Source organism: Gymnodraco acuticeps, unplaced genomic scaffold (assembly GCF_902827175.1).
Source record: "Gymnodraco acuticeps unplaced genomic scaffold, fGymAcu1.1, whole genome shotgun sequence".
Lineage (NCBI taxonomy): Eukaryota > Metazoa > Chordata > Actinopteri > Perciformes > Bathydraconidae > Gymnodraco > Gymnodraco acuticeps.
The window spans coordinates 132,045-276,223 of record NW_022990678.1 but is presented as its reverse complement, the minus strand read 5'-3'; the positions used below and the strand labels follow the sequence as shown (position 1 = coordinate 276,223).

Below are 144,179 nucleotides of genomic sequence, written 5' to 3'. Positions count from 1 at the left end.
TGCATTAAGAGAAAAAAAAGGTAATGGATAACGGCTGGTCATCCAACGCGATGAATTCAGCTATCTTGGCTGTTATTTTTTTGGCCTTTTCACTGTTCTGGGGCAGTTTCTCTTTCCTTTTAAAAGTCTCTGAAAGTGTCGGTTGTTTCAGTGCCGTTACCTGAGTGGCCGCTGTGTACTCGTCGTGTTCAGTGGCGTTTCTAGGTGTACAAAACTGGGGGGGCAGAAAGAGGTCGGGGGAGAGAGAGAGAGAGAGAGAGAGAGAGGGGGGACAGAGAGAGGGGGGGGAGGAGAGAGAGAGGGGGAGTGTCAAATTACATACTGAAGACCACAGGAGCAACACTGTGAGCGCATACATTTACGTACACAGCGTGGGGATATCATAGTAATGCACCTTCATACATGGAGTAAAGGTCACCATCACAAAGTAATTCTTAACAATAACAACAACCGTAATGCTTTAGCATTAAAACACCATAGACTGTAAATATAAGGAAAACACAGACACTCATCATCGAGGTCACAATATCAATCGATCCAGCAGAGGCAAAACACAGAAGATCAACAAAATATATGACATAAATGAACTTACCAAAGCTGAAGGCTCACTTGAAAAGAAAAGCGGCACGGCGGTCCTTCCTCTGACAGAATGTGTCTATCACTTTGGGGATGAAGTCCTGTAGTTGCTGGATCAACTGGCTTTCAATTGAAAGCATGGCCAATGCGTTAAGTCGCGGCTGTCCCATGGTGTTGCGAGTGAAAGTCTTTATCCTTTTGAGGGTGGAAAAGTTCCTCTCTGACTCGGATGTCGTCATCGGAGTTGTCACTATTATTTTGACCAAAATAACAGTCTCAGCAAACGTTTCCTCCAAGTTGTTCTCGTGAATGGATTTCAACAGAGACAGGGCAGTGTTTCCAGTGTGAAGCTCACTGTGGCGGTAGAGCGTGGTCAGCTCAGACTTCAACTTCTCCTTGTTTCCCAACGCAGGCCAGTTTCACGGCGCAGTCAAGCTCAGGTGTAGGAAATGACAGGACATGCTGTGGGAAGAATGAGCTGTCAACAAGCTTTGCAGCGATCAAATGGTCACTCTGTGAGAACCTCTGTTCCACCTGTGAGATGACTGTGTCACAAGCCTCCTTCATCACCGGCGCTGTGCTGCTGACTCGTCGGCCTGGCTCGTCTGTTCCATCATGAGCAGTGGCGGCCAATGCATCAGTTTTCTGCCTCATTTTCTGAACATTTTCCTTGAAACGGCAGAGCGCGCTGTTGATCCCAGGTGCATCGATGCTTCGTTTTTGCAGAGTGTTGTATAGAACATCCACTTCTGGCATAAGCAACGAAAAAAACTCCAGGAGCTGCATAAATGCTCGGTCCCGCAGTTTCTTTGACAGGCCGTATGCCTCACTTATGGTGACCGCATCCCATCCTGGTTGTGCGCGTATATGCTTCATACACTGAAGTAGTGCATCTCGGGTCTCTCAAACCGCGTTCACAGTTCTGCTTTTAAAGTTCCATCTCACAGCCGGTGGCCGTGGGATGCGTCTCTGTGTTGCCTCTGCAAGAGCTGCAACACGTTTTGGAGCACCGGAGAAAAAAGTGGAAAAAGCAGTTAGATCTGCAAAAAACCCCTTCAGGATGCTCATCCTTGCTGAACTGCTGCAGGGTCAGGTTCAGTTGGTGGGCGTAGCAGTGAACAAACTGAGCGTTTGGGTACGTCTCCTTCATCACCGTCTGTACCCCGCGCACGTTACCGCTCATGACGGCCGCCCCGTCATAGGTCTGAGCGATTAGCTTTTCTTTCAGCTTCAGGGGTTCCAGAACAGCCTTGATGCTGTTAGAGAGACCTACACCAGTTTTGTCCTTTACTTCCACAAACTCCAAAAAACGCTCTGTAACTGTGAGGTCAGGCATAATGTATCGCAGCACAATCACCATTTGCAATTTACAGGAGACATCGGTTGTCTCGTCGGCCTGAACGGCAACAAATGATGTGTTGTCCACTTGCTTGGCTATTTCCTCCCTGTACACATCATACATGCAGTCCAAGAGTTCATTCTGTATGGTGCTTGATGTCCCTTTGAAAACAAGCTGAGCTTCGTAGTGCCGTTGAAGCCTCACACATTGTCTCGAAAATTGACCTGAATATCCCTGGATTCAGAGAGTCCGCCGACTCGTTGTGGCCCCGCAGTGCTGTCTCACATTTCCCACACAGTTTAATACAGGTGATGATCCGACCAAGCACGTACCTGTTTTCTTCCACCTTCCTATTATGAGAATCAATGCCACGTCTGTAGGCGCTGTCAATCTGAGCTGCAACATTCACCCTTCCAAGTAATCCCAATTTTACGGCATTTTCCAAATGACTGTTGCTGCTCTCATGCTTCATTGTCCTCTCCGAAAGATGCTTTAAGTCCTTGTAACCTGTCCTCGACCAAGTACCTTGATCTTCACCAAAAAGCAGGCAAGGAAAGCAAAAGAGGGAATTCTTCTGGATGCTCGCCGTTAGCCATTTCTTTTTAGCAAACCACTCAGCGTTAAACCCACGTTTAACTTTGCCCGCAGTCTGGACCATTTGGAAATCCGGTGGATGGTGGGCACCGAGGCGCTTTACCTCCAGTTTCTCTCCGAGACTAAGTGTCTCAAATGTGTGCTCCAGTAAATGGTCAACTTCATTCATTTTCTTTCAGTTTTTTACTTCTTTTAATCGCTGGTGATGTTAGCTATATGCTGCTCTCTCGTCTCCTCTTCAAACTACACGTGACGTTTCGCAGCACTGCACACGTGAGTACTTACAGCCAATCAATTCTGAATTATGTGAGATGACGTATGGTGGGGATGGGAGCACTCTGCCCCTACGGTCATTATTTTTTTGCCACACACATTCAATAGAAAAATACTCTGAGCATGCGCAGTGTAGTTTTTACAATCACCGTTCACTTAGACTGTGAGAGGGAAGGGCAGGATCGGGTTTTGTCCCACATGGCTCTAAACAGCTCAAAACGGCACTCTAGACACTAATTAGAAGAACACAGACTAAAACAGAAATGTACAGACGAATCAGATTATTAAACATGACCTTAAAATATATGTTATATGTTTTTTTATTTATTTTTTAGTATTTTTTTGTAATCATTATTTGTAATACTTTCTTCTGACACTAGGTGGGGCTGTGCCCCACCTGCCCCTAATGACCCGCCGCCACTGGTCGTGTTGTTGGTGTTTGTTTCTCAGGTAGCGTATTAGATTGGTCGTGTTGAACGTAGCTCTGTTCTTTCCACCATGCAAACATTGCATCTGGCTGTTACACTGCCTTCACTTTCAATTTTATAATACTTCCAAACTCCTGACATTTTCTCTGTCCCGACTCCCGAGTCACCAGCTGAACGTAGCCTCTCGTTAGCTTACTGCTACTATTAGACACTGCGCCCACTCTGTTGCCAGATTTGAGAGAAATAAGCAACCAGGTCTGAAAACAAGCCCAAAAGAAGCAACACATACATGATGTTGTGTAATTTTAAACCAAAACTAAGTCCTCAGGATGACTTTAAGACGTGAACATGGTCATTTTTGTTTTGTAACATTAAATAAAATAATAAAAATATTTTATAAAAAAAACAACAACAAAAAATTCCCGATCCCCGATTTTTTTCTCCCGATTCCGATCTTTTGAAAATCACGTGATTGGCTCCAATCCCCGCTCACGTGATCGGATCAGGACATCTCTATACTCAACTATATTTATCAATCAAGCCTGATGAAATTCATCTAAATAAAATTCAAGACTGCCTCAAGGACTTAAAAACGTGGATGACCTTAAATGTTTTGATGTTAAACACGACCAAAACTGAAGTTATTGTACTTGGCCCGAAGAATCTACGAAACAAATTATCTAAAGATATACTAACTATGGATGGCATTAATTTGGCCTCCAGTGAGACTGTAAGGAATCTTGGTGTTATATTTGATCAGGATTTATCCTTTAACGCCCACATAAAATCAATTTCAAGGACCGCCTACTTCCATCTACGTAACTTTGCAAAAATCAGGCATATCTTGCCTCAAAACGATGCAGAGAAACTATTCCATGCATTTGTTACTTCAAGGCTGGATTATTGTAACTCCTTATTATCAGGGTGTACCAAGAAGTCAGTCAAGTCGCTTCAGCTGATTCAAAATGCTGCAGCTCGTGTACTAACCAGAGTTAGGAAAAGGGACCACATTACTCCTGTTCTGGCTGCCTTACACTGGCTCCCTATAGAACACAGGATAGAATTTAAAATTCTTCTTCTCGCCTACAAAGCCCTTAATGGGCAGGCGCCAGCTTACCTTAAAGAACTCATTATACCCTACTGTCCTACTAGGGCATTGCGTTCCAAGAATGCAGGGTTGTTGGTTGTTCCTAGAGTCTCTAAAAGTACAATGGGAGCCAGAGCCTTTTATTATCAAGCTCCACATTTGTGGAATCAGTTTCCAGTTTGTGTTCGGGCGGCAGACACCCTATCCGTTTTTAAGAGTGCGCTTAAGACCTTCCTTTTTGATAAAGCTTATAGTTAGGGCTGATTAGATTCAGCCCCTAGTTTTGCTGATATAGGCTTAGTTTGTCAGGGGACATCTTACTTCTTCCTTCTCTCTGTCTATACCTGTGTACTCTCATGTTCTGATTAACCCAGCTTCCCCAAATTTCTTTCTTTTTGGTGTCTATATACGCCGGGATCCGGAGTCATGGATGATCCTGCGGTCCTGGATCGCGAGCCCTGGATCTTGAGTCGTGGCAGTGGTCCTGGATCATAAGTCCTGGATGGATATCCTCGTGGATTCATCTTCCTATTATACACACATGCATTTCCAAACATTTGGACTACCTATGTTGCAAATGTATTATCTTTTCAATTTACACACGGCATCTATTGCACGTCTGTCCGTCCTGGGAGAGGGATCCCTCCTCTGTTGCTCTCCCTGAGGTTTCTCCCATTTTCTCCTTTAAACTGTGGGTTTTCTCTGGAAGTTTTTCCTTGTACGATGTGAGGGTCTAAGGACAGAGGGTGTCGTATTGTCATACTGATATTCTGTACAAACTGTGAAGACCACTGAGACAAATGTAACATTTGTGATATTGGGCTATATAAATAAACATTGATTGATATTGGTTAATAAATGAAGTATTGACTTTAATACACTGATATACATTCCATTAAACAATACTAAATACTAGATCACCTACACATCAGTTAAGTTGAGGGTTTTTTCCATGCAAAAAGTTACATTTTGATATTTAGCAATATGACTGTCAGCTTTCTAATTTAATGTATTGAAGGCAAAGCTATTTAACACATAGTGAGAACTGCTACTATTTATCTCTCAATATTGTCTTTAAAAAACGTGGTAAAAGTTATTCTTTCAGTGAGACAACAGAGCAAGCTTCTACAGTTGCACTACGTTTTGATAACAGTTTTAAATATTATTTTGATAATAAAATATATTTCAATGTTGATGAACTTCATACTGTTCATTCATAATCTGATTGTCTTTGTAGCTCACTGTTGAAATAAAAAAAACCATTACAATTACAAAATAATTATATCTACAGCCCCTAAACACACAAACACACCGCTTTCATAAATAACACACTTGTTCTGCAATAATGTTTTATGTTTCCTGTCATTTTTGTTAGGAAAGGACATGCCTGAAAGACACAACATTTTCTCCTTCTCTGAGGGTCAAGAAGAACATCCAAGAGGAACATTAAAAGCTGAAGTTATGAGATTTTAAGACCAGTACAGGATATTCACTAAGAAACTACTTTTATTGTGAAAACAGTCAGCTGATCGAATGCACTTATTTCCACATCTACACTCCATCAGCTGATTATTTCTATTTGCCTCACTTTATGAGCTTCACATCACTTGTGCCTTGTACCGCAGAGTTTGCAACGTCACAAATAAATGGGGCCAATCTTCAGTCAGATGTGAATGTGTAATCTAACATTTTCAGTAAGAATAATGGACAAAAGGAGTGCAAATACAATTTATTGAAATGTGAACCAAAAGTTAATCAAAAATGTTTTAAATAAAAAGCACATGGACAGAAGGCGTAAACCTATTAAATGTATAAGTAAACACATTTAGTCAAATAAAGTGACAGACTAGGCCTGTGCAGTTGGTAATAGCTATGCCCAGCATGAGCTCCTCCATCAGGCCTGGTCCTCCTCGCAGAGGAAAGACCCTCAGTCCTCTCCAAACCAACAGACAGGACGTCCATCACACGGAGGTTTCTCCCTGAAGTCTCTGCTGCTCTCTGGACACCATACTGTCTCAATCCGTCCACACTGAATATGAGGGGGAAAATTAAAATAATAAATGCTTTAGACAATAAGAAATATAAAGTTGACTGTTGAGTTGCTCAATTTTTTTAGATTGTCAATACTATTACTGTATAACTAATATATCAGGTTAAGAGGCACATTCAAATAAAGATTGGTCTTTAAATGCATTTTGTCTTTTGAATTGTTTGTCTAAAGTCAAGGATCTAGAACTGGTACTTAGTTTTAATGATAAAGTCTGGTTATTATGCTGTTTGGAGGAGGCATCACAGGTAAGAGCACTAACTAGCTACCATCACATGTACCTTAGCTTGACTTAAATGTATTAAACGTATAATTAAGTGATATCAAAATATAAATAACTAATGTCATGCAAACATTAATATTTGCTTGATTCGTGTTGAATTTAGCACAATTGCTAACACGTTAAGGGATTTTAAGATTCTGAAGTATTATGCTAAAAACTCAATAACTTAGATTATTATTTATAGTTTTGCTGAATAATTTCATGGCCTCGGCTCCGCCTCTTTTACCTTAGAAACGTAAAATGCGACGGCAGTGTGCAGATGGGGAGCATGTTAGCTTAGCTTGGTAGCTTCAGCTAGCTCTGGAACTTCCAGCTCGGTGGCAGGAGGTCCCGCCTCGGCTCCGCCTCTTTGCCCTTATTTGGAGCAGGCGGGAGTTGAATTCTGACGTCACTGTCGAGCCGTTAGTGGCCGACTCCGCCTACTAAGGGCTTCTCGTCAACTGCAGAATCCTATGGGTGACGTCACGGACCCTATGTCCATTTATATATACAGTCTATGGACAACACCCACGAGAGAGAGAGACACCCGGCTTTGGGCCCGGGGGGGCTACCACGCGGCCACCAGAGGCAAGACCCACGGAGACTGTTCACATGTTTACACCCTGAAATACACCGAAGACCGGGCACGCTGCTCGACCAACGGAGCTGCTACCGAGAAAACTGAAGTTACCTACTGTAACGGCCCCTACACACGGCGGCGTGCGTTGCCGCTTGGCGGTGGGCGTATCTTGAGCTTGGGGAGTCAACGCGAGCAACAACCAATCACATGAATGTCCCGCCCCGGACATACAAAGCAAAGCATTCATGCTACATCCATGCTGGCTAAATATACTGTCTATGCTTGCTAGCTGTCCATTCAAACGAATTACACTGGATATAAACTCCCCAAACAGGCGAAAACCTACCAGTGTCACCCACTGTCTCTGCCACCTCCCCCCATGCCTGGCTCCTCCGGTTTGTATCCCTGTATGTAAAGAGGGACTGGTCATATACCGGGTGATTCCCTACCGCCACGATAATTTTCTCCTAAATTTTTTGACATATGGGAAATAACTGCGGTCTGGCTCTCCCAACATACACACGGTTTGATTGGCTAGCGCTTGAACTGTCAGATTTGCATATGCAGGATTTGATTGGCTGACGCCTCCGTCGAGGCGGCAAAAGTAGAACATTGCTCTACTTTTGCAGCGAGCACCGCGAGAGAAGCTACGCTTTGCTCCCACAATGCAGTTCGGCGAATCGTGACGTCACCCCATTCAAAATGAATGGGCAGAAGCATTGAAGCGGCAACGCACGCCGCCGTGTGTAGGGGCCGTAACTCCAGCTTCTATGAGTATAGGCGTAGCTCTGCTCTAAGGCTATCGCTATTGGGTAATCCCCTGCGCACCACCCGCGCAGCACTGAAAACACTTGTAGTCCACGCCCACACCTTCGGACTCACTTCTGGTATAAATAGGAAGGAGGCCCGACAATCTGCTCCCACACAAACAGCTTTTCTTCAGCTATTCGTGGAGCCAGTGGGGCCCAGAACTTAGAGGGCTACGCCTATACTCATGCGGCTTTCACACCAGCGCTTTTCCCTTTTGTGCTCCGAGCGGGAGCTTTTCTGGTTCAGCTCCGGTTTCCCTTTTCTGCTCCCGCTCTGTTCACACCGCCCAGAGCTGCCGCTGCTGCGTCATCGTTTACGTGCCTGCTTCATAAAATCCAAACCGCGCGGATATCACTCACATCGACAACAACAACAATGGCCGATTGTATTGAAGCGCTGTTCGCTTTGGTTATCCTCATACGAAACGAAATGGAAGGCATCGGACGACTTTACAAGGGACGACTTTACTTGGAACTTTACAAACATCACATGCGAAATGCAAGACTTCTTTGTGGTCTTCAGCATAAAACGCGGTCTGATCTAGCTGTGTATATTTTGTTATTTTTTATTCTTATATTCAATCTCATTAGCTACAGGCATTTTCTAAGCTTGTAAAGGGAAGATGACAGCTCGTCTCTCACTCACCACTCTGCTCTTCCACAGCGCCGCTTCCCCTCCCCGTGCTGAAATTATGAATGTAAGGCGTATATACTAATCATATATAACACGGCAGGGTCCGTTACAGTTTGTTTTTATCTGATTTCAAATAAACAAAGTCTTGGCTTTCAGAATATTAAACTTGTTTCGGCAAATTCAGATGATAAATACAATTTTGAAAGCTTGTAACGGCATAATTACAAGCGGAGAACGGAGTAACTTAACGTCATAGCAGGCATAACAACAACAGCCAGTATTTCTCGTGAGTGTTTTCCCCGGGAAACAAACACAATACACACACAAACGCAAAAATACACAAACACACACACACTCGCGAGCTTCCCCCAGACCAGTAATCCAAACGAAAATATCTTCCCTCCGTAGTATTTTGATCATTTGCTCCGCTAATAATCAATCAGATCGATGGATTCCAGAAAAGAGGAAACTTTAAAGGCCTTTTTCTCAAAATGATGACTCTGTGACAGTCATTATATAATGTGACATATTTTGCTTAATATTTGGAGAACAAAAACAATCCTGATATCATTAGAAAGCTAGGAATCTCCTCTTTCCAAGAGTGTATACAACTCAAAATGTGTCTTCGGGTCAATGCGACTGATTTCGATAGAGCAGGTCACTTTGCATTAGGTAAAATAAAGCAGGCAGACATAACAGGAAGAATATGTACATTTTAACCCAATCAAATAGGCTACACTTGCAAACATGTCAGAAGAACCAGCGCAGAAGAAAACTAAATACAGTCAATCTAAACTTACATTTAACAACTGGAAGGTCACATCCCTGACATCCACATCTCCGGAGCCTGGACCTTCTTCAATCAGCGAAGCCAGATGAACCCAAAAGCAGCAGCTCTGCGGCCGCAGAAACGGTCAAAACCTGCCGCCGCCCCCACCGCCATCGTTGAACCGAAACAGGCTGGTTCCGACTGCATGGAGGTTTGTTGTCGGGACATTGAGGCGGGTAAAGCTGTACAGCTAACTGTCGAAAAAAAGGAGACCGCTAGATTATTTGGGCAAAGAGAAAGGTACTTCAACGCAGAATGGTACAAAAACAGAGAGTGGTTAATTCTTTGCAAAACCACTAAACGGGCCTTCTGCGAAATATGCAGATTTGCTGCTGTCAAACGGCTTGTAACTTTCTCAAAATGTGGAGATGATAGCTTTGTTAATACCGGAGTTAATAACTGGAAAAAGCGCCCAAGCCTCCTGGACAGCCACGAAAAGTCTCATTTCCACAGAGAGTGTATTCAAAAAAAGTGCGCTTACTTCATTCAAACACCAGTCAACATACAGCTTGTCAAACAACAGCGTATTGAGCAGGAAAAAAGAAGAGATGGAATGATGGAGCAACTGCACTGTCTGTAGTTTCTAACCCGACAGGGCCTAGCAATCAGGGGGCATGCGGATAAGGAGGAGAGCAGCAATTTCCAAAAGCTAGTTGAACTCGTAGCTGAGAAAAACCCCACTCTGAAAAGCTTCATGCTCACCGGGAAATATGCATCACACAAGACAATTAATGAACTCATACATCAAATGTATCGGGAGTCTCACCACTATATTAACTGAAATTAAAAGCAATGCAAAACACTATGCAGTTATTGTGGATGAAACTCGCGATTGCTCCAGGCATGAACAGTTGTCTCTGACTGTACCATGGGTATCAGCTGATTATGTTGTCCATGAAGACTTCATATGAATGTATGACTGTCCTAAGACTGACGCAGAATCAATAACCCACTGTTACATTGCGATGTTAACAACCTCATGATAACCTCATATGTTTTTAACTTAGGATCATACCTGTGTTTAGTCTAGAAAAAGGTAAATGTGTGCATTTTATTATAAAGTTGTGTATATGTGCAAAAACTAAGAAGCTTATAAACATCAGGTTTAAAACTAAAAGAGCTTTACAAAAAAGTAACACAATTAAAGATGTTTGGAGTTTTATTTGAGTTATTAATTTAAATGTTTTGTTAAAGAGATGCTGATTTGAAACCGTTGTTACATACAGTTACGGCATTTCCTGTTTCTGTCGGAGAGAGGGGAGTTTGTCCCAAAGCTTGCTGCTGTATTTACTCCCTCCATCTGACAGGAGGGAGCCTCGTGTGTCACTCCACGGAGTTCACTCCGTCACGGAGGGGGAGTGTGTAGGGGTAGGGTGTAGGGCGTGGTTTGGGATTGGGCCACACACACGGGCCGTTTCTCAACCGCGAGGATGCTTGCTTGGTAGCACATGTCTTCCGAGTCACTTCCTTCAGAAGCTAGGCAAGAATCCTTCCTGGCATTCGGAAAACGAAGAGTGGAACAGGCTAGCAAGTGTGCAGGTGTGCGTCATATGAGAGGCCCCGCCTTACATTTTCCGCCACAGATTTGGGGAAATTGGTCCGTGCGCAAAGCATTGTGGGGATTTGAAGGACGCAAAGTCTACCCATGTGCAGCCTCGAAATTACCCCCAAACCAAGGACGCGGCCTCGGTGGAATTGGAACAGTCCTTCGGTGGTACTCGATGACGTAGTATCCTTGAAATATTGGCTTGGAAGCCAGTTTCCTCACGATTGAGAAACAGCCACGCACTTTTTTGCCCCCCCCCACTTCTAAAATGAATCCAGCGCGCCTGCTACATACTTACATTTAAATGTGTGCTGCGTCGGTTCAGCCATTCTCCGCAAGAAAAAATACTGTAAACTATGTTTGCATCAGCACACCTCCACTCTAGATGATTCCATGTTTGTAGCCAGTGTACAGGTTTATTTCTTCTTATACATTTCATGTATACTTACTATTTATGAAGAGCACAAACTGCTTCCAAAAGTCTACACTTCACATAGAACTTACCGTCTCAGTGCCGTCATCTGGATAAGAAGTTGTCACTTGGTTCATCATGGATGCCTATGACGGAGTACAGTTTTAAGAACAAGATGCTTGAGCCTGAGACATTGCATGTCTTTATGATCACATACGGACAACTCACCATCTCAGTGCCATTGTCCTGGTTAGAATCCATTGCTTCAGTGGAGTGACATTGCCTTGGGTGTTGCATGGGGTCCTTTAGGGAAACAGACAAGCACAGGGAAAGCCATACACACTCTGAATGCCCAAGGTCTGCAGTTTGTGGTAGTAAAGTTTCATGAGGCTGTGATTATCCTAGAGGTCACAACAGGTCATTTTAAACAGTGACGTCAAGTTTTTAAAAAATGGTCTCACTATATTAAATGGTTACTATGGGGAATAACATCATCACACATGAATACAAATGAGCTCACTGAATCGACAAGAGTCTCAGCTTTCCAGTCAAACCCAATGTATGCAACAAGACTGTTTAGTATAAAACTGCATGCTTTGTAATATTTTCAATGTATAGTTGCTGTCAGTTGACTTGGGACTGTTTTCAAACAAACACATAAGCTACAGATCACAAAGTTTCTTTAAAAAATGCTTTATTTGATAAGAAACTGTTAATTGTGTTAAGTGATCTCGAGCTGATGGGTTGTCTCCAGGTCAACTGCAACACTACCAGCTAGCAACACTACAGCTAGCTAACAATTATCTTGCTACACAGTATGAGTAAAATAAATATACTCATAATAAAATATATTACTGTACATTGGCTTTTCTGTTGAACTTTGTCTGTCGTGGCAGACGACCCTCGAACTGAATCCATTTTTTATATGGTCCTCGTATCACTCGCGGTGCAGGCATGCTGTCAATATGGAAACTATTAGCGCACTCAGCGCACTGAGCGCAGTGCTCTTACAGCCTTACCTTACTAGCCAATCAGAGGGAGAGTAGGGCGGGTCAAGCGGGAAAATAACCGTTACTTATCTCTTAATCAAATCAAATGATCACACGAAAATAAAATATATGCCCTTGCTTATTTTGTGGAGGAAAACACCTGCGAGGTAATACCTGCGGATTGGATAGAACATTTTGATGGAGACAGTTTTGAAGAAGACATGGAAGAAGTGGAGTATGTGGTGAATTGGCGAAAGGGGAAAAGTGACAAGATCTCCAGATGTCCAGCAAGAATATTGGCTGCCAATTCTTTCACACACAGTGATGTCACAGCTACCCACAATGCAACGCGCGCCATATATTTTTTTATAAAGACGCCATTTTTCTGGAGGTGCAAAAATCCTGGCGATGCTAATATAAACAGCTAGCTTATGTTGCCAGGCAGAGCGCACTAGGTTTTTTTTCTGAATTAACGACCGAAGAAATTGCTGCATGTCTTCGGATTACATCTCTGGACTTGAGGGGTGTGCTCTAGGTCGTTACCAGCGTAAACTAGAGCTGTGTGGGTTGTTGGATGTACAATGTATGGAATTACGACCCTCAAAAGTGGCCTTCGGTCGATTTTGGCTGCATCTACGTCTATCTTCTGGAAACACCAGGTGAATACCCCACTTGTCACAATAATATTATCATGCCAATGCATATATGTGGTATTTTAGAGTTGACTATATTGATTAAGGCAATCGACTATGATATTCTGTATGCACCTCGTGTGAAATGGTTGATACCGGAAGTACGGTGTCGCCCTCGGCCCAAAACCCGTATGTGTGTGTGAAAGAATTGTAAGCTAACTAAGTTAAGCTTGGTGGTCACCACAAGCTAACATTTGCTATATATTATCTTTGTTTTTACGTTACACAGCTGCTAGCTGGCTAGCCCTTTCAGTTATTGCTATAATGTTAGCTAAATAATGTTAGCTAAATAATTAATTAGTAGTTCAACCAGGGATTTTTCACTTCCAAAAGCAGCAGTCAAATTAAGCCATTGACAGGTGAAGTTTAACAGTTGCTATCTTTTGGTTATTCAATATTCATAATTTAACTGTGCTCTCCAAATATATTAAAAGTAATGTAGACAAACAGACAGTTTATACAGTTTGAAATGTAACTGCTTTTCAAACTGTTACATTTGAATAAAAATTCTTGTGAATTCGTGTCACGTGTTCTGAATTGACAAATCAGAATCGAGTATTCAACTAAGCCATGTAATAAGTATATATATTCCAAATATAAGTTGCGCAGAACTATTATAAGTCATACAGCAATTTAAAACGTTTGTATTTTTTATTGTGTGTGTGTGAGGGAGAGAGAGAGAGAGGTGTTCACATTCACATCGCCCAGAGCCCAACTGCCAACTGGTACTGCCGCTGCTGTGTCATGACGTCACCGTTTACGTCGCTAATTTTCTCCCCAACGCCGCTCATAACAACAACAACGGGGGACTGCGTCGGGTCAATGATCGTGTTACTTTTAATCATATGAAGCCAGATTAAATTAAATAACTACTTCTCCAACCTTATACTTTTCTCCAGAGTGCCGTGGTTCATTGTTTATTAATGTGTTTTCAGCGGCATTTACCGAGTCTGAGTTTATTCTCCCGTTAACTACCCGCTGTGAAGAATATATTCACTGTCTGACTGTCAAGCAGCTGATACATAGCAAGTTCTGATAATGACAAATATAATTTCTCAAATTGTCTTTTTATTTATTTATATACCCCCCACCCAGGGCCGGCCCTGACCAATTTGCCGCCCTAGGCGAGATTTTAGATGGCGCCCCCAAAAAAAAAATTCCAATGTTAATAAAATCACACAGAAGCTGTATACGTTTTTTGGGAGATTTTTTAATTTTAAAACAAATACAACATTAAAACCTATAATTGCAGTCAGCAGCCTCGCCACACGCTTTCTAAAGGCCTATTCACACATGGCCCCTCCACTTGCTCCCTGCTGAGGTCAGACAGGGCAACAAGTTGCTCCTCTGCTGACAGGCACACAATCCACCTGTACTGATATACAGTCCGTGAGAGACTAATTGCCTCACCTTAAGAGCTGGATGTGTAAGAAGTACAACCCAGAAATATTTACTAATTTAAAACAAAAGCTGCTTTGCTGAACACTTAAACATACTACTTCTGGGTACCGAAATATTTGCTATCAATCACTTCAGTCTTGGTTAAAAGCAAGATTTAGCCAAAATCCAACCATTAAAATACTACAGGCCTCAATCTCACACCTCAACACCTTACCTTAGCCTGACTCTCCTTGCCTTTCTTGAAGCAAAATTATCTATGACATCATCATAAGACAGCTGTTTTGAGACCACATGGTTGATGCTTATGATGGATAGTCCACTGAGACGTTCTTGTCCCATAGAAGCTCTCAGGTAAGTTTTGATCAGTTTGAGCTTTGAGAAGCTTCTTTCAGCAGCGCCACTGTCACAGGAAGAGTGGCAGAGATTCTCAGAGCAACCCACAAATTGGGGTACATTTCTGTCAGCTTCTTCTCATGAAGGAAGGTCAATAGTTCCATGTTTGTCATCTTCTTTGATGGCAAATGTGGAACATTTTGCATTTCTGCAGCAAGTTCCCTGCCATCAATGTCTGGTTGTCCATCATGGGTCAGAGCAGAGCTCAGGGTTGGACAGTGCTTTGGCAGTTCTTCGTTTGATGTGGTGGGAAAGTTGATGAGCACTCCAAACTTGTCATTTACCTCTTCAAGGTGCTGAAATCTCTCATCAAGTGAAGAGAGGGCTGTATCCACAACCACATTAAAAAATGTGATTTCCATTTTTTTAAGTGCATCATCAATAGGCTCATCTGGACACTCATAACCAAACTGCCGTTTTGTGGATCTCAACCGCTTTTGTTTGAGAACAGACTCCACGTTCCTCTCCTCACACATCTCCTTTGCAGTTGTCTGTGCATCAGAAAATCCAGTCCTTCTGTAGCAGGTGAGGGAATCTCCTGTTTTCTTCAGCAGGTCGACAGCCACATCTAACTGCATGGAGGGTGACTGCATCAGTTTGCTCACATGCTGGATCTTGTAGAGGATGTCATACCATATGGTTGTGCAAATGATAAAACGGTAAGATCCAATCTCCTCAGCCAAAGACTGGGCTTCAACTCTCACCACAGGGTCTGCAGTTGTTTCCCTCACCTCCAGAAGAGCCTCTCTGATTTGCCCAGCCTGGTACATTACTGCCTCAACGCTTTTTATCCTGCTTTCCCATCTGGTCTCTGACCACGATTTCAGGGTTGTTTTGACATGTTTCAGCAGGATGTCCCATCTATGCGTGGAGGCAGAGAAGAGTTTGTACAACTTTGTTAAATAGCCAAAGTAGCCTATAGCATCTGGTGAGCTCTTTGCAGCATCAGCTACCACCAGATTTAAGGTGTGAGCACCACAAGGGACAAAAAAAGCTCTTGGGTTCTGCTGAAGCAACCTAGCCTGAACACCTTTATTCTTACCCTTCATGTTGGCACCGTTGTCATACGACTGTCCTCTGCAGTCCTCAAAGGGGATGTTAAGTTCCTCCAGCCTTTTGAGAATGAGCAATGTCAAACTTTCCCCTGTTGACTGCTCTGCCACAAGAAAGCCCAGGAAATGTTCTTTAACCTGTGGTTTGTCTTCTAGCGATACTATCCTGACAATAACAGAGAGTTGTTCTTTATGACTCAGATCAGGAGTGCAATCCAAAATGATGGAGAAATACTTACACGTTTTTATCTCTTCCACAATTGTGTCCAGTATTTTAGAGCTGATTGAGTCAATCAGTTCATTTTGAATTATTTTGCCCATATAATGTGTGTGACTGCCAGCTCCACTTACCACCCTACCAACATGCTGCTTTATGACTGGATCGAATTTGGCCATAAGCTCCACTTCTTTTAAAAAGTTGCCATTGTCTGGTTGGTTTAATGTGTGTGTGGACCCCCCTCAGAGCCAGGTTTCTCTCTGCTAAGGACTGAATTATTGCCACGAATCGAGTGAGAACGTCGCGCCACCTATTTCTCTCAGCCTGAGCAAGGGCCAACTCTTGCATATCTATTGTAAGCCCCCTGGCAAGACGGACGTCTAACTCCTTCCATGTTGCCATGTTTGTGTTGTGCTCCTTGCTTTCTTCATGTACCTTGAGCAAGTGACTTGCATTTTTCCAGTCCTTTAGTCCTTCCCTATTGAGTATGTAATTTCTCTGTGAAAACATTTTGCAGCAGAAGCAGTGCAAGCTATCATTCTTTTTTGAATACATCAACCAGCTTCTTTTGATTTTTTCTCCGTTGATTAAGACTCTGTTAAAATAGTCTTGCTGACACCTTCTCCCGTCTTTTTGTTTGGGAAAGATAAAACTAGGTTTCATTTGATATGGTCCACTCTGAACAAACACTATCAGTAAGAACAGATGGCCAGTCGGCAGGGTCTATTGGTGAAGCCTTTATCCCTGATGCTGTATAACTGGGCTCTGCTGAGGTGGAGGGGACAGGAGCGCTTGATGCTGTATCACTTGGCGCTGCTGAGGTGGAGGAGACAGGAGCGCTTGATGCTGTATCACTGGGCTCTGCTGAGGTGGAGGGGACAGGAGCGCTTGATGCTGTATCACTGGGCTCTGCTGAGGGGGAGGGGACAGGAGCGCTTGATGCTGTATCACTGGGCTCTGCTGAGGTGGAGGGGACAGGAGCGCTTGATGCTGTATCACTGGGCTCTGCTGAGGTGGAGGGGACAGGAGCGCTTGATGCTGTATCACTGGGCTCTGCTGAGGTGGAAGGGACAGGAGCGCTTGATGCTGCAGGGCTGGGCTCTGCTGAGGTGGTATGAGGCCCAAAAAATGTCAATAGTGCATCTGGAGAGAGAAGAGAAGTATATGTGACCATCAAGAGATGAATTATATTTGCTAGACCAAATTATATTATATAAATCAGAAAACAGGAGCAGCTCACAAAATAATTAGAATATCATGGAATATATTGCCTCCATGTAGAATTGATGCATTTATCTCTGCAAAAGGAGCCCCGACCAAGTACTGAGTACATATTTGAATACACTTTTCAGAAGATCGAAATATCTGTATTATAAATCCTTATCTAATATTATACTAGATACAGGATTATTGATTTGCATGATCTGTAAGCTGTAATAATCACAATTAAAACAAAAAAGGTTTGAAATATTTCACTTCATGCATAATGAATCTAGAATATATGATTAATTTGTTTTATTAAATTAAAGAAAAACAGTTCTATGATATAGTTATTCTTTTAGATACACCTGCATATTCTGCGACTTACCAGATGGCAAAGAAGCAGCTACATACATTGTAATATAGCATATTAAAGATAAAGGCTAAGGTATGCAGTATTTACAGTAGTGACAAGCATTTTAACACTGATGTAAACGTTACACTATTGATTATTGAACATACTTTAGACAGCATAAACTGTAAGGCAATACAATTAAAGGCCTACAACTATAAATTATTGAGGGGATGTAAAAGGAATAGCATTTTAATGACTATCATTATTAGCCTATTACTACAAGCAGGGCAAACATTGGCTCACCTCAACAGATATAGTAGATGATATATAGCAGGTGATGTAACTCTTTCCAAATGTCCCTGAATTTAAGGTGGGAGTAACGGTAATAATTGACGTTAACTCTAAATGTAACTATTGATTAGCAAACAAACGACCTTGCTATCGTCTAAAAGTAAGCTAGCAAGTTAAAACTGTTCCATCAATGGTAACTACAATCAATTTTTTGACTTTGTTTAATCATCATCACATTAACGTTACTGTACCTTTGTCTTTCTCCCGTTTGTCCTCCTCCTCTTTTCTTTTCTTTCTTCCCTGGGCCCCAGATAACTTTGTTCTTTTCGACATGCTAATTACCGTCTTTGTTTTCTTCTCCCGAGTCACAGCAGGTCAAAGGCGGCGGGTCAAGTGTCAGTCAGTGACACTTGACCCGCTCCCCTCGCTCCTTGAGGACATAAACAGCCTGCGGGGCTGGGGCAGTTCAACTTACCTGAATTAGGTGGGGGGCGCCATAGTGTATGGGCTCTGTACACAATATAGACGTAGTTCTGTTAAGATAAGATAATAAGATGTACTTTGTTGATCCAAAATCGGGAAATTGTTTTATTTAAAAAAAAAAAAATCACAATTACATTTTTTAAAAAAAAATTATATATATTTCCCCCAATTTTCGGCGCGCCCTTAGCATTCGCCTATACTGCCTATGCCAAGGGCCGGCCCTGCCCCACCCCATTGCAGTGGGTCGACTGAAGATCGTCGAGCTGGCCAATGGAGCAATGTTATCCTCCTTGGAGAAACATAAAGGAAGGGGAAAGAGGGAGAAAAGGAAAAATCCCAATTACGAAGCTGAGGAAGACGAAAGTGTCATGGTATAATTTTAGTTTTCTCTGTGAAGGCTATCCCCCTACACCTTAACTAAGACCCCACGGCCGTTTATTTCTTGGACTTTTGTGATTTGAAAGTAACTTGTGTGCTACTCAAAACAAGAGCAGCTTATTTTATATTAGCTGTCAGCATTGTAGGGCTCAAATATTGATAAGCGCATTCATTTTGAACTGTAATAAGGCTACTAGCTGTACATATATCTCACATTAATCAACACCTCTGTAGCCATTTAGAATTGTGTATTCCCCCAGGCCATGGGGTAATTTGTTATAATATCTAAATTGGAAATAGAAACCTATTTCAACCAGGCATTTCTTCAAATTGTTGTGATATCATTTTTGTTATTGAGAATCATGATTTTGAACTTAGTATCGCACCAAAGGAGAAATAATCTTGTATTGTTACAACATACATTTCTACAAGAGATTATAATTGACTATATTCAATGACTATTTTATTTTTTTCATCAAGGAGGACATACCAAAGAAGCAAAAGCAGAAGAAGCATAATTCGGAACAGAAGCAGCAACAAAATCTATTGAGGAACATATCGGAGAAAGTAAGCAAAACTAATACTTGTTTAATTGTACTTGACTACTTTAGTCTTTATCGTAGATCAGGGGTGTCAAACTCAAGGCCCAGGGGCCAAATCCGGCCCGCGACTTCATTTTCTGTGGCCCCACAAGAGCGTGCAAAGAATATAATATGTTTATTATACGGTTACATGCTACTTTACAGAAGCACGTTGCCCATAAACTACATGTCCCACAATGCATCTCAAATTAGACTTTTTTCTCAGAATTTGCCTTTTTCTTCTTCAAAATATTCCTTTTTCTCAGAATTAGATTTTTTTTTCAAAATGTTACTTTTTATTTCAAAATATTTTTTCTCCAGAACTTGGCTTCTCTTTTTAAATCATTTTGTAACATTCTCACTGAAGAGACTTGCAATTATTTGCCCTAGACTTCTGCTTTCAGATGAGGTTAATTATGAAGTTATTACCCTATCCGATAATAATCCAATGCAGAGGAAATAATGTAATATAACACATTATTTTATATATATGATATATTTATATATGTATTTTTATATTGTCTTAAAATTACAACCGGCCCTTTGAGTGCAACCATAATGCTGATGTGGCCCGTGATGAAATTGAGTTTGACACCCCTGTCTTAGATGGATAGCCCAAAAATATTGAGCGGCTTGAGAAGGTTTACGTAAAAAATGTAATCCGTTACAGATTCATTTATTTTTAATTGTAAGAAGAGTGAAACAAATAATCAAACTCTGTAATGTGATCTGATTACTTCTGTGCACTTTTGGGTTAACATACAGTACTTTGTATTCAAGATCCATAGAATATTCAATTTAATTACATTTCCCCCCGAAATGTGCAAACTGCATTTGAATATATTTAGCTAACCATAATTTCAGTTACTAAAAAAAAAAAATGGGGAGCAAAGTAGTTAAATAATTTCTCTGAATGCCTAGTAGGCCCTAGTTGATATCTTGAGGAAATGTTAGGTTGTCTTTGAGGTTTTGGTGTTAGGGTTAGATTTATTTTAATTTTTGTATGTACACTGTGTAGTTTTTAAATGTACCTTAGACTTAAAGGTGGGGTAGGTAATTTTGGAGAAACCAGCTCGAGTACGCTATAATTTGAAAATACACAGCCGGAACAAATCTGCCTCTCAAACTTACCTACCCCACCTTTAAGCTAGCCAGAACATTTTGTAGAATTAATAATAATAATGAGCCTGATAGCATTTCAAGCATAAACATTGTGTCTGGTTTTTCTTGTGAATGTTTGTCATTTCAGGCCATGCCTCTTATGGCGCGTTTCCACTGCAGGCCTCGCTCGGTTTGGTTAGGCCTTATTAGGCCCGGCTCACTTTAATGCTGCGCTTCCATTACCGTTTAGGAACTGGGGTAGTTACATAGGGGTAGTTACTATAGTAACGCAGTGTAGGCGGAGCCGTGACGTCATCTTCAATGAGCGCCCCAGAAAAACAACAGCCGTTAGCTCTTAGCACTCAGAGCTCACAGCTCCTCATATCTGTTCAGAAACTAGACAAAGGTTAAACAAGTACAAACCACAGACTGCCTGTGTCATGGCGAATACAGTCGCTGGTTTATTTATGTCTGTATAGGCCGTTGTTGTGAGTGTGGACGGTCGGAGCATATACTGCGTTTGCTTAGCCAAGCTCCATTTAGAAAACACGCATTTTAAAAAGGTTTTTCGCCTGCCGTCTGTCTGCAGACTTGTCAAAGCATTAATTCATGGTTTTTACTAACCGGTATCAGTATGTTGTTACTTCGGCATCATTTTGAAACGTGTATTACAATTAAATCACGGTCAAATATGTTCATCTTGTTGTAGTTGTAGCCCCCTTGCCAGCGATTCTCTCTCTAGTTTAGCATACTCAGCCCGACTCAGCCTGGTTGTTCCTGGCCCTTGAACCACGATTTTATGGGGCCAGAAAAACTGTGAATTAGGACCCGCTAGCCGGTACTAGGCCAAGTGGAAACGCAACCAAAAACGGGCCCCGCACGGCACGGCTCGGCACGCTTAAAGCGAGCTACCCGCTGCAGTGGAAACGCGCCATTACTGACTCTGAAAGCGAGCTGGACCAGACTCTCTCCAAATCTGAGTTGCAGAGTCAACTGGACATCTCTAAATACAAAATTAAGGAGTTAAATAGGGAGAACATTATGTTAAGAAAGTCCCTCTCCCTTTTTCAAGGTCAGTTCCCCCCTTTTTGTCGGAATACACCTGAATATGAACCTGAATGTCGAAGTTTCTTGGGCAAGACACTGAACCCCAAATTGCTCCCGAAAGCTGCACCGGTGTGTGACTGAGAATTTAGATCATGATGAGCAGGTGGCACCTTGCATGGTAGCCAATGCCTTCAGTGTATGATTGTGTGTGTGAATGGATGAATGTTGGCATGTAGTGTAAAGCGCTTTGAGTGGTCGGATGACTAAAGGCGCTATATAAATCCATTTACCATTAACCAATATGCCTATGTCACTGGTTGGTGTTTTGAAGGATGCAGCTGAATGATACTGAAACAATTTTGTTTTCTGCAATGTATTCTCAGAGCTGCCAAGTCTTTTGGATCAGGTGAGGGAGTTGAAGGACAAAGCACTCCAACCCTGTAACATTTAGGACGAGAGCCAGGACAATGCAACTATGGGTATGCTTTGCAGATCTTGTAAAACTGACAATATTAATGACATTGGAGCATTTATAATTGACTTAATTAAATGAAATAACTATGACATTTCTATGATATCTTCTTTACCAAGAGAAAGCTGGAACCTCTGGTGAAGTAACAAAAACTGAGCACCAGGGAGCTGGTGACATGGTATGATCATGTTCAATAACCCCACTTACATTAATTTCCTTGCCAGTCATGTTGGGTGAAATTTTGCATGCATAATTCAATCATTAATACATTTATATGCTTTTCATGCTAGCCTAAATAGTGCTCAAAAGTCAAACCCATTATTGACTGCAAGTATAAAATATAATGTATATAAAATGAAATAGATTCATAGATTTTCTCCATTCAAGTATGTGATACGGTTATATCAAATTGTAAGCTGAGAGTATTGTCACTCACACCCCTACCAGTGTGTCTGATTTCTACTAGGTGGAGTTGGCTGAAGGCAAGGACCCAAAAAAAAAGGTCACAGAACTGATGTCTGTCTTTTTAACAAGACAATTGATGGCGTCCTCTTCTCTCTCGGGAAGCAGACTAATGCGTAGATGCTAAAAAGCAGCTGGACCCCAACATCGTTGCGGCGATTGCCAGTGAGTAGACCTTTTCCTTGTCCCCTAGTAGCTGAATATGCCTGTATTATAGACGCGTTTTCAAAATTCTAAAACGTTTTCTGTTCCCCACAGAATATGTGCAGGAGAAGCATTCAGACTTCACCTTCAAGGACGTGACGAATGTGATGAGAACCAAACTCAATAATGAAAGCAAAAATCGGTAAATACTGAAATACCCACAACGCATGTCTACATTTCTACATGTCCTCACTACAATACATTTAAAATGCCTTGATTTCTGTTGCTTTGTCACATACCAGTTTATAAAGGCAGGGTTGTTACAGATTTTAGAAACATTTTGTGTTATATTAGTTTAAATTCTCATTACATCTCAACAGCAATCAATAAATCAAATGCTCTGACAAAAAAAAAAAAGATAATCCGGTATCTGTGGCTGTCACAGGACTGTAAAAAACTATGTCTGTCATAAACTGATACAGTCAGAAATAGCTCCACTTGAGCTGCTTGTTACGTGTTATCTGTGTGTACGAGCGAGTTGTCTTTGTGTGTACGAGGGGAGAGACAATGACAGCGGACCCGGTTGCGTAATTTGTGTTTTGTAATTGTATTCTTTTATATTCCTAATTAAATAAAATAATGTTTTACTTATTTCTTAAAGGGCCATAAAAACAGAGGGAACCTTTTCTGGAGCTGAGCTGCTTGGGGATTCCCATGGAGACTAAAGTGTTGCTGTTACTGTTACTTTAGAGTTCCCAGTTGGTTTTCCTTCACTCCAGTTGTTCTGCTACCTGGAAAACAGTTTTGTTTCTGGGCCTGAAATTGTTCCTGTACATTTAGATACATATATATTTTACATTTTTTACATTTAAGTTATTTTAAATAATTTTTGATAATAAAGCCCCGATCTTTCTAATTGAAACTGCTCTGCTTGCTAACTTGTATTTGTTGATACCATACTTACTATAGGGATGATTACATAATTATTAAAGCCAATTAGTTAATAATTAACTATAGATATACTATAATCACCATAGTCAACTCTATATAAGCTTTCTATATTATTTCTATGGTGTTTTGGAACACACTATAGAGAATTACTATAGTAATTCTCTATAGTGTGTTCCAAAACACCATAGAAATAATATAGAAAGCACTATAGTGATACTACATAAAACTCTATAGTATTACTAAAGTAATGCTCTATAGTGTGTCCAAAAACACCATAGAAATACTATAGCAGTTGTTTGGTATTTCTATAGTAATTCTTAATAGTAATACTATAGTGTTTTTTCGTAAGGGCGTGCGCAAAGCATTGTGGGGATTCTAAGGACGCGAAGTCTACCCATGTGCAGCCTCGAAATTTCCCCCAAACCAAGGACGCGGCCTCGGTGGAATTCCAAGTATGCTGGAGATTGGAAGTTGAACAGTACTTCGGCAGCACTCGATGACGTAGCATCCTTGAAATATTGGCTTGGAAGCCAGTATCCTCAAGATTGAGAAACGGCCACAGGCTCCCGTGAGCTGGGTGCGAGACAAGGTAGGTCTGGCGCGTGAGTCAATCAAACTTTCCCAACGTGCCACTCAACCATTTTTGTTTTGTTGTTTTCCTTCAACAATTTATTGAACAACAATTTCTAACATCAAAGAAAAGGCACAATTTTTAACTGAACATTACTTAGTAAAATAACATGCATATTTTAGCTTCAAACCTGTAAATGTCTGAATTTTAAAACATTTTTGATAAAAATAACTACTTTCTTAATTTGCATTTTTTCTTTGCGTTTTTTACTCTTACGGTGTATATTGATGTGACTGTCTGTAATGCACCAAAAATCCTTGATTTAAAATGGATGGTTAGAAGGATGAGTACAGTGGAGGTGAGCTGATGGTTTTAACAAGTGAGGCTTAGTGTTTGTACGATTTAGTACCACAACTTAAAGACAAGTCAAATCTGACCTATACATATGATTGATGGAAAAACTACAATATTCAGTACACTGACCCAATATATAGTCTATCAATCAATCAATCAATCAATGTTTATTTATATAGCCCAATATCACAAATGTTACATTTGTCTCAGTGGACTTCACAATTTGTACAAAAATATCAGTATGACAATACGACACCCTCTGTCCTTAGACCCTCACATCGTACAAGGAAAAACTTCCGAAGAAAACCCACAGTTTTAAAGGGTACAAGTACATGGGACCCCACCATAGCACCCCACACATAACAAGCTGTCCCGAGTTCCTCCGGCTGCAGTTCCGCAGACGGCCGGTGTGTGGCAGCAGAGCGCTGGGAGCAGAGGGAGGTGAGTATATGACGGATGACGGATGCGACGGAAATACACCCGAACATATCTGGTAGCCCGAACATATCTGGTACTGACTGTCACTACCCGATCTGCAGCTCTGCCCGATCTGCTGTGCGCATGTGCGAGATGGTCCGCCATATTGGACAACGCCGGACGGCAACCCAAGTAGGACAAAATTGACATCTAGACCGTCTGAACCATTCGCAAGTTTTTACATTTGACAAAATATGCATTGAGCATTCGCGAGATTTTACATGTGACAAACGGTGATTTGCAGAGTTTTTACATGTGACAAACGGTGATTTGCATTGCATCTGACAGAATGAAGACTTTTGCATCTGACAGAATGAAGACTTTTGTGTTTTATTACAGAATGAAGACTTTTGCATCTGACAGAATGAAGACTTTTGTGTTTTATTATTTGGGGTTAAGACAGAGCCTATCATACTGAATACATATTAGAGCAAATCTCTGTTATCAGTCCTTTTCTTCAGACTATTATTGCTAAATTTGAAAGAGTCCTTACCTTACTTGTATCCATGTATTTTTTCTTTTAATGTTTATTTTATTAGCTTTTCTTTTTAATGACTGATTTTAAATGCCATTTTCTTAATCTCTTTCATTTTTTGTAAAGCACTTTGAATTGCCTTGTGTTGAAAAGTGCTATATAAATAAACTTGCCTTGCCTTGCCTTGCCTTACCAGCTTTGGAATTGTATATATGTATATATATATATATATATATATATATATATATATATATATATATATACACACAATTCCATATATATATATATATAGCACCTTCTGCTATATCGTCACCCTTTGCAGTGATTGACTTGAACACTGAGAATGTTTTTATGAACTTCAGACATTTTCATATACAAATGTGATCATACACCAACACACATTTTAGAGATATACATTTTTCACACACAACCATTTACTAAATTAAACCATATCCCATCATAATACGAGCAAATAAGAAGGCACAGCAATACATATATTGTGTGTGTGTGGGTGGGGGGGGGGGGGGGGGGGGTGTTAAGATCCAGGTCCAATGGGGGCAGAGGTGGGAGAGTTCAGCATCCTACAGGAAATGTCATTTGCATGTAATATTATTTATTCATATGGAATTATATAACTGGAGTTTGTTATCCTTTAATTTTGCTTGATTAATTAAAAAAACACAAACACAAACATAAAAAAGGGGTCATTCAGGAATACAATTATTATATTATAAATAATAATAAAATATTAAATTATATTATAATATTGAATTAAATATTTTTTTGTATAGTATTATTTCATTTAGAAAGGCAATACAAATACAATAGAATACAAATACAATACAAAACTTGGGACAGAGCTAAGTAACTGATCAGTTAGTCACAACACAAAATAACAGGAGAATGAGAATTAATTACCTTTTACTGTAAAGTTCGATGACGCACGGCGCATTTGATCTCGCTCATTTTTAGAGAGGTCTGTGTGAAATTCACCTTCAGACATGTATTCTCTCAAATTGTTGTAAAACACTAAAGTCTTCATTCTGTCAGATGCAATGCAAATCACCGTTTGTCACATGTAAAAACTCTGCAAATCACCGTTTGTCACATGTAAAAACTCTGCAAATCACCGTTTGTCACATGTAAAAACTCTGCAAATCACCGTTTGTCACATGTAAAAACTCTGCAAATCACCGTTTGTCACATGTAAAAACTCGCGAATGCGCAATGCATATTTTGTCACATGTAAAAACTTGCGAATGGTTCAGACGGTCTATATGTCAATTTTGTCCTACTTGGGTTGCCGTCCGGCGTTGTCCAATATGGCGGACCATCTCGCACATGCGCACAGCAGATCGGGCAGAGCTGCAGATCGGGTAGTGACACTGACACTGACACCGCAGCTAGACCCTTCTCCTCTAATGACAACAACAACCGGAAGTTACAACATGCTTACCGCAATAGTGGTCCGTGTAGAAACCGTCAGTAACCGAGTCTACCTCGGACAGGAAACAATCCTGCACGTGTTTTATAAGTTCTAACACAAATCCATGTTTCCTGTTTTCAATGTTTTACAACTATGCACATTGAGTTGGTTTTAATACAATTAATTTAAGAAAATTGATCTGCAGTTCACATATTAAATAAATTCTAACTGGCAGCTCACCAGTTTTCACGTTTTATTAAATTGAACCCCAAAGAGAACAGCAACAGATAAGCTTATTGATACCGTGCTGTCAAGCTGATCCTGAATCAGTTACACAGAAAAACATCGGCTGAAATAGAGACAAAGCTTCAATGATCTCAAAAGTGTCTGCATTTAAAACCATGTGGAAATAAATGAACTCAGTCATATGGATCAATAATTTCTATCACTTTAAGTGTTGCATACTTGACTTCTAATTTATCCCATTATTCGTCTGTACAATTAGATTTTTATTTATTTATTTACAGTCAGAGATAGGATTGCAATTTTGTATGATAAAATGGTCAAAAACTGGAACAAAAATAATAACATATTTCTACATTGTTTTAATTTTCATAAATACAATACACTTGAGTCCTTGCAGGAGCCAAAGTCTTTGGTTGAGAACCACTAAATTCAACCATTTGATCTTGGAAGGAAAATAAACAATAGACAGTACTGTGTGTGAAATAAAAGCAGATGCCAAATTACATAATATTTTGGGTTATGGTAAGTAGAAATCCTGTAGGCAGTATTTAATGGGAAGCAGTTATTGCAGTTCCCACATCTCACCTGCAGGTGTCAGTAAAATGTCATTTAACAGCTGATTTGAATGTTTCTCCATAAAGCAGCTTGAAAATTAAATTGTAGAATTAGATGTCGCCTGACAGAAGTTTCATGTATGTTATCTCTGTAACTACATCTATGTCTGCGGCTAGGTTTAAATTATTGTGAGTCCAGCAGGATCTCCAACCGTTTTCATAATAAAAGCAGGCCATCTTGCTGCTGCCCGTCTCCCTGGAAGGTTTACTGTTCAGTCTCTGAGGCTCCATGTTCCACTCAGGTGCGGCCTTCGTGGTTGAGCGAGGCTCTCTCCATCCGTCTGTACCAGGGTTTGACCTTGGAGTTCTTCATCATGTCGTCAAACGCCTCCAGGCCCTCCATCACTCTGAGGATGCCGAACACCGCCTGCAGAGGGGGGTAAACGGGGGAAAAGATTAACGACAAGGTGCAGTGAGGTTGTGATGATTATGAAACACCAAAAATCAAACTGCTTGTAAGAATGTCAAGTTTAAGGTGCCAAAAGAAAGGTAATTGGGTAAATAAAACAAGTTTATGCTCTGTATGGTGGCCATCATAGGACATCCTGGCTTAATTTTGACCACATTGTTCAGTACTAAATATAGGTATATATTAAGACATTAACTATATTCCTGTTTGTTTCAGCATGTGTATGTAAACCTGTATACCACAAATTAGGGTGATTACTTATTTCAGGGATGCAAACTCATCAGGTATGAAAAAAGTGACAAGGATCCGAGCCCCCCGACCCCACGGAATATCGGCTTTAAAATTAGGAATAACAGATGATTTTAGCAGTCAGAACAACTAAAGCAGCAGGTAATAATAAAAGAAACGCCAAAGAGTCACATCTAATAGAAATATATATAAAAGCATTTATTTTAATTGTGTAGCAGTCAGTTTATAATTCTGGCAGCACTGTTGAGCATTTTGAAAATGTATTTTCATGCCTCTGTGCAAGGCTTAGTCTTTCCATCTTTATAGCCACTGGTGTAAAGTAACTAAGTTCATAAACTCAAGTACTACTTGGGTACAATTTTGAGATACTTGTACTTTATTTAAGTATTTCAATGTTTCTTTTGCTACTTTGTACTTCTACTCCACTACAGTTCAGAGGTACATGGTGTACTTCTACTCCACTACATGTATTTAATACCTTTAGTTACTTCACAGATCTGGATGAATGATGTGAAATCGAATCAAGTGTTAAATCAGACTTTAGTTCCACCTGGAGTAAATCCACAAGCTACCCTGCAGTATACAAAGTCATTCAAACTAGCTGCACCTTTACCAGCTTTGAGAACACTTTCATGATCAATCATTATAAAACATATCATATATATTATTCTGAAATGGACCAATCTGCACAATGACTACTTTTACTGTCGCTACATTAATACTTTTACTTGAGGAACATTTTGAATGCAGTACTTTTACTGTAACAGAGTATTCCTACACGCTGGTGCTTCTAGTACAAGACCTGAGTACTTCTACTTTTACTGTCGCTACTTTAACTATATTTTGATGATAATACTTTTGTACTTTTATTTGAGGAACATTTTGAATGCAGTACTTTTACTGTAACAGAGTATTCCTACACTCTGGTGCTTCTAGTAGCCTATACAAGACCTCGCTACTTTAACTATATTTTGATGATAATACTTTTGTACTTTTATTTGAGGAACATTTTGATTGCAGGATTGTTCCTACATTCTGGTACTTCTACTTTAACTCAAGTACAAGACCTGGGTACTTCTACTTTTACTCAAGTACAAGATATATACTTATACCACCTCCGTTTATAGCCTATGAAAAAAACTATTAGAAAACGAAGGCTAAAGCTAACGTTAGCAGATAGTGACAATGTATGCTAGTTAGCCAGGTCAACGATAATATTGCGACAGAAAAACTTTTCAGTGCACATCACGCTCTGCCGCTCCGACAGGGAGCTCTGCTCTGAACACCTGAACGGCCCGTTCTAACAGCTGTTCACCAGCGGTCCAACACAGTGACTCCGGACAACAGTTCATATGAACGAACGCACCTGTAGGTAATGTAGCTGCTGAAGCTAGACCATCTTCGCGGAGCAGCAGAGCCTTATTATACATCCATGAGCAGAGCCGACAGGCAGGAAGACTCGAGCACACAGCTTGCGCTTCATTATAATATATAAAAAAAGAACACCTAACATAGCAGCTCGCGGCCGCAGATTACTCCGGGTCCCAGAAAAACCCCCAAAAATATTTTTATTGCAGATCTACATGAATCACACAAACGACCTATTTTGGATTCAAAACGGCGAATTTCGCCGAAAGGTGACAAGTTTGCATCCCTGTTATTTGGTGGGTTCTGTTTTTAGAATGTTAATATTTGTACATGTATTATGGTAACCTTTCTTTTGTTAGTAGAAAAATGCCCTACGAGTTTTATAAACGAGACCCCAGGACACTAGACACTCACTAGGTCTGCGAGGTTGGGCTGATCTCCGCCCATGAACTTCCTCTTCTTGCCGATGGCTGCCACCCAGTCGTTGACGGCCTTGTACAGATCCTCCCTGACGTCATCCTGCAGGTTGTGTCTGTTTTGAAATAAAAAAGGAAATGAATCACTATTTTGATATCCAATAAAAGTCTAAACTACTAAAAGCCACAACCTGAAACCTTTCCACCTCACAAGGGAGATGCAGTTCCTCATGTTAAAGACTAACCTCAGTTTCAAAAAGAGGCCCCATTATGCTTTTTGGGGTTTTCCCTTCCCTGTAGTGTGTTATATAACTTTTTATTTGGTTTGCAAAGATAAAATCTAATTATAGTAACATAAGAGCATCTCTATGTAATTTCACGCTTCTATTGGCTAGCGCTCCAACACATTGTACGTGATATGCTAAGGGTTGGACATCTCTAAGTGGTTGACCAATCACCACAGAGCCGGCCAGCTAACCAATAAGAGCAGACGGGGCTGTGGTTTCAGACAGAGGGTGAAAAGTGCTGTAGCACAGGCAGTATGAGAACAATAAAGAGCTTTAGGAACATTAAAAGGTCACCTATCATGCTATTTCTAGGCAATAGCATACGTCTCAGATATATAAAAAAATATAAAAATATGTCTATGAAGTGTTTTGGTCAAAAAAACAAAACAGATCACCCATTCTAGCCATGCCTCATATCCCTCTATTTCTCTTCCTGTTACAAAAGGGCTGATTCTGTGAAGCTTCTTTTTTTTTTTTTTTAAACTGAAAACAAATAAAATAAGAGGAGGCAGAGCTTATGCCGGCTCCTGCGGGACCTGGCAGATACTGTCTAAAATGCTGCGGTGATGAAACGCAAGGATTATTAGATCAAGGATTATTTCTGAAACAGTATGGAGCTCAAAGGCTTTCTCTCTTGCCGGTTATACCACAAGGTGAGTTCCTTTTTATATCCTGCTTCTTCACACACATGCTCTCTCCAGTACAGTTTAGCTCTGAGTGTTAGCGATGCTAATGTAAACAAAGACTATTACGTCCAAAACACGTCGGGAATTGTTTCTGATACAGCAACGTTTCTGATAGTGCCGTGGGTCCGTCATATCTGATGGCAAATCTGGATCAGCTCCGTTGTACCCCCGTTTTTAGAGATTTGCGCACGGAGGACAAGAGAGAGGGTTTTATTTTCTGACACTTTGTGAGTTCCCTGACACACCGGGGACACATATTTATGTATAAAAGACATCAAAAAGTGCATTTTACATGATAGTTCCCCTTTAAAGCATGAAAACATGTCACAGTGAGTAGAGGAACAATATACAAACATGAACCTTAAAGGAACATTATAAGTTCACTTTAAGATGTATTTTCTTGTGTAACTCACCGACTTTTCAGCCTTTTTGCGATGATGTACATGGCCGCAGCACCAACATATTTGGCAAAGAAACCTTCCATGGTGCTAAACTTGCCCTCGCGCACAATGTAGTCGAAAGAGGCCATGGCCTCTCCGGTGGTCCGGTACACGTTGGGAGATATAAGATGCACAAGCCATTCATCAGCCCACTTACGCCACTTAATCTCCTCTCTGATAGGGGTAGAAAACAGACAGTACAGTTCTGACAACACAGCTGCAATAAGATTGGCATGACATCTAAAATGTGCAACTGTATTATTCTGATGTGGACTAAACGATTGAATATTTGCAGAATAATACAGGACAGATTTCCCTTTCTGTGTACATTCTCAGAAAGACTACCAGGCCACCGAGTACAACCTTTCAAAATAAGAGTATGCTGATGGTCATAATTAATGACATTGTCACCCTTAATTTTGGGCATCTTTTGGTATTGTTGCTACATTCATTTAATATATGATTGCTGCTTCACAACTTTGTAAATACCATTTGTTGTGTGTAGCAAGAGGGAAAGCAACATTTTCCAAGGCTAAACACAAACAAATATGGATCGAAAGAGAATATTTTTGTTAGATGTGAATTGAAATTTGTTTTTAACACCGTCGAAAAAATCCACCACTGAAAAGTATTTCAGCAAATAGAACACAGAGTTTAAACACAATAAAATAAGCTGCAAAGCATTCCGATGTGAATTTAGAATGCAGCGCTTTATAAATAAAGCTTGGAGTGACTCAATACAGCAGCAGGTCTCACTTCTGGATCCCCTTGTCGGGGTACAGCTCCAGGCTCTCGGCCTCATTCAGCATCACCCAGTACTTGTTGTTGTACTCCGTCACCTCCTTCCCACGGTCGTTCACAGACTTCATCGCTGGGTAGCACTGCAGGATCTCCGTCATGCTTCTTTCCCTGAGGGACAAAAAGACCCCATTGAATAAAAGACAGTACACCAAAATTACAGAAATATATTTGCTCGCTTTCCTTTATTACTGGGCAATTTATGAAAGGAAACTATTGTTATATTATTATAATTATTATTATTATTATAACCTGCTAATGAGTTTGTCGATTGATCATTTTACATGTTCTAGTCGAAGGTAAGATTTTTTCTACATTCAGTTTAATGTCATGTATGACAAAGAGAAGCCTTAACCTGTTGGTTAGCTGGCCAGCTCTGTTGTGATTGTTCAACCGCTTAAAGATGTCCTGCCCCTTAGCCTATCACGTACAATGTGTTGGAGCGCTAGCCAATAGAAGCCCTATTGTTACATAGTGATGTCATTAGGAAGTTAACACGAGTCTAACATAGGCGTATCTCAGAAATATATTTTTCTTAAATATTGCTGAAAATAAAAATGTTAAAACATTTTTAGTCGCTTAGCCTTTTACTTGTCACATTATAATAATTATTTCAAAAAGCATATAACATGAAGGAAGCTACAACTTACTTGTTCATTAAATGAGTCCTGAGGGAGCTGATAATGACTGTTGAGTCATTCAGTTGCTGCAACAAAAGAGATGACGATCAGGAGGTTTCTTTGAGAATAACTGCACATTCATGGATAAATTAATAAATCACCACCAGTTTGATATTTGTATTTCAGCTGACAGTATTTATTATAAAAAATTATATTTTCTGAAAATGTGTGATGTGATCTTAAAGGTCCCATGTCATGCTTTTCCGGTTATTACCCGTACCCTTGTGTGTTATGAAGGTTTTTATTAGGGATCGACCAATATGATTTTTTCAAGGCAGATACCGATTATTAGCAATCAAGGAGACCAATAACCGATATTTGGAACCGATATACATTTGCATTAAAAATCAGAAAATCTTGGTGTCAAAATGTAGAATAACAACTAATGCTTAATAAACTTTTCAACATCTATTCTAGTAGACCTCAATAATGGAAATATGATCAGTAGAAATGGCCATGACATGGGACCTTTAAGAAGTGTTTTTATAGTATCTGAGGTGAGGGGAGCAACAATCATTCCTAGTGTCTTACCACTTCGCCGTCCACCATCAGGATGGGCACTTTTCTGTAGTCTGACCACTTGATCTCCTTCCTCATCACCGGGTTCACCTCCACGATCTCGTACGGCAGCCCATGATAGTCCAGGAAGGCTCGCACTTTGCTGCAGAACGGGCAGGTCTTGTACTGGTACAGGATCAACTTCAGACCTCCTCCTGAGACCTGCAGCGAGGAGAGAGGATCCACCATCAAAGGCTCATTCCAACACACTAACATGGGTCTATATATGTATATATTAAAGATGTACCCAAGATTTGGGACACGATAACATAGATAGCATTGTGGGTATCTATTACATCTGGGATTAGATCATTTGATTTTAAAATTACCCCCTTTTTTATTCAAAATGAATTAGTAAAATAAATGCGCAATTTACAACAAACAATCGAGGAGGTAGAATAATAAAATATATATATTTATTTATGAATACTGGATTTGTATTTATTGATGCATTCTTCACAATACATTATACTGCACTAAGCTATACTAATTTATGTTAAGATGTTATACAATATTATTTACATTTTTTAAAATGGTATATTACTGTTACTATACTATACTCCACCTTTAGTTGTGTTGGAATACAACTAAATGTAGTATTAGGTGGAATTGAATTGAAGTACTCAGGTAAAGTACCTCAACATTCTAGCACTGCACTGGTTACTAGAAAAGCTGTCAAATGAATGTCAAAACAATAAAGCGTCACATTTCACTCCGAGAGGTAACGTTAGGTGGTTATTGTAGTATTAAATTGAAATAATCAAGTATACAATGTACATGAACTTAGTTCCAGCTGTGACCCTGTCTGATGACATGAAGTTAGGTAACAATGAAAAAACAGCCTCCATAGATCAGGGGGACTCTGACTGACAGTGTGACCGCGTTAGAGGCTCAGGTGACCGGACTCACTTTGGTCTCCTCCTCGGCCAGGTGCTGCTGCAACCTGAACTTCACAGTGTGGTATAAACCCAGCCCGGCACCGACCAGCACGGCACAGCCCAGCACCCTGCCACCGCCTCCAGCTCTCCCTGTCTGCAGAGAGGACAGCAGCTTGGAGCGGTACCCAGTCCCGCCGGTACCGAATGCTCTCCTGGACCCAAGTGTGCTCACATTCCCCAACAGGTAGGAGGAGACGATACCGGGCCGGCGTACTGGTGGAGACTCCAAAATACTCCAACCGACCTTACAGAGGGTCCTGCTACAGGCGGCTGCCATGTTGGTTAGTTTACATAAAATCCCAGAGTGCACCACGAGTAAGAAGAAATCTAGATTGTGTTGCCCTCAGCTGAGACTGTCAGGCTGTATTGAAAATCTGAGACAAGACGGATAATTAATGATTTATCACCAAAAGTCAAACAAATAAAATGCAGGCAAAAATGACACACACATAAATCACTGATTTTCTTTTTTAAAACATGGGATATTCAGATTATTAATAATATATGTTCTGATTATTAATACAAGTTACAACATACTATCAAATAAAACTAGTCGCAAAGTAAAATCAAAGCCATTTAAATAATTTCCGACATCAAGATGCAACTTTAAGATAATATGAGATGAATAAACCTATATTATTTCCTGTAGGGACATTCGTGTCAGAACTACTACTTTCGAAGGTCTATTGTTATTTATGGGCAAATTATGAATTTGTCATTATATGTTTGAAAAATAAAAATATAAACTGAATTGAAAGTGTATATATTTTATTTGTATTTTACTCATTTATTTTTGGGAAATTCACAGTATGTATGTTTCATTGTTAAACATTCGTAATGCTTCTTTAGCTAAAGTATGCATTTGTCTTTATTATATAGTTATATGTATTTTGGTTTTATTAGTTGGATATTCAAATGTTGTACTTACATATTTCAATTCTATATTTTTTAGGATCTAAAGTTTGTTGGTGAAATGGAATTGAGGTGTGTTCAGGAGTGTCTGTTTCGCCAGTCGCTCTTAATAGGTCGCTAGAGATGGTGCGTTCACGACCGTCGTTCTTCTGATATGCTCTTCTTCTCTCCCCGACCGCAGCAACAGCAGCAGCGTCCTGTCTTTCAGTGAAAGCGGAGATTCCTTCTCAGCTGCAGCATCCATTTAAGCATCCGTGTTACAGTGGTCAAATCAGTCACATCTTCCCCGGGACTGACCACTCCTCACTGGGATGTCGTCGTCGAGCAACGGGGCGCGGATTTAGTCGTGAGAGCCGGTGATAGACGAGACTCCTCGGTTGTGTTTTTGAGTGGAGGCAGGCAGAGGAGCGCCGATGGATGAAGGCAGCAGGAGGAGACAAATACAAAAATGATAATCGCTGAGGTTTAGCTGGCTAGCACGCTAACATTAGCTAGCCCACAGCTAACTAGCCCTTGGTTGTCCCCCCCCTCCCCGTTCACTTACCGATGTGGTGTTTTTCCTCCATGAATAAACACCCCTTAATTTCTTTTTATATGGATGTCGAGACATGCTGGAGCCAGTGAAGATATTTTCTCTCAAGGATAAAGCACACTAGCTGTCTACTAGTCTCCTCAGCGTCAAAGCTAGTTAGCATCAAAACCATTGTTTTGTATTATTATTATTTATACATTTTTCTCCCTTATCCGTGAAGAACAAGATGCCGACAGAAAAGGTCTGAACGGTGAACTCGCATGGACAAACACTCCATGAAGGTCATGATACTGAGAGAATGATCATGCTGGAAAAACAGGTAAGAAATGATTTTTGCAGTAGCTGGGTTCATATTTAAAATGCACACCTGAGCTCATTTGCATATTGGGTGATTAGGGTGTTAATTTGACCTTCTTTGTGCTTGTATCTGATACAACTATGGATTTGTGCTGTCTTTTTAAAATCATTTTCCGCCTTTTATTACGGTTTTGTCAACGATAACCATGCACTATTGTTGCATGGAGGCCTAGACATGTAGAGTGATGGAGAATGACTTCAAACCGGGTAATTTATAGTCTTTCCCATGAATAAAAGACTAAAACTGTCAAATTTAAATATATGAGCTACATGGAAGAATCAGCCACAAATAAATTCCATGCTTTTTTATTTATTTATAAAAATGTGCAACAATCGGCTATAACATATTAGATTAGAAAAGACAAAACATCAGAAGGTTATAAAAAAATTGCTTTAAAAACTGTAAAACAATTACATAATAAACAAATATGTTTACACTATGAGTACATTTTAGACGCGTTTTCTATTAATTATAAATTGAAAAGACAAAAAAATAACATTAAATTAAAAAAAACTTAAAATATTGGCTTGAATTTTTTTTAAAAATGCAAATTTTAATGAATAAGATTAAAACAAATAACAACAATACATTAACTGATTTTATAGCAATCAAGATAAACTATATTGTTTTTACCTTTGCTACTACTGGTGTTGAACCCTGTTATTTAATAGCTAGATCATTTATTGAATTTAATCATACTGCTCATACCCCTCTATTCCTGCCCTGTTAGAGAAACGCGGATTTTGGGTCCTTAGCTTGAAAAAAAAAAGAGGAGGCAGAGCTAATGCCTGATCAGAATTCTACCGGAGATAAAGTTACATTCTGCTGTGATTAAACGCCATCCTGTTCTAAACCACTTCAAGGATTATTTCTGAAACAGTATGGAGCTCAAATTCTTTTTCTCTTGCAGGTTTATCACAAGGTGAGTTCCCTTTTTATATCCTGCTTTTTAAACACATGTGCTCTACGATACAGATTAGCTCTGAGTGTTAGCGAGGCTTGCTAATGTAAACAAATACGAGATTACGTCCAAAACATGTCAGGCATTGTTTCTGATGGCAACTTTCTCTGGGTCCACCGCCAATTTGACGTCATATCTGCAGCACATCTGTATCCGCTCGTTGTACCCCCATTCTTAAAAGATGTGGGTACGGAGGAAAAGAGAAAGGGTTTTATTTTCTGACGCTGCGTGAGTTCCCCGGCACACCGGGGACACATATTTACGTATGAAAGACATCAAAAAGTGCATTTTGCATGATAGGTCCCCTTTAAGTATTAGCGTTGGAATGCTGGACACTACTTACAACCAAGGATCACTATCATTGACTACATAACGGAAATAGCATGATTGCAGTTGCTCCTGGGAACACAGCACTATACAAATGAACAATATATGTTGTTTTTTTTCATAATTTAATAAATGTACCACATATTTTTAGCAGTCTGACCAATAGGTTAGCATCGTAAGAGCTCTTTCGAAAAAAAAAAAACCTTGATTTTCCCATTGAATTTCGGTATATTGCAGAGAATAAGCTTTGTGGCCAACAAACGTTCATGATACTAAACAAGTTTTGTTCAGCAGGATAACATATTATCACCAATTTGTGATTTTTCAAGCGTAAATGCAATTGCCAGAAGTCAAATGCTAACGCTAGGCTATAAACAAACTCCATCACGGTCGCATGGCTGCGCATCACCCCTGCAAAGCTAAAGGTTGTCTTATGTCGGGGTGATGGCGTTTTGTAGTCTCTTTCAGTCACTTATTAGCAGTCGCCTTTTTTATGACACATAGAAGCTTTCAGAGATTCACGAGTGTGTACAAACACATTATATACATTTTGACTTCCACTTATACGAGGGTGTTATTTATTGGGTATGATTTGCTACCTCGAATCATTGCTAGCTAGCTAATAGCGGCGATGTCACTTCCCTTGAGGGCACAGCCACAGTGTGAGATTTAAAAAAAACACTAATGCCCCGGCCACACGAGGACGAAAACGGCCGTTTGCGTTACTGTTTAGTGTCATATAGACCATTCGGCCATACGAGGACGACCCGAATACGGCACTAAACGACTGAGGAAACGATAACGGGTCCCAAGGTGGATAGAACGGCATACGCAACGCTCTGGGGGGTCAAACGGCTCCGTGTGTACGCCCTATACGATCATTTTCTGATAATGATTGCGCAATAGCAATAGCCCCGCCTCTCCCCACCTCTTCTGCTCATCTCCGCTTACCCCGCGCCATTGCTGATGTGTTTCGCCACCAACAACAACAACAACAATGGCCGATCGCAGAGTTGCTATCGTGCTCCGGACGCTACTGACCATGCTACAGTTCTTTGTGCAACATCTACAGCAGACTTACACATCCGGGGGGGATTTTACTCGCTGCTTTTGTGGATATGTACTGCAGCTTCAGCGATCATTTTCTGATAATGATGAGGCAATAGCCCCGCCTCTCCCCACCTCTGCTGCTCACCCCCGCGTCAAAGTAAACTGCACTCTGAATTCAGATTATTTATCTTTCTCTCGATATGGACATAAACGCGAGAGAAGTCTAATCTGACAGGACGGAGACACCTCTCAAACTACCTAAACTAGTTATAAATATGTTTATTTTTACTGTCGGCCGGGTCACTCATTACTGGATCAGCTGCTGCATGAGACAGACACTGGCGCTGTCCAAAGAGAGGGAGGAAAAAGAGAGGCTCCGTGTATTTTTATTATTATATTATATAGAGTCGTTATTCATTTGTTTTAAAGCTCAATAAATAACAAAGAAGACCTTTGACCGGCACTTTTATAATTTTGTCAGAAGGTTTAAACTTTAATACACGTTGACTGGCGAAAAACTCTGCCCGATTCCCTCGGCCCCCACCGTGGAGAATAAACAGAAGGGCAACCATGACAACCATGCTTCTTCGCTGCTTTTGTGGAGGAAGTTACAGCGCCACGTACAGGCTCCTGCATGTACTGCAGCTTCTCCAGCGGTTGGAGCTAAACGGAGCGGTCTCGTGTGGGCAGACACTATCCGGATAACTATTGCGTGTGGACGGAAGCTTGTTTGCGATTGCGTTTGCGTTAATCCTATGCGTTTAGCCGTTTTCGTCCTCGTGTGGCCGGGGTCAAAGCTTCACACACATTCAGTGTGCTAAGGGAAGTGTAGGAATTGAGACACAGCGCAACTGAATATTCCGTGCATATCCAGGCCATGCAAAGCTGATAGTGTTTGAAGTGTACATAATGGTTCAGTGGAGTTTTCTTTCTTCTTATGACCCTTACAAATGTAGTAGTGTGTATTTGCAACCACTTTCTGTCTTATTTTCCTGCTTGAAAAATGACTGAAATGATGAATCGATTATCGAAATAGTGTTAATTTACCTCTATATAAAACTTAAACATTTATCAAAACAAGTGTCAAAGGTCACCGCTGAGCCTCCATTGAGAGATGTGAGGCTTTCCCTCGCCTATATTTAAAGGGCCTTTTGAACACACACACACACACACACGCACGCGCGCAGCACGAACTGTGGATTCCACTGTAAACAACCTTTTCTCATTCTTCTTCCCCCTCCCCCCCAACCTAAATCCTGTTTCCTCTCGCTGGTATTATTGATGGTTATCCTCTTTTGAAACATTTATCTGCCTTTTCTCTTCTCCTACTATCGCAGGAAAGGAAATGTAGATAAAGCTGTAAGCCTCTCTGTTGCTCCCATTTTTTGCACAGCACTCCAGAAACCTCTATGTTGTTGAAGCTTGACTTCACTCCCAAGCACATCTGACTTCTTTGTCTGATGGAATGTGACAAGAATCAGACATTTTTTCTCCACTGCAGTCCAGAGGGCTTTTTTTCTGTAGCATTGCCATTAATAGTTATGTGTGTATGGAGGAATGGCCTGTCCTTGAAATGCCTTGTCAAAAGCATTTTTGTACTGCGGAGAAATGTCTGAACAGTGTTGCAAAAAGCAGGAACAGCGTTGTATTTGGACTTGTTGCTGAGTATTTCAATGTCAAACTGTTTTGCTCTGCTTATTTATCTCTGTTGGACATTTGTTCGGCTCTCATTTGTTTTCTTGTTTTCCCCGACTATCCATGTTTATAATTTCTGTGTTACCGGATCAGATTTGTGTGTGTCTGTGTGTTTGTAGACTTTGTAATCATGTGCAGTCGTGTCAATGGACTGGTGTACGGATGACATATTGTAGGCAGACTTGGAAGTTAGCATCGCTAGGGGTCCTTCGACAAAAAGCAATACAATGTTAAATGGTTTTATGCCATTGGATGGGAAAAGTATGTTATGTAAAATAAGCTTTGTGGCCAACACACATTTATAATGCTTACACGTTTCGTTCAGCAGGATAATCTCCACATATTAACACAATTATATAATTTTTCTAGGGTCAATGCCATCGGTAGAAATAAAAGCTAGAAATGAAAGACATCCCAGTGGCATGGTGTCACATCACCAGCGCTAAGCTAAAGACTGACTCCTGTTGGCATGATGACGCTTGGTAGTGTCATTTAGTCACTGTTTAGCAAAAGTTTTTATGACGCATAGAAGCTTTGGAGATTCCGAGTAGGGCAATTGCAGACATATTTTATATCGTAGAGCAAAACCGTAGAACATTTATTCAACTTGTGTCAACCACAGATCTTATTTCATGCATTACGAAAAACATGTTTAAACAAAAAGTCTTGTCCGATGAGCCACAACTTTTATTTCAAAACAAAGCTGACGTTTTCTGCCAGACGCTGTCTCCTCTCTTTAGGTAACTTCACTAAAAATCGATCCATGTTGCCGCTCGCATAAAGTTAGCTGAAGTTAGCTAGCTAGATTTCACTGTTTCTCGTTATTTTTTTCTCACACTGCGCCTCCTCTGAAGCTCTCTGGCGCCCCCTGGGGAGGTGCGCCTCACACTTTGAAAACCGCTGGGCTAATGCTCCGACCCATTGTACATGATAGGTTAAGGGGCGGGATATCTCTATGCGGTTGACGAATCATAACGGAGCCGCCCAGAGCAGACTGGGCTCTGGTTTCAGACAGACCTTTTTGAACATTAAAGCATGCCAACATGTCACAGTAGAGGCACAAAATACAAATATGAACCTGACAATGAGCACACTAGGCCCCCTTTTAATATTATTATACTTGCCATAAGATTCTACCTTTTGAACTTTTGAGACTTGGAGGCTGTTTCTCCACGAAGACAGCTAGATAATGGAACAAAAGAAACCAGCTGTGGTGACATAAACACAGATGCAATCTGAGCTCAGCAGACACAGAGCTGCACAGTTGAACACACTCACTGTACTGAGTTTGATTTGATTTCCTGTTTGAACTGAATGCATACCTTTGTGTTAAGGCATAGTTCAGAAGTGGGTTATTTTTGAGGTACCTAAAGTCAGTATCCAAAGGCAGTGCATCGCCTACAGTAGATAAAGATTGGCACGTTAGCTAAGCAATGTACCACTGCGGGCACCAGCAAAACATTTATTAACCAACCTGAAAAAAGGAACATCAGTTTAAGTGTTTGCTTTATTTAGAATATGTGTACGCTGCTGTCAGACAACCTTCTGATAGGAAACCACATTTTTGCTCTCCCCAAAGCCACCAGACTTCGTTGACAAGAACAGAGATTTTACCTCTGAAAACATGAGACGCTGGTTAGTTTGCGTTTATTGTGTAAATGTAGTTAATCACAGCCAACCAAAGTAACTTATAATACCAATAAATCACTCTATATATCATAATATAAATGTTTATGTGTAGTACAATGTGCACATTTTTATTTTAACTTCTTATGTTTATAAAAACATTTTAATTCCATTTCAATTAAGGTTTGGTTTATTTGATGTTTTTATTACTTTAAATTCTTATTCCTATAAATATTCTATTTTATCTTGTATTGGACATTTTACTTGTGTTTATATAAATATAATTTTTGTCTATACATATTTTTATTTCACTTTATCTGATATTTTATTGGAAATGTTACTTCAAATTATTATGTTTATAAAATATACTTTTTTAAATTAAATGTTATCTTTGTATTGAAAAGTATTACTTTGACTTTTTATGTTTATATAAATATCCTTTTTTTTAATGTAATTTAATTGTATCTTCTTTATTGCACATTATTAATTTAACTTTCTAAATATGCTTATTTTAAATGGACTGTCATAAATGAAACCCAATTTACCCCTGGATAAAAATGAAATATTATCATTCTGCTTCTCTAACTTACCGGCATTCTAAAAACTACTTTATTAATACCCTAACCATGGATAAGTACATCACACTTTGAAAAATCCAAACTATCCCTTTAAATGTAACAACAAGTAGTGCCTCCATAATTATTATCACCTGATGTCCTCAGGTGTTTAGGACTGATCGTGTTGAAGCAGCGTTTACCCAGACAGCATCTCACTGAGCGTGGTGATGAGTGTTTACAGTTCGTGGTCAGGTGATGCAGATGATGGTCCTGTACCTGCACCACCCGTCCTGTCTTTGTCTCAGCCCACAGGAAGCAGAGCTGCAGGTTACAGTCTGACTTCCTGTCCTGGCTGGGTATCTGTAAAGGAGGAAGGGAGGAGGAGGAGGTGGGGGAGGGGGGGCGTCGGTCTTATATAGCCCTATGAAGAGCCGGCTTTGCCTCCCTGTTTCCATGACGACGGCTCTACAGTATTCAGCCGTGGGACGGCCTCTGCATCTGAAAGCAGTTCCCAGTGGTGTTTCAGGCCCTCGTGCTCTTTTCCCTTCAGCTGCGCTCTCTTCCTCCTTCCTTCTTCTCCTTCTTTGACTGTCTGCGTTGTTTTTATTTGAAAGCACTTCATCTCCACTCGCTGCTGTACTCTTAAATCACGCCGTCGAGCATCATTTGCATGTGAATCGGGGATGAATTCCGCCTTTGTAACCCTGTTCAAATTCCCCCAGACTACTGGCGAGGATTTAAAATATTTAGAGCGACGGTCCAGTGAAAATGCAAATATTAGCAGCCACGTGAAAGAGGGAGAAGCTATAAAATGAGGAATGTGTGAGCATGATGCACATTTTTTGCAGGATCGCTACCTTTTAATTATGCAATCTATTTACCCAGATTGAGATCAGTACATTTGCAAGAGGATGAAACACAGGAGCAAAGTGGTCAAAGCAGCAGGACATGTGCGATAGGTGAGATAAGATAAACCCACAAAAACGAAATGCAGACATGTTTTCACAGCTCTGAGGCCGATGTGTTGTTGCTTTGTTTCAGGTCAAAGCAAACTTACTTCCTTTCTAAAAACCGTGTGACCTACATGCAGCACGACAAGACGACTAAAGTCTTTTCTGGGTTTTGCAGGAGGCTGTTTGGCCTTCAGGTTCATGTCCAGTGGGAAGGAAAGGTGTTTGTGATGGACTCCTGCTGCGGTGAACCCCTCACCTACATTCAGCAGAGGGTTCAGTTTGTCGTGATGACAAAGGATTAGTGTCTTTTCAAATGCATCCAGAAGCCTCGGGTTGATGTGTTGTGATAGTTCCACACAGAAGGACTTAGTCATAGTCATGCCATTGAATCAATGCAGTGAAATGCACCTGATGAAACACCAATTCAACTGGCTTTAAGTAATAAAGCATGGGGCTCGCTCACAATATAACATTTAACCCTAACCCTTTTTTCAATTCTCAAATGGCTGTAAACATTTAGCATTGGTCACATACTCACCTCCATGATTTAAGTCTACCTGGAGGACTTTGGAGGAAATTGGATCGTCTACTGCAATAAACATTGAGGTTGCTTTAGATTAGACTAGTAATGACGTATTTATAAAGGCTGTTCAGAAGATAGCATCACAACCGCTCCTTGACAAATGTTGTTATATTGCAGGAAATAAGATCTGTGGCCAACACGATACTTACGCGCTTTGTTCAGCAAGATAATCTCCACATATAAGTGGCACTTTTGTGATTTTTTTTTTTTTTTAAGTGAAAAGGAAATCTCCAGAAGTAAATAACTGATGAGGCTATGAACAAACTACAACATGGTCACATGACTTCACGTCAACAGTGCTAAGCTAAAGGCAGCTAATGTTTTAGCGTGATGATGTCTAGTCTCTCATTTAGTCACTTGTTAGCAACTGCCTTTTTCAAGACATGCTTCTCATTTCCGGGTTTAGAACTCATTCCTTCACCACTTTATTAGGGCTGAACGATAATACAAAAAAGTAAATGGCGTAAGTGGAGTACTTCGTGACCCTCCGCAGCCGGTTGGCGTAATTTTGGCACAATTCCGTTGTACAGACCGACGTTAACAGCAGCCCTGTCTGTGCACACGGAGACCGACTCTGTCGTCCGGTGATCTAACCGCCTTCTGGAAAAGCTTCACATATACGTCGTCGGTATGCAAATGCGCTTTGTGACACAAGTGACGGTACGCATTTCAGATTGTTGCCGCGCATGCGTACCTGCGTACCAGTTATGTGCACCCCTGTGTATAGACATCTCTGCAGCAGTGACATTTTTTATTTAAAAGTTTCTCTGACACATTTAACTAATAAATGATCCTCCTGCGATTTGAAAATAGCTGAATGTCTATGCGATTTCGATACAATTTCTCTGAACTGTTGCTATATTGTGAATGTTGAAATGAAGGCATTAAAAGAGAGGCATAGTGTTAATTTGAGAATGCAATGCACACATCCAAAAGATGTGCGTTTTATGCAGACTTATGGATAAAATCTATTATATTTTAGCTACAGGAAATGGAAATTACCATACAATCAAAATAGATGTTTAATTTGTTCTGTCTGGTTATCACTTTATGACCAGTATCTGTCTCAAAAAAGTAGTTCAGGGCGTTTTATCGTTTTTTATTTCCTGGCGATAAAACATGCTGGTGACTCATCCTGTACTCAGGAGTAAAAACTAATTTGCGCCCAATAAAAATAGACAAAAGCCTGCCATTGGGACGCATTAGCTTCAGCTCAGTGATGAGCTATAAATAAAATCTGAAGATACAAATAGAAAGTGAGAATGTCCTTATTGCCATGGAAACATTTCCAAATGTCTGGAAATTTGGACTGTTCAAAACACAAAAATATTCAATTTAATAAAGAAATCTATTAACATAAGAGGTTGGAACCAGTGTTATTCTTCTTTAAAAAATCACTCACAAAATTGTAGGTAATAGTATTTTTTAGTCTATCAACTCATAGATAAATCGTCTAATTGTTGCAGCACTAGACGAAAACACTTAAAAGATAACCTATTAACACGCCAATCATTTCATTTAGTCTGAAAATCATTCAAAGAGATTCAAACGACCCACACTCAGAAGTGTGACTCCTGCACTTTTGATGTGACGATCTTTGACAGTTTTATATTCATCAGCTTGAGAGCTTCAACATTTTCAGCTTTTTTTAGTAATTTCTCCATTGATAAAAAATAACATGTCAGGTACCAATGGGTCTGATTTACAGCTTTTAGTGCATCATGACCCAAAGTAATACACAACAAGCTCAAGATTGACCTTGACACTGTCACAAATGTAATCTTATTTGTAACAAACATGTTGGATATGGCATTCATAACTGCAAAGGTATACACATTATTATAAATAGTGGCATGAAAGTTTAAATAGAGCTAGAACAGGCCAATTCACGTGCCATATGTTAGTCCAATATGAAATTAGCTAGTAGATTTGCATTGCTCGCCATCCAAAATAAACTATGGTTATTCAAGAGTGGCTGGTAAAACATCAACATTGACGAGCAACTTGCTCATGAAAAGTACATTTTACATCCCGTTTGTAAACGCACCATATCGGTAAGTCCAAAACAACTCTTCTCATATGGTTTTCTGGACATTGGTATTTGATAAAGCAATCTAAAACTCTTTGCATTTATAACATTTGTATATATGATAACTTTGGACTGCTGACTTTGCATGTTCTTCATAATTTTTGTTAATTATTTAACTGACAAAAATGTGCAAAGCCCATTTAGAAATATTTTAAAAACTATATTTTTTACATACATTTTGGAAAGCTAGCACACTGTCTTCGTTCCTGCTTATCCCATTGTTTCTGGCTGTCCACCGCTAACAACTGTTGATTGTTGGAATGTAGTGAAACCATGAGCAGGTGTTTTGCACCAACAGAATGAATGTTCGCTTGTGTCAAAATAATAGAGCTTTAGAAACAGTACCATAGTGCCAAAGTGTAGCTTTTTAGCAGGTTGTATTAAAGGGGCCATATGCTTTGTTGGGTTTCCCTTTCCTGTAGTGTTGTATAGGTTGTTGTGCATGTAAATGGTCTGCAAAGGTTACAATCCATGTGTGCCCTCCAGAGGGAGTTTCTCTTCCACACACTCCCCCCCCCCCCCCCCCTCCCCCCCCGTCTGAAACGCATCAATTGTAGTCAACATAGTGACATCACTTCGTAACACCCGCGCTTCTATTGGCTAGCGCTCCAACACATTGTAAGTGATAGGCTAAAAGGTAGGACCTCTCTAAGCCGCTGCTCCTTTGAACATAACGGAGCAGGCCAGCTAACCAATCAGAGCAGACTGGGCTCTGATTTCGCATCCCAGCAGATATCCACTTTTCAGATGAGGGCTGCTAACTCTCGAGAACGTTTGGTCCCACATTTTCCGGCAATATTAATGAGCTGATTCATACATCAGCCTCAGAAGCCCTGCTTCATCTTTAATGGGCTCACACACACAGTCTGGCACTGCAGGAGCAAAACACAGCCGTTCCTTCACCCCTTGATTAAATCGCTGCAGCATAATGAAGCAGAAGAGAGTGAAGACGGAAACTCAGAAGCCCCTCTGTGTACCTGCTGCATTTCATCTGGCGAGGTATTTTCTTTTTTACCAGGCAGACACGTACAGTTGTGAGGCAAGTCTGACCACTTGAGGCTGTAACATTTGAAAAGCAGAGAGAAGGGAAACACGCTGCGGTCGTGGCGCAACAGCTGAGTGAAGCCGCGCTGTTGGGCAATACCTTCCAGAAGACGGAAAGACGAGAGCAGCTGCTGACAGTTAAGACCTTCCCTGGTGAGGGAGGCAAGGAGGAGGAGGAAAGGCGACGAGAGGAAGAGGGAGGGAAACGAGGGGAGTGCGGGGGTTTGTTGGTGGCTGGAACAGAGGAGGAGGAGGTACAGGGATTCCTTTTTTATTTTGTACAGACAGATTCCACGCAGTTTGGTGAGAGCCACAGCGAGCGAGCAGCCAGCTGCGGGAGTTCCTTCTTGGGTTTTTTTTTCTTTCTTTTTTTGATTTTTAAATATTATTTTGTATGTTTGTTGCGAGCGGTGGAGAGGCTGCCTTGGTCAGTGTGCAGCATGGAAGCCAAGTCTCTCTTCAGCCTGCACAGAGCCCTCGCTCAGCCCGTCAAGATGTGCATGTTCGATTTCCCCGTCAGCATCCTGGACGACCTGGTGAGCGACGCAAACATGCCGCCTCACGAGAGCTGGCTCTGTATGCTTGCTGTGTCTGTGTGTGTCTATGTGTCCATTTCTATCTGAATGTGTTTCTCTGTGTGTGTGTGTGTGTGTGTGTGTGTGTGTGTGTGTGTGTGTGTGTGTGTGTGTGTGTGTGTGTGTGTGTGTGTGTGTGTGTGTGTGTTGTGTGTGTGTGTGTGTGTGTGTGTGTTGTGTGTGTGTGTGTGTGTGTGTGTGTGTGTGTGTGTGTGTGTGTGTGTGTGTGTGTGTGTGTGTGTGTGTGTGTGTGTGTGTGTGTGTGTGTGTGTGTGTGTGTGTGTGTGTGTGTGTGTGTTGCTGCTTTTGTGCTTGTTTTGTTTCACACTTTGGGCCAATTGGGGCTCGTAACAAAATTCACATGACTCACTAGTAGTTTTTTAACATCCCCTCACTCTATAGGTTTTATCACCAACTGTAATTTCTAGCTGCATTTTCTAGTTGTCATTTTCCTTCTGGTGACATTTCACCTCGTCTTGACTCTCTTGTTGCCCTCAGGTGATGTGATGTTTACCTGGAGTTGTTTACCGCTCAGATTTCAAAATCTTTAACCTCGGGTTGTTTGCTTAATACGGCATTTTGTATCTGCAACATTGTCAATAATGGTTCTTATCCACGTGGACACGATTAAAGTGAAAAAACTAATTTGTTGTGAATGCAGCTTTTAGTAAGGAGTGTTTATTTCTGTGCGTGTGTGTGTGCGCCACAAAACCCTGCACACCCAGGCAACCGGCTCCCTGTAGAGGAGGGTGTGCATGTTTGATATTATGACATGTTTGGTCGTGTCTGTATTAATCCCATGAGTCCAATAAGGATGTGTTCCTGTGCCAGCTTGTTAATAAATTAACGAATATGAAAATGAGGGACCAATCTGAAGCTATTGGAAAGCACTGTTTTAATTATACTATTGTTTTGGGGGTCCTTTTTTATTGGGCGCAACCTGATAAAAGAGTTGGAATTATTTTTTAAGGTTCATTTTTATTTGTATTGTGAGGCTATGCTTTTCGGTGTTCTCCATTGGATTCCTTTGTTTACTTCTGCAACAAAGGGACCTCATTATGTAACACTTGTGCTTCTATTGGCTAGCACTCCAGGCTAAGGGGCGGAACATCTCTAAGCGATGGCCAATCACAACAGAGCCGCCCAGAGCATGTGGGCTCTGGTTTCAGACAGAGGGTGAAAAGAGAAAAATAAAGAGCTTTTTGAACATTAAAACATGTTAACATGTAATTTTGTGCCCCTTAAATGCTTCAATAATTGTGCACCCAATAAGGAGTTTTCTTTTATCAGTAATTTATCTATTTAAATGACAGTGTTTATAGATTTTTGTTGACAAATTGTGCCATGCTTTTAGACGTGAAGTGGTGATACTTGCCTGTATGACACAAAACAAATCCTCATTTTACACATCTGGGGTGCAACTTTTCTCTTAAACTAATACATAAAAATTGCATTTGTTTTGCCACAACAAATATTTTGTTGCACACAATAATGAGCTATTCGTCCAGTGAAATGTTTGGGTGTCCACCTACTTCTTGCCATGTAGTTTATTATACTGTAGTATTTCTCCTTTCAAAAATCTATGTTGACATCAAATGTTGACTAGGCCAGAGCAGTGCTCATGTGCTGTTACATAAACTACAAAACTACAAAAATGACATCCTCAATCTGCATTAAGCCTGTGAACACAGCACCATTTGGCATTTGTCTCCATGAGAAAAGCTTTCCCCCTGTGGAAATAGTAGCCAAGAATCCTGATATAACAGTTGAGATCAAATCCCATTTTAGTTTTATTAGCTGATTTCTTTCTCGTTTTTCACCACATCTGTAGAGCACCCGAGGTCGTGTTGTCTGAAATGTGCTCTAACAATAATATTTAATTAGATTTGGTACTCTGATGTGCTCTCAGTGTGAGAGGCCCTTCTCGTTCTTTCTTCACGCTCAGTCGTTTGTCTCGTGGCTACAACACCTGATTGTGTTTCATGTGGCCTGAATTCCACTTTCGGGTCAAACCGAGTCACTGGCGGCAGTCTGGAGCAGAATTCTGGTGTGACTGGGTGATGTGGTATTAATACAGTCCAAGCATGTTGATTTATTCAATATAGAAGTGAAATCAACAGGCTGTGAACACACTTGTCTTAAGTCCTCTGTGGCTGCAAGGAGCTTTGTCAAGTCTGATGAAATCATACTGATGTCATCCGGGTTTTCTCAGCTCTGGCTCGGAGACTACACATTTACAACAGACAGCCTGTGGTACAAACTGTGGTTGTGTGTTTACCAGTGGAAAAGCTCTGTTCGTACGTTGTGTGGTGCTAGGGACCATCAAATCCAGATTTCTCTACTTCTGATACCTTTAACGTCTCCTTATCTTAAAGAAACTGCAATTTCCATTGGGGTTGAATTAGGGCTGCAAAATTAACTGAAATTGTAATTAAATCTCAATATGGACTAGTGGAATATATTTGTATGGGAAAGATCCTCTTAAGTAATCACTCCTTACCCCTCGATTCCACCGGGTCCGTCTGCGGCGTGTTACGGCTGCACCGCGGTTTTGGTCCGGCCTCCTCCGGCGTCATACCCTACCGGGCGCGTTTCAGAAGCGGAGCGTCTTGCCTGCCGGCTCGCAGTTTTTGTTGATTTGGGTATATTTCCTGGACAGGCTACTTTTGTACAGACAAAGTTAATAATAATCGTAATATCTCAGTTATAAACGACATGAATTAAAGATGTGTTGCTGTATTCTAGTGGTAAAAAAATGCATTCATCATCATAATTATTCTATATATATAATTTACACAGTGTCTGTAAACCGGAGGAGAATGCTGGCATTTCTCCTCCTACTTGAAAGACTACGGAGGGATAGGGTCTGCAAAATTAGTGTGTGTGTATATATATATATATATATGCTCTGAACATTCCACTTCCTGCCTGCCCGACATTACCTTACGAAAAATAGACTTCAATCCTATTTCGAGCGGAGCCCAGCGGCGAGACGCTTCTGGGACGCTTCTGAGCCGTAACGCGGCGCGTCTGGTGGAATAGCACCCATTGACTAGAGTGGCCGCGATCCTTGCGGACGCTGCTGCGCAGCCGTAACGCGGCCGTAACGCACCCCAGACGGACCCGGTGGAATCTAGGGGTTAGCCATTCAATATATTTTTTTATGAGAATAATGGTACAAAAATCATCAATCCCTTCAATATTAGTATACTATTAAAAGTGTTTCCATAAGCATCAGCTAATGTCAATGCACCATTTGGAAAAAATAACCAATTGTGATTATTTTGACTGATATTGCAATTGCGATATGATTTACGATAAAGGGAATGACCATTTTTGAGACATTATACACGTTATCAATGAAAAGATTACAGGATCTGTACCAAACAAGGATTTTTTATTTATCGTGTTGAATGGTTTGTAGTCCAGGACTTCTCTGCAGCTCCACAATATATAATTCAAATATTTTCCCATATTTTAACTTTACCAAATATTGCGCGTAATACACATTGGGAATAGTACTAGTACATATTGCGCTTACCAATCTATGAGGAAGACACATCTCATTCAGGTTTGGTTTTGAAACATTTTGAATTGTGTAATTCTCTCAAACCGGCTGTCCAAGGTTGACTCATGGTTTCACTGCCCTTTTTAAACATTTTGCCAATTATTTTATTTTTTTCTTTGCTAATTTGGCCCCATAATCAGCCGTAACCACATAAATAACATACATCAAATGTCCTCCTGCTTCCGTTTAAATACCTAACATACTGTACGAAACTTATCCTGGGAAAAGGCAAACATGGGCTCCTCTGGTCACTTATCCAAAACCATAACCATTCCCTAAACATATGTGTAGTTATTGTTGGTTTTGTTCTGACATTTCCTCTCATAATATTGCTTATGTGCTGATGCATTCACAATATTACTCAGCCTTAAGTAAGTGGGTGTTGAAATACAAAATAAAATTCACTCCATAATTCGCCCCTATAATTTGTGCGTCTGTTTTTAGAGACTTTAAGTTTAAAGCCTTGATCTTTTCCAGGAACGGCAGTTGTTTATGATGCCGGACAAAAAACAAGAAGGTGCAGAGATCTGAGCGTTGTTGACAGACATTAATGGTTAAAAAAACGCAGCCAACTGTTCTCGGCTGCCAAGCGGTCGAGCTGTCAAACTGTCAGTCGGCTTTAAAGGAAGTGAATCGATGTCTGCCGTCTTGTAGATTCTTCGAGGAAGCATTTTATCAAAGTGTCATTATGGAGACTGTTTTCAACAAGCAAGTGGCTTATTTTATTCTAGAAATGTATGATAAACAATTCAATCTGACTACATATTTGTATTTGTTGCATAATTACACTCAAGTGTTTATTATTGAAAAACAGTGCGCAGATTGTTTTCTTCCTCAGGCAGTTGTTGTACTGTGGTTCACTCTTTGCTTTGTCTCTAAACGCTTCACAAATGATCCGATGCTGATTTGAGTCGTTGGTTCAAACAAGGCGGGCAGTCAAAACAGTCAAACGAGTCCAAGGGGCTCCAACAGGGAGGCTGGAGTACAGAAAGGTTAAGTAGGGGTCAGAAAACAAGGCAGGCAGGATAACTAGACACAAGGCTGGAAAGCTACGGCTTGCATAGCACAATAGATCATTTGTAGTTGAACAATGGCTCAAGGGTGTGTGTAACATGTATACAGTCGAAGTGATGAGGGATTTGGGAATACTTGTACTGGTGGATGTGGAGGTGACGTGGAAAGGTGAGAACACACTGAGGACAAGCAAAGAAAAACATATTACGTCTTTCAACATAGCACTGTGAATTTATACAACAGACAACCGAAAGCCATTTATCCCTATTGGAACCTCCGAGATCTCCGATGTGTTTTGAAATGCCTCCTTCGTTTTCCGGTCCAGACGTTGCCTGGAGATCATTGAAAATATTATAACTTTTACGTCATATTTTGGACTAACCATGTTACAAGTTTTAAAAATATTTCTGTGAAGGTGGTACAAGTGAACGGATCTGTGTAGCGGCTCCATTAGCTCTAAAAACAAGTTTTGCATATTGTTCGCTTTTATGGCCAAGCCAGCAAGTTGAATTGCTTACCTGTTGAGCCCCACAGACCCGCGGGCGAGGGCAAAAACGCAACATCTGCAAGATACAGCGTCTGAGGGCTTCTTAACATTTGACAAACTATGAATGTGTCATACCCACCTAAAGGGAAGAAACTCAGCTAACTGACGAACCATTTTTACCGAAACAAAACACAAGTCTCACAAGAAGCGTCTAAATGAGCCCTGAGTGAAAAAAGGCTAACGCACTTAGCACAGAACTCACAGTAGAAATACTTAATTACTTATCGGATCTGCACAAACAAGATATATATAGAAAGCTGAGATTCCACAGATTCTAGCGGCATAAGTATCATCACTGTGCGACCAAAACTCGCGGCAGCTCAGGCAAACCCAGACAACACACAGCGTAGCTGCTTTACTGAGCCAAAACGGCAAATGTCTTACCTTTGCTGTTTTTCTGATCAAAAGTTGTGTTCAATGGCATTAAAACGAATGTTCAATCTGAATTTACTTTAAAATAAAAAAAATCTTTATTGATTCTGACTTTTCTACATCCAACTCACAGGTTTATCATTGCCTTGGAAAAAAGATTATTCATTTACCCCTTTTCGAAGTGAAGATATAGTCATTTGTTCTGGGAATGTCATTTTTGAGCCTGAGACCTGAAAAACAGGCATGGGGCTTAACAGGTTACAGTGCCCTTTTATGCAAATTTCACATTTGTATTTTGTGCCTCTACTATGACCAGAGTTCCCGTTAGAATATTTTTTCGCCGGTCAACATGTCTGTTAAAGTTTAAATCTTCCGGACACAATTTGAAAAGTGCCGGTCAAAGGTCTTCTTTGTTATTTATTGAGCTTTAAAACAAATTGATATGATTCAATATTAAACAAACTAATAATAGTGTAACGACATTATTCAAAATGAACAGTAATTTATAATAACACGGGAATAACGGAGCGCTCTCTCCCTCTCCTGACAGCCCGTCAGTCTCATGCAGCTCGCGGATCAGTAATGAGTGTAGTTTGGGTAGTTTGAGAGGTAATTAAAATAGCTACGTGTGATATTCTAACCTGAAGTGTGTGTTTTGTCCGCTCACCGCTGCATGTGATCATGCAGAGCTGCGTGTTGACTCGTCAGCAGCAGCTGATCTCTCTCTCCCGTCAGATTAGACTCGCGTTTATGTCGATATCGATCAGATCCAGCTAGTTCTAGTTAATGATATGACTACCTGCTTATCAAAAGACACCTAAACAATAAGTGTCGCTATGCAACCGGGTGAGGCCGCAAAGTATTGCGCAGCATTTGTTTACATGCCCACCGGAACCCCGAGGCTTTACCAACAGATCAACGCACAATCAACCCATACAGGACATCTCTTTCTCCACATTAAGTGTTAGACATTAGAGTTGACTATTCTTGTCTGTCACATAGGCCTACTCTTTTGTCTGTCACATAAGTGGCGCAAGTTGCGCAACTGATGTGGTATTGCGCTAAGGTGAAATTATTTTGACCGGACACTTTGACCGGAGAGATTTAGATTTGCCGGTCTTCAGCATATTTTACCGGTCATAGTCCAGTAATTACTGGCTAACTGACTGTGACATGTCTCCATAAAGCTCTTTGTCTCATACTGCCTGTGCTCCAGCACCTCTTTTCACCCTCTGTCTGAAACCAGAGCCCAGTCTGCTCTGATTGGTTAGCTGGCTGGCTCTGTTGTGATTGGTCAACCGCTAAGAGATGTCCCACCCCTTAGCCCAGGGATCACCAACTACATTTGTCCAAGGGCCAAAATGTGTCCAATAGACACTATCGCGGGCCAGCGATTTTTATATAGCCCAGAAAGGGGGGGGTAGGGGGGTAGGGGGTAGGGGGTGGGGGGGTGCTAGTGGAGCACGCTCAGGTAGTGTGGACCGCATAAAGCTTAGCAGACTCTTCACGCTAACGAAGGATCACTTCTAGGCAGGGTTGGGAGGGTTACTTTGTAAATGTAATCAGTTACTGAATACATACTCTGAAAGTATCAGAATACAGTTACGTATTCAGATTACTTTTAGAATACTTTTGGAATACTTTCTTTTTCCATAACAGATGGGTATGTTTTGGTGAACAGGAGACACGTATTTTACTGTTTTCATGGCTTATCAAGAACTCAAACACAACATCTTGGCGTCATTCTGGACAGCTCTCTCATCTCCACCCCACATCAAAAACATCACCCGGATTGCATTCTTTGTACTGTCTTAAAACCTTTCCTTGGAATATGTTATGAATTGTAAGGTGTCCTTGGGTGCTTTGAAAGGCGCCCCTAAATAGAATGAATTATCATTATTATTATCTGAAACGATGTAATAACTTGTTCCAGTCACTTGCCCCATGCATTCAGCAGCAGCAGGCCATTCACTTTGATTTGATCCCGTTATTAAATGTCATAATTTCGACAATAAAGAAATGCTACATAAACGTTATCTTGCACATTTTATCTAACCATCTCCGTTTCTAACTTTCAATATATTTTAAGTAGGGCCGGGACTCGATTAAAAAAATTAATCTAATTAATTAGAGGCTTTGTAATTAATTAATCGAAATTAATCGCATTTTTAATCAAATATAAATATTTGACCTGAGAACAGTGAGAAGCAATTTTTTTTCACATGGATTTTAGTATACCATTAGGCGCATTCACACCGCAGTACTTTTCCCACAAAGGTTCATGAGAACTCTTTGAACCTGGGGGAGGATTAGGCAAATGAAGCCGCTGACGTCACTTCTTCTTCTGCTTTGGGTTTACTGGCAGGCCGCAAACCACTTCACGGCGTATACTGCCGCCCAAAGTCCCCGGCCGGAAGTCCCCGGAGTTGGGGACTGGCTTCAGTAGAAGCTGCTGGGACTCCCAGCAGCTTCTACTGAAGCCTTCCGAGTAAATCGCCAGAACACCGACACCTCCTCATCTCCACCGCTCCCATGTTTTATTTTGTGTTGCCATAAGTTAGTCTCTCTGCGTTTCTGCGCTGGGCTAATGCTAATAATGCTAATGCGAGGATAATTAAATGGCGGCTTCACAAAACTTTTTGGGAGTTTTACGGGGCGTGGTTTGCAATCCGCCCAGCCAATCAGAAATATAGCTCTTTTCTCACAAGAGAGCCGCACGAAAGTCCCTGCTCTCTAGCAGCTCTCTGCTCTCTAGCAGGGACTTTCGTGGGGGTAAAAAGGTTCTCATGAACTCATTTTAGTACCGGCTCTTTTTGGTGTGAACGCGATAAAAGAGGCTAACGTCCACGCTAGCTTCCACGCTAGCTGCTATATGTTTTGCATTGAGGTGATACTTGAGGCTTGATGTGCTGCGGTGATATGCGAATTCCTTTTTGCATAATTTGCACACAACCGTGCTCTTATCGACGCTTCAATCCGTCCGTTTTTTAAAACAACATTTCCCACTGTTGTTCACTGTGGTTTGTTGTTGTCTGAAGTCATGAACGTTAGTTGGTGCTCCAGTATAATCGGTACGCCTGAAACTCATCCAGTGAGAAACGTTCCGCGGTGCAAAAATAAGTGCGATTAAAATGCGTTAATTTTTTTAACGCGTTAATTTTTGTGTAATTAATTAATCTTAATTAACGCGTTAAAGTCCCGGCCCTAATTTTAAGAGATCTCTCTCTCATCTGCGTGCGGGGGCGGGGCCTCACAGACTGCATCTCTCTCTCGCTCACAGACATGCTGCAGCGCTGTGCAGTGTGCACACAGTTCTGCCGGTAATGAATATTACATTTTGTGAGGAAACTTTTCCACCAATAATTCCAATAAGTATTCCAAAATGTATTCACTTCAGGTTTACTAAAGTAACTGTAATCAGATTACTCGTTTTTCAAATGTAACGCCAGCTGAATACAGTTAGCCTACTTGATTTTTGTATTCTGATTACGTAACGCCGTTACATGTATTCCGTTACAACCCAACCCTGCTTCTAGGCTACTGTCCCGCAGCTCCTGCCTCTCTGTTGGACTCTGTCGCAGCGGGCCTACTGCTGTGGTGCGGAGCGCACAAAGCAGACTCTTCACAACGAAGGATCACGTCTTCTTCAAGGCAGGGAAGGTTTCGCAGTACGCAGTCTACTGTCCTGCAGCTGCTTTCTCTCTGTTGGACTCCGGTACTGCACCTTACTCACGAGACGTTGTACAAAAAAAAAAATGGGTGGGGGGCGGACGCAGTAACCACTCCGCCAACGCCACAGTCACCCCCGTCGTGCGGGCCGGATGAGAATGTCTGGTGGGCCGGATGTGGCCCGCGGGCCGCCAGTTGGTGGTCACTGCCTTAGCCTATCAAGTACAATGTGTTGGAGTGCTAGCCAATAGAAGATCGAATGTAACATAGTGATGTCATTATGTTACTGAGGTAAACAAAGGAGTCCAATGGAGGCATTCCAGGCAGGGGGAGGAGGAGGGTGTGGGAGAGAAACTCCCACTAGAGGGAACTTTGGGATCCATGCACATACATGCACAAAAACCTATATAACACACTACAGGAAAGGGCGAACTACCACATTCATAAAAGGGCCCCTTTAATTACCATATAGCTGTATGTTATTAATGCAGATTTGTAGTCACTTTTACATTGTGACAGATATTAGAAACAGAAATCCAAACCAATGAAAGCATAGATGCGACCTTTCATTTATGCAGATCAGATAATAAATAAACTCCTGGTGCTGACAGAAATATCGCACAAGACAGAAATAAAAAGAAGCCATTCTGACGGTAACATTTTCTAAACAAACAGAGAGAGGCCGGTTTATTTCTTACGCTGCCCAGGCGACGGTTGTCAGGTTGCCTCTTAGTGATCTCCCAGTTGGCTGCAGTTGACGTGAGAAAGCATTTTTTAAATGCCAGGACCTGGGAGAAGTACCTGAATGGCTGAAATAATGTCAGGGGATAAATCCAGCTCTGTTAGAGACAGCTCAGACCTCCTTCACTGAGGCTGAATGAAAAGCTTCCTCTTGTCTGCTACTGGGAAACTCTCGCAAGGGGTTTATCTCCCAGTATATGTGGGTCTGTAAACGAAAAACAAAAATGCAGTTGTTAATGTTAGGTTGCGTTTATTCAGGTAAAACTTAACATATTGGAGTATTTAGCGCTTTGATATAGCTCCTTATAAGAAAAAACATAGGAGCCTATATTCCTGTGTGAATCAATAATTCTTTATATTTCTTTTAATTATATGTCTTAATATATATATATTTCCATTATTTGTCTTCTTTGAGCCTTACAGAAAGATAATTTTACATGATTGTTATTATCAGAGGGACCAAACAATTCTTGAATCTTTAATCTTGAAATAAAAAATGTTGTTTTATTAAAATCATTGCAGCAAAAGGAACAATTTTAAATGAAGTGCTAAGTCACAAGGCTTGTGAATGGAAGGTTGCCAGTTGGAGTTTTTTATCTCATTGACCAGGCTAGTGAAATGTGATGTAAAAACAAAACGCCATCTTCAAATGATTACCTCCAAATATTTCACATCAGACTTTCTGTGACATTTCAGTTAATAAATGCTTGCTATCATCGATTTATACTCTGTAATTTTGTTTCATGAATGCGTATCATATTGAGCTATTGCCCAAACCTACCTTCAAATACACACACTTTGATTGGCAAGGTTATTTCAGGCCAGTCTGAAAGTTATCAATCAAACTCTTATGTGTACTACAAAGATTACATTTCATAAGGCTGACGCATGTATCCAAAGCAACTTACAATAAGTGCATTCAAGATATAATATCACTAGAAAGGGAGGGTTTTATCTGTTGCAGTGTTTTGTGAATGATTGATTGCATCTCTCTGGTGTTTTTTTAACCCGCAGAACAAGTCTCTTCACATTTCTAAACAAATATTGTCTGGTTACGTAGAACATTTGTAGAATCTACCTCGGAAGATATCTCTGAGAACTCAGAATTTCCCCTTTCAGTTAAACAGGGAAGTCCCTGTCAATTCCTTCTCTGGCTTTCATTTTCTGTATAACGGTTATATGCCTGGGGTTGCATGGAATGTGTTGTTTGGCACCATTACTAAGAGGTTTCACTTCACCTTTGACAGACATGGACTGAGCTTCTGGAAACCCATTTTTCTTTCCCAGCAAAAGTTAATTTTTTCTAGTGTTGCTCCTCGCATTGTTGACACAGCTGGTTGAGTAAATATGCATGAGGAGAGCGTCAGAGGAGGGTTCGGCCAATCTGTGATGAGGGGAGTGGGAGCTCTGGAGACTCGTTTTTCATTCAGGATCATTTGGATCCTGAGATTTCTGGTGGGGTTCTGAGGGAAGTCGCGATGTTGTGCTGGAGCCGGTGGACCTGTGGACTGTTGGTCAGGACAGGTGTCTTCTGGGACACCAAGGATTGTAACGGGACATTCAGAAGAGCAGGCAGACAGGTTTGATTAATGTTTGCTTCATATGAAAATAAAAAATAAAACCTACGGAATCCATTGGCACCAATTATGTCATTCTAGCTTGTCAGGAAAAAAAGCTAAATAATGCTAAATGTAGGCTTATCTCTCGATAAGAAAACAGAGGCATATTCGTAAGAACCATAATCTCCATCCAAAGCAGGCAGACAGGTTTTATTCATGTTTGCTTCCTATGAATAAAAAACCCTAAGGAATCCATTGGCCCCATTTATGTTGTGCTAGATAAATAATAATAATACATTTTGCCTATTTTCCGAAAGGGAACGAAAAAGGCATATTCTTAAAAGCCATGCCCCCTCCATCCAATCGTAGAGGAATTCAATTATTGCAGAAATCTCCAAATGTCAAACTATTTTAATATCCATTCTCAGCATGGATTGTTCTATGCTGTTATTATGACTGAGGTCAGTGTTTTCTCTTTGGACACATTGATAAGGATTGAACCTGTGACTTCGCTGTCAGTAAAACGTTGTGTAACCGAAAGGTCATCCTGCTCTCACTGATGAGATCCAGACTACTGTGAGTCTCTTGTATTGATTGGTACACCACGTTAGGACACTTTTTATACTCAAAATATATGTACCGAAATTATAAAATTTGCCATTTTAATTTAACTCTGGGTTATTGGATGATCAGAACATATTTCAATTATTAAAATCTAGGTTAAAACAGTAGCGGATAAGCAGTTTCTTCAATTGTCACTTTGTCTTTGGTTTTCATAATGTGTGCTACTTTATAACCACCGTTTGGTATAAATACTTTGATGTGTTGTAAGGGTCTTATTAGTTTGGATGCAAATCATGGAACACCACTTTTGATTATAGCTGGGGGCCTTTGTTGTGAAGTCATACACTTCACTTGCTAAAACAATAGATGGAGTTTACGATATGGGTTTAAAGAAAACACAATGGCGAATGCACCATGTATGGTGGCCAACCCGTGCAAACGCGCCACAAAGTCCCAAAATGCATCCATTAGGAGAAGCGCACTGCACTTTCAGAAACCATGTAAATATCAAAACACAAATGTGCCAAAACACACGCAAATCTAGAAACATCTTCACCAACTTGACAACACATGCTCAGCCTTTTGAAAACATGTGCTTTATGAAACATGCGCTGCATAAACAAAACGCTGCAAGCAGCTGGCCCACTTTATAATGCCCCCTTTTATTTTTATTTGAAGTGTTTAGTTTATGCAGTGCTTTTATTAAACGCTGTGCCTGTTTCGTCAAGTTGGTGGAGATGTTTCTTCATTCATTATATGGTTTAGCACATTTCTTTTATTTGTATTGACAATGAAAGTGTCTTTGGCTGTCACCGTACTCTTTCTCTCATCAACATCCGCCAAAAAACAAACAGAAAATGCAAAAGAATATCTTTAAAATACAATAGATGGAGTTTATGTTTATTATTTTAAAGGGGACCTATCATGCAAAATGCACTTTTGTACGTCTTTTATGAATATGTGTCCCCGGTGTGTCAGGGAACTCACCAAGAAAACACAACCCTCTCTCTTTTCCTCCATACCCAAATCTCTAAAAACAGGGCTGCAACGGAGCTGATACAGACGTTAATTGTTCTGACATCAGAAAAGGGGAGCTCCGCCTACATGGGCAACTCTCCGCCTATCAGGGGAATGGGGGGTTGGGACACGGCCATTTCCGCTCGAAAGCGCTGGAGACGCTGTAGTACATATTAGGGATGGGAATTTTAAAGCAAATTTATATTCGAATATTCGACCCCCCAAAAAACGGTTAACCGGTTAACCGAAATGTACATATCCTATAAAAAAAAATTAAAAAAAATGGGGTAAAAAAATGTATTCTAAAAAAAATTTCAATTTTTTTTTTTCAATAACTTTTGGAAATAAATAAATACATGTTCAAATAAGTATAATCAATGTTGTCACATTTATTGAACTGGTGATCACAGTTTGACAGCTATAGGCCTACAGCTTTCATGTGCGGAGGCGATTCACAATCAGGCCAGCTGTCGAGAAGACCCTCTCAGCTGGAACGAGTGTTGACAGGGGGCGGGGGAGCACGCTCATGAACTGTTAGCGCCGGAACCTCGCAACGGCTGCGGAGCGCATTTGGGCATAAGATGAGGTTTGAGTCTGCGTGATCTGCGTGTAGGGAGGGGCAGCAGCCATATCATTAGCTAGAACTAGCTAGATCTGATGGATTTGGACATAAACGCGAGTGAAGTATAACCGGACGCGAGAGAGAGAGAGATCAGCACCTGCAGCTCTGCCCGCTGTGAGGGACCGGTGAGCGGAGCAAAACACACCTTTAGACGTCACCTAACACATGTAGCTATGGCACTGCCGTATACATTGAATTATTCAATTTGATAATATGTAATCAACTTAGGAACCCGTCCCCAAAAAAAAAAAAATTATAAAAAAATCAATAACTCATATTCGAACACCTGAATAATTATTCGAATACTTGAATAATTTCGAATATTCGATTAATCGTTCCCATCCCTAGTACATATGCCAGGCCTGTAAGTGGCGCTGTAGTCTGCCACAAAAGCAGCGAAGAAGACTTCCTGCGCATTGTTGCCATGGTTGCTATGGTTGCCCTTCTGTTTATTCTCCGCTGTGGACGCTCTGGCTCTTTTTCTCCCTCCCCGAGGCAAGCGTTTGCTCCTGCTGCTCTCCGGTAGTCCACCAGCAGATGACAAACACCCACCTCTCCGCCTCTTCCAAGGGACGAGGGGACCGTGCGCCAGAGTTTCAGTTAGATTTGTTTTCGCCGGTCAACATGTCCGTTAAAGTTTAAATCTTCCGGACAAAATTAGAAAAGTGCCGGTCAAAGGTCTTCTTTGTTATTTATTGAGCTTTAAAACAAATGAATAACGACTATATAATCATATAAGAATAATACACGGAGGACGGAGCCTCTCTTTTCCTCCCCCTCTTCTGAGAGCCCAGCAGCTGATCAGAGCACGCTCCCCTCTCCTGCAGGGGGGCGTGGTCAGCTGCAGCTCATTTGCATTAAAGCTACGTCACAGAATCAGCCCTTGCAAAAACAGGGCTGGAATAGAGCGAAATGAGGCATGGCTAAAATGCATGATCTGTTTGGTATTTTGAAAAAAAAACTTCACAGACATGTTTTATATAGGTATAGGTCCACTTTAAGGAAAACACAATGGTGAATGCTCGTTTGGACCCATGAATGCAAAACACTGCTTTAGGATACGTGTATTTATATACTTTAAAGTTACTTCATGTGCCAATGAGTAACTTTCAGGTTTAAACTGAAGCTTGTCAGGAAAGAGGCTAATTAACACGGGCTCAATTTTGGTGAGGCATATTTTAAAAGCAGGCCATACAGAAGTGTCAGACTATTTTAAATTCAAATCTCAGCAAAGATTGTTCTAAGGGGTTATTTAGGTCTTGTTGTCTTAAAGTGGTGTTTAGGATCAATTCTGGGGCAGTCTTTCTTTTTTAATATAATCATTTGGCACCCAATCTGTATTGATCCAAATATTGCAGCAACAATTTATGAGCCATAGTAAAAGATGGAAATGGTACTTGTACTGTCTATCTCCCGACAATATGGGTGGAATCAAGATGGACGGAAACAACTCCTACTTTTGATGATTTAATCAAATCTAAATAGGTTATTAACCTTAGAAGAAAAAGGACAACAACAATACACCAATTAGGATCACACATATCCCATACACATTAAATCACATTAAATATAATAATCACACTTACTAGTGGCCTCTCCTGATTCCTCAATCTCAATGACGTTAATGTATGTATCCCCTCTATTTATACACATCAATAAACCCCGCAAATCTCCATCCAGATTTAAAGTCACACTCACATAAACTGAACCCCATTAATTGAACCCTCATACACCCAGTACAAACCATGAATTTACAGCACAGTACTTGTACCTCAGTTAACATTTTCTACACCCTTATGACTTGCATAATGGCATATACTGTTGACTTTAATCTTTAACATCCCTTGTCACCTACTCCTTGGAAATGGAAAATTCGAAATGGATAATTGACATCTGGTCTGGGTTTAGAAAGCCGACGATTTTCTTGAGGATTCATGAAATGTGTTGTTGGCACCTCCCACCCACCATCCTCCCTCTAAGTCAGTCCCACCTGTCAATCATCTCGATGAGCAGCTTCTTGCTCATCAATATTTTCAGGTTCATATTTGTAATTTGTGCTCTTGCTGGGACATGTCTCCATGCTTTAATGTTCAAAAAGCTTTTTATTTTTCTCATACTGCCTGTGCTGCAGCACCTCTTTTCACCCTTTGTCTGAAACCAGAACCAGGTCTGCTCTGATTGGTTAGCTGGCCTGCTCTGTTGTGATCGGTCAACAGTTTAGAGATTTCCCGCCCCTTAGACTATCTCGTACAATATGTTGAAGCGCCAGCCAATAGAACATCGAGTAAACAAAGGAGTATAATGGAGGCTCCTGGGTTTATTACTTAGCCTTTGCAGACCATTTACATGCACACAAAACTATACACCACACTACAGTGAAGAGAAAACACCAATAAGCATAATAGGGCCTTTTTTTACATATGCCTCTGTTAATCTATTTGCCTCTGACTAAAAGGCATGTGAGAGAGAGTAGGACAGTAAAGGGGGGGTGTAAACGTCTGAAGCATGTTGTAGCATCAGCCAGAGCCCGGGAAGCAGCACAACAACATCCTCTGGTATTGATTTCCAGCAGATGGAAGCAGAGCTTTAGTTAAATCAGCAGATTTAAAGTTGGCCGTCTCTCTGGTCTCTTGGAGGTTTCTGGGTCTCAGCCCATGTGGGGTTTTTCCAAAAGATGCATACCAGTGGGGATGTTTTTATACTGAAGATCCTGCCATTCACTGACAAAAGAAGTCAGCATTCAGAGTTTTGTTTTCTTCATTCAAGTCAGAGGTTTTAAACCTGCTTTTCTTTAACCATCTTTATCAGATAAATGTACCTCAAGTGGAAGGTAATTCAGAGGATTTAAAACTGCTACACTCATTTGTGTTCATTTTCTGATTTTTGTGAATAATTTGAATTTCCATAGCCTTTTTGGGCCTAAAACATTTATGAAACAATGTGGGAAGCCAAAGGAAAAATGTATTTGGTGTAACTGCTGAAAACTCATCTAAAATGTGACAAGCAGCCCCAACTAGATAATACTTACATGTGAAAATGAGATGGCCTTTAACAATGAATTGTATTTAATGTTGACAAGCTGTTTGGGGCAGCTTACTAAATATTAAAGGAAAAAGGCTGACATTATTTTCCCCATTCCTCATACACCCTCCTTCTGCCTCAAAGACTCATGACAGCCCTAAACTGAATCAATCCGCCTCCAGAAATAGTTCCCAACAAAGCATTATTTCTTCAGTAGGAAACAATTGGAGTGAAGCTAAGAGCGCAGAACGGAGATTCACAAAGTATTCAGGGGAACGACTAACACATTTATTTGTTTTTGTTGAGATTAAAAAGAACCATACAGAACAATACCAAAACAAACGGCACATTTTATTGCTCCCAGATACTCATTTCAATTGGGTAAAATTACTCTTGATTAGAGTCTCATAAAAGACTCAATAGTAGATTGTCTTTTTGGCCGAAATACATATTATTTTGGTTTAGCAACATTGCATATATGGTTAATTAATCGGAATGTAGATTTTACTCAAATATTGTACTATTTCTACCGGATTGAACTTTATTTTGGTATTTCCATGTTATGCTACAAATACTTCTACCCCACTACATCCCAGAGGCAAAATGTTCAGCAATGGAATATACTAAGGTACATTTATTCAAATGTCATACTTAAGTACACTTTTGAGGTATCTGTAACTTGTACTCAACTGAATTCTTCTGATTATTATCTCTTACAAAATATGAATAATCTAATAAATAAACATTGACATAAAATCATAGGATAGCCAGAAGCAATATATAAAGTTATTAAAATAAGCTCCACCTTTATCAGCTGTGATAAACACATGATCATGATCCAGTGATTACATGTAGAAACGATTCTGAAATGGACCCTTACGCATAAGTACTTTTTTTTTTATGTTAATACTTTTGTACTTTTACTTAGTACATTTTTGAATGCAGGACCTTTACTCGAGTATTTTTCGAATTGGTATTGCTACTTTTACTTATGTATAAAATCTGAGTACTTCTTCCAACACTGTGTTAAAATAATTTAATATATGTACATAACATCAGCTGCTGCTAGTTTTCAGTGCAGAATATTGATCTTTAAACGGCAGCATGGGTATTCTGTATGCTCTGTTTCTCTCACACGTACATACCAAGACACACACACACACACACACACACACACACACACACACACACACACACACACACACACACACACACACACACACACACACACACACACACACAGAGCAGCTGAAGTGTGTGAGTTAGGAAGCGCAGCAGTTTGATGAGAAAAGCCATGGAGGTCAGTCCTTGTTTGCGGTTGCGTTCAGCCTCAGTTGGTGCAGCAGATGTTTCAGTTACAATTTGCTCCATCTCTTTCACACCTGTTGTTCCTGTCGAGAAGGTAAATTACACTTTGTTCTTTGCCAAAAACATGCCAAATAAATAACCTAACTTCCGCCATTAATCATCTGTAAAAAAGAGGTTGTTGTTGTTGTCATTCGTCTTGTTGTTTTTCAGGCAGTTACTAATCATTGTAAGAGCTCAGCAGACATCTTATTACGGTGATTACTGTGGAATGAGACATTTGTACCTGACATTGCCCAGTAGGAGGCAGTGTTACATGTTAAATTGGAGTGACCTTGTTCAGAGTTTTAATGCTGAGAAAAATGGAGGCTGCTGGAAAAATGCATATCTGTGTGTTGGACGGTGTTTGTTGAGAGTTTTTCTGCATTTGTTGTGATTTTTTGTTGATGGTTTGTCGTGGACTTTTCAAGCAATGAAAGCATATGCCTATGCTGCTTCACTGTTTCTTTTGGATTTGGCTTGGGTCAATCAAAACAGACGTGTTATAGTCCAGTAAATGGTCAACATAATTAACTGATAAAATAATTATAAAGATAATAATCGATAGTTTATTAGGCCCTTTCAAATCCTTTTACTTTAATTAAAGTCAAGGTTCCCATGTCACAGTATTCTGTAACAAAACAGATAAAGGATAACATAATAGTAATACAAGTAATAAACATTTAAGAAATAAAATGAGGAGAATAAAATCCGACATTTAAAAAAATACAAAATAAAATGGAATTATATTAAATAAAAATAACACCAATAATAATAAAACAGAATTGTTGTTGATAAAACGTGTGCTAGAATTAATCAAAATGGCCTTTCAAAGTGTTAAATATATTGATAAATATATTTAATTTCATCTTTTTAATTGTTCTATTTTACAGCATTTAAAAATGATCATATGATTTGTATGTTATTTTAGTCCATACAAATGTAAGATTTAATAATACAAGTGAGTGTCACTGTGTAATGTGTGCAGACAGCAGGCAGGGACAGTGAACTGTACATCAGTGTTTTATTTTCCCATAGAAGCCGGCTGCCATAGTGAAAGCAGAAACAACACTGCCATCATTTCCCAACGGCATGACGTAACGCTGCCTTCAGGGACACCTGGTAGATATGTGTATTACACCATACATGGTGTAAAGATTATTTAACCACACAGTATAGCCCTTGTTAAAGGGCTTTGTGACAAACGGTGTTGCTGGTCGACGCCATTAGCTGTCATATGATCTTTATTCATGGAGGTTACTTTTAGAAATGTGTGTGCTAAAGATATACATTTTAGTTTATACATTTCTGAAGGTTTTTTCATACAACTGTCTATCCAGCCTTATCATAGTACAAAATACCTATATATAAATGAACTAAGAGATGTAAGAAAAAGATAAAATTGAGAAGAACATTACAACAATCCTCAGAGGGCAAATGTTCGCGTTAAAGCAGTATAAAAACACCAAATAATGACTTGTTCAAAACTAAATTAAAAGAACGAAAATGATACATCATATGCGTATATTAAGTTCTCATACGCTTATGTATGATTTTTACATTATGCGAACATATGTGCAAGTATATGCAGATGTGCGGAAGTATTTGTAGTTTAACTTTACATGACAGATTAAGCATCATTGTAAGAGATAATAAACAAAGAGGATGTCAAAAATACATAGGGAGAACAAACAAATAAAGCGAAATAATCATAGTTATAACAATTAAAAACATTTTTACTTCTGGGATTAAAGTGAATCACATTATTTTCTACGAAATAAAAGAGATTAAATATGTTTTGGTTTGTGGCCATGTTTTCTCAGAATGAATACAAATAGTGAGTTGAGAATGTTAATCCACCGTAACGCGTCTCTGATATTTCCGACACCCCTGAAGGCAGCAAATACCTGGGGGCGGGGTTTAGAAAAGCCTCAGCCTGAGTCATGACTCTCCCCCACAGCCGCTGAGCCGCAGATAGCAGCATTGTCTCTGCGGAAAAAAACCTGAAATAAAAACAGTGAAAATGTCGCTAACGTTACCGTGAATGAACAGTCGGCTTCGCGTGCATCCATGGTCTATTTCCCGGGCATGCAAACCGAGGTGCACAGCATCAAGCCGGGACAGCTGGTTGAGATGTTTGACTCGTCATGGAGAGTGCGGAACATTTGGGACGGGGTGAGGCTGGAGGTGGTGGAGGACCCCAGCCCGGTGGTCCTGCACAGCCTCACACACCTGGACCCGGACCTGCCGCTGCTGGAGGTGAGCTGGCGGAGGCCGGGGGGGGGGAGGGTGAAGGAGATGCGGGGATGAGAGGCGTTGTAGGTCCGGTAGCTGATGCTGTTCAGGCGGACCGGTCCATAGTTGGGATGCTGGGTTGATATGAAACAAATTAAAAAGTATAAATAAAATAAGTTAAGAATAAAAGGAGTCTTAATTAAGATAAGTTAAAAGCAAGTAATTTGTATCTACAAGCTAAATATATCAGGACAGATATGTTTGTTCTGCTTATCTATGGAAATGTTTGCCAAACTTTTAAACAAGATAAATATATGTTTATAACTCTTCAAATCAGCTAAAGGTATGTAGAATGCACAGATACATGTGTATATAAGTGTACGAGGAGAATTTGTATTGTGTTTACCCCAAATAATATAATCTAACATGATGACATCCACCAATCCTTCATTTTAAACCTTGTTGCTTTGAATAAAGAGATACACATGTAATATAATACACATTAAAAACAAAATACTCAATAGTACTAGAAACCTGAGAGTGAAACATACCGTTACTGTTGAGAGACACACGCGACACGAGTGTACCAGGATGACTTGCTTTTTCCTGTGGTTATCAGTCATCCTGCATTTAATTCAGTACTGAAGATACACCAACTGTCAATGAGTCACGCCTTTCAAAAGTAATGGAGATTATACTAATAATACTGACATTGAGAATAGTTTTCACACTTCACACAACAAGTATTTCCGGCAGGATCCAGAGTTACTATGAGTAAGGTCCAAATGCTTAATATATTTTTATTGTGTTGAAGCTTGTCTGTTGTTTTTGTAAAAATGGCCAAATATTGTCACCTAATTGTAACTTATGTAGTCAATAGACTATAACAGATTTCCTACAGACCAGCCTTTAAGAGACACAGTGATGGCCAACCTGTGTGAAAGACGCCATCTAGACAGAATTTTAACCGTTAAGTTATATTAATCATACAAAACGTAAAGAAAGAAAGACGATCCAAGATGTTTACCATGCAGACAACTGCTTGGGTGTCTGCATGGTAAATTGATGTTCCAAATATATAAAAGGAAATTGGCAAAACTGAAATTGGAGAATGTTTAGTGATTTTGAGTAACACATTTACTTAAATGATCAATTGATGATTAAAATAAGTGCTGGGTCACTTGTTTATTCATTGATTTATTATTGAAGATGTCCAGCAATTTGTTTACCGTGCTCGCCTTAGTTTGGTCTGTTTTGATGACTAATTGACTAGTTGATGTATTTGACAGATTGTTAGATCTTTCCCCAGAAAGAATCACTAAAAAATCACCTTGTTAATCTTGTGTTTAGCAAAGATTTGCTGATATGATTCTTACGAATTAATCATTCAGAGTATAAGCATAACAAAGACTAGTTAACCCTTAGTAGTCGTCCAAGACCAAAACAAACGGTTAGTCACCTAATCGACAACTTAACACAAAGAAAAGTCATTTGTTTTGCACTTATTTGGCTATAACCCAAGTATGAAATACCAAACCTCATGGTGGCACTTGAGGAAAAGTCATTAGGCTTCATCTTATGGAGAACACAAATGTCTGAAACAAATTTCATGGCAACCTTTCCAATATTTCTTGAGATATTTTAGTGTCGACCAACCAATCGTCTTTTCCTTTCCTAAAGAAGAACATTTTACCCTTATGCTTTTCCGGCAGTATATTTTTGGCTCTGAGGTTATTTCATATCCATAACCCCACGTCTCTATCACTTTCCCCTTCAACCCATGACCCAAAGATACAGTTACTCTTTTATCTATGTGAATGTTCTTTAAAAAAAAAAAAGGATTAAGTGGAACATTCTCTTGCACTTTGTTCCTTACATCCCGTACATTTGATCTGATCAGGAGGGGAGCAGGATGAGTAATCATATTTATCGGTGATTATTTAAAGTCTGTGATGGAACAAGGACAACCTCACAACTGATGGCACACGCAGACGATGTGCCCTCCACTGTCTGTACACTTAAGTAACATATTTTAGATTGATATCCTCTCTGTTGGTCATCATTCAGATCTGGACTGATATCACAAGCCGTGCTATGTTTCTCTTTTTGCATGTCCTGAGCTCAGAGGTAGTTTCAGCTAACCTGCTCTGCCTCGTCCCTGCGCTCTAATCTAATCCTCTCCTTTAACACAATTACCTAATGCTTAATCCCCCGCCTGTAGGGGCCGATGGGGTTTCTTCCACAATTGCCGCCATTCTTCCCGTCAGTCCAGAGGCTGAGGTGGATGTTATTCAATGTCATGAGGCGCTTTCACACCAAGTACTTTGCCGTACTTAGTTCATCAGAACTCTTTAGTTCTGATGAACTAAGTACAGATCGCGTTCACACCGGAATAAGTCCCTGGGGGAGGATTAGGCAAATGAAGCCGCTGACGTCACTTCTTCTTCTTCTGCTTTGGGTTTACTGGCAGGCCGCAAACCACTTCACGGCGTATACTGCCACCCGGAGTCCCCGGCCGGAAGTCCCCGGAGTTGGGGACTGGCTTCAGTAGAAGCTCCTGGGACTCCCAGCAGCTTCTACTCCGAGTAAATCGCCAGAACGCCGACACCTCCTCATCTCCACCGCTCCCCATGTTTTATTTTGTGTTGCCATAAGTTAGTCACTCTACGTTGGTGCGCTGGGCTAATGCTAATAATGCTAATGCAAGCAAATAAAATGGCGGCTTCATAAAACTTTTTTGGAGTTTTACGGGACGTGGTTTGCAATCCTTCCAGCCAATCAGAAATGGGAACCTTTTTCTCCCTTGAAAGTACCTGCTCTCTAGCAGGGACTGAAAAGGGGGTGAAAAGGTTCTCATGAACTATATTGGAACTATACTGGGAAAAGTACTCCGGTGTGGAAGCGCCTATGGTTTCTCTACTGTATTTAGGTTCACTGGATTCAGTCATTTGTTGATCCCTCTGGCTCCACTTAACCAGCATCACAGTCCGAAAAAACTCTATCATATAGCTGAGGTTCAAATGACCATGAAATGGTGGTTTGCTTACAGTTCAAAGTACAGCTATGTCAGATTGCTATAGTTAAAGCAAAGTGTATGGGTTGCTGCTCATGTTTAATTCCTAACTCCTACTGCTAATTCATTTCTTTATCAAGTTGTCACATAAGAGAGAGAAACGCTGCCCATTTAGATGTTGGAACCATGAAATACTTGGTATTTTTACTTGATAAAAACAATACTTTAAATGACTAAACTTTAGCTCTAGTCTACTGCAATACAATAACAAAATGTTTTCAGCTAATTGATTGGGGAAAAAGGCAGATGTAAAATAACTTTAATGAAATAGTCTTACATTTCCAGAAATGTTAATCTACCAGATGATATGGAAATGTGGAAAATGTCCTTACCGTTCTCACTAAATATTTGTTGGCAGTCTCTCTCTTTTCTTAGTTTTTTAACTTGAGTAGATTCACAAAATGTCACTATACCCTCTTCTACATTGGTACTACAATGCTTGTACGTCTTGCCTACACATACAATGTGTTGGATTGCTACAAAATAGTAGCACAAGTGTTAAATTGTGATGTCACTATGCTACAGTAGTAAACAAAGAAGTCCAATGGAAGCCTTCAGGCAGGGGGGGAGTGTGTGGGAGAGAAACTCCCTCTGGGATTTTAGCCTTTGCAGACCATTTACATGCACAAAAACCTATATACCTAAGTATAATGGGGCCTCTTTGAAAATCATGTGTTTAAGCTACTGTTCATATATTGGGTTTGAAATGTATATAACACATTTTCTTGGAGGCTGAGTAAACAACACATATGCAAAAGTCTGCAGTCAAACAGTATACAACAGTGCATTCAGGCTAAAAATAGTCATAATTAAGAGTGGAGTTCTGAGAGCCCTGCGAACGCTGCCATCCAGTAGCAAAGCAGCAGGATCAGGGGCCAAACAAACAAAAAACCCTGCTAAACAAAGAATAGACTGCTGCTCATTGAAGCCGTAAACAGCAAGTCCTTCAAACTGTCAGTTCATCCATCCATCCATCCATCTTCTCCCGCTTATCCGTGGTCGGGTCGCGGGGGTAGCAGTTCCAGCAGAGAGCCCCAAACTTTCTTTTCCCTGGCGACATCAACCAGCTCTGACTGGGGGATCCCAAGGCGCTCCCAGGCCAGCGAAGAGATATAATCCCTCCACCTGGTCCTAGGTCTACCCCTTGGTCTCTTCCCAGCTGGACGTGCCTGGAACACCTCCCTAGGGAGGCGCCCAGGTGGCATCCTAACTAGGTGCCCGAACCACCTCAACTGGCTCCTTTCGACGCGAAGGAGGAGCGGCTCAACTCCGAGTCCCTCCCTGATGACCGAACTTCTCACCTTATCCCTAAGGGAGACACCAGCCACCCTGCGGAGAAAACCCATCTCGGCCGCTTGTATCCGCGATCTCGTTCTTTCGGTCATGACCCATCCTTCATGACCATAGGTGAGGGTAGGAACGAAACTGTCAGTTCAATCATTGTAAATCTGTTCGGTGGCAGAGGACATCACAGGATGAGGCTGCTGGAATCCAAAGAGAGTTAAGACCAGTTCAGCACCGTTGGGTCAGAGCACCAGTCACTTTTATGGAAGTCTTCAGATGTATTTTTGGAAGTAAATCGATGCTCAGCACATAATGAAATGACAGTGAAATCAGAGACACAGAGCTGTACTGTAACTGATCTAAAAACAGCTTTCTCTTTACTGCGTCATGGTCTGATTGTCCTCAGTGCTAGCAGTGACTCAGCCAAGAGTACAAGCAGATTCATTACATAATAACACTGTACCACGGTAGTTATCCCACATGGGTTGGACCTTTGTGGGTAAAAACAAAACGGGAAAGTACGCAATACTGGGTTAAAGTTTCCTATTTGTCAGTGGCAGAAGAAGTACACTTTTACTGGAGTAATAAAAACTACAAACTACTACAAAATTACAGTGTAGAAATACTTGGTTACAAAGTTCAGAAATGACTGTTTTATCATCTAAAATATTGAGATTTCCTAATCTTAGTTTTATATCATATTAAAGTGATTACTTTGGTAAAAACAAAATAGTAAAGAAAACCCTCTGGACTTTGAAAGACTAGGATCAACATTTTAACTACTTTCTGACATTTTATTGACCAAAATATGGTGGCAAACGTGCTTTAATGGACCAGAACATTTCCATCAGGAGAAACGTGCAGAAGTTTAACAATAAAATGTGCCAAAACGCATGCAAATAAAGAATCATCTTCACAAAACTCTAACAATTATGAATCAGGCTAACTCTGCCAACAGTGATCGTGTGTCAACAAACGCTCCGGTCCCAGCTGTGTGCGTCACTTTTTAGTGTCCCCGTTTCCGTTGTGTTTTAGAGCTTCTTGCAGGTTTTTTGTATTAGCAGCGTTTAGTGTTGCAACGTTTTGTTTATGCAGTGCTTTTAGTAAACGATGCGTATGTTTCATCAAGTTGCGGAAGACATTTCTTCATTTGCATGTGTTTCGGCACTTAAGTGTTTCTATATTTGCGACGTTCCCCAAGCTGCAGGGAGTTTCTCCTAATGGAAACACTTTGGGCCGTTGTAGCGTGTTTGCACCGGTCGGCCACAATACAAAATGAGTAAGGAATTGACGAATAAATGAATTGATTAATCTAGTGAATAATCTGAACAAATCCATAACTAAACTAATTGTTGGTTGCAGCCCTATTGGATTATTATCGTTTGTAGATTAACGTGTGATGTAATGGTGTGTTTCTGTGACAAAGTATTTTGTTTGCACGGTTGATTTTGAAGAGAGTGCAGTAGCTTGATGCTAAATCTCAGAACAACGACAGAAGCAGACAGAGGCTGGAATGTGAAGGCCTGTGATGCCTGGAGAAATACTTAAATCGGCTGATTCTGCACTATGCTGTCTTTCTGGTCTAACTTCATTACTCGGACTGGTATTACTTGAGGAAACATAAGTGCAGTGCATTTATAGGGAAAATGCAGCTCAAGGGTCCTGAATCAAATCAAGTTGCTCTCCGAGTCGGAGAGTTTCTAATCAGATTAGAAGACATCTACATGTTGCCCTTTTTAATGTACCATCTGGACTGAATTAAACATTTTACATAATATAGCCTGTATGAACTGATTTGAATATTTCAGGGTCTATGAATCATATATTTAATTTTCTTATGTGAAAGTAGGTTTACATTGGTCTCCCAATAGAGCACTTGTGTAGACACCTGTGAGTTCAGGTTTTTGTCTCTACAGGCACAATGGTATCTAACCTGGCAACCTAACTGTAACGTAGACACTTCATGGGGCCCCACTGACTTTCAGGTTTCATATTCTTATATTGAGCCTCTACTGTTTTCATGCTTTAATGTTCAAAAAGCTATATATATATATATATATATATATATATATATATATATACACACATACATATAACTTTGAGAGAAAATAAAAAGATGAATAAACCTTTGAATGGAAATGACAGATCAAGTACACAGATCAGCATACACAGAAACAGACATAAACCTTTGTTCATTTGAACAAGACATATAAAGAAGGCAAGAACCTAGCCTTTCTGATTTGATGGAAACAAAGTGTTTATGTTTTTCAAGTCGTTTTGTGGAAGGAAGAACAGAGAAAGTTCCGGAGGGATTTGATTTGATTCAGCAGGATTGTTACTGTACTCCGGTATCATGGAAGTCTTTATTACACTGTCTCTAGGCACAGCTGATCATTTTCAGCTTTTCATATTTTTGTGTTTTAAAAGAAGTGTGTTTAGTTTGTTTTGAGTTTTCAAGCTTCAAACTGGTTCTCATCAGCAGATTGAGTCTATTTTTCCTACACAGATACGATCAAAAGCTTCTTAACAATCGATCTTGGTTTGTCAATATCCTGTTTTGTCCGTCAAGCTGATAAAAAGACAAAAAGTACTTTGAATACTCAATGCATTTAGCACTTTTTACTTGCCAAATAATTGAAAAAATCAAAGAAAAACAGTTTTGGTGGACAGTATTGTCTAAATCCCAACCCCATGTACAATAGTTCAGTCTAGAAAGGGTGAAAATTAAAGAAACTGGGACACGGACGTTGACAGAATCCCCAGGAGACACCTTTGGGAGATAAGAGGTTTATTCTCCCGATGAAACTCTGTTCATGCATGTTGGAGATTGATAATGTCTAACAATGCCAGTTTAGCTGCTGGCGTGCATTGCTAATACCTGTCACAACAACTCTGTCACCAAGTTTTAGGTAACACATAGAAAAGAGAGCATTTAGCAACGGTTTAATCAAGTTATCGTGTTTGTGATGAGAAAGAGAAACAAGAGAGAGTATAGAACAAAGTGTGTGGGTGAGACAAACAAGCAAAAAGCACAAATAACTCAAAGGCACCTGAAAGAGAACAAAACCTCCTCTTCTTATTGGAATACATCTGAAGTGAAAGCTAAATTGAATTAATTATCGGACAGCAGGAAATGTGAATTGAGGTATTTCCAAATCAAATCAGTATTTATTTGGCCTGTGGCTTGTCAACAGAAAAATATGAACATGTCAAGTTTTAGTTTCAAAAATAGACCCTGTGCTACTGGGGTAGAAGAAGGCGTTCTGTTTTTGTATGCATATGCGTGGAAGGGAAGAGGACAACATTTGACTCATTACAGTTTTAGCCTGGGGTGACTTGAAATTACAATATAGGTGAATAGATTGCCATGAAGTTTTTTTACAGACATTCACTGACCCCAGAGGATGATCTCTACAGATTTAAATCAGTGATTTTCCTCTACATCATCACATTTGCAGTTTCACCTCTCTTGAACACTTTTTGATTGATTTCTATAAAACTTGGTCCAGACATTCATTTTCCCATGTTTACATTTTCAGAATTACTGTGATGACCCTGTGGTTTTACATTTGGCACCAATTTCACATCAACATACATTTTATGACCAAATAATACCTTGGGCTCATCTGTAATTTAGTGCTAATTAGCACATGTTAGCATTGTCATTGAGAGCATGCTGCCACTTGAACCATTATTCAATGAACTGATATGTCGTTTTCCAGGAAAATGAATCAACCATTGATTTGGTATTCAATCGTTAGTCACCAAACATTCCTAGTTTGAGTATTTTCTTGTGTTTATATCATTGAAAGCTGAACAGGGTTTTCACTGTTCGTCAGATCCAACAAGCAGTGTGAAGATGCCACTGTGGGGATTAGGAGAAATGTAATCTCCGTTTAAAATAATTGCTTCGCCATATTATAGACCAAACAATTGATTTATGATATACCCAAACCAAACAAACACACAAGATTTCTGCTTGCACAGGCCACGTTGCCTCAATGTTAAGACCAGTATTTGGTTTGGTTACACCCTCTCCTCCTCTGTCTCTTGCCCCACATACAAATGATCTCACTGGCTGTCAGCAGCCATTGTTAGCGAGGGGAAGTCACTGGCTTGTGCTACAGGCTTGTAATGGACGTGTGCTATTGTTGGCATTGTTTAGGTGTTGACTGTTTTGGAAGGGGAGGGGGGCAGATTTGGTCTTTCCACTGGGAGTTTCCCTGCTGATCTACATTTAGAGTTTTTCCCTGAGGGGGGGGAAGCGTCACATGGGACCATTGCTATCAGTGCAGGTGTGTTTTCTGTTAATGGGCATCATACATTTACAGTAGCAGACGCCTCCGAATACGCTCCCAGAGAGATGTTTGGCCCTGAGAGGTTTGGCTCAGAATGAGGCTTAACTTTTGTTTGATTTAGTCTGTTCCTGTGCCAGGTGGCAGTGTTTATGGAGATCGTACACCATGAGATATAAAGATGGGAGGTTTGTTATGCAGGTTAAAGTTTCCAAATGAAGAATAGTATTTCCAAGATAATGAGCAGGTCAGCTTACAGTTCTGCCTGTTGTAAAGACTAAAGGGTAGGGATGGGTATCGTTAGGATTTTATAGATACCGATACTCTTATCGCTACTTTTCAATAATTTGGAGTTCAAAATTATAGACATGATTACAAGATGTGAAGATTAAACAACAGTCATTTTATTGTAATTTATTTGTATTTATTATTTTAATGTAACTTTTTCAATGTCTTGCCAAGCAGGTATGAGTGTGTTTGACAGTGTGTCTCTGGAAGGGGGGTGGTAATTAGGGGCCGTTCATAAATCCATGTAAACATGACCATTATTCAGTTAAAATGAGACTCTGCGTGCGCACCTCCTAAACCGGAAGCTCCGGTCGGCTAACCATTATAATCCGTTTATTGCGTTTATTATTCAGGGCTCGACATTAAGGACTGCCCGATGGCCCGGGGCCATCTAGTATTTAGCTCGGGTAATGAAGCCTCACCTGCTGGATGCCCGATCGGGCAATCTATTATGCCAGTATCATGCAGCTCGTGGATCCAGTAATGAGTGACCCGACAGTAAAACTAAACATATCTATAACTAGTTTAGGTAGTTTGAGAGGTAATTAAAATAGCTACGTGTGATATTCTAACCTGAAGTGTGTGTTTTGTCCGCTGACCGCTGCATGTGATCATGCAGAGCTGCGTGTCGACTCGTCAGCAGCAGCTGATCTCTCTCTCCCGTCAGATTAGACTTCACTCGCGTTTATGTCCATATCGATCAGATCCAGCTAGTTCTAGCTAATGATATGACTACCTGCTTATTAAAAGACAACTAAACAATAAGTGTCACTATGCAACTGGGTGAGGCCGCAAAGTGTAGCGCAGCATTATGCATTTGTTTACATGCCCACCGGAACCCCGAGGCATTACCAACAGATCAACGTACAATCAACAGGACATCTCTTTCTCCACATTAATGCCCCGGCCACACGAGGACGAAAACGGTCGTTTGCGTTACTGTTTAGTGTCATATAGACCGTTCGGCCACACGAGGACGACCGAATACGGCACTAAACGACTGCGGAAACGATAACGGGTCCCAAGGTGGATAGAACGGCATACGCAACGCTCTGGGGGGTCCAACGGCTCCGTGTGTACGCCCTATACGATCATTTTCTGATAATGATGAGGCAATAGCCCCGCCTCTCCCCACCTCTGCTGCTCACCCCCGCGTCAAAGTAAACTGCAAACTGAATTCAGATTATTTATCTTTCTCTCGATATGGACATAAACGCGAGTGAAGTCTAATCTGACAGGACGGAGACACCTCTCAAACTACCTAAACTAGATATAAATATGTTTATTTTTACTGTCAGCCGGGTCACTCATTACTGGATCAGCTGCTGCATGAGACAGACACTGACGCTGTCCGAAGAGAGGGAGGAAAAAGAGAGGCTCCGTGTATTTTATTATTATATTATATAGAGTCGTTATTCATTTGTTTTAAAGCTCAATAAATAACAAAGAAGACCTTTGACCGGCACTTTTATAATTTTGTCGGAAGGTTTAAACTTTAATACACGTTGACTGGCGAAAAACTCTGCCCGGTTCCCTCGGCCCCCACCGCGGAGAATAAACAGAAGGGCAACCATGACAACCATGCTTCTTCGCTGCTTTTGTGGAGGAAGTTACAGCGCCACGTACAGGCTCCTGCATATGTACTGCAGCTTCTCCAGCGGTTGGAGCTAAACGGAGCGGTCTCGTGTGGGCAGACACTATCCGGATAACTATTGCGTGTGGACGGAAGGTTTTTTGCGTTTGCGTTAATCCTATGCGTTTAGCCGTTTTCGTCCTCGTGTGGCCGGGGCATAAGTGTTAGACATTAGAATGGACTATTCTTGTCTGTCACATACTCTTCTTGTCTGTCACATAAGTGGCGCAACTGAAGCGGTATTGCGCTAAAGGGAAATTATTTTGACCGGACATTTTGACCGATTTAGATTTGCCGACTAACGGGAACTCTGACATTTTGTGTGCTTCGCGGATGCGCTCGGCTCCTCTCGGGTCTGCTCGGTCAGCTTCCGAATGAGGAGGCATTCGTTCGACCAACTTACAGTAGATAACATTATAAACATTTTTAACAGGGGCCATACGTAAATAACGTTTGTTTTGGCAGTTATAACTGAATGTAATGTTTTCTACTTTTTTACATCTGGGAAGGCATTTGCCTTCATCAGATGGAAAGTGTCTTGACCAACAACTTAAGTATTTCTTATAGCTATGCAGGGCATGCAAGCGAGCAAACACAAACAAACAAGTGAAATGAAGAATACAATTGAAATTGTACAATATAATATTGTGGTGGTTCATCTTATAATTCAGTCTAGAGAATGCACCAGACAGCATCTAAGACCTGCAAACATCTAAATGTTCTAGGGGGAGGCCCCCCAAACCCTTCGTGCGTCATTAGTCTGCGCGCATTTTTCAGGGCAATCTCTATTGGGCTCAGGGCCATCTGTAAATTAGCTTAGATGGCCCACAGGGCCATCTCCCAAAATCCTTAATGTCATGCACTGTTATTTATAATTGGAATGATGGATTATCAGTAATCATTTTAAAGTTACACAGAGACATTGGATTAACCGTTTCCTATGCCCTTGAACACAACATTTGATCACAAAACAGCAAAGGTTTAATAATTATCATCATGGCTACGTAAAGTGAAGTTGTTTCCTTGCTCTTTCCTGGCTGCTAAAAAACGATACTTTGGTTGATGCCAATATTTAGAAAACATGACGGTACTCATTTTTGCAAGTAATATCAAGGCAAGACATGCAGTGGCCTGTTGCCCCAGGAACAATAGAAAATGTTTGACGCAAATAACTGATATGAATGCGTCTAGGTGATGCAACCTATTTTTTCCCTGTTAATTCCACATATGAACAACATGTCTGTGTTGAAATCGACTGGAGTAGAGCTAGCTAGCGTTAGCTCTAAGTGAAGCCAGTGAATGGATGCATCATAGAGTTGCACTATGGTGCGTTCAAGTTAGTTAAAATTAGTGTTGGGCGAACGAAAACGAAATGTGACCAATTGTAATCTTGTGGAGAAATGTTCAAGACTTAAATGAATACAGTTGTTTGAAGTAGTTTTTACATAAATATGAGCGACGGAATTATTACTTTTTTAACTTCTGAACAAACTGTATTTAAATGGAGTGTATGTTGAAGTTCACAGGATGTATTGTTTTGTTGTTATCCATGCTACTAAATTGGTTATGGTGAGTTTTGGTTTTTCATTGTTATTAGAGTTGACTACTATATTTCTAGTACTGTGATACTCTTAAAATGATAGGTCATGTTATGTCTTTGAACTGTGTGTTGTGAAAAAAGGTTCAAAGAAAGTGACATTCCTGCATGTAAGCGTGGTAAAGGATAAAAGATTGGTTCATATCCGTTTTTTTTAATGTCTTTTGAAACAAAACAGTAAATCCATTCATTCATACTCCACTATGGCTCATGTGCCTTGAATTTACCCGTTTCCTCTTTCTGGAAACCTATTTCCCTTTCTCTCTCACATCAGTCTTTGCTGACACTTTTATTCGCCTCACATTCCTCCAGCCCACATGTACATTCATGGTCATTCATGGTCAGGATGGTGTAGGTGAGCGCAGATCTGATAAGTGTTTGCAGCGAGTGTGGAGGAGGCACTCTCCGCATGCCAGACATTTCTGTGGACCCTGCTGGAGTTTTTTGATTTTATTACAAAACAATTGAACCAATTGAACAAACCAATAAACAGTTTACAGGATATACATTTCAGAGTTTAATTAGATACGTTTTACATTACCATCAAGTGTGTGTATTTATTTGTCTGCCATACGTTATAGTGACTCTTCTGCTGTCTAACAAAATAGTGGGGCTGTGGATTTGTGCTAACTAGCATTGGCAAATACTTCTTGGGTTTGTTTTAAGTCCTGTCTACATGAAGCTATGTATTTCGAATGTTTAGATTTTGGTTGTTCTACTGAGTTGTCTGTGTTTAATTGGCCCTGATGTTAAAACCGCAACCCATCTGGTACATCTGGATAAAAGAAACATTTATATTTTTACTGTAAATACTCTATCTACTAATTTCACTCTGCTGTTGTTAATGTAGGGACATGTTGTGACCGGTAAATATAAAATCCTTCCCTGTATTTTGTCTGTTTTAGTTATAGTTAATTACAATTAAGGGTAAAGAGGATTCTATAAATATAACCATCAGTGCCTATTTTTAGTGCATCATGTTCAAAATGCAATGTCCTGGATTTTATGGCATGACAACTATGACTAAAATAGCTTTATCAATCAGACAATGTTAACTTTGAGTTAGAAACAGTTAGACACTACTGTACATGGCGATGAAGTCTTTCATTTCCTTTGAATAGCCATTCCTCTTCAAGGAAATGAAAGTCTAGCTTTGTTTTAGTTTTTACCATCTTTTCTCTTTAATTCTGCCAAATGATCCAATGTCTTGCTCCAGGGCTGCCCATGTTTAGAAGCCACTTCCTGTGTGTTGGTAACCGAGTTGGTGCTGATCTGGGTGACTAAGCCTGAGTCAGACTGAAGGAATGTGAGACTATCTTAGATTTTCTTTTAAAGAGGCAATTCAAAGGCAGTCCCCTCTTATTGACCTACTGTCAGAAAATGAAAGTGCCCTTTGCTCCAGTTGAAGAAGCTGTGGCTTGTACAACTAGTGGAGGCTGGTGCAGTCTGCTGAGAGACTGCAGCCCTGATTGAACTGCAAAGCCCTTTTCATATTCTTTAGCACCCATGTTCTTTGATCAGAGAGGTGTTCACTTTCGGTTTAGGGTTTACAAACATTTAGAAAGATTCTATAAGAGAAGAACTCATCAGATTTAAGAGCAACCTGCCAACGTTATTGAAGCCGTCTGTTGTCTTCCTGTCTTTGTGGTCATGCTTTGTCAACATGCAAACAATTAATGTTCCCGCATGGTTCTGATTTCCGATTTCAGATTGATTTTAGTGGTGTAAAGTAATTTAGTACATTTACAAGTACTTTTACCCCACTACAATTCAGAGATAAATTAGTTACTTTTACTCACCTATTTAATACCTTTAGTTAATGTTCACATTTGGATTAATGATGTGAAATATAACCACGTCTTAAATCAGACCTAAACTCTGGTACTTTACTCAAGTACAAGATCTGAGTACTTCCACCAACTCTAATGTTTTACCATTTAAGCGCCTCAGTTAATCTTGGCTTTTTTTTGCTCCTGTCTCTGAACCTTTCTGGTCAAAGTATTGATTGTTTTGTTCAAGTAGTAATGAGAGTTTTGGTTATCATGGCAACTGGATGAATAGGAGCATTATGGTGGGAATTGACTGGTCTGATGGAGCGAGGCGCTGGCCTTGAGCACTGCGTTTCTCAGGGCTTGAAGCGATAGTGGCCCCTGTGCTTTGGCTGATAAGAACCTCTCGTGCTGTCAAGGCCCTCGGCCGCAGCTGGGCCTCCGCCATTATACTCTGCAGGATTTACAACAGGCCAGGGGTTTGTCTCCTCTCCCCATTTATCTGGCACACACCCCTCCCTCTGTAACAAGGCTACTGGAGTTCAGGTTCTGTGTGTGAGCTTGGTTCTTTCATTGTTCTGGAAACACTTTTGCTTAAATACTCTCTAATATCTTTTTTGGTGGACAGTTGGTTGGTATTCAAGGCTTTATTGTCATGTGCACATTAGCTACAGTGTAGATATGGCAATGAAACACTTAAGTCACAGGCTCCTCCAACAGTGCAACATGAATATACTGTATATAGGACATAAAACAAGTCAAACAGATAAAATAGTACAAGAGATTCCATTAGGAGCCAGTTTTATGCCTTTATCCAGTTGTTGTTCTTTTTAAGAACACAATATTGTTGCTATGACCAGCATCAGCCCTTTTCTATTTGTAACCCTGTGTGTTTTGATGTTATTCCTGTAGGTAAGGATGTTGATCTTACTCTCCTGTTGGAGGACTGACACCTAAACACACCAGAGTACTGCTAAAGTCAAGTTTTAACTGTTTTAATTCTCTAAAAATGGCTCTTTGTATTATAGATTCATGAAGTTATCAATTTCCTAGAACAGAAAATAACATGTAGTAGTCTTTAGATGTTTACTATCTTAGAAGCCTTTGAACACTAGCAAATACTCGCATCTGAAAAGGTAATTAATTAAATGACTATTAAACTGTTATTAAAATGTCTAACTGCTGAACATTTCTGTCCATTCCCTTATTTAACGGTTTCACTTCTAGACTTCATTCTCTTCCATTTGTAACCCAATGGAAAGCCAAACTAATGTATATCAGTCAATCTACAGTTGACCAAAAAGCCTCCCTCTTTTAACTGAAATTAATCACATTATGCACCAAATATCATGTTTTTGTGAACAAATGTCATTTACTAAAGCATATCTAATAGTTTAACTCTCTTTGTCTTAAACATCCCCCCAATTGGTGATTTTTCATAAAGAAAACCAGACACTACCCATTGAGATATCACCCTGAAAATGTTTGTGATGAGTCACAAACTTTGTGTCATATCTTATAGATCTATTTCACATATTTCACTTCTTTGCTCATCCAAATCATTGAATCCTAAGTACAAGAACAGTAGCTGAGCTTGATGATCACTTTTTCCAAATTCCTTGAGCCATCCTTATTTTGCGCTTGTCTCCATGGTAACAAAGACACAACAGAGGGACTTGGCGTTGACTGATGTTACCGAATAGATCCCTGACCCACAAAAAAAAGTAGGCAGTGAAGCACAGAGAGTCCCGCTGAGCCTTGGAAATGGACTGGTGACTAATGCTCCCAGGATGCACTACCAGGGGCCTTGTTGACTGTGGCACGCCAGATTACATGCCATTTCTCCACCGGGGCCTCAATGACTCACACTGTAGCTAGGCTATTTAGAGGTACATGTTTAACACTGCCAGGCCCATCTTTAGCAGTTATACTGACTGCAGATTGGAAACTCTTCTCTGTGCCAAAAAAAAATCGAGTTTAGACTAGATAGATAAATAGATAGATAAATACTTTATTAAACCCAAATTGGGTAATTATTTTTTCACAGCAGCAGTGTTGTCAAGCATTACACAAGTTAAACATATTTAAAAGATACAATTAGATACAAATATAATTAAAGAAAATTAACATTAGCGGCAAGTAGCCTATATATAATAAAAATGAACATTGGCAGAAAGTATATACAAATTCACAATAAAAAAGACATATATCACAAGAGTATCTAAATAATAGACAATATAATGAAAATATTGAATAAATTGAATACTCTACAAATATACAATATCACTAAGCTACAGCAATATATAGAAATACTACAAAGACTACTGGAACTTTGTGCTTCTGAGCGATCTAAAATGTACAGCATTCTTATAGCCCCTTTTCAGTCTTTTCAGTGCTTCTACTTCAAAAATACAAGAATACAAAAATCAAGTCAAGCACATTTTAAAAACGATTTTTGGTCGAGCCAAAGTGCTGTACATACAATAAAAATACTTTACGATAAAGACACTTTACAGCAAATACAACAGCACAGTTTGTACAGAATATCAGTATGACAATACGACACCCTCTATTTTAATTGTTTATATTACCATATTTTATTCAATATGCTCCTTAGATATCTTTTTATTTTATTTGTTTGATTAATTTCTCCTTATAGCTTTGTGAAGCACCTTGAGATGACGTTGCTTTTAGCCCTAACCCTAATCTATCACATTTTGAAAAAAAAGTGGAGAAAACGTGCTAATATTGTCTAGTTAGTCAAATATGTCCATTAAAAGCCCAGGGTAGCATCTGAAAATGGAGTTCTTTCTCACCACCAGCTATCTAAAACGGAATCATATTTAGATGACTTTGACATAGGATGAAGTAAAGTAGCAAGTCCTCACAACTATAGATACCCTAACTTGGAAAAGGGGCGCTATTAGGCACATTTTCAGGTTCATATTTGTATTTTCTGTCTCTACTGTGCCATGTCTCCATGTTTTAATGTTCAAAAAGCTCGTTATTCTTCTCATGCTGCCTGTGCTGCAGAAGCTCAGTCTGCTCTGGTTAACTGGCAGGCTCTATTGTTTTTGGTCAACTTCTTACAGGGAAGGGAAAACCCCCAAATTCCTAATAATTACGATATAGCTTTATTATTAATGCAGTTTAGTGGTCACTTTTGGATTGTGACAGATATTTGGTAATACTCTGTCAGAGGTCAATAAGCCTATCTTGAGTTTAGTTTTGTAACCCATCCATTGGTTTCTGTTGTAACTATCAGCAGCACTAATGCGGGTCACATGTACGACATGTTGACAGCATGAAACCATCTCTGTCAACACTGTTTTTTTCATGTTCAGGAAAAAAACAACAACAAAATGCAGCGATGGTGACATGCAAACAGCCTACAGAGCTCTCATTCATGCTACAAGCGGCGCGCGTTCATTCCCTGTTTGGGTTATATACAGGCTGCAGCTTGTGTTGTAGTGCCGGTTATCCAGTAAGCTCTGGTTAGTTACGGGCTGTTGTTTGAATGTGCACGGCCACGCGCATGATTCACGGAGTATGACTCAATGAAGGGACCAAAAAAAGATGAGAGCGTGTCACACAGATGGTCATAATTAAAGGGTTTTCGTCCTAAAATGAGATGTCAGACATTCTTCTTTTCTCTGTCTTCAGCTCTCTAATTTGCTTAAAGCTTGTTCCAACATCAAACATCTTGATATTCTAGTCATGTTATAGGGGATATTATAGTGATATTGTGTGGTTATAACTAACTTAATGGAAGTGTTTTGGGCCGTGGTAGCGCGCTTACATTTGTTGGCCACCGTAGGTTGGGATTGAACCACTGACCCTCTCATGTTTGATGACTTAAGGTCATGACAGCTGTGCAGCCTTTGAAGGAACGATTTGTGATCTATATGTAAATAAACCAATACACCAATATTGATCCAAACTCAAAAATAATACACTTTTAGTGCAGGGACTGAAACTGTTTTTCCCCCCAATTGTATCAGTGAGGATTGTGAATAGATAATTGAGTCGTATAAGGGAACTCATATCACAGCATTATAAGGTTATAACCCAACAAACCACTGATTTCATTAGTTGGAGTACAATGTCTTATTTTCCGTTTGTTCTTGTCTCGTAGAGCTCGACGCAGGAGATAGGAGAGGAGGCCGAGGATGACGCCATCTTCACCATCACGCTGAGGAAGGTGCAGCTCCACCAGTCGGCCAGTAAGGGGCAGCGATGGCTGGGCGTGGACACGGACTCCGCCCTGAGCCTCTACGAGACCTGCAAGGTGCGGACCATCAAGGCCGGCACGCTGGAGAGGCTGGTGGAGTACATGGTGTCTGCGTTCAGGGGAAAAGACTCCACCTACGTCACCATCTTCCTCTGCACCTACCGCTCCTTCGCCTCCACCAGGCAGGTGCTGGATCTCCTGCTCAACAGGTACAGTGATGGCAGGGGGATACATCATTTTGTTACCCAAAATTATGTTTCAGACTTTTCCCTAGTAGTGTAGTTGGCAGCTCATAGAGTCCTGTGGTGAACCAGGAAATGTTTAGTACGCCAACGTTTTATGTGCAGGAATGTGACTGTATTTACAAGTTAGATTTTTAACTATCTTTTATCTGTTTTATGAACTGTCTTGATTTCTGTTGGAAGAACACTTTATCCTTCTATTCACCACAAACATTCAAAATCAACACATCTGGAAATAAAGGTTTTACCAGACAAGAAGCGGATCAAAAACTGTATTCTGAAATTAACTAAAGCTGTCATACTCTGGTTCAAGTGTTAACGTGCTATACATACAGATAATAGTATATTTAAATGTATGACATTTGTAAATGAAGCCTACAAGTTTTTTATTTCTATCAGTATTTAAATGTTGCTATTTAATTCACTTAATGGAACAACTTGTGTTTCTTCTTGTTTAGGTATGCCAAGCTCCAAAACTTCCCTGCAGCCACAGCACACAGAGTGTCCCAGGACGACCGCACAGAGCTGAGGAAGTGAGTCTGCCGCACACTTCAGGGTCCAGCTGCCAACCATAATCACCGAGTACATTGGACTCACACTCCTGCACGGCTTGAAGGGATATCTGTGGAGCTTTAATCTCGATCGGTTTCTTTGCAAGACACCCGTCAGGCTGAGGGAGGGGCTTTTTTTGCAGGCGTGAATAGTTTTAATTAATTTTTTATTTCATTTTTTCTTCAGTTTGGTAATAATAGAGCATGTGGGCATTGCTTGTTCAAACCACAGGACAGTCACTCGTCAGGTCAATGAGCTTCTTCGTTAAAATACCTAATACCTAATGAGCAGTGTTGGCATTCAATTGGACGTCAGTAAAGTATGAATACCACAAAATAAGACAATTCTTTAGTAAACGTGCCCGGACAGGGATATCACATCACTGATTTTGAATATATTTTGAAACAGCCTCTGTTAAAATGTCTTACTAGTAATTGAAAAAATATCTGATGCTAACACACTAACTGCTTATATTAATTCAGAAATGACTTGCCAACATTATTCATAAAAATCAAGTGAGCAGCTAAATTAGTTTGTTAACCTTAAAAATGTTTAGTTGTATGATGAACAACATTTTATTTATTTATTAATCTATGTTTAATAAAGTGAGCTTGCTCATTTTCATTTGATTTAGCATTTATATTTATTCTTTAGCCGTTTAAAACTGTGCCTTTTATGTACAACGATTTATGTCCCATCGTCTTTGGTTTTCCGCACCCATCTTTATATTAATGGTGTGTGTGTTGCAGCACTGTGTCGTCCATCCTGGGCGCGTGGCTGGACCAGTACTCTGAGGACTTCTGGACCCCCCCCACCTACGACTGTCTGCACCAGCTCATGTCCTACCTCCGCCTGCACTTCCCCGGCTCGGACCTGGAGCGCCGCGCCCGCAACCTGCTGGCCCACTTCCACCGCCGGCAGCAGTGTGAGCCTGACCCTGAAGGTATGAAGGCAGGACAGGAGAGGCACCACAGCAGGGCAGGGGGGCCAGAAGAACGGGGTCAGAGAGCAAAGATAGATTTGTGTTTTCTTTTTTTTTCTTTTAATAAATTAATGACTTTTTTCTTTTTGTATTCTTTTGTTATTTTATTTATTTATTATTGCAAGTGCAAACAGGGCCATGGGCTCAATCTTTAGGAACTTCGGTTGGGAACCAGAGGTTTGAGTCCCAAAATGGACCAAGTATAAAGCGTGGACTGGAACTTTAAGAGGGGCCACTTTGTCTCCTGGACACTGCTGAGGTGCTATTGAGAAAGGAACCCCCTCACAGCTCTCTAAACTAACCTATACCAGGATATATTCAATGCATAGACAACATGTCACAATATATGCATTGCTGTGTACATGCAGTGGCAGACAAAAAACTCAGATATTATACTTAAAAAGTAGTAAAAGTATAAATACTACAGTGCTTTCTCTATTTCCATCGTTTTTGAAACGCATTTGCATCTATCGGCCACCGCACCGGCCATCAAATTACAAAAAAGTTCAAATACTTATGGTGCGTAATAGGCCATCTTAGATTCGTATATATTAAATGACTGAACTATGACTACTTATGCACTTTTGTTTTCATCACAACTTTAGTTTATTTATGTTTTTTTTAGTGGAGTATAAAGTACAATATTAGCTACCAAAATGTATTGGAGTAAAAAGTACAATAGCTATAAGCTATAAAGTAACATCAAATGGTACCCCAACATCTTACTTAAGCACAGTACTTGAATACATATATTTCACTGTATTACACCACTGTGTGCATGCACTGTTGTTTTTTTCTTTTTTAGATGAATCAGTTACATCAGATCCTCATGGACAGCTTAACATTCCGTGGAGCTGTAGACACCTTGTCAGTTCACATGTAGTACTTGTTGCTATAAAGAACAGTTTGGTTGTACAAGTTACAAGAACAATAATAATAAAGTGATAAGGACGACCTGGCAGTCACATGAAATTGAGTGAAATGTCCACATCCCGCAGAGATAAAACAAACATGAAGGTCACAGAGATGATGAGAAGCAGAAGAAGTCCAGGGACTGTTTGTGTTGAGCTCAGGTTGAGGCACTGTTGTTGAAAAATAATCCAATATTTTGTATCTCTTCAGGGGAACACATCGGCTGCCCTTTTGCTACGCAGGAAGAGAGCGGCTTCGAGGACGAGCTTCCTGCTTTCAGCTTCCTGTGCTTTGACCCCATTATGGTGGCAGAGCAGTTCACGCTCATGGACGCGGTGAGGACTTTGCCCTTCCCCTTATCAACAGATCTTCCTCTACAGTTGCTTTTCCGTTTCAGTCAAGTGTTTTCTGTGACTGGTGATTGCTTAATGTATTATTAAGTCCTTGTAGGAACAATGAACTGATGAAGTCAAGTTATGCTTTTTGGGGGATTTCCCTTTCCTGTATGTCAGGGGTGTCCAATCTTTTTTCACAGAGGGCCACATACAGAAAAATATACGAAGGGCTCTGCCACTCACTAGGGGTGAGGTATATTACCTCTTAAGTTCAGTTATAAATTGGAAAAATCTAAATGTGTTATTGGGCTTTTTTTCTTATCAACTTATATTTGTTAGAACATGTTTTCAACTTTAATTGACTGAATTTATTTGAAAATTGGGCTTAATAACACATGAATACTGTGTAATATATTTGAACATATAATGGTCTACGGGCTGCATTTGGCCCCCGGGCCGTAGTTTGGACACCCATGATGTATGTAAATGAAACACCTCCATTGGACTCCTGTGTTTACTTCTGTAACGTAATGACATCACTATGTTACACTCCCACTTCTTTTGGGTAGTTTGGAGAGAGCCGGCCCGCTAACCAATTAGAGAAGACTGGGCTCTGGTTCTTTTTGTAAGGCCTCCCTTTGCTACATCTTTCAAAATCCTCTCCATTGTTGCCCAGATTTTCTCCAGAGCCACATTATACATGTTCATGTTATCATTTCATCTCAAGCGACTACTGTTACATGCTGACTAATACTCCAATCCACTCTATGTCCAGGACCTGTTTAAGAAGGTGGTTTCTTACCACTGTCTGGGGGGGATCTGGTCTCAGCGGGACAAGAAAGGCAAGGAGCACCTGGCCCCCACCATCAGAGCCACTGTGGCCCAGTTCAACTCCGTCACCAACTGTGTCATCACCACCTGCCTGAGCAACCCCGTGCTGAAGCCCAACCAGAGAGCGCGGTTGCTGGAGCGGTGGATAGACGTGGCTCGGGTGAGGTTCATCTGCACTTTGAAAAGAGATCTTTGAGCCTTTTGAAAGACTCCGTTTATTAAGCGCTTTGAGCACCAGGAAAAGCGCTTTATAAATGTAATGTATTATTAATTATTATTATTAAAACATGTAAGGTAAAATCATAATATGCTATAAGTCAGGCTACTGTGCTTCTGTTAGTGTTTACTTCCTGTCTGTCTTCTTCTGCTATTCCCTTTAATGTTTACTTCCTTTATGTGTTCTTTAGCTGATCTCTTTTTGTTTACTTCCTGTCTGTCTTCTTCTGCTGTTTCCTTTTGAATTTACTTCCTGGCCGTTTCTCAATCGCAAGTAAAACTGCTAGTATACTACGTCATCGAGTGGCGCCGAAGGACTGTTTAAATGCATGTTAAATGCCCAGCATTCCACTCTATGACGTAGTATACTTGAAATAGTTGCTCTGCAGCATGTGTACTCGCGATTGAGAAACGGCCAGTGTCTGTCTTCTTCTGCTGTTCCCTTAAGTGTGTACTTCCTGTCTGTTTTCTGCCAGCTCTCCCAGACTTTTAACCTTTTTCCATCTCTTGCGATGTTTTTCTTGTTCTTGTTTTTCTTTTTGTTTGCGTTTCATTAGTGATGGCGAGATGAAGCCTTATGAAGCTTTGCAGCTTTCCAGCCAATTGGTTCGCAAAAGGGTTCATCTCATGAGGCTTCATTTGAACCGATTTGAACACAAACCGCCCTGTTGGTCAAAGTGTGTGAAACAGGCAGATTTCTTCAGACCTCTATATAAGTGAGGGTCTGAAATCTCTTAATTCCATTGTGTCACCGCCGGGCCCGGGTACAGGAGGGGTAATATCGTTCTTATTATACATCCATGGGTAATATGAGCGTTGTGGTTCAACCGATCTGAATCGCTTCCTGAAGCAGTCACGTGGTATCGACAGGCAGCGAGGCTTCGTTTGTCATCGGTGACGTCACTGGCCCAAAACGATACAAGCTTCACAAAAAGCTTCGGGGATTACTCGACACACGCTCCGAAGCCTCGGCGCAATATGTAACATCACTACGTTTCATGCTTTTCACAAATAGGAAAATGAATACTCAAACTCTTATTCAGTTTTTTGTTTGCCTAGTTGACGTTAAATTGACTGGACTTCTTTCTTCGGATTGATAACACTGCACATACTTTCTTAATCAGAGCGTCCTTTTTTTTAAGCAGACTGCTGAATGTCCAAATTGACCAATTAGAATTGAGTATTCCACTAAGCCGTTTTATATCAACAGTTACAGCTCAGTTTCGTCTTCTCCGTTTCTGACTGGATGATTGTTTACGTTGTGTTCAGGAGTGTCGGATATTGAAGAACTTCTCCTCGTTGCGAGCCATCCTCTCCGCCCTGCAGTGCAACGCCATCCACCGCCTGAAGAGGACCTGGGAGGAAGTATCACGGTAGGTTAACAGCAGTGCGCTCCTCACTGTTGTGTATATGCACAGATTGAATATTGCTGAAGGCAGAGGGGCTGGTTTTCTGTGCCCTGACCTCTGCGTCTGTTCACAGGGAGAGTTTCCGCACCTTCCGCGAGCTGTCCGAGATCTTCTCAGACGACAACAACTACTCCCTCAGCCGAGAGCTGCTGGTGAAGGTGGGTCACAGCTTAAATAAATGATATCCTTTCAAATATCAAAAAATAATGTAATAGCTTCAGACTATTATATTGAGATTATAAACCAGTAACCAGTTAAACCAGTTCCACTTACATAATACTCATAAGATTTTATAAGTCGTTTTAGCTGGTCCTCCGACATACACTTATTCTTGTATTTTATATTATTTTTTGTATGATATTTATCTATGAAATTGCGTTACTTGGCTGCAGAATCATTTGTGACCTACTCTGTGGTACTTTGCACAGCTATCAGGTTAACTACAGTGTGACTCAAAATAACTTGAATATGCACAAGGACTGCAATGGTGTTATGTGTAATGGTTATAATGGATGAAAGGTGCTCACAGCATTTACAATCACTTTGTTTTGTATTGAATAACAGCGTAATTTGCGGCAGCTCTGATCTCTTTGCATGTAATCGTGTTGCGTAAAAAATTGCTTTTGGTACACACAATTACTGTTGCATTATATTACATAATACTTCTAATAATACTACAGTTGATGACATAGATGAACTGAAGAAAAATAAGTAACACCCAGAGACGTGGAGAAGTATTTGCTTCTAATCGGCCCTTTTTAATCAGACAAAGCTATAAATTCATATGTGAGAGTTATATAAGGTAATGGCATGTAAACAGATTGCAGCAGGATGTATGGCTTGGATAACCCATCCCAGCTGTAGACTTCCTCTCATCCACAAACACATCCTGCGGGGGAGAACACCTTGTACCATGTTCTGTTGGATCACATTAGCATCAATTTATTACTCGTGATGTCCTGGGTGGGCTCCGTGCCGCTGACAGATCGCTGTCGTCATTTATCTGATTTATGGAGTTTAATGCGGAGAGGCGTTGACACCTTCTCATAGGAACGCACTCAGTACAAGGACAGCAAGAGCCGAGCGATGTGACCAAGAGGCAATGACACAGCAAATGTAAACCTTCCATATTCTCATGTGGTCTTAAGAAGCGACATTTGAGTACTGACAAAACATCACTTTTATAATCATTTAAGAACATTTTATTTATCAGATTAAATTGCCGTTTAAATGTGTACCTCTTCTTCTCAGAGACATGACTCACTGATTCATATATTTTCGGCTGGGTGTACCTTACACTTTCCAATTATGCCAGTATCATTACCTTGGTATAATCATCATTAAAAGCGCTCTATTATGCTTTTTAGTGTCCCCTCCCTCCATTGGACTCCTTTGTTTACTTCCTGAACATAGTGGCATCACTGTGTAACACTTGCGCTTCTATTGGCTAGCGCTCAAACATATTGTACGGTTAGGCTAAGGGGCGGGACATCTCTAAGCGGTTGACCAATCACAACACAGCCGACCAGCTAACCAATCAAAGCAGACTGGGCTCTGGTTTGAGACAGAGGGTGAAAAGAGGTGTTGCAGCACAGGCAGTATGAGAACAATAAAGAGCTTTTTGAACATCAAAGCATGGAGACATGTCAAAGTAGAGGCACTACATACTGATATGAACCTGAAGATGAGCAGAATAGGGCCCCTTTAAACCCCTATTTTATTCAATTGACTTTTTTTATCAGAAACAAGACTTTGCTCTCTAGTTATTATTCAAGTGTACAATAGAAAAAAGAATGGCACAAGACATGTTTATTTTTGATATTACTACCACATATCGTAGTTTGCTGTGGAACAGTGAGGGAAACCCCAATGACGTCAAGAGGGGATGGAAACCTTTGGCATGTGTAGATAAAGCTCTGATCTGACGCCGGTGTGAGAGCACCTCGGGGTGTCGACTCTCTCTCTCGCTATCTGCTCAGGCCAGGCTGCGTTCACTGGGATCGCTCAGCTCCAGTTAGAGAAGGCTGCAGCAGCGTTACATCATTCTGAGGAATGTGACGGGGGGTGCATTTCCCCCCACTTTTTGCTCGTACAAAGAGAACACGTTTCAAGAAAATGGGGTCATTCATCTTTATGCTTTGTAATTATAGGAACGTCTTTCTTCTTCGGTGCACTTGCCATACAAAGTGCACATTTAATTTAATTTAAAACGTAGGTTAAGGGTCTCTTTTTGGAAGCTTTTGGAAGTATATGAAGCGGATATCCACAAAAAATCCATGAAGGGAGGTTCCCACTGGATAACCTCGAGGGCCTGACCCCTATTCATGTTAAAACAGTGAAACGAGTTTGAAAACAAATATATTTAGCGGTTGTAAAATCTTGTAAAAATAACCCTAATGATTTGGCAAAACCTTGCAGACTTTACTCAGTGATTAAAGTAAGTATTTACTTTACTTACCCTCCAAAACATCGATTTTGAATTAGATTTCAAATCTCTCAAAATTGGGGAAGTGCTTTGTTACATTGCTGGCTTCCCCTTTTAAGCATTCGCATTATGGTTATATAATATTTGTTATTGTCGGATAATATCACACTGTGTGTCTTAAAAATATTTGAAATTCATTTTGTTCATACGTGTTTTGGAAACATCAGAAATATACAGTACAAGCCAGCTTTAAACATGGCTGTGTGTGGCAGAGTTCTTCACTTTGATTCAAGTTGTGCAGCCCAGAATTGAGATATGTATTTTTAAGTTAAATTAGACACAAAAGTTGTTGAAAAGCGTGAACTGTTCAGCTGCACTCCAGTTCATAGAGCAGGGTGTCCGCGGGGTCTTAAAAAGTATTACAAGTTGATAAATCTATTTAGTGAAAATTAAGGCTATTAAAAAGTATTAAACGGCATTTTCCAAGGTATTACATTTTGTATCTTGTTTTCAATAAGTATATAAATTGTCCAAAGAGGTTGTATTCCACAGTCTGCCTGAATGTAATCATGGCGTAGGTGTGTAGTGTGATTCTGTGTAGTTTATTGATGGCATCCCGTTGGATTTGACGTCATCTGAACAGGACATCGCACGCTCACTGCTTGATAGCGCGAAGGTCCGTTTACGCCGGTTGTTAAACAACATCGTTATGGGGAAATGCAAGTCTGCGTCCAAATGGTTGGAAGATCAGGAGGAAGGACAATCAATACTATATATAGTCAATGTGAGGTCAAGTGTGTCGCTAAGGTAACCGGTTAGAACTCGAAGTGGCGATGAAGTCTTAAAATGTATGGAAAGGGTCTTAAAAAAGGTCTTAAAAGGTGTTACTTCAGGATTCCTGCATAAACCCTGTAGAGGGACGAGTGGGTTATCGCCTGAAAAATAAGAAGAAAAGATTGGTGTTGGCTCTTTATCAATGTTCATTTGTTGTTGTTGTTGGAAGACAATAAAACCCTGTATGTGAAATGTGTAACAGGATTTGAAGAATAGCACAGAATGGTTTCTTTCTTTGTGAAATTAACATAACATTAACATACTCTGTTGTTATTTTGCAGGAGGGCACTTCAAAGTTTGCCACTTTGGAAACTAACCCCAAACGAGCTCAGAGGAGACAGCAGCAGCAGAGAGAACTGGTGAGTCCATGAAACATCAGGAGTATATGTATCTTATACATTTTAGTATTTATCTTTTTTTAAATAAGTTAAGCCTCTGCTATACTGTATGTGGTTGTTCTCACACATTCATCCATTTTGTGCAAACAGCCCCCTCCAATGGCAAGTGAAGTCACTGCACTCTTGGAGTAAATACAAATAACTGAACTGTAACAGTGAGGAAATCCATCACTCAAAATACTGATAGTAGCTAATCAGCCACTTTAGTTTGACCTGCAAAATATGGACCAATTAAAAATACCGATGACATCCATCACAACGTAGTGATGAAACTGTCCAGGAGAATCTGAAACTCAAGACAAATTATACTCATGTGTTCAGATACGGAACATCAAGTTATCAACAGCTCTTTATCCTTAACAACTTGACATATATACATAGCGTCTTTGGGTTCAAGAAAGCGCTATAGAAATACAATTTGTTGTTATTATTATTATTATTATTATTATTATATATATAGTCAATATAGATGTCTTTGTTTGTATTGGATGTTGTCTACTTAGTGGCTTGTTTTATGCTCTTTTTTTTAATTGAATAGAATTGAATTGGTTTATTTAAAACAAGGGACAGTGTACATTAATCAACATATTAAAAACATGTAAAAGTACTCAAATTAGCCATAAGGCTAGTTTTCATCGATAGTCCCTTTGCCAGATGGTGATAGACATCCTAAAAGCAATAATAAAAATACCACAACATTGTTAAACCATTGTACACATTTACAATAGATGACATCACTGAATACAGATAAGAGCAAGTCATGATAATACATAAATAATAAAACATTTACAATACACACTCATACACACACCTACACCCACACATCAGTGCTGACACTGTTGATTATTAATGAGCCACTTTTTAACACTGTGCTTGAATGTGTAGTCGGATGAGGACTCTCTTATTGGTTGTGGTATTGAATTCCATTGATGGGATGCGTGGAATGAAAAGACAGCCTGGCTGAATGCGCTTTAGCCTTAGCCGCACCTCTAGTAGCCCTGGTTGAGGTGGACTTTAGGCTGATGCAGCCAGCCAGAGGAGGAGGAGCCAACCCACGAGTGATCTTATAAACTAAGCAGATGTTTTTGTAAACTATGAGATTTTCCCAGCTGAACAGATTATACTTTTTAACAATGTGACAATGATGATACCGGAATGGCTTTTTGTCTAGTGTTTTGAGTGCTTGTTTATACAGTGGTTTTAGAGCTGTCGAGTGTGCATTAGACCAGCTGATCTGACAGTAGTTTATGTGGGAGAGGACCATTGAGTGAAGGTATAGCTTAGCTGCTGCAGATGATAGGAAGTTTCTAATGTATCTGTAATTTGACAGATTGAACTTTACTTTATTGCAGACCTTTTTGATATGGGTTTTGAAATTGAGTTTTGTGTCAATATGTACTCCTAAGTACTTGTACTCCGAGACAACCTGAAGTCTCCTTCCAGAAAAGAAAACATCTTGCTCTGTTATAATGCTGTGGCCCTTGAAGAAGAACATACACACTGTCTTTGAGACATTTGGTTGCAAACAATTATTGTTAAACCAGGATATAATATTCTCCAACACATCAGTGACCTTGGTAGCAGCCTCTTCTGCGGTTTTGCCATGAGTAAAAACAACTGTATCATCAGCATACATTAATACATCACAATCTCCACACACAGAAGGCAGATCATTTATGTACATACTAAACAGGATTGGGCCCAATTTTTGTGCTTCTTGTATTTTTTTCCCCCTTTTTTATGTTAATTTCTTTAGTTTAGTTTAGAGGAGGTCTGTTGTATAGGTTCACAACCTCTTGAACTCTCCTGGCAAATCTCGAAAGGATACCAGTATCTGGATGTTATGCAATCTTTTGTGTGTGCAAAAAAAACGAATATTAAAAAAAGGTTGTCGTAGTAACTGCATAGAACAAGTTAGTTTTTGAAAAGTGCTAAATATGTCTTTTATCTCATGCACTTTTGTGCCTCTCTGCCATGAACAAATGTTAACCTCTACATTCAAGTGTCTCAGCCTCCATGTTTCCTACCTCTGCTGACTGCCCTCTGTCCTGTGTGAGCAGGGAGTGATGCAGGGGACCATTCCTTACCTGGGGACCTTCCTGACGGACCTGGTGATGATGGACACTGCCATGAAGGATTACACTGAGGTTAGACATCTGACATGGGACTTTACTCTTATATATTTGTATTAAGGCCTTGTGTCCACACAGCGTCACAAGACCACCAGTGTTGGGGGTAATGCATTACTTTGTAGAGCGTTACTGTAATCAGATTACATTTGAGTCGCATAGCAGAGATAAACAGGCTTGTTGCGGCATACATCGAGAAGGAAATGTTGCCCGTTACGACACATTATCTGTGCTGATCAAGGCAGAAATTAGGTTTAAATGTATATTGTTATTTTCCATTTGATTCGTGGTGCATCTCAGGTGATGTTTAAGAGTAATCCAAAAGTAATCTAACTATTAGTGTAACTAAGTCCTTTCAGCAGTGAGTAATTGAGTATTGTAAGGCATTACTTTTGTTTTTAAAGTTACTAGTAATGTGGAATGCATTTCTTTTTTAGAGTAACTGACCCAACACTGTGTAAGACAAACTAGCATCCCCCCTCAGATTGTATGTGTGCTTTGTGTTAGCAAAGCCCTGAACCAAGCTCCATTCTGAAAACAAGCATTTTAAAGGATGGTTTATTGTCTTCTTGCAAACAAGCCACGATAAGTTGATATGTATGTTTTCCAGACTTTGTATAAATTAGCTTCCCAACTCAGTCTGACAGCCATTGAGCAAGGAAGACGATCCGTGCACGGCGAGTGAGTTAAACCAGCAGCGGCTTTCAGAGTCTGTCCGACGATCTGCTTAAAGAAGCTTTTTGGTCATTGTTTTGACAGTTTCAGTCTGAAAGACACGGACAAAAACAAGCTTCTTCTCCAATTTCTACAGTCACTGCCATTTTTCTGAAAGGTTTAAATATTTTCAACTAGAATCCTTCGGGGGGAAAGCACAAAAGAACCGAGAAAAGACGCTGGGTGCAGTGCTTTTTCATTATGCACCCGCATTCAACGGCAAGCACTCTCTCCTCATACTAAACTATTTAAAAAAGATGCTGGCGCTCAGAGGAAGGCGCTATGTGGACACAGGCCCTTACTTCCTCTTTGGCATGTTCACATTGTTTTAACATCCCATTTTTCATGTTTTTCTATTTCAGGGTGGTCTGATCAACTTTGAGAAGAGAAGAAAGGTGGGTCAAACTTTTTGGGTTAGAACAGAAGAAACGAAGTGGCTCCCAGTTCAGATCACACTAACTGGTTCTTAACCCTCCCTTGCTCTCTTCTGTTTTTTTTTGCAGGAGTTTGAGGTGATCGCTCAGATCAAGCTGCTCCAGTTAGCGTCCAACAACTACAGTTTCACTCAGGACAGCCACTTCAGGGAGTGGTTCGCAGGCGTGGAAAAACTCAGCGAGGCAGAGAGGTTAGTCTGTGTGATCAAGTCAAATCAGGACTGGATCAAGTTTTACTACGTGAGGTGTTGAAGGATTCAAGTCTTATCCTTGAGATGAGTTCAGATTCATGTCCTCATCGTCCTGACTTCCTGTCCCCGCAGCTACAATCTGTCCTGTGAGATCGAGCCGCTGTCGGAGTCGGCCAGCAACACGCTCAGAGCCAAGAAGAACGGAGGAATCATGAAGCGCTGGAGCGAGTGAGTGACAGAGCTCATCGGAACTGAGGGTTGACAGATGCTTATTTTTCTTATTCATAAGCTGAGTCCACATGTGTCATAGCAGCCAATACATTGCCAAATAATCTTCCTCCTTCTTAATTATGACAATTATCAGATCTGAATCTGAAAACTTTATTTGTCCAGAGAGATATTTGGTTTTGTAACAGTGGCTCCATTGTTAGAATGAAATAAAAGACATAAAATAAATTGGAAACAAATATTTATATGAACCTAATAAGTTAAAGTAAAGTGTCCAATAAAAGATACAAATTGAATAAAATATGTATATAAACCAAATAGGTTAAAGTAAGAATGTGCATTTGAAAGATAAAATAAAATAAAATTGGGATAATTATATAAACATAAGGAGCTTAGAAAATGTTTCCTACAATAGACAACAAATATAAATGTATATAAACATTAGAAGTTAAGTAAGAATGTGCAATAAAAAGGGAAATACAAAAATAAAGATATTTTGTAAACATAAGAAGATAAAGTAATATGTCCATTTCTAATGTCCAATAAAATATACAAATACAATTAAATGTTTATTTAAACATAAAAAGTTTAAGTAAGAATGTGAAATAAAAAAATAGAAAGAATATTTTTACGTAGACATAAGAAGTTAAAGTTGAATGTTCTCCAATAGATTACAAAGAAATGGAATACAGATATTTGTTTACATTCGAATTTAAAGAAAGAATGTGGAATAAAAGGATGAATACAAAATTAAGATCTTTATACAAACATAAGTTAAAATACAATTAACAATAAAATAACAAATAGGATGAAATATTTTTATATATATTAGAAGTTAAAGTAAAATGTCCATTAAAAGATATATACAAAAAGAGATTAAATATTGAAACAAAAAAGCAGTTGAACTGCACAGTATAAAGTGTTCAGCTGCTGATGGTGAAGTAAGTCCTACTTAAAATCTCCCCTCATTATTTCTGTTCCAGCCGGCAGTTGACGGAGGCCGGCTGCAGCGGCCCCCCCGGCTCTCATTCCAAGTCCTTCGACCACTCGCACTACAGACCGTACCAAGGAGGCGGGGGGGGCGGGGGGGACAGCGGGGACGCTCTCAGCGTCACCTCGGTCAGCTCCAGTGGTTCGGACCTGGAGGACGTGAACCCCAGCTTCCTGTCAGATTCTCCGGAGGGACACGAGAGAAAGGTGAGGAGCAAAGACCAGCGTAAGAGACCTTTATTTTGTTTTGTGTACAAAAAGTAAAATATCTCTGTCTCTTTCTCTGTAGACGTCGACTCCCTCTGTGAAACTTACCGTCTCTGCTTTAGGGAGGGAAGCTCTGGCAGCAGACACGTCAACGGTAACAAGTTTGACTTTTCTATTTGTATACTTCAAATCAGATCAGGCATGTTGGCAGGTGGAAGTATAGAGCCATTTGGTAGTTATAGTTAACTAGTTAGGTTTTGTCTGACATAAGCAGTCATTTAGAGACATCACCTTTAGGCTGTGGGAAATCTGTAGTCTAGACATGTTTACATCCTAAAGGACTCGCCTATAAAGTGGTACCGCAGCAGTCTAGTGAAGATATATAGATATTAGATAAAGATTAAAAGAAAATTAAGCAATAGAGTCAGGCTAGTTTCCTAGTAGTAAGCTAAAAAAAAACACTACATTTGCCATAATGCTGCTCAATCTCACAGCCCTTCATCAGACCTGGGAGCGCCTATCGCTTTTCCAATCAGCTTTAGATAAAACCAGGCCCACTTCCATATGACAAAAACCTTGACGCTGTTACCCGGTGTAGCATTTAAGCTAGAATCCAACTATCTAAATGACTTAGAAGGCACTGAATAGTCTGACTCCTCAGTATGTCTCAGATCGTTTATCTTACACTGCTTGTTCTTTGAGTAAGAATAAACGTCAGGGCATATACATCAGTGGCTTCTTTAAATCTAGGCTCAAAACATCCCACTGCTTGCCCTCCTGATTTTCACCTGATTCTTTGTATTCTTTCTAATGGGTTTTACTGTCTCAGGGGCCGTACACATGAGTGTATTTTGCAGTCGTGCTCAAACATGAGAGCAACACCGCCTCTGTGCACCAGTGCTCTTTTTTCCAATGCACGAGCATGCGCAACCATGGCGCTACCAGGATTGAAAATAGTTCAACTTTTTTCATGTGATGAAGAACATCCAATCGCAGCAAGAGATGTCTGTTTTCCGTAAATACTACTGTACGGCAAATATGAAGAAGATCATTTCATTAATTTCAGTGCAGGTCTATCGTAACCCTGACTTTAAGATCTGTCCATTGTGTCACCATATTCATTTTATGAGCACCGCTGCTAAAATATCACAAGATCATTAATATCATCGGCTCTGGTGCTGGTGTCCGGCACACACACACAAACGCAACCCACACAGAGCGTAGCGTAGCAGAGGCAGAAACAGCGTTTTTTAGGGTAACACTACCGTCCCATGGACGATATTTTAATATAACTTTAAAAAACAACACCTTGAAAAAGTTCAGCGCAAGAGTAGACATCCAGAGCCGGCCGACGTGGTAAAAAAAAACTCATGTGTACAGCCCCCTTATTTGTATGTATCTTTTAGTTCTTGGCTTTGTTTTGTGTTTTCATGTAAAGCACTTTGTAACATGTATTTTTTAAATCATGAACTAATGAATAAACATGTATAACTTCTAGGAGATCACCTTATTTCAGAAAACACAATATTTCACAGCAGAAAAAGTGATTAAAGATCATTTTAAGAGAGAGACAACATTACTATTTACATTTAAACACTGTTATTGTAAATTTTTCAGCTAGTTTGACTCCATACATACGAGGCTCTGATGTTTGTCCCTTTTGATTCAGGTGACGAGTCAGGACAAGACTCCATCCGTCATCAGGAAGGAATTAGTATGTTGATCTTTTAGTACTTTTATTTTGTTATTGCTGTTTTTTGTTTTAATGTGAAGCACTTTGTTGGATAAGTGCAACTGTTTGAAGGTATTATTGTTATTAATATCATTCTTATAAACTGGAATTAGCAAGCTAGCTAACTCGCCTGCAGCTAAATTAGCATCAAAATAGTGATTCATCCAAACTTTTGTCACAGTATAAGAAAGCATAGATAATCATTCAAACACCATCGCAGCTGTGGCTCAGGAGATAGAGGATGACCTCCAATCGGTAGGTTGGTGGTTCAATCCCCAGCTCCTGCAGTCAACATGCAGTCGACGTGTCCTTGGGCAAGATATTTAACCCCAAATGTGGGATTGCCAGCCTTGAGTGAATGTGTGGGAATGTTAGTCTCCCTAAACATTTGAATCAGAAACCTTTTTAATGTGTCCCACAGCGGGGACATTTACAATGTTAGAGCAAAGGGGACAGTGCAGAAAAGACAACCTAAAAGACTAGACTGACATATTAGAGGTAAGCACACATTGATCAAATTACTACACATTCACAGTATGAAAGATATTATTATAAAAATAGGTGAACATTTAAAAAAAAAAAGTAGTAAAGTAGCAGCCAGTGATAACAGTAGTAAGACATTTACTGTATAATCCACAATAAATGCCGACTTGTAAAAGCTCTTTGAAGAGTCTCAAAGACAGGACAAACTGTATATACATTTAAATGTACCATTTAGCCAATCACAGTGCTGTGTCAGGCTTTCATATTATGGAAGATGGAGTGGTTTTATCTTTTGTGGGTTGGAAAAGTGAGACTGGTTAAAACTGTTAAACCCACATCTGAGGCTGAGCAGCACTCTTATGGCGCATTTCCACTGCAGCGGGTAGCCCCGTTTAAGCGTCCTTAACCGTCCTCAAGCGGCCAGGCCAGTTTTTGGTGGCCTTTCCATATAGCCTAGTACCGGCTAGCGGGTACTTTTTCCCTCTTTTTCCGGCCCCATAAAATCGTGGTTCTATCAGGCCAGGGCCAGGGCTGAACTAGTGACGTCAACACTCTCGACTGCTGATTGGTCAGAGAGAATCGTCACAAGATCGCGCGCGAGTTCATCCCTAGCGTCGCATATATATTTAGAAGCAAGCTTGCAGCATTTTTATAAACAGCATTTTTTAAACGGAGGAGCTACAAAAATGGCTACGTCTAATAAGAAAAGCACACCGTGGTCGACCGAGGAGGTGACGACGTTCCTACATCTCATTGGGGATGATCAAATCCAGCGGGAGCTCGACGGAACAACTCGAAATGTGAAGCCGATCGCCCCGCCTACACTGCGTTGCTACCCCAGGTCCTAAACTGTAATGGCAATGCGCCACGGCCTCGGACGGCCAGCGAGGCAGCCCGAGGCCTGAGCGAGGACGCTTAGGGACGCTTAAACGGGGCTACCCCGTTGCAGTGGAAATGCGCCATTAGAGACAAGTGAGCAAATCTTGATATGTCAAATTGATGGAGTAGTAGTTAAATTAAGAGGAATAGAGTGGTGCAGTCATGGATGTATGAAGAGAACTGGATCCAGCATTGGAGGCGTGACCCCTTTCATTCCTATGAAAATTACTCAGTGGCCCATGAAGTCAAAATGACCTGACTCTCAAGAGCAAAAGTACCCGTATCTGGGTCCATAGAGCACCTGCATTTTGCTTAAACCCTCCTCCAAACGAAAAGCCCTCATGGCCAATCTAGGCTCGGTCAGATGAACGGAGTGGAACAATTAGCTTTTAGCTCACCTTAATAATTTAAATATGGGCTATACACTTTTTCGTGCTGCGTTGTTTATTGATTAAAAAAAAATATCCTCTGATTAGCAGCAACTCATTCCCAATGTTAGTCAATGGGAACAAGTATTTTTGGGCTAAAACAACATCACAAACTGACATGGAAGTTGTATTACAACTGTTTGGCCACCAGGAAAATGCCAGCATCCAGCACACTTCCCGGAGGTCTGGGCGGCGGGCGCATTACATATATCCCAAAACCTGGAAATGACTTTTGACATTTCACCACTTCCGGTTCCTTTTCCTCGTAGTCAACTTTCCTCCGAACATGTTTTGGTTAGAAGCCAGAAATCAAATCTATGTTTAACACAAGCTGAAGATATTTTAAAGTGTTGTTATTCTTCTATGTGTCATAAAAACAGGAGTTGCTAACAAATGACTAAAAGAGACAAATAAACGTAGTCTCGCTGAGCATTAGCCGCCTTTAGCTTAGCGGTGGTGATGCACAGCCATGCAACCGTGCTGTCGTTTGTTTATAGCCTAATGTTAGCTTTTTACTACTGCTGATTTCATTTACGCTTCAAAAATCATAAAGTGTTCTTAATATGTAGAGATTATGCTGCTGAACAAAAATGTTAAGTATCACAAATCTGTGTTTGCCACAGAGTTTATTTTGACCAATATTCAGAAATCCAATGTAAAAAATCCCATTACTTTTGACGGGGCCCTTGCGATGCTAACTTGCTGGTCGGCATACACAAATCCCTCCTCAATGCACCACTCTATGCATGATTAGAACAGCGTCAGCCTCCTGTGTGTCCAGCGATGTTCTGCCCTCACCCCTCCTCTGCTCTCCTCTCAGTTCTGGGAGTGCACGTCCCTCTCCTCCCTGGACACCTCTGGGAACAGCTCCGGCTCGGCCTCGGGCTCCAGCAGCGCCTCCTCCTCCTCCGTCTCCTCCTCCACCCCGCTGTCCGCCTCCCGCTCACACAAACGCTCGGTGTCGGCAGTGTCCAACTACTCCACCCTGTCGCTGCCGCTGTACAACCAGCAGGTGGATGACTGCTGCATCATCCGGGTCAGCCTGGATGTGGAGAACGGCAACATGTACAAGAGCATCCTGGTGAGGAAACGTTCAAAGTGTTCTTGTTGCAGAAAGTACCTCAATATGCATAACATCCCGGTCTCTGAGTGATCTGCCTTGCTTTATATAGTGTTAGTTCCAGAGTATTCATGTTAAATTATATACTATAATACAGGATAATATGTGCTTAGCAAAACTCAGATGCTTTTATAACCTTTTGATACCTCTTTATTCATCCCTTTTTAATAGTAGCATATATTCCTAAAATCCTGTTTACATTATAGTCTACTCATTTTGCAATGACTCTATACCACAAATGTATTCAATGTTTTATTTGTTATATTTATTCCCTGTATTTTGCAGGATTCATAAAATCCTTAATACAGTTTAAACGAACAAGAAAAATAAACGTGCCTTATTATATGCTTCGAATTCATAAGCATTTTTTATAAATAATTTTAAATCAATATAATAATTAAACTAATTAATTTAGCATTTATAAAAAGAATAAAATGGATGGGGATAATAAAAAATTAAAAAAATTAAAACATGTATATAAATACATAATAAATAAAATGTAAGGAATTATAAAACAAATAAATTGCAAATTTATAAAAAATGAATAATATTAAGGGGGATAATTATAAAACAAATGAGAACATATAAATTAACAATTAAAAAATCTAAAAGTGATTAAACTAAAAAATTGCGAATACACACATAAAGGGGGATATAAAAAAAAGAGAGCATATATATAAATAAATACTACCAAAATCTGAATAATTATTAAACTAATAAATTATTAATTCTTTAAAAAAATTATATCAAGGGGGAAAATGTAACTATATATCTCTAAACATATTTATATAATTTGTTGCGACTAATTCTAACCCTTTTCACTGACTCAACCCGGAAACTATAGAACTAAAAATGATGTTTATCTGAAACTGTTGAGACTACAGGCAGTTTGGCTCAGACAGAGACACCAGGCTCTGATGTTTGTCCCTCTGGTTCAGGTGACGAGTCAGGACAAGACTCCAGCCGTCATCAGGAAGGCGATGATCAAACACAACCTGGAGCGGGAGAAGACGGAGGAGTACGAGCTGATGCAGAAAATCTCTGAGGACAAAGGTGGAAACTTAAGACACACACATTCTGACTCAAGATCTGCAAACCACAGTTAACTACATTTGATAATAACCTAACTTTGACTGACTGTTTTTTTCTAAAACCATCTGCAGATGTTTTGTATTAACATAGTTCTTTCTCCCACTATGCCACATTGCAGTTTGTGTACTGTTACTTAATATCCTAGTGGGAAAAGGGAGAAGCACATTAACACCAATAGAGCTTTTTGAACATTAAAGCATGTAAACATGTAGCAGTAGAGGAACTAAATACTATTATGAAACCTGAAAATGAGCATACTAAGTCCTTTTTTTGTATCAATTCACTTTTATTTTTCTCACTTACACAACCATACACCGTACAATCTGTAGTTACAATATGATGTTCCTATCTCCAGAAAGCAACTATAGAAGACAATTCAATTAAATATTTACAAAATATATATTAAAACATTATAACGGACTAGTATGTTATGCAGAGAAAATCAACTGTAAAGAATGAAAATGGTCAGACCATGATTGAAAAATAGGAACTATATAACCCGTACATATCAAGTATGCAGTGTTTTGCAGTTAGATGGATTATATATCATGATATCAATTATATATGATGTGATAGATAGTGAAATGCATTGTTTATCTATTAATCTTTTGATGATTTAGTATGTGGGAGAGAAGATCCTACCTATAATCTAAACCTATATAATGCACTACAGAAAAGGGAAATCCCCAAAAAGCATAATAGGGCCTCTTTAAACTAAATCATCTTTGTGGTTCTACATTTATACAAATGTCATGAACCAATAATCACAACCATGTACTTTTGTTGTATTTAACTGTCATTTCTCTTCAACACAATGGATTTTTCCTGACTTCATCTTGCTCCTTCTCATTCTGCAGAGCTCCGGATCCCGGACAACGCCAACGTTTTCTACGCCATGAACTCCACTGCCAACTACGACTTTGTGCTGAAGAAGCGCGGCCTGGCCCGGCCGATGAGGACCAAGAACGTGGCCAGCTCCACGCTGCCTCGCATGAAACAGAAGGGACTGAAAATAGCTAAAGGGATTTTCTGAAGGGAGAAACGCGCCACCTCCTGCCTCCCCTCCACCAACCCCTTTAACCCTCTCTCTGGTCTCCCACTCCTCAGAAGAAACATTTGTGTTCTGTCGGAGGCAAAAGTATCTGAGTTTTGGTTTTGGACAAAAACACAAGAGGAGATGAATGACCAACCTTTCTGTGGATGAGCAGAAAGCAGAGGAAGCACTTAGGAACAGCTGTCGCATCATCAGGACCCTTCAGGGCTTTATAAGGCGCGTGGAAACGTCCATGCTGTTTTTCACAAAAAGGACACGTTTGTGGAAAAAGTGTCGGTGAATGCTCGGCGGAGGGACCAGTCGAACACTCGGGGGAAATGTCCCGTTGCTTGTGAAGAAGCGGATCCATTTCCTGTTTTTTCTTTTACTTTTAGTTTACAAGTGTTTACATCTTAACGCTCAGCTCTTAAAGGTTTTCGTTCAAGCCTCTTGCTTGAGTTTTTAATCACCTTCCTTAAAATAATTTCAAAACCCCAGAGTTCCTCGGCAGCCTCGATCCCTGAACGCCACTCACCCTGTCACGGAGTACACACACGAACAACACAAAGCCGCCACGTACAGCTGAGCGTTTCGAATGTGTTTCAATTTTGTCAGGGAACTTTTTCTCATGAGTGTACCGCCGCCTTTTACCCCAGGTTCCTGATGTCGACAGTGTTTCTGGGACCGGGGCACTGAACCCCTCACGCTCTGTGGACGCTGGGACATTTTCCTTCGGCGTTTTACCACCAGTGCAGGGGAGCTGAACTCTTTTAAAATCTAAAAAGCTGCCATGTTACAAAAAAACTAAAACTAAAAGGTCGGAAATGGAAACATTGGTGTCAAAAAAATCCAGTGGGCACAGTCATGAATAACATGCTTCTTTTTATTTGTATTATTAATGAGTTGTAACCACTACACAGCTAAGGACGTGGCAGTGACTGGGACCCCAGCCCAAACGAGGGAAGAACAAGTGAGCAGAAAAGCAACCGAGTGTATATATCCATTAACACCAACTGTGCAGTATGTGCTTTGAAACGGACCATGAGATTTTTGTTAATAGACTTTGTCACGATATCAACATTTTATTCATTTTTAGCATCTCTCTGCTCTCATATGGTGCTGCTAGTTATCCTCATCACTTCACGGATTTCTCTACTTCCTGACCGCCCGCTGCCATGTTGGACGACGACACAAAACATCTCTTGTCCTCTGCGGGGGGAGACGTTATTAATATTAGTTTGCTGTTTTCCAAAAAATAAGTTAATATGGAAAACCATCACTGCCAAGAAAAGACCAACAAAATAGAGATGGAGGAATGGTTAGGAAAACAAAAAAAAACTTGTTTAATAACACTAATGAATATTATTTGAATTTATTTTCCCAACATTTCTCAATAAATCATTCGATACAAATATGAGTAAAAAACCGAAAACATCCCAGTAACATTTGTATTACAAGTGAAAGTCTTTAATTAGCTTGTTTTGTCACAGTTGAACATAAATACTATACAATCATCCCAAAATACATTTCAGTTTTTAATTTCTTTAAATTCCTTCCTTTTCCTGGCACAAATAGGCTTCCATACATCTGAGTGAAACCTTTTTCAAACAAAATGATTAGTTATGTTTCCTGAAATACTACAATAGAGAAATTCGGGATAAAAACCTATGAAAGAATAAACAAAAATCTGTTATTTTAGGAGCAAGCTGAAGATTTGGTTTAACCCTCGACTGTTGCACGGGTAGAAGACCCTAACTGTGGTTCAGTTCTTCCAACATGGCGGATCATCCTTCATATCCATCAGTTCCAAACGTGCCATCCTTGGCCTGTGTGTTGCTCCTAAGTCCTGCTGATTTATCCTGCCAGACGTGTTGAAATTATATATTTTTTGATGATTTCCAGATCTGGAAAAGTTGTCAAAGTGCAGGAAAAGCTTCTTAAATCAGACGCAGTGCATAGGAGGCGCTTCGGTGATGCTGCCAAAACTGCAAACGAGGGAACAAACTCCTCGCTGCTTTTTCTGTGCTTTCCGTGACGTGTTTCTTTAAAGGTTAAATCCAACCTAAAACAGCTAACCAGTTCTTGGTGATGCACGTCCCCTTTCCCACAAATACATTCCAACAACAGTAAACTCTTGAAGGGCTTTTTTTTTTAAGTATTCTGTACAGCTTCCCTCTGTTGATACACAGGTCACACTACTCAATTATTATCTCAAAGAAGAGGATTTAGGCTAATTTCCATCTGCAGTCCCTTTTCTGTTAATTTACCGTTAGCTAACCCCAAACCCAGTCAATATGCTCTTCACAAGGACAACATTAGTGGTTATTTCTAAAACAATGGGGCTTTTATTTAAGATAAAAGCAGCTTCTGATTTTAAACGGGCGGAGGATTTGAAAAAAATAACAGTTGTCTCTTACAGATTTTGTCAGCTGTAGCTTACCTCCAGCTTATGCATGTTTGTTTCCAATTGACTTGTGTAAGAACTGTGTAAAAGAGCTCTTAAATCTGCACTTATGCTTCATACATGACACTGCTATGTTTCTTAGCATTCATACCCAGATGTATAAAGAGAACAGTGGCACGTGTTGAAGGCGGGACCCCGTTCTTTTCCGTAGAGTTGCCCTGTGGTGCATGAAGCCAAAATGGCCTGACTCTTGAGAGCAAACGTCCCCGTATCTGGGTCCATAGAGCGTGCGCACTTTTCAATAAGCCCCGCCTTCGATCTCCCGTGCTCAAACCGAGCACAATTAAGCACAGTTAACAACTTTTAGACCCTTATGATTTAAATAAGGGCTATTAGAGTGTTCCTACTGGGTAGTTGATTTAGTTTTAAGAAAATTATACTGATTTACTGACGTCTTTTTTTCAATGTAAGTCAATGTGAAGAAGTATTGTTGGGCACAATGACGTCATGGACTTACAATTAAGTTCTAGTACCATCGTTTGACCACTAGGAACAATTGCTTCAATGTCCGGCGCAATTCCTGGGGGCTTGGTGCATCCTTTATAAATCTTTTCACTTTAAAGATAAGGACTAAACAACATTTCTGAAAAAATAATTGCCTACAGTAACCTGTAGTTCCACAGAATCTTGTTGTGCTCTTTGACCCTGAAGGTAACGCGCCATTACTACTCAAGCCTTAAGTCAAGCCAGCTTCTGACTACATAAACATGTTGCACAGCATCCTGGGAAATGTAGGAAATGACAGCATATGGGAAAGTGGTTAAACCAAATGCTGAAATATATCGAAGGTTGGATTTTTCCTTATTTGTTCATACACACTACATTCGCCTGGATTGCGACCATGTGTTGCCTTTTTATTTTTTATTTCCACCTGCATGAGTTCTAATTCTCCAAACAATCAAATGAATGAAGTCCCCCCCCATTCCCCCCATTAAACGTGTGATAGCGAAATGGTGAGGACAGCAGAAGCTGGACGTTGTTCACGGCGGTACAATTCTCGCTGTGGAACACTGACCATTGACCTTTCACTTGATCGGCGCTTCGTGTTGAGCACTGTGAACAAAAAAAAAAGAAATCGCCTCGCTCCCGCTTAATTGTGTCATAGTGAACATTTGCCCTTCACTTATGTTGTTGGCGACCCTCCATGTGCCAAAAATGAAAAAGAAAAGAGAAAAAAATGTTGCTTTTTAACAGACTCTGCCTTTCACAGTGAGGAAAAAAGATTTGTATGTTTACTGTCGTTGCATTTTTCTGAAAAAACAAGAAAAGGGTGAGAAGAACACTGTGGACCGTTTCCCATGTGGAAAATTAGACTGTAGTCCGAGAAACTTGAAGCAAAGATGTTTGTGCGGAGCGTCTGATGAAGCTGTTGTAGAAACCCCACGTCTTCTTTAATGTCTTTTCTGCGGCTAATTTTGGAAATATTCAAAAGTGAAGGGGCTTTGCTGATATGATCATGCGTTTCCAACCATAAACCAGGTTATTATTTCCAACTAAACTCTATGTCTGAGATGCATTGTATAAAAAATGTTAGGTTAAGAGTCTCATTTATTTTTACTTTTCTTACACACCTCATTGAAAACACCTCTTGAAAAACGATGAGATCAGTCGTGAAGACCCTACAAACATGTTTCAGTGGTATATTAGACATTTATTAGAGGTTTGTTAGAATTCCTCCTCCATTAGTTCAAACTGTAACGGGACCTTTAATGCTCCAAGGTCCTCCTTAATGTCACAAATTGTTAATAGACTAAGGACGAGAATCACTACAGCATAATCTGCTATTGCACTTTTGTTCAATCTGAAACATTCCATTTTAAATTGCTTACAGATTCTTAAAAAAATACACATTTTGTCAAGGTTATTGTCTTTATTTCCCAGAAAATCACCCTAACCCACAATTTGTTATCAAGTAATCCAATTTGTATTGCACCTTTGAATGCAGATTGGTGCAATTGAATACCGTGAAAACAAAAATAAAGACAACAAAAATTGAAAATGAGAACATTTTAATAAAGAAAACGATGTAAAAGAAAAGTAGAAAATGAAATCTAGATTATTCAAATAATAAATAGTATATAATATATAATATTAATTTCACATCATAAATACGATCAAATAATAATAAATGAAACAATTCTAGAAATTATTATTAATCGAAGGCCTGTCTAAATAGATTTTTAATTTTACGTGTAAAGATTTTGACCGATTTTGTCTCAATACGTTCCGCAGCTTAACATTTTATAAACGATTCCTTGTTGTCCTTGTTTTCCCACAGTCACATGTTTCTGCAGCAGCTCCATCTCCATATTACGCGTTTTCTCTAAAGCATTGTGCACATGAGTGGAACTTTAAATGAGCTGACCCCCCCCCCCCCCCCCGAGTGTTTCTGTGCTGATGAGGTTGATGTTGGACTGGTTTGTGTGTCGTCGTAGCCCGTGGTGAAATTACGTACCTTTTTTGTGATTTGACCTGATTCTGTGCGAGTTTGAACAAAAAGGCTGCGTTTACAAGAAAATAAAACCAGCTGGCGTGGTGTGTGTGTTTTTTATTTCTTGTTTTGTTCCCCTGATCTATGCTCGGGTGCCATTTTCCATTTTAACGAAAAGAATTTCCGAACTTTTTCTAACTGCAGTGTGTTTTTCATTTTATTTTTCCTACTTTTCCCAAGAACACAAAACCTGTGTAAAAAAAAGAACCTATCCTTGATTTTGTCTTTGTTTATTTATTAATTTGTATATAAAGATTTTGTTTTGCAATGTACATTCTTTCCTTTCTTGGTTATAGATTAATATATTCATGTATATACGAATAAACATTAAGTTTATAAAATGAATAAGACTCTTTACCTTTATTATTGTGTTTGGCAAAGATGGAGATTTAAGGGAGGGGTGAAAAAATAAGGATGCCAAACTCCTGAATATATTGTTAAAAATCACAAGACAACAAAATCATGTAGTAATGTGTGGAGTTGTACCTTTTTAGAATTCAGATGTGTTGGCACTTTATTCTTTTTATTTGATGTAAGGACCCACCGTGACACGGGGGTCACATTAACTTTAAATGTTCTGGAAAGTTCCTTATACAGCTTTAGCCTTGTTTTTATCTCATGAAGTCCCTAAGTGACACACTGAACAGTCTGGTGGGTCCTGGTCCAGGACATTTGATTTTGTGTTCCCATGACAACATGTCCAAGATGTCCATGTGAACACATGTGACATAACGAGCTACATTTCAAAAGCTTTTTTTGTTGTTGCTAAAGGTAAAATTCAAGCCATTTAAGAATTAAAATGCTTGCATAACCTGTCCTTTATTACATTTAACCTGTTGTGGAAACATTTATTGATCAAATTGATATGAAACAAATTAGATAAATATCGCTGTGACACTGGTGTCACATCGGGAATTTAACCCTAAACTTTCACAGTAAACCCAAAGGGACATATATGCACAATTAGAAATATTATTATGATGTGCTCAGTTAATTTAGCTGATTCAATTATATTGAGTTATGTTCTTATTCTTCAATTCAAAGAATGTTCAAACTAATTTAAACCAAAAAAATCATCCTCATTAATTAAGTTAAAAATAAGAGTTATTTTACCATTAAAGCCCAATGTGACATATATGTCACATTTCAGATATTTGACAGGGGGGGGTTTCTTTAGTCTAAATTATGTTCCCCTTAATTTTCCCAAAAGTAGAAATGGGTCCATCATGATTGGTCACAGATATTTACAAATCATGTCTTTGAAGTGTTTGGCTGAAATACCAAACGGATCATTGTAGCATCCCATAAACCCCTCTGTTTCAGCCCTGTTTCAAAAGTGCTGTTTCTTTGTCTGTAGCTTTAAATGCTAATGAGCTGCTGCTGGCCACACCCCTCTGCGAGATGATTACTTTAACCAGTTAAGACCGGGGGCATGACGCAACATCTTGCAAGAAACAGCGTCTGAGGGCTTCTTAACATTTAATAAACTATGAATGTGTCATACTCACTTAACGGGAAGAAACTCAGCTTTCAGACAATATTAACCATTTTTAGCTAAACGAAACAAAAGGGTAATAACAAAGGCTCTGAATTAGCCCTGAGCGAACACAAAACTATTTTCTGAATGGAATCGGATCGATCAGGATAAACCAACCTGTAGCTGCTCCGTCCAAACTCACAACAACGGTATACAGACATAAATAAAGCAGCGACTGTATTCACCATGACATAGACAGTCTTTGGTTTGTTCATGTTTAACTTTTGTCCAGTTTCTGAACAAATATGAGGAGCTGTGAGCTCTGTGTGCAAACAGCTAACGGCTGATGTTTCGGGACATTTTGCGCTGTCGGGTGCTGACCAGTGCTGGAATTGGGCCGGTACTCACCGGTACGCAGTACCGGCACTTCTGGTTCTGACCCATGGAGTACCGGCACTTCTTGCTCAGTACCGGCATGCTGGCGGTACTCCGGTACTCATGCACCGTGCCAGTACTCAACACTCTCCCGCCGTTCTTATTATACATCCATATATATATATATACAGCCGCCCGGTACTCAGTAGATGCGTCATGAGGTGCCGAACGGACATTCTCATCGCTCTAACCGCTGGAGTTTCACAGCGGCTGTCAGCTGTTTACTCCTGTCATTCAAACAGAACGTGCTGGAGAGGGGGCGGGGGCTTATCTTCTCCATGTAAATACTGTGGTGGAAACGACTATGTCAAAATTAACCTATTTGACCGTGATTTAATAGTAATACACGTTTCAAAATAATAATAATAATAATGCCGAAGTAACAACATACTGAAAAACTGTTAGTAAAACCATGTTTTAATGCTTTACAATTTACATACCTAGATGCACGTGTGTTGTGTTTATGCAGTGCAACTCCCACCCAGTGGGTGGCTATGTAGAGTGATAGAACAGAGCAGGCACGCCCCCGAGAGAAGGAAAGCAAGTTACGTCACAAATTAGCATTTCTAAAATGTTAGCGTGGATTAATAAAAGTGCAAAAAGACAGCGGTTGTCGCCGGAAGAAACTTCAAATACAGAGAATGCTGTGCCTGTGTTGGAAATTGTGTCTGATGGGGAGCTTTCTTTGGTTGATCCTCCTGCTCCAAGTTCTAGTGCATTAGCATTAGCACTAGCTCCGCCGCCTCCTCCAGAGCCTCTAACGTTAGCTGCTGCTGGCGCAACTGCCACCAACAACACCGGGTAAAGCGATGCACCTGACTGCTGGACAACGGACCAGGTGCAATATTTTTGCAAGACCAATGCATGGCTCCTTCTTAAAGATAAGAAGCTAGGATGTCGGATATGCAGAGATGTCAAATCTTTGGGAATACACACTGGACAAGGACTGAAACTGTCAACTGAATGGGGTGAGTGTGCAGTGTCTCATTTCGGTGTTGACAAGGGCAAACAACAAGCTAGCCTGAGAAAAAAAATCAAAGAACATAAAGAATCACAAGCCCATGTAAAAGCTGCTGACATCCTTACATCTGCTTCACGTGAAACTATTCAACATCAAGTGCAGTCTATGCATACATCTGAATTAGACACCACTATCAGAGTTTTTCGAACGGCATATCAAATTGGCAAACATAGCCGGCCATTCACAGACATGCCAATTGATTTGAATGTACAGAAACTGAATGGGCTGAACGTGGGCAGGGTTTTGCACTCCAATAAAACCTGTGGCGAAATCATCGACCACATAGCTCATGAGCTGAAGAAAAAAATGGCAAAAGACATTACAGAAAACCAAAGAAAACTCTGTGTTTTGGTCGATGAATCTACCACTATTAGTGGTAAAACGGTGCTTGTTGTGTGTCTACGCTCAGCATTAGCTGATGCTGAGCCCGAAACGTTTTTTTGGGAGCTGATCGAGTTGGATGGAACAACGGCTGATGACATCACAAAGGCGTTAATGGAGTGTCTTGGAAGAGATTTTAACGAGGACTTTTTAGGTCAGTGTTTCGTTTCTTTTGCATGTGATGGGGCTTCAGTCATGCTAGGGAAGAGAACAGGCGTTGCTACCCAGTTGTATAGTAAATTCCCAAGCCTGTTTGTGTGGCACTGCTCCAATCATCGTCTAGAGCTGGCAGTTGGGGATGTGGTCAAGGAGGTCTCAGGGCTCAATCATTTCCAGATCTTTTTTGACAAACTCTATTCCTTGTTCCATGCCTCCCCCAAAAATCAGAGGCAGTTAGCGCAGTGTGCGCAAGCAGTCGGACAGCGTCTCCTGGTGATATGGCGTGTTTTGTCCATCCGCTGGGTGGCTTCAAGTGAAAGGAGCGTCAGAGCAGTCTGGGAAAACTACCGAGTGCTTCATGATCACTTCACAAATGCTGCAAACGACACGAGCAGGGATTCCAGAGACAGAGAAAAGTACAAGGGCCTGGATGATGTGCTCACATCTGCAACGTTTGTCAGCAATCTGGGACTGATGTACGATGCGCTCACAGAGCTCAGCGACCTCTCTCGGCAACTCCAAAAAAGAGAGATGACACTGCCTACAGCAGATAGGCTCTTAACTCGAGAAATACGGGTTTTTGAATCCATGGTCACCATGCCTGGCCCACACATGACTACAGTTCATACAGCTCTAGCTGAGAAGTCCTTCAAGGGTGTTGCCCTGCGTGAGAATGGCAGGCTTGTACAGATTCATGCAGGTCAGTTTTTCCGCAGTATGGTAGAGAATCTGAGACACAGAATGACTTCCACAACCTCCTCTCATGTCAGCACAAGAGAAATCCCATTACATGGCCGGGAGGCCCGGGACAATCAGCTAATCCAGGACATGAAAGTTATCCATCCTGGAAGTTGGCCTGAAGAGGAGTTAGACGTACAGTATGGGGACGTAGAGGTGCTACGTTTGTGCGAAGTGCTGAAAGTGGACAGAAGAGAGACTGTTCAGGGCTTTCGCGAATACAAGGAAACCAGGGCATCCCGTACACCTGCTGCCATGGAGCCTCTACTGAAAGCAGTCCGAACCATCGCTGTCTCCACTAGTGAGTGTGAGCGGGCATTCAGCTGCACTGAACGATATCCTTACTGCAAAAAGGAATGCTCTCTCTGTCAGCCGACTGTCCAGCCTGGTTTTCATTAAATGTAATGGACCATCACTAGGACAGTTCAATCCGGAACAGTATGTGAGGTCCTGGCTGGCAAAGGGAAGGAGAAGTGCTGATGAAAGAGCCTGTCCAGCTCCAGCCCCTGATACTGATGTCCCCAAGGCCTTCTGGAGCCTTTTCTAACAATGTGAAGTATATTGCAAAGCAGCTCACCCAGTGAGAAGACTTTTGGCATAATGTGCCGATTTGTACAGATCCTGGAGATAGAAGGACTTCAGACCAACCAGGGAGTTATCTGATCCGCTTGGTGTTCAATGTAACTCTTTACCATGGCTCAGACTTTGTTACTTGCAGTTACAGTTTCTCATTTTAGATTGTGCACATTTTGCATTTGTTTTTACATGTTCTTTGTTCATGCTCTTTATCATTTTTCTGAGTTGGAAAGTTAGATTGCATTCAAAATGTACAGAAATACTTAATTTTGTTAAAGCTTTTTATAAAAAATGCTTCTGACCAGAGCTTTGTTTCCTTGTCATTAATGTTGAACACCACCAGAGGGGCTCTCACCTGAAAGGTCTCTGCTTCATGTGTCTTCAGCAGAAGATCTAGACTTTGATTGCTATATTTTCAGTTAATATTGACCTTACTGAGCTTTAGCCATATCCGCTGCCTATCATAAAAAAATGTAAGTACAGTGAACCTTTCTAAAATATACAGTAGTAAAGAGACAAACCCACCAGCATTATAGTAGCCAAATTCTTGTTTGTGGGCTGTATATATAAAATTGACTTGAAAAAGTTGCTGATTTTAGAGTACTGGCACCTTTTTCATTCCAATTCAAGCACTGGTGCTGACCAATCACGAAGTGTCATTTCTTGACTGGCAGCAAAAACAACCAATCACAGCAGTGCTTCTCTGGCTGGCTCTGTCCAATCACAAACAAGAAGTGTTCTCCTAAAGGAATACCCTTTCCGTATAAGTTGAGATGCTGTGGCGTTTCCTGAAATGCTGTGGCGTTTTCCCAAATGCTGTGAAGTTTCCTGAAATGATGTTTTGAATTGCACTTCAGGGCCACCGTATGTTATAATCCATAATGAAAATAATCATTATTTAGTCGTTAAAAAACAACAACAAAAGTAAACCCCTGATCTTACATTAATAATAGTTCAATGACATAATGACATTCACTGGGGACATGTTTCTAAAAAAGTGTAACTTTCTTTTCATGATTATACGTAAATACTTGTACTGTCTTTACAAAAATTGTAATGCTACACTTTTTTGTGTTGTAGGCTACTTCTGAATTGTGGTACTACAACAGTACTTTTACTTAAAGGTAGGGTAGGTAAGAAATAAGAATGGAGAAACCAGCTCGAGTGCGCTAGGATTTGAAAGTACGCAGCCGAAAAAAATCTGCCCCTTCCTTCAGACTTCCTTACAGAGCCCCTCCTTCAACACACACGAACGCGCACATGACCGGGCACAAGATACATTTGTGCACGAGATGGAAGGCTGACAGGCAGGTAAAATAATTGGAAATTGGTCGTGCTTTTTACAGCGCTACGGCTTCCACAGATGAATTTTATGTATTTATTGTCAAAGCATTTAATGTATTCATTGCTATCGGGATTTTAAGAGCATTCCATGGAATATAACAAAAAGTGTTTCTGAATACGTCATCCATCACTGTTGATTGTTGATAAACTAGTGCAACGTCACTTCTCAGCGACAGACCGTTCTCGCACATGCGCATTAGCATTGAGCTTTGTTATTTCATTTCACTATGGCGCTTAGCAAAACGTTTGGACAAAAACCTGTTAAATTTCAGCTCGAGGAGGATGGAGACTTTTATATGATCGGATCGGAGGTTATAATTCTACTTATTTATTCAACCATAGCCTCAATTATTTACTTATTTGTCAGAAAAGTGTTAAACCTGACAGCCGGTCCATTAGCAGCTAGGTAGCAGCTAACGATGAAGGACGGCGCATCAACACTCATTCATTTATTTCATGCTTCTTGTTAATTTAGCTGAGAACAGCCATGAAGATAAAATACAATAATTAATATGATGTTCCAACAGTACGAAGTCTTTTCCAGAGGTTCAACCTGGTTTCTCTGGCTGAGCTATCCAACGTTATACAATCATGCTATGCTGCTATGCTAGCTAGCTAAAGGTGTTTATCCAACAAAAGCTTGTATAGGACAGTCTAACAAACACCGCAATGGGGGTGTTGGACTCATTCTTTATTAATGTTATCATTTATTTATTATCATTACTATATGGTTGTTTGTTACGGTACTATGGTTCCTCTCACAGTGTACGTGTTAGCTGTAACGTTAGTTCTCGGACGTAAATACTGATCTTAATTCCAATACAGATTTATAGTAGTTGAATGTTTTTTGTTTTTTTAAACCTCTTAGACTAGATTTAACATAATACAAATAAACTGAAAACATGGCTCTATTCAGGAGAAAGTCATGATAGTTATCATTCGCCATCATTTTTTTGAATAATCAACTATTTGTTTGGAATAATGTAGTAATAAGAATAATGAATATGAAATATAAGAAAAAAACTGAAATCTGACTTGACATGGTTATCCCGTAGCTAAACTCCAAAATACATACATAGAGGAAAACACATACAAATAAAGGGCAACCAGCAAACAAAAGGGTTGTAAGAATCCCCAAGATTCTTTGGTCGGTGGTCTGCCTTCGTGTTTCTTGATTCTGTTTTTTTCCTGTGTGTGTTCAGGTGGGAAACTACCTCCGCATGTTCAGAGGCTCCCTGTATAAAAGATACCCGTCATTATGGAGAAAACTGGCATCGGTAGAAGAGAGGAAGAAGATAGTGGAGTCATCACACGGTCAGTAGAGTGCAGCCCTGAGACTATATTCACAATATATACTCCTAATATGTTGTGATTCATCTAATATTAAAACCCGTACCACTAAGAAATGTTGTACTACAGACTACTTTGGAATTTTTTAATAAATAGAACAAATTAGGAAATGTGTTTTGCCTTCAAAAAAGGTCAGAACATATGGAATAGTCCATCCCAGTTTCTTAAAGTCCAAGGTTATATCCTTAAATGTCTTGTTTTACAATTTCAAAACCCAAAGATGTTTTCCTTACTAAAAGATTGATGGTTTGGGATTTTAAAATAATGTAATTGCCACTAACTGATTCGCTGTAATGTTTAAAAGTATTATTGACACTAAGAGGTATTGTTTAAATAAATAAAAAGGAATCTTGAGAAAATTAAAGGATTTGATTGCTTTTTTTTCTTTGCTTTTTTAAATGTATCTCATTCTATTATTTAAGTTTTTATTTGTTTTTTTGTTGTGATTTACCTCAACTTGATGTAAAAACATGAGTTTGTGATCTGAGCATATCTGTAAATGAACTCAGTCAATAAGGATTACAACAATGAGAACTGTATCTCCACAAATAGAATTAAAAACAAAGAAACATCTTAAACTACAGAAAAACAAATTGTTCACACGTTTAAATATGTTTTGTTCATCTCTTTCTGAACAACATCCTTATACATTTATGTTTAAAAGGATAAGAAAATGGCATTTCTTTAGCTTTTGAGTTACACATCGCCTCATTTCATAATTAGGGTTAACAGAATTGTTCACAATAATGAGTCGAACATTACCAGGTTCAGCTGCTCTTGTTTCTGTCGTTGATTTGATCCGATCCGTTTCTGTCCTTCAGATCACGGCTACACTCAGCTGGCCACCAGTGTGACCCTGCTGAAGGCTTCCGAGGTGGAGGAGATCCTGGAAGGAAACGATGAGAAGTACAAAGCTATCTCCATCAGCACTGAGCCCCCCGCCTACCTCAGGTACCCCCGCCATCTGAGAACACAAATGATAGATATGGGAATGCCTCTCTATTTAGATGCTTGCCTCACAATCAAAAGGTTCCCTATGTTTCCATTTTGCTTTTCAAGAAAAATACTACCGTAGTTCTTTTTGTGAGTTGCAGGCTTAACCTAGTCAAGAAACTTCATCTGAGCCGTGGACAAATAAGACTGGTTATGACTTATTATTACCTTTTACTTTTGGTGCTCTTTGTAGGTCTTTGGTGCTAATGCAAGACTTAAACAGTATTTATACACTGTGCTATTATTACTCCTTCCAGGGTTACATTTAGATATACTTTTATTGATCCCAGTTTGGACAATTATTTTGTCATAGCAGCATGTAGACAAGCATTGCACATGAATTTCAAATGAAATAAAATACAAAATAAACTTTAACAGCAAATGTATGTCTATATAAACAGGACAAACAAAACAAAACAGAACATATGTACATCTCAACAGTGAAATATGTATACCTCGAGCAGTGTTTCTCAAACTTTTTCATACCAAGGACCACTTAACCAATAAAAGAACACTCGTGGACCACCTAACTCCACAAATATCTAAAAACACATAGTTTTTATAGAACAGATTACAAATCGCCTGAAAATGGTACAAACAAGTGACAACATGTTTGATGAAGGTGTTGTGCTGGGCTATATCATGCTCGCTCCATTGCTGAGATATTCCCGCGAGAGTGCGGAAAACTGAAATGTACTTATTTATTTCAAATGTGAAATTTTACCAATATACTCACAGACCACTAGGGGGCGCTCACGGACCACACTTTGAGAAGCACTGACCGAGAGTATCTTATTTTTTCCTTTTTTAATGAATGATTATTGATTAATTTGTCAACTGACAGGTTAACAAGTATATTTACTAAAGTACTGTACTTAATTACACATTTAAGGTACTTATCCATGACTTTTGTTCGTTTTTGTGCCACTTCCTACCTATACACCAGATTTCAGCGAAAAATATTTTTGCTCCACTACATTTATTTGATACCTATAGTTAGGATATTGCACACAGAACATTTTTACGTTTTTAAAATATAATGTTTTGTAAGAAATAAAATGATGACCCTACAGCAGGGCTATTCAATTACACATTCAGTTGGGCCAGATTTTATAACTACAAAATTCAGCTGGGCCAGACATTCAGCGGCCTGTAAAAAGCAGGTAATGACACATTTTAAACCAACACATATTACTGCGATGAAAAACATGCCATTTTTATTCATTGTTCATCTAACAAAGGCACGTCAAAAAGTGCATAAAAACACAACAAATTAGCATTCATTTAACAGAATCTGAAAAAAAGTGCAGTTGTAGCATTACATTTGTTTGCTTTAGAAGTCAAATATTCATGTTTTTTTGTTGAACCAGGCACATCACAAAGTGCATTTAACTGAATACAATAATAGCAGTCTTAATAAATGTCCTCACATACAAAAATAAAATTGGATACATAATGACACATGCAAACAGTTAAAGAGCTCCAATGTAACAAAAAGAGGTAGTAGGCTACCTATACTATTTTAGGTATTTTTTCACTTTTCAAGTAATAACAAAAAAATCATACGTTTTGGTCACATTTGACCCAGACACATTACAAAGTGCATTTAAATTAATACAGAAATAACTGTCAAACCCTTCAGTGCACAAACCCATAACAAGGGATAATGGTAACTAACATATGAATGAATACTACACTACACGTCTACTATAGCAAACTAGGTGCTTACTATCACCTCATTTGTGATTTATCATCGCTGACTTTCTCAATGTGATATTTTTTGTTTTGAACAAGAGCAGTGATTTTTGGCTCATAGGATGTCAATGCAATCCTAAGACATTGGTGAAGACTGCTGTCAGTCAGGGAGCAGCGAGTGCTACTTTTGATTGAGTTCATGTGAAAAGCTTGATTCACATTTGTATGTTGATCCAAACATACTGAGCACACAGATCGCTACTTTCTGAACGTTAGGGAACTGCTGTTTTTTGACATCACTCCAAAACTTCGCTGGCCCGTTAGTGCGCTGCTCTTGTGCCATGGTTACGGATAAATGCATGTCAATAAGTTCCAGTGTAAGTGTCCCCTCGTCGGTGGAGGGGACCACTTCCTTTGCTCTGGTTGATACGTCCCCGTCTATTGCAACAGTGAAGGGGTCTCTGGCATCACCTCTGTGGGCAGAGCAAGTCCATCCAATCGACCGGCAAAGTTCTCTTTCAACCTCGCAATGAAATCTGTCATCACATCCGTGATTTGTGCCGGGGATGTGATGTGTTTGAGGAGCGTCGGAAAATGCAGCTTCTGACCCGTACTCAAGTCGGTCGCGAAAAGGTCCAGCGGCAGCTTGACTTGGAATGCGCGCATCTGCTCCACAAGATCAATGACCGGGTTGTCTCTGTTTACGCTTCAGAGTTGAGAGAGACATGTTTTAGAGTTGCTATCATAGGACCACCGTTACTAGCACCACTAGATGCACTTTCAAAAAACGTGCTGCGTTGTGGTTTAGTGGTTTCTATGCAACGCGGAGTGTTGCGTTCATGGTCTGTACTAGTGTAGGAATTTGGCTACAGGAGGCTAGCTGGGCCACTCGGGAGTTGGTTCTGGGCCGCATCTGGCCCGCGGGCCGCCATTTGAATAGGCCTGCCCTACAGTATGTACAGGTACAGCTTAATCAATGTATTAACTGGTTGTTTGAAATACATATTGATGATCACAATAATGATGATGATGAAGAGAAATTGGACAAATAAGGCAAATCCACCCTGAACCAACAATCATAAATGTGTTATAGAATGCATATAAAGGCACAAAACTGATTAAAGGAGAGGGGCAGTAACTGACAACTAGTAGGGGGTTGTTGTTTTGGGGGACAGGGATCTTGAGAGTGTAGTAGGAAGCAATGGCTGCTGAAGAGAATAAAACAACTGGAAACAAATCCCAAAAGAATCCGTTTTTCAACTCGATATGAAAATGATTACTCAACGTCTGAAATCTAAAATTGATAACGGAAGAAGAATTACACAGGTAGCTTGTATCAAGAGGTCAGTCTGCACATTTTTGAGGCGACCTATTTGGAAATGAGAGATAAGTACTTTTACGTCGAATGTCTTTTAGCTGATGCTTTTTGGGTTTATGAAAGCGCCCTGATTAAAGCGGCATTCATAAAAGCATACTTGTAATAATTAAGGATGTTTCAGTTTGCATAATTATCTTCATGGTGGAAGAACATATTGGCTGTGTTAATAGAAAGAAAGAAAAAAGCACGTTTTCAAACATGTCCATCAGTAGTAGGTCCACAGTAAATGGGTTTAACATGTGGTTATGTATGTATTTATATATTATAAGATAAGATTGACCTTTATTGATCCCTGTAGGGAAATGTGGGTGTCATAGCAGCAACAGAATAAGACAGGAAAACACATAGTACACATGCGATAATAAGAAAAACAAAACAAGTTAAAATAGGAATGAACATAATAGTATAAATCAAAATTAAGAAAAATCACATGAGTTAAACTCTGAATTTTAACAGGTGAATGTTCATATATATATACAGATTTATATAAAGGTTAAAAATATATACATGTAAATTATTATTATGATTTGGTATGTTACCCTTAAACCAGTGAGATAATAACTGCTGCATGTTGTCATTGAACTAATTGGACATTTGAAAAATGCCCATCTCATCTTGTCTGGTTCCCACATGTGTTTGGTTCTGTCCCCAGGGAGCAGAAGGGCAAGAGGAACAGTCAGTGGGTCCCCACGTTGCCCAACAGCTCCCACCACCTGGACGCAGTGCCCTGCTCCACCACCATCAACCGCAGCCGGAGTGGCCGCGACAAGAAGAGGACCTTCCCCCTGTGGTGAGCAGCCTGCGCCCCCCACTGCTGTGTTTAGTCACGCAGAAACGCGGATCACGTGCACCATAAGGTTTAAATCAGGGCTGTCAGTCGATTAAAATATTTAATCGCGATTAATCGCATGATGTCCATAGTTAATCGCAAATTAATCGCAAATGTTTTATCTGTCCTAAATGTACCTTAGAGGAATATTTTTTCAAGTTTTTAATACTCTTATCGACATATGAGTGGACAAATATGCTTTATGCAAATGTTTGTTTGTTATCATTGGAACAATGACAAATATTCTCCTGAATATTTTCAATACAACAACCTGGAACCTCTCTCTCTCTCTTACACTCTCTCCCAACCCTGTCTACTTCTCTGCACTGAGCCAGTTGCTCAAACAGACAAGCCTGTTTACAGTTATCGGCGAAATGCCGCTCCTCTGTCTTCATAACAGTCAAAGCATGAGACTGAAGTTCCCACTGTGGGTACAAATAATGCACTGTGACACGTTGGATGCGATCCGAATTATCTCACACAGTCCCTCGTCCTCCACAATGTTAATTGTCCTGCAAGCTGTAGACACCCATTTAGCTATCGCTTGCTGCTCGTAGACGCCGTGTCCAGGCGTCCAACCGGCAAACTTTAAAGCGTGGTCTGCCGCAAGCGAGCGGCAGCAGCGGGGCTGTCAGCATCAGCTGTGTACTTGGCTTGCTGTTTAAAACACCTTTTTTTGTATCCATATCTCACTAGAATCTCCCACCATCCAACTAACAACAACAACAACAACAATGTCAAGCCTTTGGGCTCTGAAACTACGGAGCTTGCCGAGGACAACTACACATGCGTTAATCGCACGGCAAAATAATTAGTGGCGCTAAAAAAAAATTGCATTATTAGCGCGTTAACTTGACAGCCCTAGTTTAAATATATTGAAATATATGTATATACTAATACAGTGTTTCCCACAGATTTGAAATATACTTGGGGGGTGGTGGTAGCGGGGGGGGGGGGGGTGGTTTGAGGTGATGTGCAACAACATTAACATTAACCTTTCTGTTGGTCGCTTGTTAGCAGACCCTTCACACGATGGCAGAGCGAACAGGTACAGGCACGGCCCATAGTGATATCCCTATAGTTTAATTCTACTACCCACACATAAACATATGGCTGTGGGTTACTATTTTTTTTTTTTTTAATGGTAAATGTATTTAGGAACCTATCAATGTGATTTTAAGTGGGGGTGGACCTCAAATTCTCTAGGGGGGTCCGGGAGCATGCTCCCCCGGTAAGATTTGTTTTACATTTTGGAGTTAAATGCATCAATCTGGTGCACTTTGAGGGGAAAATAAAGAGACTAGATCTATGGGAACACCTATATGAAACATAACTGTATACATTTCAATAATCATAAAATCAGGGTCATAACCAATAACATATCCAATATGAAAAAACACTGACACCCTCAAATGGAAATATGTGTTTACATATATGGTGACCGAATATTTCTTTTTAATTAATTATAAAAAATAAAACTAAATGGGTCGCGAAATATACTTGGGCGGCCGTTAATATACCTGGGCGGCCCCAAGTATAGTCTGTGTGTGGGAAACCCTGACTAATAATAATAAAGCTTTATTTATATAGCACTTTTCATACAGCACATGCAGCTCAAAGTGCACAGTGATGTGTGCCATTTTGTTGGCACACATCACAAGTTAAAAATAAACAACAAGAAATTCCCCTCAGATTAGATGTTAAGAACTTTACAGGTACATGCAGCAAAATACAACAATTAAACAGGTTAAGACACACAAGGAGGTCAAAGGTATGATAATAAAATACAATAAAATAAAATAAATAATGATTTCTCTCCGAGAGATAAGACCCAAGACAACTGAATCGATGCAACAATATAAAACCCCATAAAACAAATTGAACATATAGGTACAACAGAAATACAAATAAAAAGATAATAGTAATACAAATGTAATATATAGGAATTAGATCTAGTTTCTGTTGCAGTTGGTGAATTTTTTTTGTTTTTTCTTCTTGCCCAGCTTTGACGACCACGATCCAGCAGTGATCCACGAGAACGCCACTCAGTCTGAAGTCCTGGTTCCCATCCGCCTGGACATGGAGATCGAGGGACAGAAACTCAGAGACGCTTTCACCTGGAACATGAACGGTAATGCCCCAACATCGCCTTTTCTCTCAGCTCAGCAAAATAGGGTATCAAAGCAAAAAAAGATTGGAGCCAATATAAGTTTTGACACATTTCTTTGCCTTTTTGACATTCCCAGAAAAGCTGATGACGCCCGAGATGTTCGCTGAGATCCTCTGCGACGACCTGGACCTCAACCCGCTGGCCTTCGTCCCCGCCATCGCCTCCGCCATCCGACAGCAGATCGAGTCGTATCCCACAGACAGCATCCTGGAGGAGCAGTCGGACCAGAGGGTGATCATCAAGGTGACGCTCTACACTGCCTGGAGCTCATGAAGAATCTATCAAATGTTTTCACGATACTTGAAGCCTATTCTGAGAAATGTTTTTGGTTTTCAGTTGAACATCCATGTGGGGAACATCTCCCTGGTGGACCAGTTTGAGTGGGACATGTCCGAGAGGGAGAACTCTCCGGAGAAATTCGCCCTGAAGCTGTGCTCCGAGCTGGGCCTGGGCGGAGAGTTTGTCACTACCATCGCCTACAGCATCCGCGGTCAGCTAAGCTGGCACCAGAGGACGTACGCCTTCAGGTACTGTCCACAGAGCGGGAGGTGTGGTGGAAAGCATGTGAGCTCAGTGTCCTATCTCCCAAACATCATGAGTACATTTTGAGCTTTAACCGGTAAAAGAAATACAAGTAGTAGTTTGTTGTCAGGTTTGACACATGCTTTCTACGGTGGCCAACAAGTACAAACGTGTTAAAACTGCTTAAAACACTTCCATTACGGGATACGCGCTGCAGTTTCTAAATCAGGGGTCTCCAACCTTTTTTAGGATGAGAGCTACTTTCAAAAAATAAAACAAGTCGGGGGCTACTTTTACATTATGATATGCTTACTTTTAACCTTTGTGTGCTGTTTGGGTCTGTGGGACCCGTTTTCAGCGTTTACTAAAAGAAAATGTATGCAATAAAATTATTTTAACCTGCTTTATTTGAGGGTGGACCTCACATCCTCTAGGGGGGTCCGGGGGCATGCACCCCCGAGAAGATTTATTTAATGAAGTGAAATGCATCAATCTGGTGCACTTTGAGAGCAAAATGAATGTATTGATACAGCTCTCAACACTCAGATGAAAGGGAGCTGTATACTTTTCAATAATCCAAACATCTTTAGAATATGATCACAACCAATCATTTAAACTTGTTTATTCTTATCTTATGTTACCTAGTTAGCATTCTTTCTTTTTATTTATGCATATTTTACTAATCACTAGGGATGTAACGATATATCGAATATCGCGATATCGCGGTAAATAAATGTCTCAATACCGTCGTGAGACTGACAAAATCTACCGCAATTAAAAAATGTTTTAACTAATCTTTTTTTTTTTTTTAAAACCTTTATCAATCAATCAATCAATTTTTATTTATATAGCCCAATATCACAAATGTTACATTTGTCTCAGTGGACTTCACAGTTTGTACAGAATATCAGTATGACAATACGACACCCTCTGTCCTTAGACCCTCACATCGTACAAGGAAAAACTTCCAGAGAAAACCCACAGTTTAAATGTATTCAAACCAGGTGGTCCCATTGAGATCATCGATCTCTTTTTCAAGGGAGACCTGTCCAACATGGCAGCAAGTAGGTTACAACATGAACATAAAACAACAGATAACAATAAAGGACATCGTATTTACAGGGCTACATGTACATACCTAGAGACATTGACAAGTACCAACAGTATATTTATATCTCGCCCTGTCAATAAGCCTCACCTTCTTGGCAACAACTGTATTGTTTTTGAAGTGGTGGAGAGACAATGCACAGTTGTACCCACTGCTGTCACCCATGGCCAAAGCATATCTCTCTGTCCCAGCAACATCAGTACCAAGCAAGAGAGTTGTTTCCACAGCAGGGGATATTGTAAACACCCAAACATCCCAGCTTCTACCTGGAAATGTGGACATGCTCATATTCCTAAAAGATAACCTTGATGATGCTGAGTGAGTGAGTGAGAGTTGAGTTACTTGAAAAACTAAAGTGAAACTTTATTTATTCTATTGCAGGCGTCTGATTATTATATTGTTGACACTTTAAAATACTACTATCCTACTAAAATGCTGTACAAATCAGATTTATTATTTAATAAAGAAAAAGAAGAAGAAGAAAATTCACATTTTTTTTCCTTTTATTTTTCAATATCGCGATAAATATCGTAACTTGGACTTTTTATCGCGATATTATCGTACCGTGAGTTTTTGGTATCGTTACATCCTTACTAATCACTCCCGTTTTTGTTGTTGTTCTGTCCTATAGTACACATTGGAATGATTTCTTACTTTCTTTTTTACAACTAGGCTATACTAAATAGATAAAGGTGTGCTATCGCTCGCTCTCTCGCTCTCTCTCTCGACATGTCCCCAGTCTTAATTACGCCATGCGTATGTGTGCGTCAAGTGTAATAAATATATATGCAAGTTGCAACACACAGAGTAAAACTCTGCCCCTCATGTGCTATGGCTGGCATGACTAGGCTGTGTTCAATGGGGCTGATGTGATGTGTAGATTCTGCCAGACGGAAAATCAGGGTCCAACTCCCTATGAAGCGGTGAGCTGCCGCTCCACATTGCTTTTCTTCCCGACTGCAATGCTGGTCCCGCAAATCAAGCAAGAACGTGATTGGTCGATATTCATTGTGGGGGGTGGGGGGAGGAGGGGTGTTAGATAGATATAGTGTTGTAGTAAGTAGATAGAGTTTGCTATGATTGAGGTTTGGTTATGCATAGAGTAGATTCTTTTAATTACATTTCCTTTTTTTGGTGTATTTTTCCATTTTGGATTTGCTTGGCGAGCTACTTATTGACTTCACCAACTTCACAACACATGCTCAGCGTTTGTCCTAATGAAACGAGGCAAATACTAAACACTGCAAATAATGTAAATATATTTGTACTTAATTCTAAAGTGCACATGTTTTATTTCCATCATTACGTCAATCTCCTTGTGAGATTATTGAATCTTGATTATAGCTGTAACGTTGATAATAAGAAACCTGAAGAATTAGATATTTTAACATTCAAGAATGCAAACAAATATTAACATAATGTAATAGTGTATTGTAATGTTTTTGAAGGGGCACTTTGATCACACAGATACATTATTGATCATTTTGAAATATTACATTTTCTCATTTTGAAAACTTGCAGAAATAAGCGCTTTGGAAAAGTCTGGCCTGTTGACATCTCTGTTGTTGTGTATGTCGTTGCCATGGCTGCTATTTACTGCTCTCATGGATATTTTCTGGGTGAATCGAGTTCCTCACCTCCCCGGGATGTGAAGTAATACAATATTTCTAAACCCAGACTGATCTCCGTAACAGTTGGATATCCGGTGTGGAAGAAATATATTTATATATATATATAATTTCTCTGCTTATTTCACAACAACGATGGGTGATTGGTAATGCAATCAATCAAACAGAGATGTTCACTTATTCATCAGCATGCATGAAGTTAAATCCATTATTTCATTTGCTTCTCACGATTGTTTCTTTGGAGTTGTGCTGTTTCCTAAAATATCTTGTTTTCTTTCAAAACAGGATGTGTTTTTCCCGTCTTTCCTCGCTGCTCATCAAAACTATGCTAAATGTTTTCGTAACTTGTCATAATATTACGCTATTGTTACCGTTGCTTGGAACGTGCGTGCTTCAAGATTTGTGTAAACGGGGGGAAGTGACTCCCTGTTATGGATTGATTGGAAAACATCCCATCTGAGTCACTTGAAAGGAAACCCACATCTGAGTCTCCAGCTGCAGCCGAGGGAACACGTGTCCACTGAGTCCGCAGTGAAGTACATCCATAGTGACCATTGTTTTTGGTTGGTGTTTTGCAGTGAGAACCCCCTCCCCACAGTGGAGATAGCCATCAGAAACACAGGTGATGCCGACCAGTGGTGCCCCCTGCTGGAGACCCTGACAGACGCAGAGATGGAGAAGAAGATCAGAGATCAGGACAGAAACACCAGGTGAGTGAGGCTGAGGCTTTAATGCACCTCCATGATGGAGCAGTCAGCTGTTTGTTACCATACTTCCTTCCTGTGGAGATAAATAAAAACTAGAACAAAATGGAAATCAGAGGTGTATATATATTATAACAACTGATCTATTTAAGATCACAACAGTTGCTTGTCAATTGAATCATCCATTACTTGTCTAATCGTTAAGCTTAATTCACTATTCTACTTTTGTAGTGCCAAATAACATAGTTCAGTCCTGACTTAGTAAGGGACCCGTAAAAAAAGGTAATACATGAATTGATTAGTTTAACAGGGACAGTGCACATTAATCCAAATGAATCAGATATGATGAACACGATCATCTTGATAAATGATCATCTTTTAGGTCATTTTTGAAAAGTAAAATGTCAAACATTAGTTGTGAACTGAATAGTGCTTAAAACGTAATCGATTGAGTAACTTCATGAAGAGTAGACCAGATGTTGATATATTGGATAATTGTTTAATTATAAAAATGTTTTAAGTTGATGGTTCCAGCCTCTTTTTTTGAAGATCATTTTTTACAATTTCCTTGCATTTGAAAGATGAAGCGATTCAAATGGTGTACAGCCCATTTGCTGCTGCTGTATATTGTTTTTTTTGGTATATTTCAGAAATATGATCTGTTGCAAACACATGTTTATTATACTTAAACATTTTGTTCAGCGGGATAATCTCCACATAGAAACGCCACTTTCATAATAAGTTAAGTATAAATGCATTGGACAAAAGTAAAAAGATACCGCTTGGCTTTATACAAACTTCATCACCACCGCTGAGCTCAAGGCGGCTAATGCTCAGCATGATAATGTTTAGTTGTCTCATATAGCCACTTGTTAGCAACCGCCATTTTAAGACACGTAAAAACTTCTGACATTCACCAGTGAGTTGTTATTGACATATATTTGTCATTAAACCAATTATTATACACATCTTATAAGCTCTTATTTGCACCTTATTTCGGGAATCTAACCAAAAACCCAATCAAAATACTTTGATACAGGGGACCGTCATCTCTAAAATGCTTACTCGTTTCCACGCTTTAGGACTCATCCCTGCACCACTCTGTTTGGAAGACGTTACCCTTCAGCATTCAACCAAATGATCAAATAACATTGATTATCATCACGTTAAACGAATAGTATTTGGACCTCTAGTAAGAAGAGTGAGATTTGTAATAGTCTGCGGTAGCTGACACTGTTTCCCTTCCTTCTCTCCACAGGCGAATGAGGCGACTGGCGAACATGGCGCCTGCGTGGTAGGGTGACGGCGCCCCCTGCAGGAGCTCGTCTTCACTGAGGTTTGGTTCTGTCACGTCCCTCCATCGCGCGCTGGATGTCTTTTCTGCTCCACCGGATTCTCAGTCAGACATTCACCTTTTCATTTTTTATTTTCATTATTGATGTTATTGCTTTGTTCTTTTTGGCAAAGCCCCCGGTAGAAAACCCCGTCGTCTTCCCCTCAGACCCCCGGTGTTGAGAGGCTGCTCTCTCACTTTGACCACTGACTCTCTTTACCTGACCAGAGGGAGAAAAAAAACCACAGCCAGTCTCAGATAATATATTGTTATGTTGTATTTGTTGTCTTTTTGTACATTTTAATAATTCTTACAAAATAAATAAAAAAGTGAAAGAGCTTAATTTGACGTTTTGTTATATTGTGCATCAGTTTAAAGAAGCCCTAAAATCCCTGTGTTCCCTCCAGAGGGAGTTTCTCCCCCCCCCCCCCTTGCCTGCAATGCCTCCTTTATAGTCCTTGGTTTACTTATGTATATGTAAGTGTAAGTATATAGTGACATCACTATGTAACACTCTCGCCCCTATTGGCTTGCGCTCCAACACATTGTACGTGATTTGCTAAGAGACGGGACATCTCTAACCGGTTGACCAATCACCACAGAGCCAGCCAGCTAACCAGTCCGAGCAGACTGGGCTCTGGTTTCAGACAGAGGGTGAAAAGAGGTGCTGCAGTATGATACAAATAAAGAGCTTTATGAACATTAAAGCAAGGCACAAAATATGAAAGTGAAAATGGGCGTAATAGGGCCCCTTAAAAAGTAAATGAATAAACAATTTCTGCATTACTATGGGAATATGATATTATTGTTTTATTGAATATGCATGGCACCTTAGTGTCATTTCTTTCATCTTGAGAGATGCATTTTATTTCTAGCTCACAAAATAAATGGTGTTTTAATTAGCGGTTGTGATACTTAAAGGTGGCATATTTTCTCTGGTAACAAAGGCAGTTGAAGTGTCAGTCTAATATATTCTTTGAGATTCAAATAATATTAATATTGGTGGCAATTACATTTTCTACAGATATCTGTTTTCCTCAGAGTACATTTTTATAACTTTGATGATCCTTTGACTTTTCCCTCTATATCAGCCATCAGCTTAAATTGTGTCCATCACAAGTCAATGACCAACTGCCTTTCAGAAGTAACAGCACTCCCATCAGCCTCAGCTGCACCTTTAGCTCTGTGCCAGTCAGATATTGCTAGGATGCTAACACGCTAAACAAAGAAGTTGAACATGTTAAACATACCAGCAGAACATTGTCATGTGTAAGAGTGTTAGCATCTCTTTGTTAGCATTAAGCTTAAGGTCAAATATGCAGTGTCATTTCTAAAAGTGAGCTAATTTGTTCAGTTTTTTAAGAAGGCTTCTGTAAGTTGAACTGACGAGTACAAATAAAAACTTGCCTGCCTTTTTTTAACGAGGAAACAAGTTTCTATTTTTTCTTTGTTTAATATAAGTCACAAAAGAAAGGCTGTAGTTTAATTTCTAGAACAAATTAGTTTAAATTGCAATACTGGTCAGCAAAATTGCAATTAAATATTACATCTTTAGATTTTTGTTTTTATTAAACAAATCAAATGTTAAATATCAGGTACGTGTGTGTGAATTTCCCCACATTGAATTGTCAATACCACGATGATTTTTCCTATAAATGTGCTTGCTGATGCTTTCCATTGAATCCCTGCAAACAGAAACGTTTTCTTGACTAAAATGTTCCACAGTGCCGTGTCACGACTGACAATGAAATATGTGTGGTTGCCGGACGCTCCCACAGAGACTTGTTTGCTTGTTGTTGTGCTAAGCAATTTCCATTTAGTTCGCCAGTGTTTGACCCACAAAAGGCAGCGGGTGAAAGTGCAGAGTGTGCAGACGGGCTGCTGGTTTCAGGAGGTCGGCAGTTCAGTGTGACAGCAGCAGGGAGGGAACTGCTTTGACTTATTTTACACAGTTGGAGTGTGCTTACTTAGGAGGTTTATATTTGTTTATGCTGATAAAGTGAATAGCTTTATAAAGAGAGATCAGGTGAATCACTCACTGCCTCGTTGCTAGGTTTGGAGTTTTGTAAAGAATATTTTGACAAGTTCAAGCATACATTCTGTTAGGCATGCACGTACATCTTAGACTTTAAACAGCTCATGTGGGCAACATCTTAACCCAAATGTCCAGTTACAAGCTTTTTATGAAGCCCTTGCATCTTATTGACCTCAGAAAGGGTTTACAATGTATCCTCGTATGAAACCATCTGACGTTCATGTGATTGCCCCCCGATAAAGACCAAGAGATACGATAGAAAGCTAAATAAAAAACAATTATTGTAAATCGACCTTAATGGTGCCCTGTGTGTTGCCTTTACCGTTATTGTGTGTATCTTTGAGGTCTCACTTTTCTTTCTCAGTAAACATTTGATATTAACATTTTAAATCCTGCAGTGTTGACTTGCTTTTGGTTTTCTTCCCTGCCTTTTATGTCGCCCCGTGCTTGTGCACTATGAAAACACAACAGGGACCTACTCGTAAAAACATTTCTCTGCTGAATCGTGGTCAAATGAACTACAGGATGCCCTTTTAAGTTCATTTCCACCCCCAAAAAAGGTTACTTGGTGTGTCTTCCTTCTACACATGATTCCATATTTTCTTTGCTTTGATTCAATTATGTTTTTTGTCCGAAATAAACTCTCCGTAGTTGAACTGCTTAGTGGCAATGTACCATTAGGTAAGAAATATTGTGAATATTCATGATGCTGATGTGCAGTTCAATTTTAAATGTCGTTACTGCACTCTGCGAGGAGTCAGGGCTCCGCAGATCCACATCTTCTAACTGTCTTCCTGTGTCCTCAGATTTATCCAGATTGTTGTGGTCTTAGTATTATTACTCCTGTGGCTCCTCGTCCTGCAGCAGATCTTCCCCCTGCTGTTCTTCATGGAGCGGACGGTAGTCAGGGTCCTCCGGCTGATCGAACATGGCCCGCCTATGAGGAGGAAAAAGGGGTCTCATGATGTTGACAATAGATATATATGTTTGCATTACTTATATACGATAACAAAAAATGAATTTACTTACTAAACTCTAGGACCGTATTAGGGTTAAAGTCTTCTGCAAGTCATCTATTTCCAAACGACTAATAACGGCACTATTGAGCATTTTGGGGTCTTCTCTTTCCTGTTATACAGGTTTTTTGTGCATGTAATGGTCTCTTAAGGCTCAAATCCCAAACTTCCCTCCCCCCCTGCCTGAAACACCTCCATTGGTCTCCTTTGTTTACTTCCGTAACGTAGTGACGTCAATATGTAACACTTACGCTTCTATTGGCTATCGCTCCAACACATTGTAGGTGATAGGGGCGGGACATTTCTAAGTGGTTGACCAATGACAATAGAGCCGGCCAGCTAATCAATCAGAACAGACTGGGCTCTGGTTTCAGACAGAGGGTGAAAAGAGGTGCTGCAGCACAGGCAGTATGACAAAAAAAAAAATGCGGTTTGAACATTAAAGCATGGAGACATGTCCCAGTAGAGACACAAAATACAAATATGAAACCTGCACATTAGCATAATATGTCCTCTTTAAAGTTTAGAAAATAAACATCTCGGACTTACAGAAGTTCTGGCGTCATCAGCAGCCTCCGTCCTCCCAGCTGGTTTGGAAACACGTCTTCCAGGAAGTAGTACATGTGACCCACACTGATACCTGAGGAAAAACAGAAATAAACACACGCGCTGTAGCTTTTATTTATTAAATCTTACATTCACTGTTAAGCTGCCACAAAAACTCGCCACTGAAAGTATAGTCCCCGGGAAATGCTCTAAATCATCCTGTTAATTTAATAAAAACCACAATAACCAGCTGTATTAGTTAATAAGTGAGCCTTTTAAAATCTCAAACTATATACTGTATAGTCAGTATAGGAGCCAATGCAGACAGGAAACAGAAAGGATTCAGAGACTCACTAAAACATTGTTTTTTTTTCTTTTCATTGGATTTTTTAACACAAGTATCACTCTGTTGTTGTTGTTGTTGTTGTTGTTGTTGTTGTTGACTAGCTTTTTATATTTCTCTGATACACTTATAATATTTAAATTGAATCCATTTGAACTAATAGAAGGCAAATAATGCAATTCAGGCCCCCTGCTATTTGATTATATAAATTGTTTACGTTGCAGGTTTCATGATTTTTACGCTATCTTAATTTCCCTGTGTAGCCTTCCTGAACATTAGCCAAATATCTGAGCAGATTATTAGGAGTTACAGGTTACATCAGATGTTGGCGTTTGTTTAAATGTTTTTATACCTAGGAGGTCGACCACAATGGAGTTTCCGAGCAGCAGCGAAAATCCCATGAGCACCCAGGGGAGGAAAGGTGCCTGGAAGTTCAGGAGGCCGAAGAAGTTCATGCGTACGAGCGGATGTCTTTTACTCCACACATACACCAGCATGATGATGAAGGCCTGGCCCAGGAAGAGGACGTTGGCGAACAGACCGAACAGCTGCAGGCAGTCAGGTTAAATACAACTAATTATTTAATTGTATTTTCATTAGGACAAAGAAAATGCCACATGAGAGCTGCTGCTTTAATTGTAGATTAAAGTTTCAGGGTAGCAGACATTTCTAAAACGACAAACCTTCAGAAAGAATTGCCTTTAGTCAAACCAGAACTAGGCAGCTGGAAAGAAAGCTACTTTATAGAAGATTTCTGCCCTCTGTATCTCATGGATATGGAAGCCCATTTGGGCCCTCCAGAAAAACGCGATTATGCGATCGCATAATTTACCGCATAATCAGCAAAATGGCGCAGATTTTTAAAAGGGCGCATATTTATTAAAAGGGCGCATAATCGCATTTTTCCACACAAAGTTGAGGAAAAAAAAGTTAACTCGTCTTGACGTGAAGTAGTGATGATGATGATGATGATGATGACGCGACGTCATCAGCTCGCGCATCACAGAAGGTAAACAACACCGTAGAGTGAACGTGTGGAGCTCACACGAGAGAGAAAACACCAAGATGAAAAAATCTAATCCATCTCATTTACCGACGAACATTTCTGCTAAAGACCGGGCAAAGCAGTACCCCGATGTCTTGCACGAAAGTAGGGGGAAACTATTCTGCACCCTGTGCAACTGTGTGTTGGAGCATAAGAGAACATCGACGGTGACGACCCACTTTGATTCATTCAAAGATTGTGTGTGAGAGAGTGTGATTAAAATAGCCCAATTGCTTTTACAATAAATAAACATTGAATGTGTTTAATGGAATAGTAAAGGGGTTTAACGTTAGTGGCAGGTTGTGTGTGAATTAAAAAATATATATATTTAGCATATTTCGCAACTTCCCGCAATTTCACCGCATAAAATCACATAAAAACCCTGCATAATCGCATAATCAAGGATTTTTGCCTGCGTTTTTCTGGAGGGTCTACCCATTTCTGCCACAAAAAGGGAAAAACTAATTAAAGGTTGATAACAACAAAAATTGTGAATATAGCCCAAACTTATGATACATTTATTGATTTATTAAAATTAGTCTGATTAAAAATGTTTACGGTTAACTTTTGGTATGTGTATGGTTTTTGTAATTTTCAATTTATTGATAATCTTTAGTTTATTTATTTTCTATCTTTCAGAATGAATTAAGTTTGACCTAACTTGAATCTTACTATTTTCCCTAATTTGGATTTACGTTTAACTAAATAATTCATGATTTTGACAGGCCAATGTTTTCCTCATTGTTCATAAATGGTTAGTCCATAAATATTCTTTAAACTGGCAATTTCGGCCTCAGGTAATGTTACAAAACATTACATTACCAAAATATTGAAGTATTTGTAAGACTAATCTTCTAAACTAGAAACATTTACTACTTTTTGATAGGAGGCATTTTTGTCAGAGCGTTTTGTTTACCGATGCTAAACCCTTCACCATAAAAGTCTGCCTAAGCATGTTACTGTCCTTATAACACGCTCCACACTGATATTACCTCAGGATTAGACTTGCTTATAAAACTGTCCATTAAACATCACAAGGCTCCAGAAAAACCCATGAAGCCGCACATTCAAAGCGGCCCAGGGGGATGTCTGCTGTGAGCAGACCCAGGACGGTATCATTAACCTGGAATGTGAGCAAAGCTTTCTGGTTACGATCTGCTGAGCATCGGCCAAAAGAGACAGCGTGTACAGTAGCTGGTTTTACATGCTTATAGCCAGAAGGGACCTACACATACGCATGTTAAACCTTAAAGGATCCTGTTCGGGAAATATTTTCCAAGGCCCATAACTTTGACCCAGTTTATCAGTTCATACTGTCCTGACTGAGCACACGCACCTGTAACCTTGGCTGCTGTGCTCTCAGTGTTTTGTCTCCCTGTTCCTGCCTGTTTGCGTCAGCTGATAGAGGTGTTATGGTTCTATCTTGTTATGCACAATGTGGATTATTCTCTCTGAACTAGATACATACCTGGGTCTGGGGTAGAGTTCTTCAGAATTGACGTGGCAACTCTACTGTGAAGTCAGAACCTCTGACTCTTTGACTTGTTTTGTGAATTCTCCGGCCGAAGCTCCAAATAAACCATCAGTGTTTGCCATCAAAACTCCAGCTCTCCCTGTGTCTCCTTTGAGTCGGTGACTCCTCCTGCATTGCTACACAGAAGTTTCCCCCACAGATTCGTTCATGCAATGTCAACTACAAAGAGCATAGTTCATGTGTTAGCTTTTGCCGTACCTAACTGCAGATTGTTTGGTTTTATTTGTCCATATTTTTTTATGAATTTCATCCCTTGGGATAGCTGCTAAATTAAAATGTAAGGTTAAAATCCATCCAGAAAAAACGTCTTGAATCTACAGACCTCACTGTGGACGGTGTTTTTTTAGCAGAATTAAAACAATAAATCAACTATCAGGTTGATTTTGATTTTGTAAGCTTCTAGGTTCTTAATTTTTCCTGAAAATGCGAAAATTGACTCTTAAGCAGCGTTGGTTGGACATTCTCGATTATTGGCACTTTTCTCACTTATTTGACATTTAACTGTCATTGTTAAGTCGGTGTGTACATTCCTCTTTAATATATCTTTCTTCCTTCCAAATATCATGATAAATGCGGGGCTGCCCAGTGCCCATATGTTCCACTGATACTTTAAAAAGCTATTATGGTAAAAATATTATCTCATAGGTGAAAAGATGTATTTCCGGACGCGAGGCGATGTTTTGGGGGCGGCGCGATTAAATGTAAAATCAATGCAGAGACGCGGACAGACAAGAATTCGCTCCGACGGCGAGCATGAAGCGGTGGACGCGGCGCGAATCACGCGGTTGAGGCGATTGAACGGTGCCGCGTCAAACGCGAGAGTTCAATTTTTTCAACTCGAGCGTCAAATTCACGTGACGCGTTCTCGCGGAAGCCAATCAGCGGTGAGGATCTCAGCCTGCCGTCACTGACATTCAACCAGAAAACATCAGCCGTTAGCTGTTAGCATACAGAGATCACAGCTCATATCTGTTCAGAAACTGGACACAAGTTAAACAAGTACAAACCACATACTGTCTGTGTCATGTCTGCGAATACAGTCGCTGGTTTATTTATGTCTGTAGGCCGTTCTTATGAGTGTGGAGTGAGCATATACAACGTTAGCTTAGCCTGGTCGACCCGACCTTCATTCAGAAAACAAGCATTTTAAAAGGTTTTCCGCCTGCCGTCTTGTCTGCAGACTTGTCAAAGCATTAATTCATGGTTTTTACTAACCGGTATCAGTATGTTGTTACTTCGGCATCATTTAGAAACGTGTATTACAATTTTATCACGGTAAAATATGTTCATTTTGTTGTAGTTGTAGCTCCCGAGTCAGCGCGTCTTGTTTGAATGATGCGAGTAAACACAGCTGGCAGCCGTGGTGAAACTCGAGCGATTAGAGCGAAGCGAATATTCGCATCGCGTCCGGTGTGAACGCAGCATTATGAGAGGACCCTTTAAGGAATTATTTAAAGGGGACATATGTTGCTTAATTTTAGGTTCATATTCATAATTTGGGTTTCTACTAGGACACGTTGACCTGCTTTAATGTCATAAAAACAAATTATTTTCTTCTACAGTCCATCTAAATATTCCTGGTTTCAACCTCTGTTTGAAACGCTTCGTTTTAGCGCCTATATCTTTTAAGAAAACCCCTGAGAAAGCCAAATCTGTTCTGATTGGCTTGAAAGAAAGTTATGGCGTAACTTTTCAAAGGTAGTTCTCTAGACCTCGGTGAATCCTATTGTTTTCTGACCGAGGCAGCCACCAAAACACTTTCATATTATTTTACAGTTATTTTGTTGGTAGTACTCCATAATCCAAAATGTACGTGTACAAGCACTGCAAAAGTGGGTTTTCTTGATACCTCCCATTTAAGAATGTCTTGACAGCGGGAGTTTGAGCACTATTGCAGTACAATTAAAAATGTGTATTTATTTTGCTTAACATCTGAAGGATACAGTCATCACGATTCCTCCAAACAGGAACATGAAAACAAAATCTGCCGTCCTCCCCCGGAAACAGCCTTCCTCCAGCATCCGACAATATCGATAACTTACTTTTGTTAAGGACACCGCTGCACAAATATGATGTTAGACTTTATGGTACTGGAAAAGCAATTCTGTGATAAAAGATACAGAAAGATGATGTTGAACACGAAGCTGAATCCAACAGAACCAAAGAAGAGGAAGCTGGTTATCAGACGCCATATCTGAGGCAGAAAAAAACATGTCATTATAAAACACAAACAATGAATGCATTTTGAATTAATTAATTAATGTTACCTGGTATTGTCTGATGATGAGGTCTGGATTAAAATACAGCTGAAAGGGAGTAATGACCTCAAGTTGCTAAAAAAAAAATGAAACACCTTGAAATTACTTTTCAAGATGGTATTAAGACATTCATTGATAGTTACTAGTTTTTAGATGAACACTTGAAAACATCATTGTGTTAGATCGAGGGGATCTACACTGAACAAAAATATAAATGCAACACTTTTGTTTTTGCTCCCATTTTTCATGAGATGAACTCAAAGATCTAAAACATTTTTTATATACACAAAATAACCATTTATCTCAAATATTGTTCACAAATCTGAAAAAATCTGTGATAGTGAGCACTTCTCCTTTGCCGAGATAATCCATCCCACCTCACAGGTGTGGCATATCAAGATGCTGATTAGACAGCATGATTATTGCACAGGTGTGCCTTAGGCTGGCCACAATAAAAGGCCACTCTGAAACGTGCAGTTTTGCTTTATTGGGGGGGTCCGAAAACCAGTCAGTATCTGGTGTGACCACCATTTGCCTCACGCAGTGCAACACATCTTCTTCGCATAGAGTTGATCAGGTTGTTGATTGTGGCTTGTGGAATGTTGGTCCACTCCTCTTCAATGGCTGTGCCAAGTTGCTGGATATTGGCAGGAACTGGAACACGCTGTCGTATACGCCGATCCAGAGCATCCCAAACATGCTCAATGGGTGACATGTCCGGTGAGTATGCTGGCCATGCAAGAACTGGGATGTTTTCAGCCTCCAGGAATTGTGTACAGATCCTTGCAACATGGGGCCGTGCATTAACATGCTGCAACATGAGGTGATGGTCGTGGATGAATGGCACAACAATGGGCCTCAGGATCTCATCACGGTATCTCTGTGCATTCACAATGCCATCAATAAAATGCACCTGTGTTCGTCGTCCATAACATACACCTGCCCATACCATATCCCCACCACCACCATGGGCCACTCGATTCACAACATTGACATCAGAAAACCGCTCACCCACACGACGCCACACACGCTGTCTGCCATCTGCCCTGAACAGTGAAAACCGGGATTCATCCGTGAAGAGAACACCTCTCCAACGTGCCAGACGCCATCGAATGTGAGCATTTGCCCACTCAAGTCGGTTACGACGACGAACTGGAGTTTGACAAAAATGGAGCATGCAGATGAGCTTCCCTGAGACGGTTTCTGACAGTTTGTGCAGAAATTCTTTGGTTATGCAAACCGATTGTTGCAGCAGCTGTCCGAGTGGCTGGTCTCAGACGATCTTGGAGGTGAACATGCTGGATGTGGAGGTCCTGGGCTGGTGTAGTTACACATGGTCTGCGGTTGTGAGGCCGGTTGGATGTACTGCCAAATTCTCTGAAACGCCTTTGGAAACGGCTTATGGTAGAGAAATGAATATTCAATTCACGGGCAACAGCTCTGGTGGACATTCCTGCTGTCAGCATGCCAATTGCTGACAGCGTGCGCTCCCTCAAAACTTGCGACATCTGTGGCATTGTGCTGTGTGATAAAACTGAACATTTTAGAGTGGCCTTTTATTGTGGCCAGCCTAAGGCACACCTGTGCAATAATCATGCTGTCTAATCAGCATCTTGATATGCCACACCTGTGAGGTGGGATGGATTATCTCGGCAAAGGAGAAGTGCTCATTATCACAGATTTTTTCAGATTTGTGAACAATATTTGAGAGAAATGGTTATTTTGTGTATATAGAACATGTTTTAGATCTTTGAGTTCATCTCATGAAAAATGGGAGCAAAAACAAAAGTGTTGCATTTATATTTTTGTTCAGTGTATTAGCAGAGACGGAATATAGGTAGTATTCATATGTTTTTAAGTATGTATACATGTAATCATCTAAAACTAAGAATTGTTGTGTTGTGATTCGTTCAGATGCGTCACGTGGTGTGCTAAAACACTTCCTGGTTAGCTTTCCGCTAGAAATTGAAATCTCAAAATAGCAAAAGAACGGGGGGAAAAACGTTCACAGAGAAGACGACAACAATTGTCACTTGCACGAAGCAAGGTTATACAAACCACAAGTGACCCCGAACATGAAATACCTTCACGGAGTGCGTCGATGCGCAAGCTGTCATCCAAAGAACAGGAGGGTTTAGCTAGCGCCTCACTGCAATCTTTAAAGGTCGTTTTCTCAAAATGAGTTTTTTCTCCTACTCTGAGTTCGAAATTTCAACTTCAGTAGTACGTAGAGACACCAAACCTTCCAGTTATATTCCTATCAATATTATGAAGGCTTTTACAGAAGGGTTTGTTCATATATCATTCATAGCCTGAATTATACAACATTGTATACCTAAAACATGGCGAAAATTGATATTTTAGGGCTGTTGACAGTATTTTCTGATTTATGGAGTGATAAAAAGAGATATCCAATATCCCTTCTGTAAAAGCCTTAGATACTAATATGACTACAAAATGAAACAAGAATTTTGAACCTGGCTTTATCCAAAGTTCAGATTTCGATTCCTGAAATATGTTAAAATATGTGCATATTTCATGAGAGAATGGCTAATTTGTATATTTAAACATGCTATTTCAGAAAACTTGTAATACAAAAAACAATTGCCTTATTGTAAGTAATTAACTGGAGAAATTTCTAGCTGATACTTTTAAGTTAAAAAAATTACCCTATTCACCTGGGGTGTCTCGCCTTAAACATTTGAAAAGCTAAAGATCTCAAAACGATTTGAATGTCTGGTAGTTTAAGCCTTTTACAATTATTTATTATCTTAGTAAATGTGGAAAAAACACAATAAACCGTATGATCTAACTGTATAAAAAAAATCTGAAATTAACATAGATCGACTCTTAATAGGTAGATTGTACATTTTAAGAGTAGTAACATTTGAAAATGAATAGTTTCTAACTCTATATCTCAATAACAGTTTTATTTGTGATCCCAGTTTGGTGGCCAGAGTTTAAGCTGTTGTTGTTGTTGTTGTTGTTGTTGTTGTTGTCATGGTTTCTTACCACAGCAGCGGTGGTGAGGATGCAGGCGGTGGTGTACGCTCGTGTCACCACGGGGATCTGAAAGTACTCCTGAGTGAAGCTGTGAGCCATCGTGCTGCTGCTGCTCTCTGTCAGCCATCATCTGCTCACTGGGTGAGTCAACAACACAGGTCCCACCCCCTCACTGCCTTCTGCCAATCAGATTCCCCCTTCAATTAACACCATCCACCCCACACACTGACAACTCTTTCACATGCTATGGTCGCTTTTAAAGCAAATACATCAGAATTCAGATGCAGAAATATAAAGATACTTTATTTTGGTGATCTCTACATTTAACCCCAGTGTTATGATACCTTCATATTTTTTATTTAACAATAACTTCTTTAAAAAATGTATTTAATTTATGCTGGATTTACTTTCCAAAGTAAGTGAAAAAGATTTTAAATGTTTTACCTATATAAAAATGTGATGGTTATGATACTTGAGTGGATTAA

General features: G+C 40.0%; 4 protein-coding genes and 2 long non-coding RNA genes across 12 annotated transcripts; 3 read left to right on the top strand and 3 right to left on the bottom strand.

Moving 5' to 3' along the window:
• Positions 1-18,694: 18,694 nt before the first annotated feature.
• LOC117555284 lies at positions 18,695-23,574 on the top strand. 3 transcript variants are annotated; one of them, XR_004570381.1, is made up of 6 exons: positions 18,695-18,860; positions 19,348-19,434; positions 21,980-22,075; positions 22,188-22,695; positions 22,789-22,876; positions 23,336-23,574. It is a non-coding gene; the product is annotated as an uncharacterized LOC117555284 (long non-coding RNA). The 3 variants fall into 3 exon arrangements; XR_004570380.1 differs by having other exon boundaries at positions 21,980-22,695; XR_004570379.1 differs by having other exon boundaries at positions 18,695-19,434; positions 21,980-22,695.
• Positions 23,575-27,516: 3,942 nt separating this feature from the next.
• On the bottom strand, positions 27,517-34,966 carry ptgesl (prostaglandin E synthase 2-like). Its single transcript, XM_034230131.1, has 7 exons — positions 34,589-34,966; positions 33,653-33,841; positions 33,092-33,147; positions 32,400-32,552; positions 31,617-31,817; positions 30,229-30,346; positions 27,517-28,155 (listed from the first exon to the last, which is right to left on the bottom strand). Exons 1-7 carry the CDS (start codon positions 34,892-34,894, stop codon positions 28,027-28,029), a joined length of 1,152 nt encoding a protein of 383 aa, XP_034086022.1. The 5' UTR covers positions 34,895-34,966; the 3' UTR covers positions 27,517-28,026.
• Positions 34,967-35,696: 730 nt separating this feature from the next.
• On the top strand, positions 35,697-112,418 carry LOC117555274 (ral guanine nucleotide dissociation stimulator-like). Of its 5 annotated transcripts, XM_034230129.1 has the most exons (20): positions 35,697-36,380; positions 37,330-37,341; positions 86,227-86,531; positions 87,023-87,097; positions 87,866-88,059; positions 89,221-89,345; positions 90,121-90,336; positions 91,662-91,765; positions 91,875-91,959; positions 95,342-95,419; positions 97,519-97,605; positions 98,664-98,696; positions 98,805-98,926; positions 99,059-99,154; positions 100,138-100,351; positions 100,434-100,505; positions 102,021-102,065; positions 104,694-104,954; positions 105,932-106,046; positions 106,943-112,418. In XM_034230129.1, the coding sequence occupies exons 1-20, from the start codon at positions 36,360-36,362 to the stop codon at positions 107,116-107,118; spliced, it is 2,436 nt and encodes an 811-aa protein (XP_034086020.1). In that variant the 5' UTR covers positions 35,697-36,359; the 3' UTR covers positions 107,119-112,418. The 5 variants fall into 5 exon arrangements, with proteins under 5 accessions (XP_034086020.1, XP_034086021.1, XP_034086019.1 ...); XM_034230130.1 differs by lacking the exon at positions 37,330-37,341 and having other exon boundaries at positions 35,698-36,380; XM_034230128.1 differs by lacking the exons at positions 35,697-36,380; positions 37,330-37,341 and adding an exon at positions 47,593-47,840.
• Positions 52,213-68,801, bottom strand: LOC117555277. The gene is made up of 5 exons (XR_004570375.1): positions 68,704-68,801; positions 67,957-68,286; positions 57,748-57,995; positions 52,597-52,640; positions 52,213-52,424 (listed from the first exon to the last, which is right to left on the bottom strand). It is a non-coding gene; the product is annotated as an uncharacterized LOC117555277 (long non-coding RNA).
• A 5,961-nt stretch (positions 112,419-118,379) lies between the features above and the next one.
• smarcb1a (SWI/SNF related, matrix associated, actin dependent regulator of chromatin, subfamily b, member 1a) lies at positions 118,380-132,257 on the top strand. The gene is made up of 9 exons (XM_034230120.1): positions 118,380-118,515; positions 119,407-119,518; positions 120,376-120,505; positions 124,273-124,410; positions 126,453-126,580; positions 126,696-126,862; positions 126,956-127,146; positions 130,456-130,587; positions 131,840-132,257. Exons 1-9 carry the CDS (start codon positions 118,432-118,434, stop codon positions 131,877-131,879), a joined length of 1,122 nt encoding a protein of 373 aa, XP_034086011.1. The 5' UTR covers positions 118,380-118,431; the 3' UTR covers positions 131,880-132,257.
• Positions 132,258-132,592: 335 nt separating this feature from the next.
• On the bottom strand, positions 132,593-143,811 carry LOC117555272 (derlin-2-like). The gene is made up of 7 exons (XM_034230121.1): positions 143,704-143,811; positions 140,701-140,766; positions 140,554-140,627; positions 140,377-140,470; positions 136,207-136,402; positions 135,515-135,605; positions 132,593-134,886 (listed from the first exon to the last, which is right to left on the bottom strand). Exons 1-7 carry the CDS (start codon positions 143,791-143,793, stop codon positions 134,787-134,789), a joined length of 711 nt encoding a protein of 236 aa, XP_034086012.1. The 5' UTR covers positions 143,794-143,811; the 3' UTR covers positions 132,593-134,786.
• Between the last annotated feature and the right edge of the window lie 368 nt (positions 143,812-144,179).

Coding starts and splice junctions, on each gene's coding strand:
- LOC117555272 (XM_034230121.1), bottom strand. CDS start 143,793: ATGGCTCACAGCTTCACTCAGGAGTACTTTCAGATCCCCGTGGTGACA. Junction 140,471..140,553: donor GTGTTCAACATCATCTTTCT/GTATCTTTTATC, acceptor AACAAAAGTAAG/TTATCGATATTGTCGGATGC. Junction 135,606..136,206: donor CATTGTGGTCGACCTCCTAG/GTATAAAAACAT, acceptor GTTTTTCCTCAG/GTATCAGTGTGGGTCACATG.
- ptgesl (XM_034230131.1), bottom strand. CDS start 34,894: ATGGCAGCCGCCTGTAGCAGGACCCTCTGTAAGGTCGGTTGGAGTATT. Junction 33,842..34,588: donor TGGCCGAGGAGGAGACCAAA/GTGAGTCCGGTC, acceptor TCCTCGCTGCAG/GTCTCAGGAGGAGGTCTGAA. Junction 31,818..32,399: donor CCCGACAAGGGGATCCAGAA/GTGAGACCTGCT, acceptor TACCCCTATCAG/AGAGGAGATTAAGTGGCGTA.
- LOC117555274 (XM_034230126.1), top strand. CDS start 67,988: ATGGTCTATTTCCCGGGCATGCAAACCGAGGTGCACAGCATCAAGCCG. Junction 68,177..86,226: donor CGGACCTGCCGCTGCTGGAG/GTGAGCTGGCGG, acceptor CTTGTCTCGTAG/AGCTCGACGCAGGAGATAGG. Junction 89,346..90,120: donor AGTTCACGCTCATGGACGCG/GTGAGGACTTTG, acceptor CTCTATGTCCAG/GACCTGTTTAAGAAGGTGGT.
- smarcb1a (XM_034230120.1), top strand. CDS start 118,432: ATGGCGCTTAGCAAAACGTTTGGACAAAAACCTGTTAAATTTCAGCTC. Junction 126,581..126,695: donor TTTCACCTGGAACATGAACG/GTAATGCCCCAA, acceptor TGACATTCCCAG/AAAAGCTGATGACGCCCGAG. Junction 127,147..130,455: donor CAGAGGACGTACGCCTTCAG/GTACTGTCCACA, acceptor GGTGTTTTGCAG/TGAGAACCCCCTCCCCACAG.